The sequence below is a fragment of the Epinephelus lanceolatus genome, chromosome 22, assembly GCF_041903045.1.
Source record: "Epinephelus lanceolatus isolate andai-2023 chromosome 22, ASM4190304v1, whole genome shotgun sequence".
NCBI lineage: Eukaryota > Metazoa > Chordata > Actinopteri > Perciformes > Serranidae > Epinephelus > Epinephelus lanceolatus.
The window spans coordinates 29,874,876-30,019,054 of NC_135755.1; the positions used below are offsets into that span (position 1 = coordinate 29,874,876).

At 41.4% G+C, this 144,179-nt stretch overlaps 6 protein-coding genes and 3 long non-coding RNA genes across 15 annotated transcripts; all 9 read right to left on the reverse strand.

Annotated features, from left to right (window-relative positions):
* Positions 1-6,119: 6,119 nt before the first annotated feature.
* On the reverse strand, positions 6,120-9,906 carry LOC144459784 (uncharacterized). 2 transcript variants are annotated; one of them, XR_013488579.1, is made up of 4 exons: positions 9,779-9,906; positions 9,085-9,188; positions 8,693-8,732; positions 6,120-8,356 (listed from the first exon to the last, which is right to left on the reverse strand). It is a non-coding gene; the product is annotated as an uncharacterized LOC144459784 (long non-coding RNA). The 2 variants fall into 2 exon arrangements; XR_013488578.1 differs by lacking the exon at positions 6,120-8,356 and having other exon boundaries at positions 8,491-8,732.
* Positions 9,907-20,554: 10,648 nt separating this feature from the next.
* On the reverse strand, positions 20,555-22,303 carry LOC144459612 (uncharacterized). 2 transcript variants are annotated; one of them, XR_013488457.1, is made up of 4 exons: positions 22,176-22,303; positions 21,482-21,585; positions 21,090-21,129; positions 20,555-20,668 (listed from the first exon to the last, which is right to left on the reverse strand). It is a non-coding gene; the product is annotated as an uncharacterized LOC144459612 (long non-coding RNA). The 2 variants fall into 2 exon arrangements; XR_013488456.1 differs by lacking the exon at positions 20,555-20,668 and having other exon boundaries at positions 20,888-21,129.
* Positions 22,304-26,308: 4,005 nt separating this feature from the next.
* On the reverse strand, positions 26,309-27,867 carry LOC144459687 (C-C motif chemokine 3-like). The gene is made up of 2 exons (XM_078164130.1): positions 27,662-27,867; positions 26,309-26,933 (listed from the first exon to the last, which is right to left on the reverse strand). Exons 1-2 carry the CDS (start codon positions 27,865-27,867, stop codon positions 26,840-26,842), a joined length of 300 nt encoding a protein of 99 aa, XP_078020256.1. The 3' UTR covers positions 26,309-26,839.
* An 8,344-nt stretch (positions 27,868-36,211) lies between these two features.
* LOC144459836 (uncharacterized) lies at positions 36,212-37,607 on the reverse strand. The gene is made up of 3 exons (XR_013488625.1): positions 37,500-37,607; positions 36,806-36,909; positions 36,212-36,453 (listed from the first exon to the last, which is right to left on the reverse strand). It is a non-coding gene; the product is annotated as an uncharacterized LOC144459836 (long non-coding RNA).
* A 7,369-nt stretch (positions 37,608-44,976) lies between these two features.
* On the reverse strand, positions 44,977-46,367 carry LOC144459790 (C-C motif chemokine 3-like). Its single transcript, XM_078164436.1, has 2 exons — positions 46,159-46,367; positions 44,977-45,437 (listed from the first exon to the last, which is right to left on the reverse strand). The coding sequence occupies exons 1-2, from the start codon at positions 46,269-46,271 to the stop codon at positions 45,344-45,346; spliced, it is 207 nt and encodes a 68-aa protein (XP_078020562.1). The 5' UTR covers positions 46,272-46,367; the 3' UTR covers positions 44,977-45,343.
* A 5,055-nt stretch (positions 46,368-51,422) lies between these two features.
* ccl36.1 (chemokine (C-C motif) ligand 36, duplicate 1) lies at positions 51,423-52,525 on the reverse strand. The gene is made up of 3 exons (XM_033610202.2): positions 52,366-52,525; positions 52,161-52,272; positions 51,423-51,832 (listed from the first exon to the last, which is right to left on the reverse strand). Exons 1-3 carry the CDS (start codon positions 52,433-52,435, stop codon positions 51,739-51,741), a joined length of 276 nt encoding a protein of 91 aa, XP_033466093.1. The 5' UTR covers positions 52,436-52,525; the 3' UTR covers positions 51,423-51,738.
* Positions 52,526-58,437: 5,912 nt separating this feature from the next.
* tbc1d14 (TBC1 domain family, member 14) lies at positions 58,438-103,324 on the reverse strand. Of its 4 annotated transcripts, XM_033610110.2 has the most exons (15): positions 103,236-103,324; positions 102,758-102,917; positions 97,846-98,629; positions 87,161-87,284; positions 73,093-73,217; positions 71,928-72,010; positions 70,834-70,951; positions 68,086-68,192; positions 64,921-65,001; positions 64,629-64,717; positions 64,209-64,280; positions 60,963-61,091; positions 60,247-60,356; positions 59,735-59,993; positions 58,438-59,650 (listed from the first exon to the last, which is right to left on the reverse strand). In XM_033610110.2, exons 2-15 carry the CDS (start codon positions 102,804-102,806, stop codon positions 59,594-59,596), a joined length of 2,187 nt encoding a protein of 728 aa, XP_033466001.1. In that variant the 5' UTR covers positions 102,807-102,917; positions 103,236-103,324; the 3' UTR covers positions 58,438-59,593. The 4 variants fall into 4 exon arrangements, with proteins under 4 accessions (XP_033466001.1, XP_033466000.1, XP_033466002.1 ...); XM_033610109.2 differs by lacking the exon at positions 103,236-103,324 and having other exon boundaries at positions 102,758-102,954; XM_033610111.2 differs by lacking the exons at positions 97,846-98,629; positions 102,758-102,917; positions 103,236-103,324 and adding an exon at positions 93,270-93,446.
* Positions 103,325-107,654: 4,330 nt separating this feature from the next.
* On the reverse strand, positions 107,655-119,785 carry kiaa0232 (KIAA0232 ortholog). 2 transcript variants are annotated; one of them, XM_033610107.2, is made up of 8 exons: positions 119,647-119,785; positions 116,892-117,461; positions 116,285-116,425; positions 114,343-114,412; positions 114,153-114,237; positions 110,610-114,003; positions 110,316-110,424; positions 107,655-108,802 (listed from the first exon to the last, which is right to left on the reverse strand). In XM_033610107.2, exons 2-8 carry the CDS (start codon positions 117,126-117,128, stop codon positions 108,786-108,788), a joined length of 4,053 nt encoding a protein of 1,350 aa, XP_033465998.1. In that variant the 5' UTR covers positions 117,129-117,461; positions 119,647-119,785; the 3' UTR covers positions 107,655-108,785. The 2 variants fall into 2 exon arrangements, with proteins under 2 accessions (XP_033465998.1, XP_033465999.1); XM_033610108.2 differs by lacking the exons at positions 116,285-116,425; positions 116,892-117,461; positions 119,647-119,785 and adding an exon at positions 115,370-115,497.
* Positions 119,786-141,296: 21,511 nt separating this feature from the next.
* LOC117246347 (protein S100-P-like) lies at positions 141,297-142,309 on the reverse strand. The gene is made up of 2 exons (XM_033610201.2): positions 142,059-142,309; positions 141,297-141,546 (listed from the first exon to the last, which is right to left on the reverse strand). The coding sequence occupies exons 1-2, from the start codon at positions 142,194-142,196 to the stop codon at positions 141,406-141,408; spliced, it is 279 nt and encodes a 92-aa protein (XP_033466092.1). The 5' UTR covers positions 142,197-142,309; the 3' UTR covers positions 141,297-141,405.
* Positions 142,310-144,179: the final 1,870 nt, after the last annotated feature.

The following is a 144,179-nucleotide window of genomic DNA, read 5'->3' on the forward strand; positions in this document are numbered from 1 at the left end:
ACTACCTCGAGTTGTCGGCTCCACCTCAGGATAACTACCTTGAGTTGTTGGCTCCACCTCAGGATAACTACCTCGAGTCGTCTGCTCCACCTCAGGATAACTACCTTGAGTTGTCTGCTCCACCTCAGGATAACTACCTCGAGTCGTCGGCTCCACCTCAGGATAACTACCTCGAGTCGTCTGCTCCACCTCAGGATAACTACCTCGAGTCGTCGGCTCCACCTCAGGATAACTACCTCGAGTCGTCGGCTCCACCTCAGGATAACTACCTCGAGTTGTTGGCTCCACCTCAGGATAAATACCTCGAGTTGTCGGCTCCACCTCAGGATAACTACCTCGAGTCGTCGGCTCCACCTCAGGATAACTACCTTGAGTTGTTGGCTCCCCCTCAGGATAAATACCTCGAGTTGTCGGCTCCAGCTCAGGATAACTTCCTGTCAGTCCCAGGTTATCTGAGTCCCTAATGTGGAAATACAGAAATAAATTGTACAAATCATTTTGAAATATCAAGCACTGATGCACACAAACAGCCGTATCATCAAGAATGCTTTCACTATGTTTCAGTATGCATACTGTACATTTTGCAAACTTAACTTTGCTTTTCTTATTCCTGCCGGTGACCTTTGTTGCATGTCATACCAGAAACAATGTAGGAACAAAAAAAAAACCTCATTTCCTCTTCTTCCTTGCACCACTTTTCATTTTTCATAGTCCATGGGAGAGCAAGAAACATTTCATTATTGTAAGCATTACAGTATAATGTAGAATATAAGTCACTTACATTATGGTAGGTTCACTTCCTGGTGCAGTAGCAGGGTGAGCTGTGTGTGGAAAATACTATGATATGACAAGACGCATTAAAAAAAATGTGCGCACAGGTCATCTAAAGAGAAAGTTAACAACTTCTGGCACTAAGTTGGCTCCGTAGAGAAAAGGCCCAAAGTGCACATAAGAATAATAAAATGCTAACCGGAAGGTTTTTCAAGAACTTGTTTTACATCATAAACAGCTATTACTTTGAAGGAGCTCTATCTCTGACAGCTGTGATTGTGTAGGTCTTTTAGTTGTGTATCTGCCTTGTTGCGTAACAGTCCTACTTCCCTGTATATTCAGTGTAGATTAGATGATTAGATATGAGGTTCGACGAAGACGACAAACTGATGAATCTGCAGCACATTTGCAAGAAAGAGAAAGAAAGACTTACCTTGGGATGTTGGGTTGATGTTGCTGGTTTTAAAAGAGGTGATGTTGACAGGATGAGAGGTGATTTGTTTCAGGTGGAGGCTGAATACAAACTCGTCAAACGTTTCCTTATCAGAGCTTCCTCTGAACCAACACTGGAAATGAAAACCTTGATACCTCAGCATGACAAACACACTGTAAAACACCAGGTCTCAAAGAGCACGCTGCATTGTAGGCCACTTTTAGTAGCCTTTTACATGTTAAGGCCACACTTTGACAAATAAAATGAACAAACATAGCTGATTATAGCCATTTTGAGATGACCAACACATGAAGTTACAAATATTTAAATACTATTACTGAACTACATCAAAAGTTCTGATCGACTAATATGGTATTTGTAACACACTTTACATATAAATGGCCATGGCCACCCTGATACAGCTACACATACACCCTATGGCACACTTTATTTTGATTTAATTTAATTTAATTTAATTTAATTTTATTTTATTTTTTGGTGCAAAATTAACATAGTGGTGACTTCACAGGTACAAAACAAACAAATATGTTTATAATAATACTGCATTTATATTATTGTCTGGCTCAGGTATTTCTTCATAGGTTGAGGGTTAGGGTTATGGAATTAGGTCCATATTATACGAAAACCAGAGTGCCCAATTCCAACAATTAATTAATTCTACATAGTTCTCAGCAGTCTGCTGAACATGTAAAAATGTAAAAGTTGTCTATTGACAAGCATACAAATAAACAAATATGGTAAATAATGTGTTCAGTAGTTTACATTTATTCATTTGATTCATATTGTCCAGCTTAGAAAAAATGAGAAGAGACAAGTCAAAGCTTCACACTATGTATGAGGTTTATAATGTATGATATTATGGGTACTGAAAAGTATCCAAAAGAAGTAACAAAAAATACAGGATAGCTTGGTCTGTGCCCCACTGCAGACTCAAACTGACCCCATTTGAAGGTCTTGAATTGTACACAGCAGATTTTCACATTAAAACCAAAATCATGACCACATTGTAACATACATTTTTATAGTATGTGGTCTGATAAAGCAACAAAAGCTGCAGTGTCTTTAAAGAAGGATGGGCAGGCAGCTGGTTCAAGTGGTGCAATCATCCACACTTTTCATGATGCTCTTAACCCAGGAGACATTTGGATCCACACATATGCGACGACCCTTTTTTGAAATCAGACTGAAAGAGAGAAATGTCTGTGTCATTGTAATGTCCAACACCTGAGACAAAAAAAACAAAACAAAAAAAAAACATGACACAACTAGAAGTAAACCAAATTGGAGGTAGGAAATTTATGAATTATTATCAGAAATAGATTATTTTAAAATTCAAGATTTCTGCAATATTTTTTTTATTTAATTTTTAATTTTTATATACTTTATTAATGACTCAGATGAGGATCTCAGACTGACACAATTTCTGACAATTCATCTCCTGGCATAGTATTCTACTCACAAATGCACATATGTTTATTACTCTTCCTGTCATTCCCAGACTTTTTTCATGCACTCAGTAGATATATTTCTCTCAAATTTTGGTTGCACACTTGATAAAATCAATGTTAGTGAGCGCTTCTCCTTTGCAATCACAATCCATCCACCGGCAGGTGTGGCATATTAAGATGCTGATTAAACAGCATCATTACTACACTGCTGTGCCTTGTGGGATTTTCACAATACAATGATGAGATGAAACGCAAGAAAGGGGACGCCAGTAAAACCATTGTTTTCCTATGATACGGCGTGTCTGACCGGCGTTCAAGCGTCTTTTTAAACGGGCGTTTTTCCAGCATCTTTTTAGACACGTTTTTGTAGACACTTCTTTTAGACGCGCGTTTCTAGACGCTGAAAAGTTAAAATATTTTCAACTTTTTTGAGCGTCAGACGCCAGTAGCTAGCACGCATCGAATAAGTGCTTCCAGCGTTTCAAGCGTCTTTGAAGCGTCCGCGTCTCTAGTGTCTCACTTCTGTGTGATCACCCCCTTAAGCTGGGAACTGCCCATTGGTCCGACAGCCCATTGGTCCAACATCCCATTGGTCCGACTATATTAAACCCATTGTTCCGAAGTCCGTTCCAAAATCATCATGATGCCCTGTGGTTAAGGTCTGGTTAGGTTTAGGCACAAAAACCACTTGGTTAGGGTTAGGAAAAGATCATGGTGTGGGTTAAAATGAAAAAGAAAGTGACAAACACATAAGCCGTGAGCCTGCTTCGCCTCAAGCCTTTCCCAGCTGACCCAGAGCCGGTCGCGGCGCACCATCAAGGTAGAAATACGCCCGCCGGGAGCCGTTCAGCACCGCGGACCATGGGACTAATGGGCTGTCGGACCAATGGGCTGTCGGACCAATGACATGGACCCCTTAAACTCAACAACTCAGCTAGACATCAGTTCAGCTAAACAGTAACATTAGCTTACATACATATTAATGTAAACAGACATTAAACCTTTACACATTTCCCCACAATCATAGCTGCTAGCAACTTAATATTAATAGGCCACGGGCCTGCAACAACCGAACTACTATTAGCAGTTATTAATAGAGAAACCCTATTTTATCATAGCTAACGCGATGCTAACGGTTGCTAGCGCAGTTAGCGCGCCTAGCGCGACTAATGCTAACGGTTGCTAACGCTAGCGCAGCTAACGTTTCTGCGACTAACGTCGGCCACCGCCAGTTTTTTATAACTCTTTCACATTATTTCATCATGTTTAACAGTTTATAAACTCCATATTTCTATCACAGCAAGCTGCTAATTGACACATTAGCATCTCAGTCAACTCACCGAGACTTTTCCTTCGGCAAATAGCAGCAGGATTGTTACTACCACAGGTCTTTTAGGGGTCGGTGAATCTGGTTGGGGAGAATATTTTTCTTTACACAGACTTTAGAAAGCTACAGTAATTCACCAGTAGTAAGCACACATATTTTACTTCCAAGTGTCTACTGTTCTCTCTGCTTCAACATACATCTGCCTCGGTCACCTTTCAGTAGGAAAAGGGGACGTGCTGCGTCTCCCCATGAGCTTCTCAACAACGTAAGGGGCGGGTTTAACCTTTTTGATAGATGTGGGTAACGCCAATAAAGTTAACCATGAAATATTTACAAAATCCGCTCTTCCAACCACAGGTTCACCTTCCCACAGTTTTTTAAAATATGTTTTCTCCTACTAATCACCTATTTTACAGGTTTCTGGTAACCGGGGGTTACATAAACATCAAAGCAGAATAGAATGACATCATCAGCACACTGACACAGAATGTGATATCTTTGTGACATATTTAAATAAAGTAAAAAAAAAAAAAAAAAGAAAAAAAAAGAAAAAGAAAAGAATGCCTTTGTGACATCACGATGCAAGGGCCTGAAAGTCTCTAAGTAGGACCTGTTAACATAAGTATTTAGCTCGTGACTACAGTGGGTTAAATCACTTCAGACCTTTCAACGAGTGACAACTGCAAGAGAAATCTTTGCAAGATGCAGTGCAACGGAGTCTTCAGAAGAAACAGGAGGGCCGTCAGGCAGCAGAAGAAGAACCAACTTAGCCAGGAGACAAAACAACGGCTGGCTAAGCGAAAATCCTTCTGGACAGATGAGATGGAGGAGCTGATCACACAGCTAAAAGGTCTCTCTCTCAACCAGGAGCTCAAGGCTGAGAGAGAAGACAATGGTCAGCTACCGACAAAAAGGGCCCGACGAGAGGAGGAACCACGCCATGGCCAAGGCCAACAGGAGCCTACGACACCCATGGAGACGGATGAAGTCTGTGTGATGGATGTCCCTATGATAGATGTCTCTCTGATGGATGTCACTATGGTGGATGTCTCCATGATGGATGTCACTATGATGGATGTCTCCATGATGGATGTCTCTGAGATGGATGTCACTATGATGGATGTCTCCATGACGGATGTTTCTGAGATGGATGTCTCTGAGATGGATATCTCTTAGATAGCAAGGGGGCAGCCTTCACTGTGGAACAAGAACCTCCACCATCACCATTAACACCCCCCCCCCCCCCCCCCCCCCCCCCCCCACCTCCATAAGTAGACCCTTTCCTCCAAGACATTTTCACTTGTGAGAAGTCAAAATGTCTGCTGGAATAATGTCTATTTATGGGGGGAGGGGCATGGTGGTGCAGTGGATAAGAGAAAAGTGGAAGAAAAACAAAAGTCCCCAGCACTAAACCTCCATCACCACCATTAACACCCCCACCCCTCCATAAGTAGACCCTTTTGTACAAGACATTTTCACTTGTGAGAAGTCAGAATGTCTGCTGGAATAATGTCTATTTATGGGGGGAGGGGCATACTTTTTTTCTTTTTCTGTGTGTGTGTGTGTGTGTGTGTGTGTATGTGTATGTGTGTGTGTGTGTGTGTGTGTGTGTGTTTGCAAAGCAAAAAGACACTGGTAGTGGTACTTTCACATTAGTGAAATGGGGTTCAACTCCCTACAGTGTCATTGCTAAAAGCCAAACACAAGACTTTACAACAACTTCATAAACAACAATTCAATTCAATTCAATTCAATTTTATTTTATTTATAAAGCCCAATATCACAAATCACAATTTGCCTCACAGGGCTTTACAGCATACGACATCCCTCTGTCCTTTGGACCCTCACAGCGGATAAGGAAAAACTCCCCAAAAAAACCCTTTAACGGGGAAAAAAAACGGTAGAAACCTCAGGAAGAGCAACTGAGGAGGGATCCCTCTTCCAGGACGGACAGACGTGCAAAGGATGTCATACAGAACAGATCAGCATAATAAATTAACAGTAATCGGCATGACACAATGAGACAGAGAGAGAGAGAAAGAGAGAGAGAGAGAGAGAGATGCAGGTAATGACAGCAGCTTACAACAACATTATTGAAAGTAATAATATTATAGTTACAGTTCTGGCTACTGTGGTACAATATGTTGAAAGTATGTATTAATATCTGGCAGTATACATGTGTGACAATAGTCATATGTGTATAATAACAGTAGAAGTATGACTAATGACTAATGATGGCAGCAGCAGGAGGCATCTGGCAGGACCACGGCAGCAGCACAACCACACATGTCACGCTGTCCAGGCACCGCTGCGATATGAGTTAATCTGAGAGACAGTGGAGCACAAAGGCTCCGGAGAAGAAGCCAAGTTAGTGACATCCAGAATGGCCGAGTTAGCAAGATGCAGTAATAGGATACGAGAGAGAGAGAGAGAGAGAGAGAGAGAGAGAGAGAGAGAAGGAGAGAAGGTGCCCGGTGTATTATAGGGGGGTCCTCCGGCAGACTAGGCCTAAGTCAGCCTAACTAGGGGCTGGTACAGGGCAAGCCTGAGCCAGCCCTAACTATAAGCTTTATCAAAGAGGAAAGTCTTAAGTCTAGTCTTAAATGTGGAGACGGTGTCTGCCTCCCGGACCGTAACAGGAAGATGATTCCACAGGAGAGGAGCCTGATAGCTAGAAGGCTCTAGCTCCTGATCTACTTTTGGAGACTTTAGGGACCACGAGTAACCCTGCGTTCTCAGAGCGCAGTGTTCTGGTGGGATAACAAGGCACTATGAGCTCTCTAAGATATGACAGAGCTTGACCATTTAGAGCTTTATAAGTTAACAGTAGGATTTTAAATTCAATTCTGGATTTTACAGGGAGCCAGTGCAGAGAAGCTAAAACAGGAGAAATATGATCTCGTTTCTTAGTTCCTGTTAGTACACGTGCTGCTGCATTCTGAATTAGCTGGAGAGTTTTTAAGGACTTACTAGAGCTACCCGATAATAGAGAGTTACAGTAATCCAGCCTTGAGGTAACAAAAGCGTGGACCAATTTTTCTGCATCTTTTCGGACAACTGATTAAATATATACACCTCAATCTGTATCCATATCAATCACAGACACATGTAACCTTTCATCTTTCAACTGACGCCTCCTTACCAAAATATACGCTTACTACAGCCACTGAACTAGTACTATACTATGAAGTTTTTCAATTACATTTTGATGACATACTATACTATGATGTTTTTAATGATATTTTGATGACATAATATACTGTTAGAGCCATTTGTAAAATATTCATAAACATATTTTCATGTATTTAATTTGCTGAGGATAAGCATAGTCTCAGTGTAGCATGCTTAATAAGGACCAATAAGCTGTGTAATCGTGTAGTCAACTCTAGCTTCTGAGTGATTAAAAGGCATGACGTATTTTGCCTGTGTTTGGTTATTATGTTTTTGTAAGATGTTTAGGTACTGTTTTCATTTTGTATATGAAGAACAAAGTTTTCAGTAAACATTTTAAAAGGAAGAACACGGACTACGGAGTTTTACTGAAGCATGCGTCAGCTATATGCTTGGTGTCTATAGCTCAGCGAGTCACTCTGGCAATCAGTAATGATGCTCATTACCCATGCCGTTGGAGCCGAGCTGCACCAATCACATCGGTGTATCTGATACAGGCGGGCCAGAGGCGAGCTAAACAGATGGCGACAGCGCTGCAACGACAAAGTCCAGAATCAGTCAGTAAACATTGCACGATGACTATGGATGAACACCAGTTGTTTGAAATGGCTTTGGCCGCTACAATGAATGAGTTAGACTTGGCTTTTTCTTGAAAAGAGGAACAGAAGACAGCGCTCGAATCTTTCCTTTGCAAGAAGGATGTTTTTGCTGTTTTGCCGACCGGATATGGCAAGAGTCTAATCTACCAGTTAGCTCAGCTGATAGCGCTCTGGATACGTCACCCCGTGTATTGTTCTGATTGGTCGTAGTGTTATCAAATTGCGTGCAGTGATATTTTCAAATGCATGCTTGGTGCCGCCCCTTGAGTTGGGCCATTTGCATTACTCATAGCCAGACCCTAAATCTTTCTAGATTTGGGTCTGGATTTCCAGGCTATATTTATTAACATGTGCGCGCAAGAATGAAAACTGTGGAAAATCTTTGGCGATTAGACCCCATTGAGATGGTATGATTTAGGGAGCATGATGAATCCATCGTCCAATAGGGAACCCCCAAGAGGTCCACACAGTGGTGATGGTAGAGGTGGTGAAGATGAGATGTGAGGAAGATGGAGAAGTGCTGATGATCTGGATGAGTAGAGGAATGAGCCTTTGTTGAGCTTGTCCTGGACTCTGGATACACTGGCTGCAGGTGAACAGGGTGGAAGAGGGCACTACAGTTCGAAATCAATTGACGGATGACAGCAGCAGGAGATATATATATATATATATATATATATATATATATATATATATATATATATATCTCCTGCTGCTGTCAGCAGATAAAACTGCACAATTTAGAGTGACCCAAAGCACACCTGTGTAGTAATGCAACCAAAATTTAAGAGAAATATAGATCCATTGAGAGCATTAAAAAGTATTTCATGGTAAACTCAACCTTTGAGAAATGGGAGCAACCACAAAAACAAAAGTTTGCATTTCAATTATTGTTCAGTATATATAGTACAAAGTCACTTACATTGTTGCAGATTCACTTCCTGGTGCAGGAGTAGAATGAGCTGTTATATAATGTCATGTACAGGGGAAAAAGAAATTATACACCAATCCAAAATAATGCTAATAATAATAATATTAATTAATAATAAGTAGATGCAGTAGCAGCCTTCTTTATTTATTCATGTTTTTCCCACCTTCCACACTAATTGTTACTGACTTTGAAGCTATTTTTGACTCGCAAAACACTCACCAAACCTAGAATCCACAACAGAACAATATTTTCAATAATCTCAAACCATACAAAGTCAAAACCTGCTTCCATTCAGCAGTATTCAACTTTTGAAACAGTTTGATGTGGTTTTTTGGAGCAGTTTCCTTTGAAAATCTATTACAGGGAAACAAATAATAACTTACAATCATCAGGATTCACTCCTTTTCCATTTTCATCGAGGGTTATCAAAAGTCTCTTAACCCATGCAGCATCTGGATCAACACAGAGGGTGGTAGTTGTGAATATTCTGTTGAGAGAAGGAATCACAAAGGTGTTTGTTAACAATGAGTGTTAGACTTAACCATAAGTCAGTGGTGTGCTTTATGACTTGTATTTATTTATTTATTTATTTATTTATTAATAAGACAGATAGACAGACAGATCTCTGAGTGAAATTACAGCCGGGCAGACACTGTATGATTTGAGCCCATTCTGTGACGATTCTGGAGTCTGACGACTCATCTCCACTTACAAACAAACTTCTACCTTGCTGCAGCCCCAGAGCTTTCGAATGAATCTTTAATGACAATGTCAATAGCCAGAATGGTCGGCAGGGGAAGACAGGCCGTTTTATTGTATTGTATTACACGTACAGTTCGAGCGCTCAGGTCATGGCTTGAAGCTCGGACTGCACAGTGTGAGCACATAAGTTGTGAGCTTTAGCTTTACACCAATTTACTCAGACAGTGGGAGCTGGAATCAAATAACAACATTTCTCAAAATGGATGCAAATCGTGCAGAGTATAACCAGCTTTAGGCATTATGAGAATAAACAGAAATATACAGAATGTATCATTCCATTTATGCTGATAAACTAAATTCTAAACTTTTACTTACACAATGGCTTCAACAGGACACGTGGGGGGTGATTTTCTGTATCCCTTAATGTCTTTTAGAGGTACTCGTCCGCTGAAGAATTCAAAGCAGCAGCTAACTGGAGTTGGCTCCAGCTCAAGATAACTACCTTGAGTTGGCTCCACCTCAGGATAACTACCTTGAGTTGTCGGCTCCACCTCAGGATAACTACCTAGAGTCGTCGGTTCCACCTCAGGATAACTACCTTGAGTTGTCGGCTCCACCTCAGGATAACTACCTCGAGTCGTCTGCTCCACCTCAGGATAACTACCTTGAGTTGTCGGCTCCACCTCAGGATAACTACCTCGAGTCGTCTGCTCCACCTCAGGATAACTACCTCGAGTTGTCTGCTCCACCTCAGGATAACTACCTCGAGTCGTCTGCTCCACCTCAGGATAACTACCTCGAGTCGTCTGCTCCACCTCAGGATAACTACCTTGAGTTGTTGGCTCCACCTCAGGATAACTACCTCGAGTCGTCGGCTCCACCTCAGGATAACTACCTCGAGTTGTTGGCTCCACCTCAGGATAACTACCTCGAGTCGTCGGCTCCACCTCAGGATAACTACCTCGAGTCGTCTGCTCCACCTCAGGATAACTACCTCGAGTTGTCTGCTCCACCTCAGGATAACTACCTTGAGTTGGCTCCACCTCAGGATAACTACCTTGAGTTGTCGGCTCCACCTCAGGATAACTACCTTGAATTGTCTGCTCCACCTCAGGATAACTACCTCGAGTCGTCTGCTCCACCTCAGGATAACTACCTCGAGTTGTCTGCTCCACCTCAGGATAACTACCTTGAGTTGGCTCCACCTCAGGATAACTACCTCGAGTTGTCTGCTCCACCTCAGGATAACTACCTTGAGTTGGCTCCAACTCAGGATAACTACCTTGAGTTGTCGGCTCCACCTCAGGATAACTACCTCGAGTTGTCTGCTCCACCTCAGGATAACTACCTTGACTTGGCTCCACCTCAGGATAACTACCTCGAGTTGTCGGCTCCACCTCAGGATAACTACCTTGACTTAGCTCCACCTCAGGATAACTACCTCGAGTTGTCTGCTCCACCTCAGGATAACTACCTTGAGTTGGCTCCACCTCAGGATAACTACCTTGAGTTGTTAGCTCCACCTCAGGATAACTACCTTGAGTTGGCTCCACCTCAGGATAACTACCTTGAGTTGTTGGCTCCACCTCAGGATAACTACCTTGAGTTGTTGGCTCCACCTCAGGATAACTACCTCGAGTTGTCGGCTCCACCTCAGGATAACTACCTTGAGTTGTTGGCTCCACCTCAGGATAAATACCTCGAGTTGTCGGCTCCAGCTCAGGATAACTTCCTGTCAGTCCCAGGTTATCTGAGTCCCTAATGTGGAAATACAGAAAGAAATTGTACAAATCATTTTGAAATATCAAGCACTGATGCACACAAACAGCCGTATCATCAAGAATGCTTTCACTATGTTTCAGTATGCATACTGTACATTTTGCAAACTTAACTTTGCTTTTCTTATTCCTGCCGGTGACCTCTGTTGCATGTCATACCAGAAACAATGTAGGAACAAAAAAAAAACCTCATTTCCTCTTCTTCCTTGCACCACTTTTCATTTTTCATAGTCCATGGGAGAGCAAGAAACATTTCATTATTGTGAGCATTACAGTGTAATGTAGAATATAAGTCACTTACAGTACAGGCCAAAAGTTTGGACACACCTTCTCATTCAATGCGTTTTCTTTATTTTCATGACTATTTACATTGTAGATTCTCACTGAAGGCATCAAAACTATGAATGAACACGTGGAGTTATGTACTTAACAAAAAAAGGTGAAATAACTGAAAACATGTTTTATATTCTAGTTTCTTCAAAATAGCCACCCTTTGCTCTGATTACTGCTTTGCACACTCTTGGCATTCTCTCCATGAGCTTCAAGAGGTAGTCACCTGAAATGGTTTCCACTTCACAGGTGTGCCTTATCAGGGTTAATTAGTGGAATTTCTTGCTTTATCAATGGGGTTGGGACCATCAGTTGTGTTGTGCAGAAGTCAGGTTAATACACAGCCGACAGCCCTGTTGGACAACTGTTAAAATTCATATTATGGCAAGAACCAATCAGCTAACTAAAGAAAAACGAGTGGCCATCATTACTTTAAGAAATGAAGGTCAGTCAGTCCGGAAAATTGCAAAAACTTTAAATGTGTCCCCAAGTGGAGTCGCAAAAACCATCAAGCGCTACAACCAAACTGGCACACATGAGGACCGACCCAGGAAAGGAAGACCAAGAGTCACCTCTGCTTCTGAGGATAAGTTCATCCGAGTCACCAGCCTCAGAAATCGCAAGTTAACAGCAGCTCAGATCAGAGACCAGATGAATGCCACACAGAGTTCTAGCAGCAGACCCATCTCTAGAACAACTGTTAAGAGGAGACTGCGCCAATCAGGCCTTCATGGTCAAATAGCTGCTAGGAAACCACTGATAAGGAGAGGCAACAAGCAGAAGAGATTTGTTTGGGCCAAGAAACACAAGGAATGGACATTAGACCAGTGGAAATCTGTGCTTTGGTCTGATGAGTCCAAATTTGAGATCTTTGGTTCCAACCGCCGTGTCTTTGTGAGACGCAGAAAAGGTGAACGGATGGATTCCACATGCCTGGTTCCCACTGTGAAGCATGGAGGAGGAGGTGTGATGGTGTGGGGGTGTTTTGCTGGTGACACTGTTGGGGATTTATTCAAAATTGAAGGCACACTGAACCAGCATGGCTACCACAGCATCCTGCAGCGACATGCCATCCTATCCGGTTTGCGTTTAGTTGGACGATCATTTATTTTTCAACAGGACAATGACCCCAAACACACCTCCAGGCTGTGTAAGGGCTATTTGACCAAGAAGGAGAGTGATGGAGTGCTGCGGCAGATGACCTGGCCTCCACAGTCACCGGACCTGAACCCAATCAAGATGGTTTGGGGTGAGCTGGACCGCAGAGTGAAGGCAAAGGGGCCAACAAGTGCTTAACACCTTTGGGAACTCCTTCAAGACTGTTGGAAAACCATTTCAGGTGACTACCTCTTGAAGCTCATGGAGAGAATGCCAAGAGTGTGCAAAGCAGTAATCAGAGCAAAGGGTGGCTATTTTGAAGAAACTAGAATATAAAACATGTTTTCAGTTATTTCACCTTTTTTTGTTAAGTACATAACTCCACGTGTTCATTCATAGTTTTGATGCCTTCAGTGAGAATCTACAATGTAAATAGTCATGAAAATAAAGAAAACGCATTGAATGAGAAGGTGTGTCCAAACTTTTGGCCTGTACTGTACATTATGGTAGGTTCACTTCCTGGTGCAGTAGCAGGGTGAGCTGTGTGTGGAAAATACTATGATATGACAAGACGCATTAAAAAAAATGTGCGCACAGGTCATCTAAAGAGAAAGTTAACAACTTCTGGCACTAAGTTGGCTCCGTAGAGAAAAGGCCCAAAGTGCACATAAGAATAATAAAATGCTAACCGGAAGGTTTTTCAAGAACTTGTTTTACATCATAAACAGCTATTACTTTGAAGGAGCTCTATCTCTGACAGCTGTGATTGTGTAGGTCTTTTAGTTGTGTATCTGCCTTGTTGCGTAACAGTCCTACTTCCCTGTATATTCAGTGTAGATTAGATGATTAGATATGAGGTTCGACGAAGACGACAAACTGATGAATCTGCAGCACATTTGCAAGAAAGAGAAAGAAAGACTTACCTTGGGATGTTGGGTTGATGTTGCTGGTTTTAAAAGAGGTGATGTTGACAGGATGAGAGGTGATTTGTTTCAGGTGGAGGCTGAATACAAACTCGTCAAACGTTTCCTTATCAGAGCTTCCTCTGAACCAACACTGGAAATGAAAACCTTGATACCTCAGCATGACAAACACACTGTAAAACACCAGGTCTCAAAGAGCACGCTGCATTGTAGGCCACTTTTAGTAGCCTTTTACATGTTAAGGCCACACTTTGACAAATAAAATGAACAAACATAGCTGATTATAGCCATTTTGAGATGACCAACACATGAAGTTACAAATATTTAAATACTATTACTGAACTACATCAAAAGTTCTGATCGACTAATATGGTATTTGTAACACACTTTACATATAAATGGCCATGGCCACCCTGATACAGCTACACATACACCCTATGGCACACTTTATTTTGATTTAATTTAATTTAATTTAATTTAATTTTATTTTATTTTTTGGTGCAAAATTAACATAGTGGTGACTTCACAGGTACAAAACAAACAAATATGTTTATAAATAATACTGCATTTATATTATTGTCTGGCTCAGGTATTTCTTCATAGGTTGAGGGTTAGGGTTATGGAATTAGGTCCATATTATACGAAAACCAGAGAGTGCCCAATTCCAACAATTAATTAATTCTACATAGTTCTCAGCAGTCTGCTGAACATGTAAAAATGTAAAAGTTGTCTATTGACAAGCATACAAATAAACAAATATGGTAAATAATGTGTTCAGTAGTTTACATTTATTCATTTGATTCATATTGTCCAGCTTAGAAAAAATGAGAAGAGACAAGTCAAAGCTTCACACTATGTATGAGGTTTATAATGTATGATATTATGGGTACTGAAAAGTATCCAAAAGAAGTAACAAAAAATACAGGATAGCTTGGTCTGTGTCCCACTGCAGACTCAAACTGACCCCATTTGAAGGTCTTGAATTGTACACAGCAGATTTTCACATTAAAACCAAAATCATGACCACATTGTAACATACATTTTTATAGTATGTGGTCTGATAAAGCAACAAAAGCTGCAGTGTCTTTAAAGAAGGATGGGCAGGCAGCTGGTTCAAGTGGTGCAATCATCCACACTTTTCATGATGCTCTTAACCCAGGAGACATTCGGATCCACACATATGCGACGACCCTTTTTTGAAATCAGACTCAAAGAGAGAAATGTCCGTGTCATTGTAATGTCCAACACCTGAGACAAAAAAAACAAAACAAAAAAAAAACATAACACAACTAGAAGTAAACCAAATTGGAGGTAGGAAATTTATGAATTATTATCAGAAATAGATTATTTTAAAATTCAAGATTTCTGCAATATTTTTTTTATTTAATTTTTAATTTTTATATACTTTATTAATGACTCAGATGAGGATCTCAGACTGACACAATTTCTGACAATTCATCTCCTGGCATAGTATTCTACTCACAAATGCACATATGTTTATTACTCTTCCTGTCATTCCCAGACTTTTTTCATGCACTCAGTAGATATATTTCTCTCAAATTTTGGTTGCACACTTGATAAAATCAATGTTAGTGAGCGCTTCTCCTTTGCAATCACAATCCATCCACCGGCAGGTGTGGCATATTAAGATGCTGATTAAACAGCATCATTACTACACTGCTGTGCCTTGGGATTTTCACAATAAAATGATGAGATGAAACGCAAGAAAGGGGACGCCAGTAAAACCATTGTTTTCCTATGATACGGCGTGTCTGACCGGCGTTCAAGCGTCTTTTTAAACGGGCGTTTTTCCAGCATCTTTTTAGACACACGTTTTTGTAGACGCTTCTTTTAGACGCGTGTTTCTAGACGCTGCAAAGTTAAAATATTTTCAACTTTTTTGAGCGTCAGACGCCAGTAGCTAGCACGCATCGAATAAGTGCTTCCAGCGTTTCAAGCGTCTTTGAAGCGTCCGCGTCTCTAGTGTCTCACTTCTGTGTGATCACCCCCTTAAGCTGGGAACTGCCCATTGGTCCGACAGCCCATTGGTCCGACATCCCATTGGTCCGACCATATTAAACCCATTGTTCCGAAGTCCATTCCAAAATCATCATGATGCCCTGTGGTTAAGGTCTGGTTAGGTTTAGGCACAAAAACCACTTGGTTAGGGTTAGGAAAAGATCATGGTGTGGGTTAAAATGAAAAAGAAAGTGACAAACACATAAGCCGTGAGCCTGCTTCGCCTCAAGCCTTTCCCAGCTGACCCAGAGCCGGTCGCGGCGCACCATCAAGGTAGAAATACGCCCGCCGGGAGCCGTTCAGCACCGCGGACCATGGGACTAATGGGCTGTCGGACCAATGGGCTGTCGGACCAATGACATGGACCCCTTAAACTCAACAACTCAGCTAGACATCAGTTCAGCTAAACAGTAACATTAGCTTACATACATATTAATGTAAACAGACATTAAACCTTTACACATTTCCCCACAATCATAGCTGCTAGCAACTTAATATTAATAGGCCACGGGCCTGCAACAACCGAACTACTATTAGCAGTTATTAATAGAGAAACCCTATTTTATCATAGCTAACGCGATGCTAACGGTTGCTAGCGCTAGCGCAGTTAGCGCGCCTAGCGCGACTAATGCTAACGGTTGCTAACGCTAGCGCAGCTAACGTTTCTGCGACTAACGTCGGCCACCGCCAGTTTTTTATAACTCTTTCACATTATTTCATCATGTTTAACAGTTTATAAACTCCATATTTCTATCACAGCAAGCTGCTAATTGACACATTAGCATCTCAGTCAACTCACCGAGACTTTTCCTTCGGCAAATAGCAGCAGGATTGTTACTACCACAGGTCTTTTAGGGGTCGGTGAATCTGGTTAGGGAGAATATTTTTCTTTACACAGACTTTAGAAAGCTACAGTAATTCACCAGTAGTAAGCACACATATTTTACTTCCAAGTGTCTACTGTTCTCTCTGCTTCAACATACATCTGCCTCGGTCACCTTTCAGTAGGAAAAGGGGACGTGCTGCGTCTCCCCATGAGCTTCTCAACAACGTAAGGGGTAAGATGTGGGTAACGCCAATAAAGTTAACCATGAAATATTTACAAAATCCGCTCTTCCAACCACAGGTTCACCTTCCCACAGTTTTTTAAAATATGTTTTCTCCTACTAATCACCTATTTTACAGGTTTCTGGTAACCGGGGGTTACATAAACATCAAAGCGGAATAGAATGACATCATCAGCACACTGACACGGAATGTGATATTTTTGTGACATATTTAAATAAAGTAAAAAAAAAAAGAAAAAGAAAAAAAAAAAAAGAAAAGAATGCCTTTGTGACATCACGATGCAAGGGCCTGAAAGTCTCTAAGTAGGACCTGTTAACATAAGTATTTAGCTCGTGACTACAGTGGGTTAAATCACTTCAGACCTTTCAACGAGTGACAACTGCAAGAGAAATCTTTGCAAGATGCAGCGCAACGGAGTCTTCAGAAGAAACAGGAGGGCCGTCAGGCAGCAGAAGAAGAACCAACTTAGCCAGGAGACAAAACAACGGCTGGCTAAGCGAAAATCCTTCTGGACAGATGAGATGGAGGAGCTGATCACGCAGCTAAAAGGTCTCTCTCTCAACCAGGAGCTCAAGGCTGAGAGAGAAGACAATGGTCAGCTACCGACAAAAAGGGCCCGACGAGAGGAGGAACCACGCCATGGCCAAGGCCAACAGGAGCCTACGACACCCATGGAGACGGATGAAGTCTGTGTGATGGATGTCCCTATGATAGATGTCTCTCTGATGGATGTCATTATGGTGGATGTCTCCATCACGGATGTCACTATGATGGATGTCTCCATGATGGATGTCACTATGATGGATGTCTCCATGATGGATGTCTCTGAGATGGATGTCACTATGATGGATGTCTCCATGATGGATGTTTCTGAGATGGATGTCTCTGAGATGGATATCTCTTAGATAGCAAGGGGCAGCCTTCACTGTGGAACAAGAACCTCCACCATCACCATTAACAACCCCCCCACCCACCTCCATAAGTAGACCCTTTCCTCCAAGACATTTTCACTTGTGAGAAGTCAAAATGTCTGTTGGAATAATGTCTATATATGGGGGGAGGGGCATGGTGGTGCAGTGGATAAGAGAAAAGTGGAAGAAAAACGAAAGGCCCCAGCACTAAACCTCCATCACCACCATTAACACCCCCCCCCCTCCATAAGTAGACCCTTTTGTACAAGACATTTTCACTTGTGAGAAGTCAGAATGTCTGCTGGAATAATGTCTATTTATGGGGGGAGGGGCATACTTTTTTTCTTTTTCTGTGTGTGTGTGTGTGTATGTGTGTGTGTGTGTGTGTGTGTGTGTGTTTGCAAAGCAAAAAGACACTGGTAGTGGTACTTTCACATTAGTGAAATGGGGTTCAACTCCCTACAGTGTCATTGCTAAAAGCCAAACACAAGACTTTACAACAACTTCATAAACAACAATTCAATTCAATTCAATTCAATTTTATTTATAAAGCCCAATATCACAAATCACAATTTGCCTCACAGGGCTTTACAGCATACGACATCCCTCTGTCCTTTGGACCCTCACAGTGGATAAGGAAAAACTCCCCCAAAAAAAACCTTTAACGGGGAAAAAAAAACGGTAGAAACCTCAGGAAGAGCAACTGAGGAGGGATCCCTCTTCCAGGACGGACAGACGTGCAATAGATGTCGTACAGAACAGATCAGCATAATAAATTAACAGTAATCCGCATGACACAAGGAGACAGAGAGAGAGAGAGAGAGAGATGCAGGTAATGACAGCAGCTTACAACAACATTATTGAAAGTAATAATATTATAGTTATAGTTCTGGCTACTGTGGTACAATATGTTGAAAGTATGTATTAATATCTGGCAGTATACATGTGTGACAATAGTCATATGTGTATAATAACAGTAGAAGTATGACTAATGACTAATGATGGCGGCAGCAGCAGCAGCAGGAGGCATCTGGCAGGACCACGGCAGCAGCACAACCACACACGTCACGCTGTCCAGGCACCGCTGCAGTATGAGTTAATCTGAGAGACAGTGGAGCACAAAGGCTCCGGAGAAGAAGCCGAGTTAGTGACATCCAGAATGGCCGAGATAGCAAGATGCAGTAATAGGATACGAGAGAGAGAGAGAGAGAGAGAGAGAGAGAGAGAGAGAGAGAGAGAAGGAGAGAAGGTGCCCGGTGTATTATAGGGGGGTCCTCCGGCAGACTAGGCCTAAGTCAGCCTAACTAGGGGCTGGTACAGGGCAAGCCTGAGCCAGCCCTAACTATAAGCTTTATCAAAGAGGAAAGTCTTAAGTCTAGTCTTAAATGTGGAGACGGTGTCTGCCTCCCGGACCGTAACAGGAAGATGATTCCACAGGAGAGGAGCCTGATAGCTAGAAGGCTCTAGCTCCTGATCTACTTTTGGAGACTTTAGGGACCACGAGTAACCCTGCGTTCTCAGAGCGCAGTGTTCTGGTGGGATAACAAGGCACTATGAGCTCTCTAAGATATGACAGAGCTTGACCATTTAGAGCTTTATAAGTTAACAGTAGGATTTTAAATTCAATTCTGGATTTTACAGGGAGCCAGTGCAGAGAAGCTAAAACAGGAGAAATATGATCTCGTTTCTTAGTTCCTGTTAGTACACGTGCTGCTGCATTCTGAATTAGCTGGAGAGTTTTTAAGGACTTACTAGAGCTACCTGATAATAGAGAGTTACAGTAATCCAGCCTTGAGGTAACAAAAGCGTGGACCAATTTTTCTGCATCTTTTCGGACAACTGATTAAATATATACACCTCAATCTGTATCCATATCAATCACAGACACATGTAACCTTTCATCTTTCAACTGACGCCTCCTTACCAAAATATACGCTTACTACAGCCACTGAACTAGTACTATACTATGAAGTTTTTCAATTACATTTTGATGACATACTATACTATGATGTTTTTAATGATATTTTGATGACATAATATACTGTTAGAGCCATTTGTAAAATATTCATAAACATATTTTCATGTATTTAATTTGCTGAGGATAAGCATAGTCTCAGTGTAGCATGCTTAATAAGGACCAATAAGCTGTGTAATCGTGTAGTCAACTCTAGCTTCTGAGTGATTAAAAGGCATGACGTATTTTGCCTGTGTTTGGTTATTATGTTTTTGTAAGATGTTTAGGTACTGTTTTCATTTTGTATATGAAGAACAAAGTTTTCAGTAAACATTTTAAAAGGAAGAACACGGACTACGGAGTTTTACTGAAGCATGCGTCAGCTATATGCTTGGTGTCTATAGCTCAGCGAGTCACTCTGGCAATCAGTAATGATGCTCATTACCCATGCCGTTGGAGCCGAGCTGCACCAATCACATCGGTGTATCTGATACAGGCGGGCCAGAGGCGAGCTAAACAGATGGCGACAGCGCTGCAACGACAAAGTCCAGAATCAGTCAGTAAACATTGCACGATGACTATGGATGAACACCAGTTGTTTGAAATGGCTTTGGCCGCTACAATGAATGAGTTAGACTTGGCTTTTTCTTGAAAAGAGGAACAGAAGACAGCGCTCGAATCTTTCCTTTGCAAGAAGGATGTTTTTGCTGTTTTGCCGACCGGATACGGCAAGAGTCTAATCTGCCAGTTAGCTCAGCTGATAGCGCTCTGGATACGTCACCCCGTGTATTGTTCTGATTGGTCGTAGTGTTATCAAATTGCGTGCAGTGATATTTTCAAATGCATGCTTGGTGCCGCCCCTTGAGTTGGGCCATTTGCATTACTCATAGCCAGACCCTAAATCTTTCTAGATTTGGGTCTGGATTTCCAGGCTATATTTATTAACATGTGCGCGCAAGAATGAAAACTGTGGAAAATCTTTGGCGATTAGACCCCATTGAGATGGTATGATTTAGGGAGCAGGATGAATCCATCGTCCAATAGGGAACCCCCAAGAGGTCCACACAGTGGTGATGGTAGAGGTGGTGAAGATGAGATGTGAGGAAGATGGAGAAGTGCTGATGATCTGGATGAGTAGAGGAATGAGCCTTTGTTGAGCTTGTCCTGGACTCTGGATACACTGGCTGCAGGTGAACAGGGTGGAAGAGGGCACTACAGTTCGAAATCAATTGACGGCTGACAGCAGCAGGAGATATATATATATATATATATATATATATATATGTATATATATATATATATATATATCTCCAGCCGCTGACAGCAGCAGGAGATATATATACATATATATATATATATATATATATATATATATATATATATATATATCTCCTGCTGCTGTCAGCAGATAAAACTGCACATTTTAGAGTGACCCAAAGCACACCTATGTAGTAATGCAACCAAAATTTAAGAGAAATATAGATCCATTGAGAGCATTAAAAAGTATTTCATGGTAAACTCAACCTTTGAGAAATGGGAGCAACCACAAAAACAAAAGTTTGCATTTCAATTATTGTTCAGTATATATAGTACAAAGTCACTTACATTGTTGCAGATTCACTTCCTGGTGCAGGAGTAGAATGAGCTGTTATATAATGTCATGTACAGGGGAAAAAGAAAATATACATCAATCCAAAATAATGCTAATAATAATAATATTAATTAATAATAAGTAGATGCAGTAGCAGCCTTCTTTATTTATTCATGTTTTTCCCACCTTCCACACTAATTGTTACTGACTTTGAAGCTATTTTTGACTCGCAAAACACTCACCAAACCTAGAATCCACAACAGAACAATATTTTCAATAATCTCAAACCATACAAAGTCAAAACCTGCTTCCATTCAGCAGTATTCAACTTTTGAAACAGTTTGATGTGGTTTTTTGGAGCAGTTTCCTTTGAAAATCTATTACAGGGAAACAAATAATAACTTACAATCATCAGGATTCACTCCTTTTCCATTTTCATCGAGGGTTATCAAAAGTCTCTTAACCCATGCAGCATCTGGATCAACACAGAGGGTGGTAGTTGTGAATATTCTGTTGAGAGAAGGAATCACAAAGGTGTTTGTTAACAATGAGTGTTAGACTTAACCATAAGTCAGTGGTGTGCTTTATGACTTGTATTTATTTATTTATTTATTTATTTATTAATAAGACAGATAGACAGACAGATCTCTGAGTGAAATTACAGCCGGGCAGACACTGTATGATTTGAGCCCATTCTGTGACGATTCTGGAGTCTGACGACTCATCTCCACTTACAAACAAACTTCTACCTTGCTGCAGCCCCAGAGCTTTCGAATGAATCTTTAATGACAATGTCAATAGCCAGAATGGTCGGCAGGGGAAGACAGGCCGTTTTATTGTATTGTATTACACGTACAGTTCGAGCGCTCAGGTCATGGCTTGAAGCTCGGACTGCACAGTGTGAGCACATAAGTTGTGAGCTTTAGCTTTACACCAATTTACTCAGACAGTGGGAGCTGGAATCAAATAACGACATTTCGCAAAATGGATGCAAATCGTGCAGAGTATAACCAGCTTTAGGCATTATGAGAATAAACAGAAATATACAGAATGTATCATTCCATTTATGCTGATAAGCTAAATTCTAAACTTTTACTTACACAATGGCTTCAACAGGACACGTGGGGGGTGATTTTCTGGATCCCTTAATGTCTTTTAGAGGTACTCGTCCGCTGAAGAATTCAAAGCAGCAGCTAACTGGAGTTGGCTCCAGCTCAGGATAACTACCTTGAGTTGGCTCCACCTCAGGATAACTACCTTGAGTTGTCGGCTCCACCTCAGGATAACTACCTCGAGTCGTCGGTTCCACCTCAGGATAACTACCTCGAGTCGTCTGCTCCACCTCAGGATAACTACCTTGAGTTGGCTCCAGCTCAGAATAACTACCTTGAATTGTCGGCTCCACCTCAGGATAACTACATTGAGTTGTTGGCTCCACCTCAGGATAACTACCTCGAGTCGTCGGCTCCACCTCAGGATAACTACCTCGAGTCGTCTGCTCCACCTCAGGATAACTACCTCAAGTCGTCTACTCCACCTCAGAATAACTACCTTGAGTTGTCGGCTCCACCTCAGGATAACTACCTTGAGTTGTTGGCTCCACCTCAGGATAACTACCTCGAATCGTCTGCTCCACCTCAGGATAACTACCTTGAGTTGGCTCCACCTCAGGATAACTACCTTGAGTTGTCGGCTCCACCTCAGGATAACTACCTTGAGTTGACTCCACCTCAGGATAACTACCTTGAGTTGTCTACTCCACCTCAGGATAACTACCTCGAGTTGTAGGCTCCACCTCAGGATAACTACCTTGAGTTGTCGGCTCCACCTCAGAATAACTACCTTGAGTTGTCGGCTCCACCTCAGGATAACTACCTCGAATCGTCTGCTCCACCTCAGGTAAACTACCTCGAGTCGTCTGCTCCACCTAAGGATAACTACCTTGAGTCGTCTGCTCCACCTCAGGATAACTACCTCGAGTTGTCTGCTCCATCTCAGGATAACTACCTTGAGTTGGCTCCACCTCAGGATAACTACCTTGAGTTGTCTGCTCCACCTCAGGATAACTACCTTGAGTTGGCTCCACCTCAGGATAACTACCTTGAGTTGTCGGCTCCACCTCAGGATAACTACCTTGAGTTGTCGGCTCCACCTCAGGATAACTACCTTGAGTTGTCGGCTCCACCTCAGGATAACTACCTTGAGTTGGCTCCACCTCAGGATAACTATCTTGAGTTGTCTGCTCCACCTCAGGATAACTACCTCGAGTTGTCGGCTCCACCTCAGGATAACTACCTTGACTTGGCTCCACCTCAGGATAACTACCTTGAGTTGTCGGCTCCACCTCAGGATAACTACCTCGAGTTGTCTGCTCCACCTCAGGATAACTACCTTAAGTTGTCGGCTCCACCTCAGGATAACTACCTCGAGTCGTCTGCTCCACCTCAGGATAACTACCTTGAGTTGGCTCCAGCTCAGAATAACTACCTTGAGTTGTCGGCTCCACCTCAGGATAACAACCTTGAGTTGTTGGCTCCACCTCAGGATAACTACATCGAGTCGTCTGCTCCACCTCAGGTAAACTACCTCGAGTCGTCTGCTCCACCTCAGAATAACTACCTTAAGTTGTCGGCTCCACCTCAGGATAACTACCTCGAGTCGTCTGCTCCACCTCAGGATAACTACCTTGAGTTGTCGGCTCCACCTCAGGATAACTACCTCGAGTCGTCTGCTCCACCTCAGGATAACTACCTTGAGTTGTCGGCTCCACCTCAGGATAACTACCTTGAGTTGTCGGCTCCACCTCAGGATAACTACCTCGAGTTGTCTGCTCCACCTCAGGATAACTACCTTGATTTGGCTCCACCTCAGGATAACTACCTCGAGTTGTTGGCTCCACCTCAGGATAACTACCTTGACTTGGCTCCACCTCAGGATAACTACCTTGAGTTGTCAGCTCCACCTCAGGATAACTACCTTGACTTGGCTCCACCTCAGGATAACTACCTCGAGTTGTCTGCTCCACCTCAGGATAACTACCTTGAGTTGGCTCCACCTCAGGATAACTACCTTGAGTTGGCTCCAGCTCAGAATAACTACCTTGAGTTGTCGGCTCCACCTCAGGTTAACAACCTTGAGTTGTTGGCTCCACCTCAGGATAACTACCTCGAGTCGTCTGCTCCACCTCAGGTAAACTACCTCGAGTCGTCTGCTCCACCTCAGAATAACTACCTTAAGTTGTCGGCTCCACCTCAGGATAACTACCTCGAGTCGTCTGCTCCACCTCAGGATAACTACCTTGAGTTGTCGGCTCCACCTCAGGATAACTACCTCGAGTCGTCTGCTCCACCTCAAGATAACTACCTTGAGTTGTCGGCTCCACCTCAGGATAACTACCTCGAGTTGTCGGCTCCACCTCAGGATAACTACCTCGAGTTGTCTGCTCCACCTCAGGATAACTACCTTGATTTGGCTCCACCTCAGGATAACTACCTTGAGTTGTTGGCTCCACCTCAGGATAACTACCTTGACTTGGCTCCACCTCAGGATAACTACCTTGAGTTGTCAGCTCCACCTCAGGATAACTACCTTGAGTTGGCTCCACCTCAGGATAACTACCTCGAGTCGTCTGCTCCACCTCAGGATAACTACTTCGAGTTGTCGGCTCCACCTCAGGATAACTACCTTGAGTTGTTGGCTCCACCTCAGGATAACTACCTCGAGTCGTCTGCTCCACCTGAGGATAACTACCTTGAGTTGTCGGCTCCACCTCAGGATAACTACCTTGAGTTGTTGGCTCCCCCTCAGGATAACTACCTTGAGTTGTTGGCTCCACCTCAGGATAAATACCTCGAGTTGTCGGCTCCAGCTCAGGATAACTTCCTGTCAGTCCCAGGTTATCTGAGTCCCTAATGTGGAAATACAGAAATAAATTGTACAAATCATTTTGAAATATCAAGCACTGATGCACACAAACAGCCGTATCATCAAGAATGCTTTCACTATGTTTCAGTATGCATACTGTACATTTTGCAAACTTAACTTTGCTTTTCTTATTCCTGCCGGTGACCTTTGTTGCATGTCATACCAGAAACAATGTAGGAACAAAAAAAAACCTCATTTCCTCTTCTTCCTTGCACCACTTTTCATTTTTCATAGTCCATGGGAGAGCAAGAAACATTTCATTATTGTGAGCATTACAGTGTAATGTAGAATATAAGTCACTTACATTATGGTAGGTTCACTTCCTGGTGCAGTAGCAGGGTGAGCTGTGTGTGGAAAATACTATGATATGACAAGACGCATTAAAAAAAATGTGCGCACAGGTCATCTAAAGAGAAAGTTAACAACTTCTGGCACTAAGTTGGCTCCGTAGAGAAAAGGCCCAAAGTGCACATAAGAATAATAAAATGCTAACCGGAAGGTTTTTCAAGAACTTGTTTTACATCATAAACAGCTATTACTTTGAAGGAGCTCTATCTCTGACAGCTGTGATTGTGTAGGTCTTTTAGTTGTGTATCTGCCTTGTTGCGTAACAGTCCTACTTCCCTGTATATTCAGTGTAGATTAGATGATTAGATATGAGGTTCGACGAAGACGACAAACTGATGAATCTGCAGCACATTTGCAAGAAAGAGAAAGAAAGACTTACCTTGGGATGTTGGGTTGATGTTGCTGGTTTTAAAAGAGGTGATGTTGACAGGATGAGAGGTGATTTGTTTCAGGTGGAGGCTGAATACAAACTCGTCAAACGTTTCCTTATCAGAGCTTCCTCTGAACCAACACTGGAAATGAAAACCCTGATACCTCAGCATGACAAACACACTGTAAAACACCAGGTCTCAAAGAGCACGCTGCATTGTAGGCCACTTTTAGTAGCCTTTTACATGTTAAGGCCACACTTTGACAAATAAAATGAACAAACATAGCTGATTATAGCCATTTTGAGATGACCAACACATGAAGTTACAAATATTTAAATACTATTACTGAACTACATCAAAAGTTCTGATCGACTAATATGGTATTTGTAACACACTTTACATATAAATGGCCATGGCCACCCTGATACAGCTACACATACACCCTATGGCACACTTTATTTTGATTTAATTTAATTTAATTTAATTTAATTTTATTTTATTTTTTGGTGCAAAATTAACATAGTGGTGACTTCACAGGTACAAAACAAACAAATATGTTTATAAATAATACTGCATTTATATTATTGTCTGGCTCAGGTATTTCTTCATAGGTTGAGGGTTAGGGTTATGGAATTAGGTCCATATTATACGAAAACCAGAGAGTGCCCAATTCCAACAATTAATTAATTCTACATAGTTCTCAGCAGTCTGCTGAACATGTAAAAATGTAAAAGTTGTCTATTGACAAGCATACAAATAAACAAATATGGTAAATAATGTGTTCAGTAGTTTACATTTATTCATTTGATTCATATTGTCCAGCTTAGAAAAAATGAGAAGAGACAAGTCAAAGCTTCACACTATGTATGAGGTTTATAATGTATGATATTATGGGTACTGAAAAGTATCCAAAAGAAGTAACAAAAAATACAGGATAGCTTGGTCTGTGTCCCACTGCAGACTCAAACTGACCCCATTTGAAGGTCTTGAATTGTACACAGCAGATTTTCACATTAAAACCAAAATCATGACCACATTGTAACATACATTTTTATAGTATGTGGTCTGATAAAGCAACAAAAGCTGCAGTGTCTTTAAAGAAGGATGGGCAGGCAGCTGGTTCAAGTGGTGCAATCATCCACACTTTTCATGATGCTCTTAACCCAGGAGACATTCGGATCCACACATATGCGACGACCCTTTTTTGAAATCAGACTCAAAGAGAGAAATGTCTGTGTCATTGTAATGTCCAACACCTGAGACAAAAAAAACAAAACAAAAAAAAACATAACACAACTAGAAGTAAACCAAATTGGAGGTAGGAAATTTATGAATTATTATCAGAAATAGATTATTGCAAAATTCAAGATTTCTGCAATATTTTTTTTATTTAATTTTTAATTTTTATATACTTTATCAATCCCCCTGAGGGGAAATTCAATTTTCAATTTTTTCACTCTGTTGTCATTAACACACACGTCCGAAATACACACACATGCACAAACAGGACCTTTACATGGACAAAGTGGAGAGATGTCAGAGTGGGGTGGCTGCCATGGACAGATGCCCCGAGCGGTTGGGGGGGGGGGGGTTCGGTGCCTTGCTCAAGGGCACCTCAGCGGTGCCCAGGAGGTGAACTGGCACCTCTCCAGCCACCAGTCCACGCTCCATTTTGGTCCGGATGGGGACTTGAACAGGCAACTCTCCGGTTCCCAACCCAAGTCCCCATGGACTGAGCTACTGCCACCCCAGATATACTCTACATCTAATGAGAAAATGAAAATTTAGAGTATGTAGTGTGCAGGATGTGTGAAATGTGCACTTTATCTATTTAAATGTCCATGATTTATGATTAATTCACAAAGTAATAGTCACACTGAGTAATACTCATTGTGCTGACTTAGGTCACTGTATTAAACATATTGTGGGTGAAGTTAACTTACATGACTGCAGCCTTTGAGCATCGGAAATCAGTCATGACATATGAGCTGATGTGATTTTTGTTCAGGCTTCTCGGGTGGAATGAGAAGCAGTAGTCGTCAGCAGACACAGACATTAGTTTCTGAGGGCAACGTGGAGCGGTCAGTACCAGTTTAGGGGGACTTCTTGGAGTCATTGGCTCCAGTTCAGGAGGATTACCTTGGGTCATCAATCCCAGTTCAACCCAGTCCCTAACAGTGAAAATACATGAATTGGTTGTAAAAATAATTTTGAAATTTCAAGTACTGATATACATAAAAAAAAATCCCCAAAAAGGAATAAAAACTGTGTAAAAAATTTTTTGACTTGACTCAGATGAGGATCTCAGACTGACACAATTTCTGACAATTCATCTCCTGGCATAGTATTCTACTCACAAATGCACATATGTTTATTACTCTTCCTGTCATTCCCAGACTTTTTTCATGCACTCAGTAGATATATTTCTCTCAAATTTTGGTTGCACACTTGATAAAATCAATGTTAGTGAGCGCTTCTCCTTTGCAAACACAATCCATCCACCGGCAGGTGTGGCATATTAAGATGCTGATTAAACAGCATCATTACTACACAGCTGTGCCTTGGGATTTTCACAATAAAATGTCACTCTAACATGTGCAGTGTGATCACACGTCCCCAGTTTTAAGGTAATGTGCCATTGGCATGCTGACGCATGGGTATGTATGCTGTATCTATTATAGCCAACTTTCTGGCTTGTGCATCAGTGCATTTGACCGTACATAATGACTGTTGTGTTTTGTCTATTTTTACATTCCATTGCCACTCTGCATGTCTGAGTGTAATGCCAATCTGTGTGTTGGTGCTTGGTGTTTCTTGCATGTCTTGTGCCATCATACAGTTTGTTGTTGTTGTGTCATTGTATTGTACTGGTGCTCTGCTGTTGCTTGCTGCTTTGCATAGCCTCTGTTCTATATTGACAATATCTAATTGCTATAATTAATTCTATCTTTATGTCTCTATGCTGTCGTTGTCCTGTGGATCGTCCTGTGATTTTTTTTTTATCCTGTTATTGGTTTCAAAACATCTTGCCAAAGGACTGCAGTTGAAAATTAGCCAGCTGGCTGACACTGGAACATTTACAGAAATGTTGATTAATGTGTGTTGTCCTTAGAAATAAAATAAATCTAAAAACATCTGAAATCAAATCTAGCAGAGAGGTGGAAAACTGTGGCCAGTGAAGAAATTGTTTCTTCAACATGGTGCATCCCCTGGATGGCAAACCATCTTCAGGTCATCACCTCCATGAGTCAATACAGTTTGAGTCAGTAGCACAATCACATCATCACAGTGTAGCAGGGAAAAAAAACAGTGCATGCCCTGAATGGTAAAGCATCATATATTTAATTATTTATGTGTTCATTTATAATGAATAATGAATTTATTTATTTGTTTATCATGTCAACAGTGAATCGTAATGTTCATGTCAATAAAGAAAACTGGAATTTTAAAAAAAAATATGAATGGAATCGTGGAATTCTAAATGTAACAACCAGAACAGAATTCATTTCCATATAATCTCACTATACTGCAATTAAGAGTATAATAAACACTCAATGTGGACCAGGATCTCAGAAGGTTAGGTCGCTCTGGAGAAATGGGTTCTGGGCAGCAAAGGTGACACAAGACACAGACTCTTCAGTTGCGTTTGAAAGGTAAAAAACAAAATATTTAATTCTCTTTCAATTAATTTTTCTCTTTCCAAGTGTGTATTCTTTTGTCTTGGAACAATATTCACAGTAACACTGATGTACTCAGCTCAATAGCATGTATCATAAACCAACAAGAAAACAGAACAAAAAGAAAACAACTCTCCCCTTTAGCACTTGTTTTTTCCCTCTTTCAGGTTAAACCAGGAATGCACCTGTCAGGTAAGTATAACTATTTTATTTGCATTTTATCTTTTTATAATCCTATTTATAGTGCCTCTATGTACACAGGTGATTCCTTTAACTTTTTGTTATTACTCTCAACTCAAAGTACCAACCTGTTCCTTTAATGGAACCCGATAACTCAAAAGCAGATAAATACCAAAGAAAAACAAATCAAAAGCAATAACACATTTCAATTTAAACAATGCAATACAATTCGACCGAATGCTGTTGTGTCAATGAGGCAGTGAATCAGTTCAGTTCAATGAGTTACTGTGTGAGTCCTATCAGTTCAACTCAGACTGTGTTGTGTCCTTTGACTCTTTGAGTGCAGTGTATTAGTGTCTTCTCACTCCGGAAATTCCTTGTATTTTGCTGCGTGGGGCAATTGAATGCGATTGTCCTACCACTCTTTATTCTGGATTACTGAGCTTCAGTTATCAAAGCATCTCTCTCTCTCTTTGGATTCATCTCACGGGTTGGCTCGCCACTCCAGGACCAACTGCACCTCTCTCCCTCAGAAGCAAGCTGGCTGAAGAATTGGGTTCTTGTGGGATCTCACACTTTACAGGATGAAGAAGACGACGAAGAAGAGCAGAAGACCCCGCCTTGTACCCACAAAACCAGGAAACTATTACTGCACAGTTCAAATGTATTTTTCCACTTATCACTACAGCATTGTTATTTTTTCTATATTTAACAAATGGTATAATGACTTGTAACATTCAACTGTAACCTGTTAACAAAGTATCATTGTTTAACAGCTTGTAATGTCATGTTTCATTCAGGATCCAAAAATTCAATCTCTGTGATGATTACACACACATATTTCAAAGGCTCAGCTTCAGCTCATTCAGCTTGAACTACTAACAGGTCATTTTAATCATTGTATGGCTAATAAAGCATCGATCACACCGAGATGAAACGCAAGAAAGGGGACGCCAGTAAAACCATTGTTTTCCTATGATACGGCGTGTCTGACCGGCGTTCAAGCGTCTTTTTAAACGGGCGTTTTTCCAGCATCTTTTTAGACATGCGTTTTTGTAGACGCTTCTTTTAGATGTGCGTTTCTAGACGCTGAAAAGTTAAAATATTTTCAACTTTTTTGAGCGTCAGACGCCAGTAGCTAGCACGCATCGAATAAGTGCTTCCAGCGTTTCAAGCGTCTTTGAAGCGTCCGCGTCTCTAGTGTCTCACTTCTGTGTGATCACCCCCTTAAGCTGGGAACTGCCCATTGGTCCGACATCCCATTGTTCCGACCATATTAAACCCATTGTTCCGAAGTCCGTTCCAAAATCATCATGATGCCCTGTGGTTAAGGTCTGGTTAGGTTTAGGCACAAAAACCACTTGGTTAGGGTTAGGAAAAGATCATGGTGTGGGTTAAAATGAAAAAGAAAGTGACAAACACATGAGCCGTGAACCTGCTTCACCTCAAGCCTTTCCCAGCTGACCCAGAGCCGGTCGCGGCGCACCATCAAGGTAGAAATACGCCCGCCGGGAGCCGTTCAGCACCGCGGACCATGGAACTAATGGGCTGTCGGACCAATGGGCTGTCGGACCAATGACATGGACCCCTTAAACTCAACAACTCAGCTAGACATCAGTTCAGCTAAACAGTAACATTAGCTTACATACATATTAATGTAAACAGACATTAAACCTTTACACATTTCCCCACAATCATAGCTGCTAGCAACTTAATATTAATAGGCCACGGGCCTGCAACAACCGAACTACTATTAGCAGTTATTAATAGAGAAACCCTATTTTATCATAGCTAACGCGATGCTAACGGTTGCTAGCGCTAGCGCAGTTAGCGCGCCTAGCGCGACTAATGCTAACGGTTGCTAACGCTAGCGCAGCTAACGTTTCTGCGACTAACGTCGGCCACCGCCAGTTTTTTATAACTCTTTCACATTATTTCATCATGTTTAACAGTTTATAAACTCCATATTTCTATCACAGCAAGCTGCTAATTGACACATTAGCATCTCAGTCAACTCACCGAGACTTTTCCTTCGGCAAATAGCAGCAGGATTGTTACTACCACAGGTCTTTTAGGGGTCGGTGAATCTGGTTGGGGAGAATATTTTTCTTTACACAGACTTTAGAAAGCTACAGTAATTCACCAGTAGTAAGCACACATATTTTACTTCCAAGTGTCTACTGTTCTCTCTGCTTCAACATACATCTGCCTCGGTCACCTTTCAGTAGGAAAAGGGGACGTGCTGCGTCTCCCCATGAGCTTCTCAACAACGTAAGGGGCGGGTTTAACCTTTTTGATAGATGTGGGTAACGCCAATAAAGTTAACCATGAAATATTTACAAAATCCGCTCTTCCAACCACAGGTTCACCTTCCCACAGTTTTTTAAAATATGTTTTCTCCTACTAATCACCTATTTTACAGGTTTCTGGTAACCGGGGGTTACATAAACATCAAAGCGGAATAGAATGACATCATCAGCACACTGACACGGAATGTGATATCTTTGTGACATATTTAAATAAAGTAAAAAAAAAAAAAAAAAAAGAAAAAGAAAAGAATGCCTTTGTGACATCACGATGCAAGGGCCTGAAAGTCTCTAAGTAGGACCCGTTAACATAAGTATTTAGCTCGTGACTACAGTGGGTTAAATCACTTCAGACCTTTCAACGAGTGACAACTGCAAGAGAAATCTTTGCAAGATGCAGCGCAACGGAGTCTTCAGAAGAAACAGGAGGGCCGTCAGGCAGCAGAAGAAGAACCAACTTAGCCAGGAGACAAAACAACGGCTGGCTAAGCGAAAATCCTTCTGGACAGATGAGATGGAGGAGCTGATCACACAGCTAAAAGGTCTCTCTCTCAACCAGGAGCTCAAGGCTGAGAGAGAAGACAATGGTCAGCTACTGACAAAAAGGGCCCGACGAGAGGAGGAACCACGCCATGGCCAAGGCCAACAGGAGCCTACGACACCCATGGAGACGGATGAAGTCTGTCTGATGGATGTCCCTATGATAGATGTCTCTCTGATGGATGTCACTATGGTGGATGTCTCCATGATGGATGTCACTATGATGGATGTCTCCATGATGGATGTCTCTGAGATGGATGTCACTATGATGGATGTCTCCATGACGGATGTTTCTGAGATGGATGTCTCTGAGATGGATATCTCTTAGATAGCAAGGGGCAGCCTTCACTGTGGAACAAGAACCTCCACCATCACCATTAACAACCCCCCCCCCCCATCTCCATAAGTAGACCCTTTCCTCCAAGACATTTTCACTTGTGAGAAGTCAAAATGTCTGCTGGAATAATGTCTATTTATGGGGGGAGGGGCATGGTGGTGCAGTGGATAAGAGAAAAGTGGAAGAAAAACAAAAGGCCCCAGCACTAAACCTCCATCACCACCATTAACACCCCCGCCCCTCCATAAGTAGACCCTTTTGTACAAGACATTTTCACTTGTGAGAAGTCAGAATGTCTGCTGGAATAATGTCTATTTATGGGGGGAGGGGCATACTTTTTTTCTTTTTCTGTGTGTGTGTGTATGTGTGTGTGTGTGTGTGTGTGCGTGTGTGTGTGTGTGTGTGTTTGCAAAGCAAAAAGACACTGGTAGTGGTACTTTCACATTAGTGAAATGGGGTTCAACTCCCTACAGTGTCATTGCTAAAAGCTAAACACAAGACTTTACAACAACTTCATAAACAACAATTCAATTCAATTCAATTCAATTTTATTTTATTTATAAAGCCCAATATCACAAATCACAATTTGCCTCACAGGGCTTTACAGCATACGACATCCCTCTGTCCTTTGGACCCTCACAGTGGATAAGGAAAAACTCCCCAAAAAAACCCTTTAACGGGGGAAAAAAATGGTAGAAACCTCAGGAAGAGCAACTGAGGAGGGATCCCTCTTCCAGGACGGACAGACGTGCAAAGGATGTCATACAGAACAGATCAGCATAATAAATTAACAGGAATCGGCATGACACAATGAGACAGAGAGAGAGAGAGAGAGAGAGAGAGAGAGAGAGAGAGATGCAGGTAATGACAGCAGCTTACAACAACATTATTGAAAGTAATAATATTATAGTTACAGTTCTGGCTACTGTGGTACAATATGTTGAAAGTATGTATTAATATCTGGCAGTATACATGTGTGACAATAGTCATATGTGTATAATAACAGTAGAAGTATGACTAATGACTAATGATGGCGGCAGCAGCAGCAGCAGGAGGCATCTGGCAGGACCACGGCAGCAGCACAACCACACATGTCACGCTGTCCAGGCACCGCTGCGATATGAGTTAATCTGAGAGACAGTGGAGCACAAAGGCTCCGGAGAAGAAGCCGAGTTAGTGACATCCAGAATGGCCGAGTTAGCAAGATGCAGTAATAGGATACGAGAGAGAGAGAGAGAGAGAGAGAGAGAGTGAGAGAGAGAGAGAGAGAGAAGGAGAGAAGGTGCCCAGTGTATTATAGGGGGGTCCTCCGGCAGACTAGGCCTAAGTCAGCCTAACTAGGGGCTGGTACAGGGCAAGCCTGAGCCAGCCCTAACTATAAGCTTTATCAAAGAGGAAAGTCTTAAGTCTAGTCTTAAATGTGGAGACGGTGTCTGCCTCCCGGACCGTAACAGGAAGATGATTCCACAGGAGAGGAGCCTGATAGCTAGAAGGCTCTAGCTCCTGATCTACTTTTGGAGACTTTAGGGACCACGAGTAACCCTGCGTTCTCAGAGCGCAGTGTTCTGGTGGGATAACAAGGCACTATGAGCTCTCTAAGATATGACAGAGCTTGACCATTTAGAGCTTTATAAGTTAACAGTAGGATTTTAAATTCAATTCTGGATTTTACAGGGAGCCAGTGCAGAGAAGCTAAAACAGGAGAAATATGATCTCGTTTCTTAGTTCCTGTTAGTACACGTGCTGCTGCATTCTGAATTAGCTGGAGAGTTTTTAAGGACTTACTAGAGCTACCCGATAATAGAGAGTTACAGTAATCCAGCCTTGAGGTAACAAAAGCGTGGACCAATTTTTCTGCATCTTTTCGGACAACTGATTAAATATATACACCTCAATCTGTATCCATATCAATCACAGACACATGTAACCTTTCATCTTTCAACTGACGCCTCCTTACCAAAATATACGCTTACTACAGCCACTGAACTAGTACTATACTATGAAGTTTTTCAATTACATTTTGATGACATACTATACTATGATGTTTTTAATGATATTTTGATGACATAATATACTGTTAGAGCCATTTGTAAAATATTCATAAACATATTTTCATGTATTTAATTTGCTGAGGATAAGCATAGTCTCAGTGTAGCATGCTTAATAAGAACCAATAAGCTGTGTAATCGTGTAGTCAACTCTAGCTTCTGAGTGATTAAAAGGCATGACGTATTTTGCCTGTGTTTGGTTATTATGTTTTTGTAAGATGTTTAGGTACTGTTTTCATTTTGTATATGAAGAACAAAGTTTTCAGTAAACATTTTAAAAGGAAGAACACGGACTACGGAGTTTTACTGAAGCATGCGTCAGCTATATGCTTGGTGTCTATAGCTCAGCGAGTCACTCTGGCAATCAGTAATGATGCTCATTACCCATGCCGTTGGAGCCGAGCTGCACCAATCACATCGGTGTATCTGATACAGGCGGGCCAGAGGCGAGCTAAACAGATGGCGACAGCGCTGCAACGACAAAGTCCAGAATCAGTCAGTAAACATTGCACGATGACTATGGATGAACACCAGTTGTTTGAAATGGCTTTGGCCGCTACAATGAATGAGTTAGACTTGGCTTTTTCTTGAAAAGAGGAACAGAAGACAGCGCTCGAGTCTTTCCTTTGCAAGAAGGATGTTTTTGCTGTTTTGCCGACCGGATACGGCAAGAGTCTAATCTACCAGTTAGCTCAGCTGATAGCGCTCTGGATACGTCACCCCGTGTATTGTTCTGATTGGTCGTAGTGTTATCAAATTGCGTGCAGTGATATTTTCAAATGCATGCTTGGTGCCGCCCCTTGAGTTGGGCCATTTGCATTACTCATAGCCAGACCCTAAATCTTTCTAGATTTGGGTCTGGATTTCCAGGCTATATTTATTAACATGTGCGCGCAAGAATGAAAACTGTGGAAAATCTTTGGCGATTAGACCCCATTGAGATGGTATGATTTAGGGAGCATGATGAATCCATCGTCCAATAGGGAACCCCCAAGAGGTCCACACAGTGGTGATGGTAGAGGTGGTGAAGATGAGATGTGAGGAAGATGGAGAAGTGCTGATGATCTGGATGAGTAGAGGAATGAGCCTTTGTTGAGCTTGTCCTGGACTCTGCATACACTGGCTGCAGGTGAACAGGGTGGAAGAGGGCACTACAGTTCGAAATCAATTGACGGCTGACAGCAGCAGGAGATATGTATATATATATATATATATATATATATATATATATATATACATATATATCTCCTGCCGCTGACAGCAGCAGGAGATATATATATATATATATATATATATATATATATATATCTCCTGCTGCTGTCAGCAGGCTTTGGCCGCTGACAGCATATATATATATATATATATATATATATATATATATATATATATATCTCCTGCTGCTGTCAGCAGATAAAACTGCACATTTTAGAGTGACCCAAAGCACACCTATGTAGTAATGCAACCAAAATTTAAGAGAAATATAGATCCATTGAGAGCATTAAAAAGTATTTCATGGTAAACTCAACCTTTGAGAAATGGGAGCAACCACAAAAACAAAAGTTTGCATTTCAATTATTGTTCAGTATATATAGTACAAAGTCACTTACATTGTTGCAGATTCACTTCCTGGTGCAGGAGTAGAATGAGCTGTTATATAATGTCATGTACAGGGGAAAAAGAAAATATACATCAATCCAAAATAATGCTAATAATAATAATATTAATTAATAATAAGTAGATGCAGTAGCAGTCTTCTTTATTTATTCATGTTTTTCCCACCTTCCACACTAATTGTTACTGACTTTGAAGCTATTTTTGACTCGCAAAACACTCACCAAACCTAGAATCCACAACAGAACAATATTTTCAATAATCTCAAACCATACAAAGTCAAAACCTGCTTCCATTCAGCAGTATTCAACATTTGAAACAGTTTGATGTGGTTTTTTGGAGCAGTTTCCTTTGAAAATCTATTACAGGGAAACAAATAATAACTTACAATCATCAGGATTCACTCCTTTTCCATTTTCATCGAGGGTTATCAAAAGTCTCTTAACCCATGCAGCATCTGGATCAACACAGAGGGTGGTAGTTGTGAATATTCTGTTGAGAGAAGGAATCACAAAGGTGTTTGTTAACAATGAGTGTTAGACTTAACCATAAGTCAGTGGTGTGCTTTATGACTTGTATTTATTTATTTATTTATTTATTTATTAATAAGACAGATAGACAGACAGATCTCTGAGTGAAATTACAGCCGGGCAGACACTGTATGATTTGAGCCCATTCTGTGACGATTCTGGAGTCTGACGACTCATCTCCACTTACAAACAAACTTCTACCTTGCTGCAGCCCCAGAGCTTTCGAATGAATCTTTAATGACAATGTCAATAGCCAGAATGGTCGGCAGGGGAAGACAGGCCGTTTTATTGTATTGTATTACACGTACAGTTCGAGCGCTCAGGTCATGGCTTGAAGCTCGGACTGCACAGTGTGAGCACATAAGTTGTGAGCTTTAGCTTTACACCAATTTACTCAGACAGTGGGAGCTGGAATCAAATAACGACATTTCTCAAAATGGATGCAAATTGTGCAGAGTATAACCATCTTTAGGCATTATGAGAATAAACAGAAATATACAGAATGTATCATTCCATTTATGCTGATTAGCTAAATTCTAAACTTTTACTTACACAATGGCTTCAACAGGACACGTGGGGGGTGATTTTCTGGATCCCTTAATGTCTTTTAGAGGTACTCGTCCGCTGAAGAATTCAAAGCAGCAGCTAACTGGAGTTGGCTCCAGCTCAAGATAACTACCTTGAGTTGGCTCCACCTCAGGATAACTACCTCGAGTTGTCGGCTCCACCTCAGGATAACTACCTCGAGTCGTCGGTTCCACCTCAGGATAACTACCTTGAGTTGTCGGCTCCACCTCAGGATAACTACCTCGAGTTGTCTGCTCCACCTCAGGATAACTACCTTAAGTTGTCGGCTCCACCTCAGGATTACTACCTCGAGTCGTCTGCTCCACCTCAGGATAACTACCTTGAGTTGTCTGCTCCACCTCAGGATAACTACCTCGAGTTGTCTGCTCCACCTCAGGATAACTACCTCGAGTTGTCTGCTCCACCTCAGGATAACTACCTTGAATTGTCTGCTCCACCTCAGGATAACTACCTTGAGTTGGCTCCACCTCAGGATAACTACCTTGAGTTGGCTCCACCTCAGGATAACTACCTCGAGTCGTCTGCTCCACTTCAGGATAACTACCTCGAGTCGTCTGCTCCACCTCAGGATAACTACCTCAAGTCGTCTGCTTCACCTCAGGATAACTACCTTGAGTTGTCTACTCCACCTCAGGATAACTACCTTGAGTTGTCAGCTCCACCTCAGGATAACTACCTCGAGTCGTCTGCTCCACCTCAGGATAACTACCTCGAGTTGTCTGCTCCACCTCAGGATAACTACCTTGAGTTGTCTGCTCCACCTCAGGATAACTACCTCAAGTTGTCTGCTCCACCTCAGGATAACTACCTTGAGTTGTCGGCTCCACCTCAGGATAACTACCTCGAGTCATCTGCTCCACCTCAGGATAACTACCTTGAGTTGTTGGCTCCACCTCAGGATAACTACTTCAAGTCGTCTGCTCCACCTCAGGATAACTACCTCGAGTTGTCGGCTCCACCTCAGGATAACTACCTCGAGTTGTTGGCTCCACCTCAGGATAACTACCTCGAGTCGTCTGCTCCACCTCAGGTAAACTACCTCGAGTCGTCTGCTCCACCTCAGAATAACTACCTTAAGTTGTCGGCTCCACCTCAGGATAACTACCTTGACTTGGCTCCACCTCAGGATAACTACCTTGAGTTGTCGGCTCCACCTCAGGATAACAACCTTGAGTTGTTGGCTCCACCTCAGGATAACTACCTCGAGTCGTCTGCTCCACCTCAGGTAAACTACCTCGAGTCGTCTGCTCCACCTCAGAATAACTACCTTAAGTTGTCGGCTCCACCTCAGGATAACTACCTCGAGTCGTCGGTTCCACCTCAGGATAACTACCTTGAGTTGTCGGCTCCACCTCAGGATAACTACCTCGAGTTGTCGGCTCCACCTCAGGATAACTACCTTGAGTTGTCGGCTCCACCTCAGGATTACTACCTCGAGTCGTCTGCTCCACCTCAGGATAACTACCTTGAGTTGTCTGCTCCACCTCAGGATAACTACCTTGAGTTGTCTGCTCCACCTCAGGATAACTACCTCGAGTTGTCTGCTCCACCTCAGGATAACTACCTTGAATTGTCTGCTCCACCTCAGGATAACTACCTTGAGTTGGCTCCACCTCAGGATAACTACCTTGAGTTGGCTCCACCTCAGGATAACTACCTCGAGTCGTCTGCTCCACTTCAGGATAACTACCTCGAGTCGTCTGCTCCACCTCAGGATAACTACCTCAAGTCGTCTGCTTCACCTCAGGATAACTACCTTGAGTTGTTGGCTCCACCTCAGGATAACTACTTCAAGTCGTCTGCTCCACCTCAGGATAACTACCTCGAGTTGTCGGCTCCACCTCAGGATAACTACCTCGAGTTGTTGGCTCCACCTCAGGATAACTACCTCGAGTCGTCTGCTCCACCTCAGGTAAACTACCTCGAGTCGTCTGCTCCACCTCAGAATAACTACCTTAAGTTGTCGGCTCCACCTCAGGATAACTACCTTGACTTGGCTCCACCTCAGGATAACTACCTTGAGTTGTCGGCTCCACCTCAGGATAACAACCTTGAGTTGTTGGCTCCACCTCAGGATAACTACCTCGAGTCGTCTGCTCCACCTCAGGTAAACTACCTCGAGTCGTCTGCTCCACCTCAGAATAACTACCTTAAGTTGTCGGCTCCACCTCAGGATAACTACCTCGAGTCGTCTGCTCCACCTCAGGATAACTACCTTGAGTTGGCTCCAGCTCAGAATAACTACCTTGAGTTGTTGGCTCCACCTCAGGATAACTACCTTGAGTTGTCGGCACCACCTCAGGATAACTACCTCGAGTTGTTGGCTCCACCTCAGGATAACTATCTCGAGTCATCTGCTCCACCTCAGGTAAACTACCTCAAGTTGTCTGCTCCACCTCAGGATAACTACCTCAAGTCGTCTGCTCCACCTCAGGATAACTACCTTGAGTCGTCTGCTCCACCTCAGGATAACTACCTCTAGTCATCTGCTCCACCTCAGGATAACTACCCTGAGTTGTCTGCTCCACCTCAGGTAAACTACCTCGAGTCATCTGCTCCACCTCAGGTAAACTACCTCGAGTCGTCTGCTCCACCTCAGAATAACTACCTTAAGTTGTCGGCTCCACCTCAGGATAACTACCTCGAGTCGTCTGCTCCACCTCAGGATAACTACCTTGAGTTGGCTCCAGCTCAGAATAACTACCTTGAATTGTCGGCTCCACCTCAGGATAACTACCTTGAGTTGTTGGCTCCACCTCAGTATAACTACCTCGAGTCGTCGGCTCCACCTCAGGTAAACTACCTCGAGTCATCTGCTCCACCTCAGGATAACTACCTTGAGTTGTCTGCTCCACCTCAGAATAACTACCTTGAGTTGTCGGCTCCACCTCAGGATAACTACCTTGAGTTGTTGGCTCCACCTCAGGATAACTACCTCGAGTCGTCTGCTCCACCTCAGGATAACTACCTCGAGTTTACGGCTCCACCTCAGGATAACTACCTCAAGTCGTCTGCTCCACCTCAGGATAACTACCTCGAGTTGTCGGCTCCACCTCAGGATAACTACCTTGAGTTATTGGCTCCACCTCAGGATAACTACCTCGAGTCATCTGCTCCACCTCAGGTAAACTACCTCGAGTCGTCTGCTCCACCTCAGAATAACTACCTTAAGTTGTCGACTCCACTTCAGGATAACTACCTCGAGTCGTCTGCTCCACCTCAGGATAACTACCTCAAGTCGTCTGCTCTACCTCAGGATAACTACCTCGAGTTGTCGGCTCCACCTCAGGATAACTACCTTGAGTTGTTGGCTCCACCTCAGGATAACTACCTCGAGTCATCTGCTCCACCTCAGGTAAACTACCTCGAGTCGTCTGCTCCACCTCAGAATAACTACCTTAAGTTGTCGGCTCCACCTCAGGATAACTACCTCGAGTCGTCTGCTCCACCTCAGGATAACTACCTTGAGTTGGCTCCACCTCAGAATAACTACCTTGAATTGTCGGCTCCACCTCAGGATAACTACCTTGAGTTGTTGGCTCCACCTCAGGATAACTACCTTGAGTCGTCGGCTCCACCTCAGGATAACTACCTCGAGTCGTCTGCTCCACCTCAGGATAACTACCTTGAGTTGTCGGCTCCACCTCAGGATAACTACCTCGAGTCGTCTGCTCCACCTCAGGATAACTACCTTGAGTTGTCGGCTCCACCTCAGGATAACTACCTCGAGTCGTCTGCTCCACCTCAGGATAACTACCTTGAGTTGTCGGCTCCACCTCAGGATAACTACCTTGAGTTGTCGGCTCCACCTCAGGATAACTACCTCGAGTTGTCTGCTCCACCTCAGGATAACTACCTTGATTTGGCTCCACCTCAGGATAACTACCTTGAGTTGTTGGCTCCACCTCAGGATAACTACCTTGACTTGGCTCCACCTCAGGATAACTACCTTGAGTTGTCAGCTCCACCTCAGGATAACTACCTTGACTTGGCTCCACCTCAGGATAACTACCTTGAGTTGTCTGCTCCACCTCAGGATAACTACCTTGAGTTGGCTCCACCTCAGGATAACTACCTTGAGTTGTTGGCTCCACCTCAGGATAACTACCTCGAGTCGTCTGCTCCACCTCAGGATAACTACCTCGAGTTGTCGGCTCCACCTCAGGATAACTACCTTGAGTTGTTGGCTCCACCTCAGGATAACTACCTCGAGTCGTCTGCTCCACCTGAGGATAACTACCTCGAGTTGTCGGCTCCACCTCAGGAGAACTACCTTGAATTGTCAGCTCCACCTCAGGATAACTACCTTGACTTGGCTCCACCTCAGGATAACTACCTTGAGTTGTCGGCTCCACCTCAGGATAACTACCTTGAGTTGGCTCCACCTCAGGATAACTACCTTGAGTTGTTGGCTCCACCTCAGGATAACTACCTTGAGTTGGCTCCACCTCAGGATAACTACCTTGAGTTGTTGGCTCCACCTCAGGATAACTACCTCGAGTCGTCTGCTCCACCTCAGGATAACTACCTCGAGTTGTCGGCTCCACCTCAGGATAACTACCTTGAGTTGTTGGTTCCACCTCAGGATAACTACCTCGAGTCGTCTGCTCCACCTGAGGATAACTACCTCGAGTTGTCGGCTCCACCTCAGGATAACTACCTTGAATTGTCAGCTCCACCTCAGGATAACTACCTTGACTTGGCTCCACCTCAGGATAACTACCTTGAGTTGTCGGCTCCACCTCAGGATAACTACCTTGAGTTGGCTCCACCTCAGGATAACTACCTTGAGTTGTTGGCTCCACCTCAGGATAACTACCTCGAGTCGTCTGCTCCACCTCAGGATAACTACCTCGAGTTGTCGGCTCCACCTCAGGATAACTACCTTGAGTTGTTGGCTCCACCTCAGGATAACTACCTCGAGTCGTCTGCTCCACCTCAGGATAACTACCTCGAGTTGTCCGCTCCACCTCAGGATAACTACCTTGAGTTGTTGGCTCCACCTCAGGATAACTACCTTGAGTTGTCTGCTCCACCTCAGGATAACTACCTCGAGTCGTCTGCTCCACCTCAGGATAACTACCTCGAGTTGTCGGCTCCACCTCAGGATAACTATCTTGAGTTGTTGGCTCCACCTCAGGATAACTACCTTGAGTTGTTGGCTCCACCTCAGGATAACTACCTTGAGTTATTGGCTCCACCTCAGGATAACTACCTCGAGTCATCTGCTCCACCTCAGGTAAACTACCTCGAGTCGTCTGCTCCACCTCAGAATAACTACCTTAAGTTGTCGGCTCCACCTCAGGATAACTACCTTGACTTGGCTCCACCTCAGGATAACTACCTCGAGTTGTCGGCTCCACCTCAGGATAACTACCTTGAATTGTCGGCTCCACCTCAGGATAACTACCTTGAGTTGTTGGCTCCACCTCAGGATAACTACCTCGAGTCGTCTGCTCCACCTCAGGATAACTACCTTGAGTTGGCTCCAGCTCAGAATAACTACCTTGAATTGTCGGCTCCACCTCTGGATAACTACCTTGAGTTGTCGGCTCCACCTCAGGATAACTACCTTGAGTTGTCGGCTCCACCTCAGGATAACTACCTCGAGTCGTCTGCTCCACCTCAGGTAAACTACCTCGAGTCGTCTGCTCCACCTCAGAATAACTACCTTAAGTTGTCGGCTCCACCTCAGGATAACTACCTCGAGTCGTCTGCTCCACCTCAGGATAACTACCTTGAGTTGGCTCCAGCTCAGAATAACTACCTTGAATCGTCGGCTCCACCTCAGGATAACTACCTTGAGTTGTTGGCTCCACCTCAGGTAAACTACCTCGAGTCATCTGCTCCACCTCAGGATAACTACCTCAAGTCGTCTGCTCCACCTCAGAATAACTACCTTGAGTTGTCGGCTCCACCTCAGGATAACTACCTTGAGTTGTTGGCTCCACCTCAGGATAACTACCTCGAGTCGTCTGCTGCACCTCAGGATAACTACCTCGAGTTTACGGCTCCACCTCAGGATAACTACCTCAAGTCGTCTGCTCCACCTCAGGATAACTACCTCGAGTTGTCGGCTCCACCTCAGGATAACTACCTTGAGTTGTTGGCTCCACCTCAGGATAACTACCTCGAGTCATCTGCTCCACCTCAGGTAAACTACCTTGAGTCGTCTGCTCCACCTCAGAATAACTACCTTAAGTTGTCGACTCCACTTCAGGATAACTACCTCGAGTCGTCTGCTCCACCTCAGGATAACTACCTCAAGTCGTCTGCTCCACCTCAGGATAACTACCTCGAGTTGTCGGCTCCACCTCAGGATAACTACCTTGAGTTGTTGGCTCCACCTCAGGATAACTACCTCAAGTCATCTGCTCCACCTCAGGTAAACTACCTCGAGTCGTCTGCTCCACCTCAGAATAACTACCTTAAGTTGTCGGCTCCACCTCAGGATAACTACCTCGAGTCGTCTGCTCCACCTCAGGATAACTACCTTGAGTTGGCTCCACCTCAGAATAACTACCTTGAATTGTCGGCTCCACCTCAGGATAACTACCTTGAGTTGTCTGCTCCACCTCAGGATAACTACCTCGAGTCGTCTGCTCCACCTCAGGATAACTACCTCGAGTCGTTTGCTCCACCTCAGAATAACTACCTCGAGTTGTCGGCTCCACCTCAGGATAACTACCTCGAGTTGTTGGCTCCACCTCAGGATAACTACCTTGAGTTGTCGGCTCCACCTCAGGATCACTACCTTGAGTTGTTGGCTCCCCCTCAGGATAAATACCTCGAGTTGTCGGCTCCAGCTCAGGATAACTTCCTGTCAGTCCCAGGTTATCTGAGTCCCTAATGTGGAAATACAGAAATAAATTGTACAAATCATTTTGAAATATCAAGCACTGATGCACACAAACAGCCGTATCATCAAGAATGCTTTCACTATGTTTCAGTATGCATACTGTACATTTTGCAAACTTAACTTTGCTTTTCTTATTCCTGCCGGTGACCTCTGTTGCATGTCATACCAGAAACAATGTAGGAACAAAAAAAAAACCTCATTTCCTCTTCTTCCTTGCACCACTTTTCATTTTTCATAGTCCATGGGAGAGCAAGAAACATTTCATTATTGTGAGCATTACAGTGTAATGTAGAATATAAGTCACTTACATTATGGTAGGTTCACTTCCTGGTGCAGTAGCAAGGTGAGCTGTGTGTGGAAAATACTATGATATGACAAGACGCATTAAAAAAAATGTGCGCACAGGTCATCTAAAGAGAAAGTTAACAACTTCTGGCACTAAGTTGGCTCTGGTTATGGAATTAGGTCCATATTATACGAAAACCAGAGAGTGCCCAATTCCAACAATTAATTAATTCTACATAGTTCTCAGCAGTCTGCTGAACATGTAAAAATGTAAAAGTTGTCTATTGACAAGCATACAAATAAACAAATATGGTAAATAATGTGTTCAGTAGTTTACATTTATTCATTTGATTCATATTGTCCAGCTTAGAAAAAATGAGAAGAGACAAGTCAAAGCTTCACACTATGTATGAGGTTTATAATGTATGATATTATGGGTACTGAAAAGTATCCAAAAGAAGTAACAAAAAATACAGGATAGCTTGGTCTGTGTCCCACTGCAGACTCAAACTGACCCCATTTGAAGGTCTTGAATTGTACACAGCAGATTTTCACATTAAAACCAAAATCATGACCACATTGTAACATACATTTTTATAGTATGTGGTCTGATAAAGCAACAAAAGCTGCAGTGTCTTTAAAGAAGGATGGGCAGGCAGCTGGTTCAAGTGGTGCAATCATCCACACTTTTCATGATGCTCTTAACCCAGGAGACATTCGGATCCACACATATGCGACGACCCTTTTTTGAAATCAGACTGAAAGAGAGAAATGTCTGTGTTATTATAATGTCCAACACCTGAGACAAAAAAAACAAAACAAAAAAAAACATAACACAACTAGAAGTAAACCAAATTGGAGGTAGGAAATTTATGAATTATTATCAGAAATAGATTATTTTAAAATTCAAGATTTCTGCAATATTTTTTTTATTTAATTTTTATTTTTTATATACTTTATTAATCCCCCTGAGGGGAAATTCAATTTTCAATTTTTTCACTCTGTTGTCATTAACACACAGGTCCGAAATACACACACATGCACAAACAGCATCTTTATATGCACAAACTGCAGAGATGTCAGAGTGGGGTGGCTGCCATGGACAGGCGCCCCGAGCGGTTGAAGGGTTCACTGCCTTGCTCAAGGGCACCTCAGCGGTGCCCAGGAGGTGAACTGGCACCTCTCCAGCCACCAGTCCACGCTCCATTTTGGTCCGGATGGGGACTTGAACAGGCAACTCTCCGGTTCCCAACCCAAGTCCCCATGGACTGAGCTACTGCCACCCCAGATATACTCTACATCTAATGAGAAAATGAAAATTTAGAGTGTGTGGTGTGCAGAATGTGTGAAATGTGCACTTTATCTATTTAAATGTCCATGATTTATGACCAGTTTACAAAGTAACAGTCACACTGAGTGATACTCATTGTGCTGACTTAGGTCACTGTATTAAACATATTGTGGGTGAAGTTAACTTACATGACTGCAGCCTTTGAGCATCGGAAATCAGTCAAGATATATGAGCTGATGTGATTTTTGTTCAGTCTTCTCGGGTAGAATGAGAGGCAGCAATGGCCAGCAGACACAGACATTAGTTTTTGAGGGCAACGTGGAGCGGTCAGTACCAGTTTAGGGGGACTTCTTGGAGTAATCGGCTCCAGTTCAGGAGGATTACCTTGGGTCGTCAATCCCAGTTCAACCCAGTCCCTAACAGTGAAAATACATGAATTGGTTGTAAAAATAATTTTGAAATTTCAAGTACTGATATACATAAAAAAAATACCCAAAAAAGGAATAAAAATTGTGTAAAAATGTTTTGACTTGACTCAGATGAGGATCTCAGACTGACACGAATTCTGACAATTCATCTCCTGGCATAGTATTCTACTCACAAATGCACATATGTTTATTACTCTTCCTGTCATTCCCAGACTTTTTTCATGCACTCAGTAGATATATTTCTCTCGAATTTTGGTTGCACACTTGATAAAATCAATGTTAGTGAGCGCTTCTCCTTTGCAAACACAATCCATCCACCAGCAGGTGTGGCATATTAAGATGCTGATTAAACAGCATCATTACTACACAGCTGTGCCTTGGGCTTTTCACAATAAAATGTCACTCTAACATGTGCAGTGTGATCACACAAGATGATCCTATAGATGTCCCCAGTTTTAAGGTAGTGTGCCATTGGCATGCTGACTGCAGGAATGTTCACCAGAACTGTTGCCCGTGAATTTAATGTTTATTTCACTACTAAAAGCTGTCTCCATGTTGTTTCTGCAAATTTGGCAGTACATCCAACTGACCACACAACTGCAGACCACATGTAACCACATCAGCTCAGGATTCAATGACATTTTGACGACATACTATACTATGACGTTTTCAATGATATTTTGATGACATACTATACTATGACGTTTTCAATGATATTTTGATGACATAATATACTGTTAGAGCCATTTGTAAAATATTCATAAACATATTTTCATGTATTTAATTTGCTGAGGATAAGCATAGTCTCAGTGTAGCATGCTTAATAAGGACCAATAAGCTGTGTAATCGTGTAGTCAACTCTAGCTTCTGAGTGGTTAAAAGGCATGACGTATTTTGCCTGTGTTTGGTTATTATGTTTTTGTCAGATGTTTAGGAACTGTTTTCATTTTGTATATGAAGAACAAAGTTTTCAGTAAACATTTTAAAAGGAAGAACACGGACTACGGAGTTTTACTGAAGCACGCATCAGCTATATGCTTGGTGTCTATAGCTCAGCGAGTCACTCTGGCAATCAGTAATGATGCTCATTACCCATGCCGTTGGAGCCGAGCTGCACCAATCACATCGGTGTATCTGATATAGGTGGGCCAGAGGCGAGCTAAACAGATGGCGACAGCGCTGCGACGACAAAGTCCAGAATCAGTCAGTAAACATTGCACGATGACTATGGATGAACACCAGTTGTTTGAAATGGCTTTGGCCGCTACAATGAATGAGTTAGACTTGGCTTTTTCTTGAAAAGAGGAACAGAAGACAGCGCTCGAATCTTTCCTTTGCAAGAAGGATGTTTTTGCTGTTTTGCTGACCAGATACAGCAAGAGTCTAATCTACTCTAATCTAGCTCTGGATACGTCACCCCGTGTATTGTTCTGATTGGTCGTAGTGTTATCAAATTGCGTGCAGTGATATTTTCAAATGCATGCTTGGTGCCGCCCCTTGAGTTGGGCCATTTGCATTACTCATAGCCAGACCCTAAATCTTTCTAGATTTGGGTCTGGATTTCCAGGCTATATTTATTAACATGTGCGCGCAAGAATGAAAACTGTGGAAAATCTTTGGCGATTAGACCCCATTGAGATGGTATGATTTAGGGAGCATGATGAATCCATCGTCCAATAGGGAACCCCCAAGAGGTCCACACAGTGGTGATGGTAGAGGTGGTGAAGATGAGATGTGAGGAAGATGGAGAAGTGCTGATGATCTGGATGAGTAGAGGAATGAGCCTTTGTTGAGCTTGTCCTGGACTCTGCATACACTGGCTGCAGGTGAACAGGGTGGAAGAGGGCACTACAGTTCGAAATCAATTGACGGCTGACAGCAGCAGGAGATATATATATACAGTACAGGCCAAAAGTTTGGACACACCTTCTCATTCAATGCGTTTTCTTTATTTTCATGACTATTTACATTGTAGATTCTCACTGAAGGCATCAAAACTATGAATGAACACATGTGGAGTTATGTACTTAACAAAAAAAGGTGAAATAACTGAAAACATGTTTTATATTCTAGTTTCTTCAAAATAGCCACCCTTTGCTCTGATTACTGCTTTGCACACTCTTGGCATTCTCTCCATGAGCTTCAAGAGGTAGTCACCTGAAATGGTTTCCACTTCACAGGTGTGCCTTATCAGGGTTAATTAGTGGAATTTCTTGCTTTATCAATGGGGTTGGGACCATCAGTTGTGTTGTGCAGAAGTCAGGTTAATACACAGCCGACAGCCCTATTGGACAACTGTTAAAATTCATATTATGGCAAGAACCAATCAGCTAACTAAAGAAAAACGAGTGGCCATCATTACTTTAAGAAATGAAGGTCAGTCAGTCCGGAAAATTGCAAAAACTTTAAATGTGTCCCCAAGTGGAGTCGCAAAAACCATCAAGCGCTACAACCAAACTGGCACACATGAGGACCGACCCAGGAAAGGAAGACCAAGAGTCACCTCTGCTTCTGAGGATAAGTTCATCCGAGTCACCAGCCTCAGAAATCGCAAGTTAACAGCAGCTCAGATCAGAGACCAGATGAATGCCACACAGAGTTCTAGCAGCAGACCCATCTCTAGAACAACTGTTAAGAGGAGACTGCGCGAATCAGGCCTTCATGGTCAAATAGCTGCTAGGAAACCACTGCTAAGGAGAGGCAACAAGCAGAAGAGATTTGTTTGGGCCAAGAAACACAAGGAATGGACATTAGACCAGTGGAAATCTGTGCTTTGGTCTGATGAGTCCAAATTTGAGATCTTTGGTTCCAAGCGCCGTGTCTTTGTGAGACACAGAAAAGGTGAACGGATGGATTCCACATGCCTGGTTCCCACTGTGAAGCATGGAGGAGGAGGTGTGATGGTGTGGGGGTGTTTTGCTGGTGACACTGTTGGGGATTTATTCAAAATTGAAGGCACACTGAACCAGCATGGCTACCACAGCATCCTGCAGCGACATGCCATCCCATCCGGTTTGCGTTTAGTTGGACGATCATTTATTTTTCAACAGGACAATGACCCCAAACACACCTCCAGGCTGTGTAAGGGCTATTTGACCAAGAAGGAGAGTGATGGAGTGCTGCGGCAGATGACCTGGCCTCCACAGTCACCGGACCTGAACCCAATCGAGATGGTTTGGGGTGAGCTGGACCGCAGAGTGAAGGCAAAGGGGCCAACAAGTGCTAAACACCTCTGGGAACTCCTTCAAGACTGTTGGAAAACCATTTCAGGTGACTACCTCTTGAAGCTCATGGAGAGAATGCCAAGAGTGTGCAAAGCAGTAATCAGAGCAAAGGGTGGCTATTTTGAGGAAACTAGAATATAAAACATGTTTTCAGTTATTTCACCTTTTTTTGTTAAGTACATAACTCCACATGTGTTCATTCATAGTTTTGATGCCTTCAGTGAGAATCTACAATGTAAATAGTCATGAAAATAAAGAAAACGCATTGAATGAGAAGGTGTGTCCAAACTTTTGGCCTGTACTGTACATTATGGTAGGTTCACTTCCTGGTGCAGTAGCAGGGTGAGCTGTGTGTGGAAAATACTATGATATGACAAGACGCATTAAAAAAAATGTGCGCACAGGTCATCTAAAGAGAAAGTTAACAACTTCTGGCACTAAGTTGGCTCCGTAGAGAAAAGGCCCAAAGTGCACATAAGAATAATAAAATGCTAACCGGAAGGTTTTTCAAGAACTTGTTTTACATCATAAACAGCTATTACTTTGAAGGAGCTCTATCTCTGACAGCTGTGATTGTGTAGGTCTTTTAGTTGTGTATCTGCCTTGTTGCGTAACAGTCCTACTTCCCTGTATATTCAGTGTAGATTAGATGATTAGATATGAGGTTCGACGAAGACGACAAACTGATGAATCTGCAGCACATTTGCAAGAAAGAGAAAGAAAGACTTACCTTGGGATGTTGGGTTGATGTTGCTGGTTTTAAAAGAGGTGATGTTGACAGGATGAGAGGTGATTTGTTTCAGGTGGAGGCTGAATACAAACTCGTCAAACGTTTCCTTATCAGAGCTTCCTCTGAACCAACACTGGAAATGAAAACCTTGATACCTCAGCATGACAAACACACTGTAAAACACCAGGTCTCAAAGAGCACGCTGCATTGTAGGCCACTTTTAGTAGCCTTTTACATGTTAAGGCCACACTTTGACAAATAAAATGAACAAACATAGCTGATTATAGCCATTTTGAGATGACCAACACATGAAGTTACAAATATTTAAATACTATTACTGAACTACATCAAAAGTTCTGATCGACTAATATGGTATTTGTAACACACTTTACATATAAATGGCCATGGCCACCCTGATACAGCTACACATACACCCTATGGCACACTTTATTTTGATTTAATTCAATTTAATTTAATTTTATTTAATTTTATTTTATTTATTTTTGGTGCAAAATTAACATAGTGGTGATTTTACAGGTACAAAACAAACAAATATGTTTATAATTAATACTGTACTGTATTAGTTTATGCACACCAGATAATTAGTTATATCAACTGTAAAATAAGAAACCAAAGTATATCAATAACCTATCTGATTCCTTAACTGGCTCTAAAGTGAGCCTTTTGCATTTTTACATTACCTGAAGCCCACTGTAGTTTCTCTTACATGCTTTAAAAGGGAGATGTGAAAGAAGGGGTATTCAGTTGGTCGCAATCTGCAACCTCGCCACTAGATGCTGCTAAATCCTACACACTGAACCGTTGAATGTCATATAACTGTCTTCTCTGGCCACGGGATATGTATGAGGATATATTGTAACATGTTAGCATCTTATTGTTTCATTTATGTGACTGATTTGCCATCTGACTGTTTTCAATTTATTTTTGGAGATCCCAGTTAGTACAGTTTTAATTAATTTATTCCAAGTAGTACTCAGGAGGTCAAGATACAATCGGAAAAATGTAAAATGTGTGTGTGGACAAGTGTATAATTAAACAAACACGAAGAGTAAATTGTTCAGTACTTTTACATTTATTCAGTTAGCAGATGGTTTTTCCAGCTTAGAAGGAATTAAGAAGAGACAAGTGTGTATGATATTGTGGGGATTACAAAGCATCAAAAAAGAAAAACAGGATAAGCTGGTCAATGTGCCAATACGGGCTCAAAATGACTCCATTTGCAGGCAAAATCTTGATTCACTCTCAACAGATTTCTCATTATAACCAAAATCATGACCACAATGTAACATGCATGTTGATAGTATGTGATCTGATAAAGCAACAGAAGCTGCAGTAAGTTTAAAGAAGGACGAGCGGGCAGCTGATTCAAAGGGTCCTTTCATCCACCGATCTCATGATGCCCTGAACCCAGGAGACATTCGGATCCACACAGATGCGACGACCCTTTTTTGAAATCAGACTGAAAGAGAGAAAGCTCAGTGTCATTATGAGACAAGGAATAACAAAACAAGACGGAAACCAAATATAAAGTAGGAAATAGTTCCAAAATTATGATTTATTATCAGACATTTTTTATTAATTAAAATAAATTTTAGGCAATATACTGTTTCTCTAAAGATTAAATGAAAATGTAGAGTATGCAGTGTGTAGGATGTGTAATGTGCACTTTATTTATTTAAATGTCCAAGAATTGTAATTCATTTATAAGGTAGTAGTCACACTGAGTAATACTCATTATGCATATTGAGGTCACTGTATTAAACATATTGTGGGTGAAGTTAACTTACATGATTCCACTCTTTGTGCATCGGAAATCAGTCATGTCATATGAGCTGATGAGATTTTTGTTCAGTCTTCTCGGGTAGAATGAGAAGCAGCAGTCATCAGGACCAGTTCCATCTTAAGAAAAACAAAAAGAAAACACTGTATTGTAAGGTTGTTCATAAGTGCAACTCAAAATATGTTGGAATTATAAAAAAGAGATTATCTTACTCTGGCAGATCACTGAGGAAAGCATTGCGTATCCCAGGATGCAGAGCAGGAGGATGTGACTGGCCCTCATGATGACTTGATATTCCTCTGGATGTGACGATGGAGATCAGTATCTCAACTGCACTTCAACTGCAGTAAGAGGCTTCTAAGCAAAAGGTGGAGCGATGTTATGTTTATCAAGAACAAAAATGTACTTAAAAAAAAGAAAGGTGTCACTGGTGTGGAGGAGGGAGGGCAGTTGTGGTTTTACAGCGACTAGAAAATGCCTGTCACAGAAACTTTCCACTCGGTTTTTAAAAAGGTTGAGGTAGATCGCAGGAAATGCAGTTGTGGTTAGCCCAGAGATGTAGCTCAAAGTTAAGACGGTGACATACGGCAAAACCAATTGCTTTAATATTTCTACAGCCCCAAACAACTCTTAAGTCATTATGAAAATGATAAAAGGAAACACTAACTGAATCAATAAGTGTACACATGCCAAGATTAATATGTTTTTGTATAATGAAAATACAAATAAAAAGAGATTTAAAGGGACAGTGCAATCAATCATTTATTTGTCACATGGAATTATAAAAGGTAGCAAAATGTGATCCCTTCTGCTTGTTAAACTTGTGCACTGTAATTTAGTCTGTCTTTGCGTCTGCTTATATTGTTGGCTTGTGCTTTATAATTGTCCATGTTTCTGGATGGTTCTGGTAATCCACGGTTTCTGGCTGTGGAAAGATTTAACTGTCCACACATCCTGACCTCAAAAGGATGGCCACATGGTCCCTCCTCCTGAACACATGCTGCCACACTGCACCCGCCTTAGAACGGCGTATAATAGTGATCCACAGCAGGAACAGGACAGCATCTCACATTCCCACTGACACACCAGTCCTTATTCACCATGAAGCACATGCCTCCTCTACTTTCGGCAGAGTCCTAAACTAGTCCCTGACAAGTGATGCGGCACAGAGATCATCCAATTTATTTTCCAACACCTGTACAGTGATGAGAGGATGCTAGTTCAGCTGGTGCCCAACTTCCCCATCTTTTCTCGATGTTTACTGATTTGAAAACCTCTTCCTGGCTAGCTAGCAGCTAGCTGGCTAGAAGTCCGCAGAAGGAGAGTTCACAGACTAATGAGTTGATTTCTTCATCTGGATGAGTGACTCACAGCCACATGCTATCACCACCCAAAGCCAACCACAAAACGTACCACCAACACTTGCAAAATTGACATAAGAGCATAAATTTAGTACAAATTTAGCGCAAAGGCGACAAGAATCGTCCGTGCCTCACCCTAAAATCACAAACACATATTTTTCCTCTTTCCAGTATAGTTTAGGTGTGAGCTGCTGAGTGTTGGCGCTATCGGCTGTAGAGATGTCTGCCCTCTCTCAAATAAAATAGAACTAGATGACACTCAGCTTGTGGTGCTAAAAGCGCCAAAAGCTGCATTTGAAAAACTCAACAGCAATGTCTCTTTCCAGAAATCATGACCCGGTTACTCAAGATAATCTAAAGACCTTGTAATGAGCAATTTCATGTAGGAACTCTTTCGTTTCTACCAAACTACACCCGCCAACGGTATCACTGCGCAGAAGGAAGTGTGCATCTACTGCTAGCTCACCTAGCACCACTGAGCTAGCTTACGTTACAGCTCAGCCGAGGAGGACGCCATTAATGTTTACATCTCACACTGTCACAGCATGAGCCTCTCATACATGAGTAGATGCACTCTTCCTTTTGCGCTGTGATAGCTAGCTGTAAGGTTAGCTAGCTCAGTGGTGTTTGGTGAGCTAGATAGATATGCTTTGTTCAGCACAGTGATACTGTTGGTGGGTGTAGTTTGGTAGACAGAAAATAGTTCCTACATGAAACTGCTCACAACAAGGTCTATGGATTATCTTGAGTTATTGGGTCATGATTTCTGGAGGGAGACAATGCTGTTGAGTTTTTCAAATGTATTTTTTTTTTTTGGGCACTTCACGGCCGATATCTCCAACACTCAGCAGCCTCACACCAAAACAATCTAGACTGATAATTAGCTCAACAAGTAAGAGGAAGAACACATGTTTTTGACTTTGCGGTAAACTGCCGCTTCAAATTTCTTTTCAGTAGTGTTTTTATGATATAAAAATGTATTCATCCCATTAGTGTTTCATCTTTTCATAATGACTTAAGTGTTGTTTGGGGCTGTAGTAATATTGGTTTTGCTGTGTGTCACCTTCTTTACTTTAAGCTACATCTCTGGGCTAACCACAGCTGCATTTCCTGTAATCTACCTCAACCTTTTTAAAAACTACACCACACACAGACCATTATCATGGACTCCATGTTTTCACTTTAATATGTCCCCCTGCTACCTGAAGTTGACAAAAAGAAATGTCAGCATGTGCTCAAAATCAGTTACATGTCCTTTACCATTAAATGTGAACAAAGACACACTGAGGCGCTCCTGACTGAATATGTACAGCTCTTTATTTTAATAAAACCATTGTTTATATACAGTTCAAGTGAGATAAAGTTGTATGGTAACCCTCTGCTGTCTCCATGTACGTCCTCTACAGTACAACAGGTCTCTTGAGGGGACAAAAATATCAGACAATGCAAAACAAACAAAACCCAAGAAATGACAGCATATTACATTTTTATTCAAATAAAGTTTGAATTTTGTTTCTGGCCATTGTGGATCATACAGTGTTGCCAGTGTGTGTTTTAGAGGGGCAGGCGGCAGGTAGTGTCGATAGAGCTGGAAGGGTCATTTCATACACAGGCCAGCCTTTAATGTAACAACTAATTAGTAACTGACATTTTACAAATGCCACTTAACAACAAGTACACATGAAACAAACACACACACACACACACACACTTCAACTTGCATCATCACTACTTGAGCACAAAAAAAAGTCAATGATGGAAAACCCGTTTAAACCTGCGAGCGATCACATGAAGTGATGATGCGAGGCACAACTCAAAGGCGTACATATATGTGCAAAAAGCTTTATTGCAGTCCTGCGGTGTGTCACCACACTGGGGGAATTGGGGGTGGGGGGGAGTGCATCGAGATGAGTGATCAGAAAGCGTGCTGCATGGTGCTGAGCTGTTGCACACACTGAAACACAAATAGTGTACCAGTTAGCGGGCATGAGCCAACCTTAGAAGATAATTTATAAATGAAAGGCGCTTCCTGTTTTTAAAGTGTGTCATACCTCAGCTGTGGTCCGGGCATTTAAAGGGAAACTTCAGTATTTTTTAACCTGGAACCTATTTTCCCACATTTTTGCATCTAAGTGACTGCTAGAGGCAACTATTTTTGAAATCTGACTAGTATTAAAAGAGACGCAAAACAGGCTGCATTGTAATCCCTATGGTCAGTTTACATCCATTAAAAGTGCTTGTTTTTGCCACTGACAGGCTCAGATTGTTATTATGAGTGTCTGACAACATTACAGAAAGGATCCCGACAGAGAAATCAAAAAAAAGATTTTTGAAAGAGACTTGTCCTTGAGCGAGACTTGGTAACAATAACAAACAGACAAGAGGAAGGTAAGGAAAGACGTCTCATGTCCCTGTATGGATCCTTTCTGTAATGTGTCAGACGTTCATAATAACAATCGGAGCCTGTCAGTAGCAAAAACAAGCAAGGATGCGAACTGACAGTACGCAATTGCCCATAGGGATTACAATGCAGCCTGTTTTGCTGTTGTGGCTGCAGCGGACTTGCTTTATACTGGACTAATTAAAAAAATTGTTGTCTCCATTTGTTACTTAGACATAAAAACACGGGAAAATAGGGTCTAATTTGAAAAACACAGACGTTTAACTTTAAGAAAAAAATTGGTATCACCAATAGTACAGTGTACAAAAGTAGCTAAACTCTATCGTACATTAAATCAGATGCACAACACATCAGATGAAACAGCTTCCCAACCAATAACACCGTTACTGTGTTAGAAATGCCACCAGCAGCTTCTTCAGATTCAAGGTTGTTGGCTGAAAACATCTAATAATTCTTTACTAACAGCCCATGAGATATGTGCACTTCTCAACTTTTGTTTCATTTGATTAACAGGTCTATGCAAAATGGGCAATTCACAAAAAAAAAGATATCTAACATTCCAGTATGGGATCATTAGTAAGATGGTACTTCGCTTTCTTATCTGATTATCCAAGAAAATAAATGCAGGTCTATAAACCACTAGCCTTAACTGTTAACTCAAAACAACGCTGGTAATAAAACCTCAACCAACAATGATGCAAATATTGTCCCCACCCACTGCTGGTCAGGATGAAGTGACACATCAACCACAGTGTGAACAGCAGCGTCAGGGCCTTTACACAACGCTGGCGGCCACAAAGCTTAACTGATGACATAGTTTCACGTGCGGGGCCAGGTGACCACTGATGAACACATGTTCTATGTGACAGGAAATAAGAATGTGCAGTGCCAAACAAACTGGCCCCTTATGCAAATGCCTTTGTGAACCTGTGAAACAGTCTCTTTAGCTTGTGTTAAAAGCAGACGAACATGATGACAAACTGCACTGATGGGTGAAATCAGTGATCTGCAAAGCTGAACAACCAGACGCACAGATTCTGTTAAAGGACAGATATGTCACACAAGCTACAGGTCACAATCGGCCACAGATACTCAACAAAAGCTGCACAGTTACCGACAGCTGGTGGTTAAGATGCTGTGTCAAGGCCCTTAGATTACAGTGCCTACAGTACCGTATACACTTGCTTTTAACCACACACACTTGTGTGCATATGTTGACTACTCTGTGTAGGGCTGCCTTTCATTAGCATACAGTGCACTCAGTGTGGTTAAATTAAGTATGTGCATGGGTGGTGAGAGGCTCAGCAGCAACCCTTCATTTGACCGGAACAAGTCCTGTTTATGTCCTTTTGATAAATATTAAATAAATACACAATTTAAAGACATTACACTCACACCAAGACGTCGGGAATCCAAACACTAACAAGCTCAAATGTACCTCAAACAGTAAAGGGACAGTCCACCCCAAAATCAAAAATACACATTTTTCCTTTTACCTGTAGCACTATTTATCAATCTAGATTGTTTTGGTGTGAGTTGCTGAGTGTCAGAGATGTCGGCCGTAGAGATGTCTGCCTTCTTTCCAACACAATGGAACTAGATGACACCTGGTTTGTGGTGCTCAAAGTGCCAAAAAAACATTTGAAAAACTCAACAGCAATGTCTCTTTACAGAAATCATGACCCAGTCAATTAAGATAATCCACAGATCTAGTTGTGAGCAGTTGCATGTCGGAACGCTTTTCTTTTTACCAAACTACACCCACCAATAGTATTGCTGCGCAGAAGGAAGTGTGCATCTACTCATAGACAATAGGCTCATGCTTGTGACAGTGCAACATAATGTTAGTATGTATACAGACATGGATTGCGCGTTCTCTCCGTACTCTGCGTTCAATTCGTCGGTATCTGTGCATGTTTCTTGAAAGTGTACAATACAAACAAGACGAAGCAGTACCACTGGAAACTGTGGGGGTGGTATCACATAGTTCAAGCGAGGTATGACCATGGGGCAAGACGGAGACATTTTAAAAATGGCAGAATGGAACAAAAGAGTAATATAGTAAAACCTTTTTCACTTTCCATTACAAGGTACATCATTACGACCTCCTCCACCATCACCCTCTTTGTTGTTGTCTGAAACTTTGGACTCCGCCCTTTAGTGCCATCTAGTGAAAGTATCTAAGCCAACATAAAGAATGCATGGAAGTATGTGGGCAGTGACGTTTATGACATGTGAAATGAATGGATCTATTTTCGTACACAAAGGGAGTATTAATAGGCCTTAAACATTATTGCCATTCTCCTTGGCTGAGCTGTGACGTTAGCTAGCTCAGTTGTGCTAGGTGAGCTAGCAGTAGATGCACGTTTCCTTCTGCACGGTGATACGGTTGACAGGTGTAGTTTGGTAGAAAGAAAATAGTTCCTACATGAAACTGCTCACAACAAGGTCTGTGGATTATCTTGAGTAAACAGGTCATGATTTCTGGAAAGAGACATTGATGTTGAGTTTTTAAATTTATATTTTTTTGCATTTTGAGCACCCGTGTTATCTAGTTACATCATATTTCGGAGAAGGCAAACATCTCTACAGCCCATATCTGCAACACTCGGCAACTCACCCCAAAACAATCTAGACTGACAAACAGCACTACAAGAAAGAGGGAAAATGTGTGCTTTTGATTTGGGGGTGAACCGTTCCTTTAAGGGTAGGGGACATCCATATGTGACACTGCATGTTGTGTGTGTCTAACAGCAACATGCTTCGATATCAACTCCAGTTTCACTGACATAAATACACTGTAAAACGTGTTTTACAGGCAGCTTATGACCTGTTTTTAGAGGGTTAAAACGAATGTAACAACGTGGTGCTCTCAGAGACACCTAATATGTCTTCAGCATGAAGGTTACGTGCATATCAATGATTTTAACTCAAAATTGAGAGTTGACTTCATGGAATGGTTCAGTGACTACCTGGAAAATACACAAATGTAAAGCACACAGGACAAAATCAAACTGAAGGAATGACTGAAGTTTTGAGGGAAAAAAAGGTGCAGAGACAAAGAGATGGAAAGACGCAAGCTGAGGCTCCACTTAACATATTTCACACCCACAGATCTGACTCTGGTGATGCCACTTCAGGGACTACAGTATTTCTTTCCATGACCAAATCTTTTAGAGATTAGGGAGTCACACTTTGACTTTTGTTTTTGTCATAAAAAGCCACATTTAAAGAAAAGATACAAATAAGTGTTGCTGGAAAGAGCAGCAGAGAATTCAAATCTAAGTGGGCGTAGTAGTAAGTAGTATCTCTGTGACGCCCTCTGCTCTGTGGAGACCTGAATCAGCCTGGTGTACGTGGGAGTGTGTGCGTGATACATTCTTCAGCCTCTGCCAGCTACACTTTGCAGTCCACTGCTGGGCCTCTGAGCACAGGTGAGAGATAAATAAGGCCTCGTATTCCTTTTCACACCCTACCCTCGTTGCTGACAGTCCCCCCTCCCCTCCAGGGTCCTGGTTCCAGTTAGAGCAGTGAGACGGCTCTGGGGATGAGGTTTATCACAGCAGCTACAACCAGATAAGTCCCATTGAAGTTTTCTCAGGTCCATCCGGGCCGGCTGAGAGTCCAGTTTCCCGAGGGCTGGAGGGGAACTGGTTGAGTCTGGTGATGGTTTTTCCTCTAGCGCTTCAGCACCGGGCTGCCTCGCTCCTGATCTTTCTGTAACGCCTGCAAGACCTGAGGAGATGAAGGAAGGTAAAATTTAATTAACAGCACCATCCGAGAACCCTAAAATGCAAAAGCTGTAGCAGCCTACTGTACCTGCGCCCACTTCCTGTTGCGGCTGGTCATGTGGACAGCAGCGATGTGCTGGAAGAGCTGCTCGGCGGGGATGAGGTCAGGCAGGCGGGTGAGGAATTGAGCCATGTGGATGAAGTCCATGCTGGTCAGGACGTCCTGGTAGAGACGCAGCAGGCCCAGCGCCGTGCGGAACAGGAACTCCTCGTTGTCTCTGCAGAACACATCCCACACCCGACATGCCAGGTCCAACGGCAGAGACTTGCTGTACAGAGTGAAGATCCTGGAGGGACGGAGAGGCAAAGTGCATAACACAGTCAGTCACTTAAAACAGATGAAAACAAAAGCAAGCACATGAATATCTGAACATTTGAGATACATTTGCAACTGTATATTATCAATGCAACATTATCAGGCATTTCAAAGTTAGTTGCTTTTATAGTTCCACCTCAAAAACCTCAAGCATTACATTAGTCTGTAGGTTTATTAGCAGAAGGATGAGGCAGAGATGTAAGAAAGAAATGTAAGAAACTCACCAGTCGATTAAATAAATATCTGGGGTCAAGTTATTTTTCTGGAAATGTGCAAAGAGCTTTGGTAGATTTTCTTCAAAGAACACTTCAAATGCCGCAAAGTAAGTCAACATCTGTGAAGAGAGCAGAAGGTGGTCTTATAAAGGAACACACTCACACAGAAGCAACCTGACTGAGTTCAATGAGCAGCGTGCTGAGTCATCTGTGAAAGTGGACAAGTGGTTTCTTTGTCTGAGAGCTGAGTATGGAGGTTTCAATTAAAACCTGCTGCACAAAGCTACACCTCCACATCACTTGCACTGCAGTACTTTCAGTAGAAGTGGCGGTTGTTCAACATTTACTGGCTCCAACTCCAACACAATCTGCTCAGTCTAAGTTGCCATGTTTGTTGTATTTGAAGAAGGATATGGAAATGACCTGTTTTGGTCATGGGGCATATAAACCCCACTGCCAACTAGCGGTCTAGTGGTGTGATCCCACAGTGAAGAAGACACACTACCTTACTTCCTTACTACGTCCTTACTTAAATATGAATACTTGAATGAATACTTGAATATGAATGCTTGTTTTATTAGTCTTCCACACTCAGATCAAATCGAATCGAATTGATCAATAAAATAATCAACAGATTAATCAATAATGAGGAATGACAGTCTCATTTATGTTGTAGTTTTGATGTTGAAAATCTTAAGTGTGTGTGTGTGTGTGTGTGTACTGACAAGGCTGTGGTCAACTCTGAAGAAGGCCATCTGACAGGGCTTGTTGAGCAGGTTGGCAAAAGCTATAAAGGCGTCAGCTGTGTCAAGGTTCAGGATCAGCACTGCTGCGATGAACGACATTCCCTGCACCTAAACACACACACACATACATACACACAGTTTAGAAAAACAAACACAAGACAGAAAAAAAACTGTGGTCTTACTGGGGGCTTGTTGTACAAAAAAAAAGTGTTAAAATGAAGCGTGGACTTTGACTTCCGTTTCTAAAATCGAGGGCAGAAGAAAAAACCCTAATGGCAAGTTCACACCTGCTGAAGGTTAATTTTGCACCATGACTTCATTTACGCTTTCGCTAATTGAAAGCACTCTTATTTAAGCTAATTCAAAACTGTAATTTACAAATCACAAAAAGTTGAGCTGCAATCTGGATATTTCAGATGGAAAGAGAAATGAAATGCTGATGCAGACTAATGCAAAGAGCAAAACCCAAAAACCTGCAGAGAGGTGAATGCATAGATTGTGTGTGTATTTGTGTGTAGCAGCTTATGGGTTGGGGTCAGTACAGGAAGTCACAGTCATTTCTACCAAAGTATAGACAGCGTGGGACTGCAGTGAGGAGCAGTAAGGCAAACCACGGCATCTACCAGAATAATGTGGCTTTGAAAAATTACAGAGGTGCAAACATGAGTTCAATGTAGGAGTACAGCATCAAAGAACATTCATCACATGTTTAAAGCCACCGGCTCATTACAAGGTTTCACACTGGACACAGTGATCATGTGTTGAGTTTCATGTGTGCTGCAGCAGTGATGTGGACATTACGAGAATTAACCACAACCACCATTATATATCTGTCACTGACCTAATTTTACACATTTCTCTGGTTCAGTCAGGGACATATGATTTGTTACTGTAAATACCAAATAAAAATGAATACCAGACTACTGTATTTTGTATGTTATTTTTTGGTGCTTTGAGCACCACAAGCTGAGTGCCATCTAGTTCCATTATATTGGAGAGAAGGCAGACATCTCTACAACCTCTATCTCCAACACTCTGCAACTCACACTAAAACAAGCTAGACTGATAAATAGCACTACAGGTAAGAGGAAAAATATGTGTTTTTGATTTTAGGGTGAACTGTCCCTTTAAGACAGTTGACTGGAAATGACTCTGAATGCAGCATAGTAACTGTGATGTTACTATCAGAAGGTTTCACAAATGTTAACAGTAAAACTGGTATACCTAGGAGCACGTTAACAAAACACAACTTTATTATTATTATTATTTATGAAATAATACCAATAAATAACAATGATTTTTTTTAACTCTAAATACATGACAAACCAGGCCTTATTCAGAGCCCTAATCCATTCCAATTTCATGGAATGCAAATTTTGCTAATCGGATCCAAACCACACTTGAAAAGCCGCGTCACTAGCATAACTACGTAGTTACCGAGGCCTACAAAGTCACCACAGCAGCATCACTTGCAAGACCTAACATTTGATCAGTAGTGGTAATAGTAATTGTACATATCAGCAATTGCATTTGACTAGTTAGAATTCCAATCCAACGTATCCATAATTTAATTCTGACTAGTATCATGTCTAATTAAAGATACCTACAATTCATTTCTCACTATTCAAAAATATTAATTCTGTATTATCAACAATTGAATTCTTACTGGTGGAAATGTCAAATGATCACTGTAGATATCTATGACTTAATCACTACTTGTCAACTTTTGCCATTGACTTCTTATTAGACTCAATTACAGATATCTATAATTCAATTTTGACATGTTATAATGCCAAGTCAACATATCCATAATGTTATTTTGACTAGTTGCAATTCTATTAATGATACCGACAACTCCAGTCTCAATAGTCAAAATGACCATTTTTAATATTCACAATTCAGCTCTTACTAGTGGCAATGTTCACTGTAGAAATCTACTATTGTACTTACATCACAGATATCATAAATGAAATTCTGCATTTCTAAAATTAAATTCTGACTAGTCAACATTAATGTGTTGATTTGTCAGCTTGAAAATGTAACTAGTAAGAATTTATTTTCAGATATCCAGAATTACATTTCAGATCTGAATTACAATTGTAACTTGTGGGAATTTTATTTGTACTATTTATTTGTTTTTATTTATTTATTTGTACTACTGTAACAATTATATTTGAGATATCTACAATTCCTTCTATAACTACAAATTTTAGATTTAAAAATGGGAATTTCCACTAGTCAAAGTGACATTGTAGATCTCTTCAATGATGTACGTACATATGTATCCAAAATTATTATGTTAATTCATAGTCAACCAATAGCTTTGTGGCACTTTGATGATATCAAACTCATATCCAAAATGGTTTGATGATATGTCAGACATATCCGACATGCAACAGTTGATATCTGAAATGGGCAGTTAAATTTCCACTCGTCACAACCCTTTTTCCACATGTGGAAATTCAATTGTTTCATATGTGAGTATGTGTTATTGTTATTCTAACCAATGGAAAATGAATTACTGTTATCTATAAACATCTATTAAATCAAATATATCTGTTAATCAGTTTTGACTCAAAATATAATTTCTGCATGTGAAAATACATTTGTACCACGTCAAATTTGTTTGACAAATATCTTAAATGAGCCTTTTAACAAGTCAAAATGACGTTTTGACATATCTGAAATTTGAAATATAATATATTGCTATAAGTCAGTCCTACTGATTAAATGTTAAAGGCGCTTGCCACAGTGCGGACAGTCTGTCTGAAAGATCTGATCTGAGAAAAAAATTTGATTTGCCAGCAGTCTAAACGTAACCTCTGTGCCCTCAGTGAGAGGAGGAAAAATAATGATGAAATGGAAATCAAATACCAGAAGCTGCCAGTCACACAGACCGCAGTCCAACTTTAGTTATTTCAGATAATAATAGACTCTGAAGGTGTTACGTGGGATCCAGGTCTGTGCTGTGTCATGACTCATTTTTAACCTTTGTAATATACGAGTAGCTACTACTGTACAATACCTTAAGAATTTACCACATATAAAAGAAATTCAGGTATCACACATGTATGGAGAGCCATAACACAATATTCAATGTTTATCCACTTTCCAGGCCACTAGTGAGGCCTGTTTTCTTAAAGGGGCAGTACACAGACTTGTTTGTGTGTGTGTGTGTGTGTGTGTGTGTGTGTGTGTGTGTGTGTGTGTGTGTGTGTGACTTACGTAGCCAACGTCTGGCCGGTAACAAGTGTATGCTCCCAGAATGCTGTGCAGCACATCATGATATGGCCCGCCCTGATGATTAACAAAGAAATAATGAAGACAATGGATCAAACAGGCCAAAAACACACACACACACACACGCACACACACACACACACACACACACACACACACACACACACACACACACACACACACCCTTTCCTATAAAGTTCAGTGCGATTTATGTTACAATAATGATACACTATGAAAAATGATACAATAATATCAGAGCAATGTGCTGTATCTTGCAGAGGTTACCAGGGTTTATGTTGGTCTGAGTAAAAAGGCAAAATGAGACATCTTCTCAATAATGACAAACAACAGTGTTTTGTACAAATTAAGCTGAGTATTGTTGAGGATGGCTGAGTTCTCACTGACCTGCTGGAAGATACATAGTTGGGGGAAGGTTCTTGAGATGTCCAGCTTGATCAGCTCCAGGCTCGACTCCCGATCTGATGAACCAGCATCTGGGGACATCGCAAAGCATTAGGAATCAAGGGGAAAAACAAAAAAAGATCATAAAACACATTAAGTATAACCTCTAATCTGACATGCAAAGCTACTTTACTTTTTTGTTAAGTTAAGTTAAGATGAGTTTAGTTGCACTGATCTTTGAATTAATATGACCAAAATGATGGAAACAAGCAGAAGATTTTTATTCTGTCTCTACCTTCAGTTTCGGTTTCTATGGAAGGTGCTGCCGTGTTCCTCCACTTTTCTTTTGCCCGGGCCAAACAAATGTTATACAGCTCTGCAGGGACACATAACAACACCACAGTACAATCAATATGAGAGAGAGAGAGGCAGACAAGAGGCTACAGACACTGAGTGTAGAACACGATGACTGGACAGAAACCGCTTCAGGTGATAAAAGCATTCAGCTCTTGACATTACTCTGCAGCAGTTACACTAAGGGTGATTACAGGATCTTGGTGCAGTACATTGAATCTCCGAGCCTGTGCTTTGATCTGTGGCTGCCCTCTAGTGATGAGACACTGGATGGATATAATGAGATTTCTGAGACATGACGTGGAGCACTGCACTGGTGGCCCTGACCTGAAAGAAGATTCATATTAACTGCAGAAAATGGCAACTACAGGCCATGCTGAGCAGGCGTGCAAGAAGCTGAGATAAGAACAGCAGTCTAATGTGAAAATATACTTTAGGGATATAAGAGCAATTGTATTAACATATATATGCACTGTATATATTAACAACAACATTTTTTGTAATGAGTCTACAATGTAATGCAGTGGGACTTTAAAATGGTTTCTCACAAGAAACACAACTCTAAGCTACTATAATTCTGAATGGATTAACAGATTCCTTTTTTTTTTTTTAAATGTTGAAAATAATGTGTTACTGACTAGATGAAAACAAACAAACTAACTAAATAACAATATATTTTTTTTCACACTTATAATTACCTCCACCAAGGAGATTGTGTTTTTGGTTTGGAAAAACTACTGGCTCGATATTCATGAAATTTGGTGGAAGGGTGTAGGATGAGCCAAGGGAGACGCCATTAAATATCGGAGCGGATCCAAATAATGGGGCAGACACAAAAATTATTTTTCTCTCTCAGTAATGTTGCGAGATAGGGCATTTGGCCTCGAGGGAGATCGGTGCTCTCTGAGTGAGTATGAGCGTCTGTATCTGTCTCTTCGCAGCTAAACTCACACACTACTGGACCAATCAGACTAATACCTAATATCAGCCTAATTTGTGTGCACATTTATGACTATATGCTCAAGGACCTCTCATGGTTGCTGTGATTTACAATTGTTGAAAAACCTGTTTTGTTGATTGATACAGTCTCTGACTGCAGACTGCTTACTGTTGCAGGACATGTCTAAGCCTTCATCATGGCTCAAAAACTGATGCCCATAGAAAAGTTTGGTCTCATTTGGGACTGGAGCATCTGCAGATTAAATCCATACCCAATTTGTTATGATCCATTGCAGTTAGGCACAATACAAAATGAATAAGTCATCTGTTTTTGTTATCTTTGCCGCCATCTTGACTGTAAAGGAGCCGGAAAGGACAATTCCACCGGGCTAAGCTGTGCCACATTCCGTTTGCCACGGCTGCAACCTGGTTTTGTTAGATCTCCCGCAGGGTCATGCCACTCCAAGAGCATTTCAGGAGTGTAGTGTTTTGCCAGCCTGATTTGATAGACTTGCAGATTTTGTTGATTTGGTCATTTTTTCTTGATATTTGTACTTCTACCATAGGTAAGTAAGCAGGCTCCGAAGTTAAATGGTTTCTTTTTGGGTCTGTTTTAATTGAGTTTATTGATGCTATTTCCTTCGTTGTTGTGCTGTAGCCTACAAAGTTAATATTGTTAAAGTCTAAGTGAATACATAGATTATTTCTGAATGCTTTATTTAAAATACATTCATCCTCATCACTACATTTTATCTATATGACACATACAGTGCCTGTTGGCAGGAAAACGTAAGCTGTCCTGTGCAACATGCTGCAACTCTGTCAAAAATAGACATGGTCGGCATGTGTTTTAGCTTCTGGGACACTTCTGAAAAGCGGTGCGCTGCTTCTGCTGCAGTTGCAGCCAGCCCAGGCAGCCACTTGGTGGAGATCTGCGCTCTACTGAACTCACTTTCCTAGTTATTCATTGTTGTACTTCTACCTGGGGGATAATCACACTCTAAGTTTTGGAACTTCAGTTCCCATTGTTGAACAGCCAACATTTATTTATCATTTTGGCATTAATAGTATGCTGAATTAGTTATTAGCAGTTCCTGTCTACGATATATCCATAAGTGTACACAACTTTCAGTGGATTAGTTTGACATCAAAGATAGAGGTAACATCATAAGGAAGCACAGGTCACACTGAACCCAAAAATATGTGTAAAATGTCTGTGTTCAGATTTCACCTTTAAATTTTATTGCACTTCTGTCCCAAATAGCAGCATTAATAACAGTCACCACTTAGCAGTAGAATACATTAGAAGCAAGAGCAGAGCTTTCCATTTACATTAGACGTACTAGCAGCTGTAGGCTTGCAGTGCTGTGGCAAGAATACAAGTACTAACAGCGGTAACCTCAGAACCAGTAGAAGTAGCAAATTTAGCAACAGTAGAAATGTTAGCAGTAGCAATAACAGCAGTAATAAAACTACTTCACTTAAAATGGGGGAATACTGTCACTGAGCTGCTACTAGAACAAGACAGACAACATTAAAGAGGACTGAGCTCTGTGTGTGTGTGTGTGTGTGTGTGTGTGTAGAGTGCTAATGCATAGGACTGTGCTCCATTTAAAAGGCTGAGTAGTACAAAGCAGAGTGGGCCAGCTCAGCAGTCACTGAGTGCTTATCTGCAAGCAGCCCTGAGGGTGCTGAGGAGCTTTCACCGAGCAATACGAAGTTGGTGCTCTTTCTCGATGTGGATGAATCTGCAGTGTGTGTTTTCGTGTGTGTATAATCTCCATCCAGACTTGACAACTCATTGAAATGCTGCTTGCTCCCTCTTGCACTGGGGATTAATTGGCCTATGCTCACTCTTAATGGATACACTCTTCCTTCCTCTTCTATCCATCTCACAGCCACGTATTCAATTACAAACACTGAGACAAGCTGCTACACCCATCTGTGTGTATGTGTGTGTGTGTGGGTGTGTGTGTGTGTGTGTGTGTGTGTGTGTATATATGTGTGTATGTGTGTGTGTGTGTGTGTGTATATATACAATATATATGTACAAAGAGCAGTCAGGTAACCGTGCAGACCACGACATGACTAATGTTAAGTACAGTTATGGCAATTATAAGCCATAAATAACACACTCTCAGATGCACACTCTCTCACTGCCACGTACCATGTGTGATGTTGAGATCGTTGCCCACAGCCAGGCTCCACACTTTGCCTCTTACACTGGGGGGGATGCCCTGCCACCAGAGGTCTCTCACTCGTCGAGACGTACACCTGAAGGAAGGTTAAGTGTTGAAAGTTTAGCACATCAGATGTTGCTTAATATCATTTATTGATCAGAGCCACAAGGTGGCAGTCACTGATTCTACTTTAAGTCCCTTTGGAGTGACAGTAATCCTTCACTCATACATTATCAACTCATATTTTACACCTTGTTATTGCCATATTTCCCAACCCAATTCATGGTCCTCCAGTTGTATTGTTGAGTTAATATAAATGGTATTACAGTTGCTTTAACAGGAAGAAAAAAAGTCTCCTTATGGTTAAGGAGACTTTTTGGAGATTTTGAAAGATTTTGTCACACACTGAAGATACTTACTTATTAAGGAAAGATCACATGGACAGAAACTCTAACAAACACCTCCCAAATTTTCACATTAGGTATATGAATAGGAACCTTCACCGAAGTACTACACCTGTAGATATGGGAATATCTCGGAATACTTAAAAAAATGAGATTTATTGATTGAAAAATGATGCTTCTATGATCAGAACTGTGTCCATAGCAACGGACTGTAATGCTGTGTTCACTGAAATCAGGCAGACAGTGGACGGCATGTTGGATATCATTTTAGTGCCTGAGAGCAGGACGGTAGAATCAGGTGAGACCAGCAGAGACTACCAGACACGGTGATGGTAGACAGCACTGCCGTCCAAAGTTAAAATATTTTAACTTTATGCCATCCTCCGCAACAGAATTTACAACTGGATGTTGTGTAGCTACACAACACAAAGCAAAAACACGGGCGATCTGGAAAATGACTGGACATTACAAGAATAACTAGAGCACTCGGAGAGCGCAGACCTCCGCCAAGCAGCTCAGATTTCCCGCCATTTTATTATTTTATCCACTTCACTTCAACCGTTCACCACCAAAATTTTATCATCTGTTCCTTGTCCCATTATCAACCTTTCCTGAAAATTTCATCAAAATCCGTTCAGAACTTTGAGTTATTTTGCAGACAAACAGACAAACGCCGGCAAAAACATAACTTCTTTGGCAGAGGTAATAACACTAGAAGATCTATCTATAACAGAAGATCTATACAATCAGCACAGTTTCCTTTGACCTTCGACCACCAAATTCTCATCAATTCATTCTTGGGTCCAAGTGGATGTTTGTGCCAAATTTGAACAAATTCCCTCAAGGTCTTCTGAGATATCGCGTTCCCAAGAATGAGACAGAGGCGGTCAGAGTGATCTTGACCTTTGGCCACCAAAATCTAATCCTATCGTTGAGCCCACGTGGACATTTGTGCCAAATTTAAAGAAATTCCCTTCAGGCCTTCTTCGTCACAAGTTTGGGACCGATGGGCAGACAGACAATCCGAAAACATAATGCCTCTTGCCATGGCTACTGCCAGCGTGGGGGCATAATAAACACAAAATAATCTATTCACTATATTTTACTTCATTCTTTGTAAACAATTGGACATCACCATCGCAATATTTCATCATGCATGTTTCATTTTACCGTCCTGCCATTCCGTTCAACTGTTTGTTTTTCACGTGCTGTCCAGGAGGTGTTGCCCATGTGCCAATCGCCTGATTCCATATGAACGCAGCATTATTCAGAAATAACTGAGTGTAGAATGGCGTAATCGACCAATCAGAATCAAGTATTTAAAAAAAGCCATTCAATAAGACTGTATGAAAAAGGCACTGACGTTGACATCAGTTCAAAACAACATGCTAGAATGAATATGTGGCGGCTTTGTCTGTCAAACAGGTTGTGTTTTGTTAATTTCATAATGGATCATGATGTCAGCATATGATGTGTTTGGATTTTCTCCCCACAGTGCTCGTCTGCAACAGCTGTTCAGTGTAATGATCGGTAATGATAATTTGATGCATAGTAGAGAACACCGACAATCAGTATTCCCCATGTAGGCCTTAAGGTTATAATATCTTGATGATCATTTCATAGATGACTTAATTAATGACTGAGATATACACTATATTGACGGTGTAATACATTTGATGCTCAGGGCAACACACTTGTACTTGGATTTCATGTATAAAACTGAGGGCCTGGTCATTCAGATTCCTACATTTACTTCTATACTGTGGTGCTTAAAAAAACAGTATGCTGAAATATACAGTCACTTACAATGATGCCATCAAGACAGTAACATCCTCACGTTTGCCAAGATTTTTAAGTGCTAGCCATAAGTTACTGAGTACAAATGTGGGCACAGAACACGATATTGTTTCTCTTTTTCTTCTGTGGACTATGAAATTAAGAGAAGTGACTAAACTGTATGGTCAGGTGTATGGTCATTACTTGTGTTGGTGTGGAAACTGATCCTCTTATACACCCACACAAACAAAAGTGGAACTTAGAAAACCCAACTATTTATGAAAAAGAACAACTGACATGCTCACAGTGCTTCCCAAATAAACCTGGATGCTTTTCAACTTTTATTTTCCACGACAGGTCAAGTTACCAGTACCAATAGGAAACAAACAAAAAAACAAAAGAGTTCAGAATTCTTTTCTGAAGTTACAATTCTTTGTTTAAAGTACTAAATTTTTTTGTCCATCAGTGTTTGTACTGGTAAATCCCTTCTCTGTACAAACAAGTGCCTACTTCAGTATTTTTATCATTCCAAACTCAGTCGTTGTTCGTACTCACATTGTGCTCCAGTTAGGTAAGATCTCCTGGTTCCAGATCTGGGCGGCTGTGCCAATGCTCTCCTCGAGCTTACACCGATCCTCCAGCTGCTTCTTTCTCTTCTGAGCCTCCTTCAACTCTACAGACAGCAAAGTGGAGAAAACATCAGTTGTTGATGTTTGGCAAGACAGGAGGGACACAACTACATAGTGATGGTTGGTTCGTAGCTGTGGTGGATTTCAGAGCTCCAGAGATGACCTGACCTCGGGCACTCACAGGAGAATGGCATCAATCCTTTGGATGATACGATATTTGCCAATATCACAAACTCCGCCACAATATGATTTCAATTTGATGCGATTCAGGGGCCTGTGATCGATATGAGATGATATCATATGCAAATTTATCACTCACAATTAAAGTGGAAGCTGTCATCCCTGTTTTTGTGCATTTGGCCATGAGAGATAAAAACACCACATAAATCATCTGAAGTCACTGTAACTGACTCCGCTAATACACATAAAACCGCATATGGGATGAGTTAACCATCGGGCTTTCTGCAAGAAATCTTTTCATATCAACCCAAACCATGATCTTTTTCCTAAAACGTCAGGCTATCTGGCTTACACCTCTGAAGGCAAACCTCTCTCAACAGCCATGGACTAACAAAAAAACTAATTTAACAAAAGTATAAAATTCAGCTCAATAATAACTGTCAAGTTTAATAAATAAACGAGTGTTTTTTGCAAGTCACCCATTATTAGCTTAAGCACTTCTGCATTGCATAAATTAGCCAAAGTGAAGAGTTAGTGGAGTGAGGAGTTTAATTAGGTGGCGTTAGAGGAAGTGGACAAAACTTCAACAATGCATTGCGCAGTTTGCTCCAAGTTTGAGAGCAAGGTGGATAAGCAGGGGTTGTTTGTTTGTTTGTTTCATAGCAATTACCTTTAATATTTGTTTTCTTTGATAACCACTAATACATACAACAGTTTGCACAGGGACAAGTAAATACTGACTTACTGACAGTAACGTTAAACCTGCCTCACTTCTGCCCCTGAACGCTCTGGAAGAATACAGTAAAGGAAAACATTGATTACTCTGTCAAATGAGCTCACCTCTCTTCTTGGCCTGGGCCACCATCTCTTCATATTGCTGTCTGTGTTTCTGGGCCTCCTCGGCTGGCTTGGCAGGCAGGTTACTGTAACACACAAACATGAGCACAGAGAAATGGATGAGGAACTACATGTCCTCTGAGCTTAACATGCATTATTCATGTTGGGCAACTTGTGTGCTATAAAGAGAAAACATACACAGACAGAATAACAGAGCAGGAGATGTTGCCTGACTTCAGCCTTGTATCTTGCCTGTGCTTATGAAGTAAACTTTGATCCAATTGACATTTGCATATCACATGATGTCATTTCTTCTTCTATTAATCAAACTAACCAGCATGCATTTTCCAGCTTTTTCCGAACCCTGGGATATGGTTGAAAGCCCCAGAAAAAAAGCTAATAAGTGGTCATTTTGCAAATTTCAGTGATGGAAATGTATTTTAGAATTTATTTTTACTAGAAATATGATCTACTTTTTCACTTTTTGAAAATAAATGCACTTTTGAACTACTATTCTATGTCTAACTTCTATTCTACAAATACAGATAAATTGTGCACTCTAATTTTACTGGCCAATAGCACTGAAACTTTAATGTACTATGTGCATTTTTCTGCACTATTTTTACCAGTAGGGGGTGACAGTAAAGAGGGAAAATAGGTGTGAGGTTGCACACAGCTGCTGAACTTTGCCAGTCAAGGTGTTAGAATAAACTTCCTCATGTTCACACAGGAAATCAGGCTAAGTTATACTATTGTTTTTTTTCACCATGTTCCCCTAGCAGAAGTGCTAATGCTGCAGCTGAGTTAGCACCACTCATTGAAACATGAGGGCAACTTTATGTCTGTTATTTGTTCTCAAAATGTAAAATGGTCTAAAAAGAAAGGTAATGGAGCCAGGCTGAGGGAGGGCCATTAAACTTTCAGCAGCACCTCTCTTTTACCCTCTGTGATACAAACAGGGACACAGCGAGAGCTGGAACAATGCTGAATGGAGTCTAATGACACAGGAAGGAGGACTGATAAAGAAGGAATGAAGGGAAGATAAAGACTGGACAGACAACAGACATGGCTTTGTTGTCTGATGAGCAAACTACACTGGCAGCAAGGAAAATGTGGGATAGTCTAATAACCTAAGGATCTAAGACAGCGTGTCTGTGTGTTTACATACGCAGGTCTGTCCTCCAGTATAAGTGCAGTGGTGGAGAGGGGCTCAAAGTCCAGGTTTTTCCTCACACCCTGCCTGGGAGATGTCGGGTTGCCAGGTCCAGCTCTGCCACTCTTTGTTTCATATTCCTGAAAAAAAAACAAAAACACAGGATTTAGACGCAAGTTGAGTTTTAATTATAACAAAATGGTTTAGTCTGCAACATTTACACACACACACACACACACACACACACACACACACACAGGAAAAAACTGATGGATAAGTTACTTTATATTCCATTTTAAAATCTGAACAGGTCATGCTTTGCAGCTCCATAGCCAGAGAAAGTAGGCACAAGGGCCACCAGCCGGTTAAGAGGAGTGCAGAGTCAGCAGCCAACAACAGTAAAAAATAGTAAAAAAAAATAAAAAAATAAAAAATGTTTTTCAACGATTGAGAATCACAGCAACAATGACAGGTCCTTGAGCATACAGTAACAAATGTGCACACAAAATCTGAGAGCAGCTGCAGACAGATTGATTCGAACTGGTGGATAAGTTACTTTATATTCTATGTACAACAGTAATAGGACATGCTATGCAGCTCCAAAGCCAGAGAAAATAACCATAGGGGTCACAGCTGACCTCAGAACTACTGGTCAGATACAGACTACTAGCATTTAATGGGCAAGGAGAGGAGAGGGAAGGAAATGAAAAAATGAAGAGCAATAATAAGAGAGAGAACTATGTGTGCATTAAGTCGCACATAAACACTGAGAAATGTCTTGACAACCTTGTGACACTGCTCTTTTGGCCTCTGAGCATTTGTCAGCTGGTGTCTAATGACTGTAGGGTTTCTGCCCCACCACTGGGAGTATGATGCAGGCCTATAGAAAGAGGAGGCCATGTGACATGCAGTCTGTTACAGCTGAGCCCGCAGAGGAGTTTAACACAAGGCCAACTATCAGCTGACTTACAGGTTCTGTGTGTATGTGTGTGGTAGCGGCTCTAAATTTAAAGGGACAGTTCACCCCAAAATCAAAAACACTTGGCTTGTGGTGCTCAAAGTGCCAAAAAATTATATTTGAAAAACACAACAGCAATGTCTCTTTCAAGAAATCATGACCTGGTTACTCAAGATAATTCACAGACCTTGTTGTGAGCAGTTTCATGTAGGAACTATTTTCTTACCTGCCAACTGCATCACCACGCAAAAGGATGCATGCTTTTAGCCAACGTTACAGCTCAGCCAAGAGCAGGCTATTAATGTTTACATCTCACGCTGCTGCAAACACAACCCTCTCATCCATGAGTAGATGCATGCTCCCTTCTGCTCGTTGAAACGGTTGGCAGAAACTTTAACTAAAACAAGGGGAAATATGTATTCTTGATTTTGGGGTGAACTGTCCCTTTAAGTACAGCATTAGGCAGCTGAAAGGTGGTGCAAATAGTTCAGGGAACTGTTGGAATACACTACATTGTAAGTAGGAAGCTACTGTAAATAGGAAAAGTGCAATATGAGCACACACCCCAATGGGTGTCCAAAATGGCCTCCAGTGTGCATTGAGCTGGTTAATAATGCAGGCTGAGGACTGCAAGCAATCAGCTTAACACAGTGCTGCCACAGGGACGTTCACATTGATCAGTGCAGGCCACAATACAGACAGGAAAATCTATTCCTTCAATACGAGCGTGTGAGTGTGCATGCGCGAGTGTCAGTGATGCAGCCCTTGTTATTAATCTGTCTTTGTGTTGCTGTCTGTTGTACCAGATCCTGTGGGATGAATAAAGGTAATTGAATCAGATTCAAAAGGGCAGGGCATAACATAACAAAAGTAAAAGGAGAGAGATAAAAAGACATAAAGACATCACAAACTATTGAAATACCCATAATAACCTTAACTGAGTGCTCGTGCACACCACTGAGTTCAAACACAGGTGCACGAGTTGTGTGAGAGGTTGTAAACTGATTTTTTTCCATATAGTTTTGCCGCTGTTTAACAGGGACCCCATTTACCCAAATCCATCAAAAACTTTCGCCTTTTTTGGATTCTTCATTTATCATGGAGGCATGTGGAAAAAACAGTTTTCTTCACAAATTCAATGTAACCTGGGTAATTGAAACACAAATAATAATTCTGTGGGTAAGTTTGTCTTTAAGGAGTAAACTGACATGTGGAACACACACACACACACTTCTTTCTTGGTGAGACTGATGAAATTGAAACTGTCACATCTCTTAAATATAAAGCTAGGAGACGATTAGTTTAGCTAAGCTTAGTATAAAAAGTGAAGGCTAAGGGAAAAGAGCCAGTTGTGGTTTTAAAGGGAGGTTTATGCAGGACTTTCTTTATATCTAGTGGGCAGATAGGAAAGTTGAATTGAACTTCTCATCCAAACTCCTATCAACAAAGCAAAAAAGAGTGAATGAAATAGCTGAAAACTCAAAGAAAGCAGAAAATTTAGCTTTAAAGGGGAGTAAACACAAAGTGGCAGTCATCAGTATACACTTTCCTTATCTTGCAAAGACACAAGAAAGACCTTCCCAGAAAAACAGTGGCCACATTTCAAAGTGACAGCAGGGTATCATCTTATTCGCACACAGCAGGGAAGCTGCTTATGTGAAAATAAATGGACCAGAGTGATAGAACGGAGTTTGGAGATGATGGGAAAGCCTGAGAGTAAATGCCAAAACATCTCTTGAGGATTGGGTGTGAAGGGAGAGCAGTTGACACAGAAGACAGACGCAAATGAGGGCAATGATGGGGAAAGAGTGAGGCAGGAAGTTAAGAGTGCTAATTGAAAACCATTCCTCCGCCGCTGGAGAACGGAGGTGATTCATGGGTAAGACTGCACTCAGCACTGGGATGAGAGTAGTCCTATACACAGAGGGTGAGTCACCATTCTCATGTGTGTACTTTCCCCTACTTTTCTTCTTCTTTGCTATCTATATCCTCACTTTCATCTGCTCTGCATCTGTCTATCATCCCTAAATCCCCTAGAAGCTTTGTGACTTGGTGACTATTTGTAGTGCCAGTTGATTACCTACTGTAGCTTGCAAGTTAACCTATAACAAGCTGAGAACATGCTAGCACTAGACACTAAAATAGCCCTCTAACTAAATTGTTAATAGTCAGTTAGCAACAGAGCTAGCTTGGTCGCTAATGGGCCAGCAAGCCTCCAGTTTATTCAGGAAAGAGAATTAAAAAAATGGATGGTGTAACACAACTGACAAGATAGCTTTCTCACAAAACAATATTTTTCCTTGTGTTAATGACTGACAGAGTTTGCCTTTGTTATTATTTAGCCTCATGTAGTGGTGGACTTCAGTTCGCTGCGGGGCAGGGCCAAAAAAATAACAAGGTCACCAGCACACATTAAGCTGTCTAGCATGTAGGCCTGTTTTTCTCAGTTTTAAAGCCACCTAGTAGCGCACTACATCTCAATTTCTCCCCTGGAAGGACACTTGATCATGTTTTTCCTACTTGAAGGGCACCCTAGAGGGCCCTACATCATTTTTTAATTACTATAGGGGCATCCAGGGTACGGAATTAATCTGCAGATGCTCTTTTTTAAAATGAGACCGAACTTTGTTTTTATGGATGTCGGATTTTGAGCCACAGCGAAGGCCAAAATGTGGCCTGCAACACACTAGGTATGGCTTGTTGAGACAATTTCTTAAAAACTTAGGGCCCCTACAAGCTTGTTAGAGAAGTGAGGAGACAGCAGCTGACGACAGTTAAAAACAGTCACTAAAAAAAGTTTTTTAACAACTGTGAATCAACCCAACCACATGGGTCCTTGAGTGTACAGTCATTAATGTACACACAAAGTATAAGGCTGATTGGTCCAGTAGTTTAGCTGTAAACAGACAGATTCAAACACTCACAGACGCACATGCACAACCAACCACATGATCCCTCCGAGCTTACGCCTGGCAGAGATAATGAATAGGTTAACGTGCCTGTATTGTTGCTTGGTTTATTAAAGACTGTGCGTACCCAAGGGAACGCCTGCAGGTCGATAAAAAAGGTTAACTGGAGCTTTGCACCCTGAGAATAAATGGAGACTGCAGAGAGAGGAAAATGAGTGTGAGGTACAGTGGGGGAGGAGGAGGGAAGGAGCAATTTGGCATCTGTCCAGCAGCAATGCAGGTGCTACCAACAAGGTGAAACAAAAGACAGGATGTGCGTGAAGCTGCACAGAGGTGTGTGTGGAAGGGAAGATTTGTGTGAATGTGATGTGAGAACAAGTACGGTACAAACAGTGAAGTAAGCGGTATCGAAGTATTTCAAGTATGTGAGGAGGAGAAACTACGAAAAATGACAAGCTACAACAGTAACAAACAAACTGATGGTGACAAATTAAGTTATATTCCTATTAATGGCTATCGGGCAGCACAAATGAAATAATAAAAACTCCAACAACAATGATAAGAAACTCCTCCTTATCCCCTCACTTTTACGCTGGAACTTTACTCTCTGTGTGGTGTGGTAGCTTTCAGCTGCTGGAATAGCAACTGTATCCCATGATAATCTGCCACCAGGGCAACCAGCTTTGTCACGCTGCTTTTCAGTTGTTCTCCAATTTCCTGGTAGTGGTGTGAGAGCTCTCCGGCTGCACTGACTGGCTAGCTGGCTGCTAATGGCCTTTATGCTCTAAGAAGCAGCTCTCTGAAGATGACATCAAGTTGTTTTCGTATTCAGAACTTGTCTGTACATAGCATCACACTATGTGGCCTTACAACGTTATACACAATTATACTGAAGTTCTGCTTGGGTAAGAGCATGTTGGTATGTTACGCAAAAAGACACAAAGTGGGCTTGAAAAGACAGTTCCCATAGAGATGTTGGTCAAACTCTCCTACTGTGTCACCTTGGATTAGAACTTATGCATCCTATCCTCATGAAAACACCACTGGCTTTCTCAATAATGAAATCTACGAGATGAAAAGCCACAACAGGGTGCTTAGCCTGGTTTTCCTGCATGCCAAACACAGCTTTTCACTGGAAACTGCTTGAGGCAGTCCAAAAGTAATTTCCAAAGCAAATCAAGCACAGAACAATGAATGAATGAGTAAGACGGCTTCTGTGGTTGGCTGTATTTAGGGGTGTGTGTGTGTGTGTGTTTGGCAGCTATTGCAGGACAGGTAACATATACACTAATCAGAGCTGTTATTTAATTTCAACAAGTCCATTCCACTGATTTCTTTTACAGACAATGACATTAAAACTTAATGTATATACCAGCATTTGAGAATCCTTTAAACAGGTACACTGTTAAAACCCTTTTTCCACCAAAATTAGTCAGGGTTCAACGCTAAGGTTTTTTTTCACTTGCCAGGTCGGGCAAGTTGGTCAGAGATCTACTTGCCCGAAGTCAGTTTTTACTTGCCCTATAAAAATGGTTTAATTTAAGCGGCTATCAAATAACAAAGACTTGTTATTTACGTGACAATGCCTGAACGCAACACAAGCTCAGCATGAGTGCCGTGCTGCGCTGCTGTGTGAGCAGCGTGTTTGTCTGTGCGCAACAGCAGTCTGTTGGTTATTTACACACTGTCCATTTCAATAACTTTGTCAGCTGACAAACTGCACCGGGCTCGGGGTCAGGTTTGGTCAGGAAAATGCGGCCCGAGCCGCTCTAGCATGCTCACCTGTGTGTGTGGCGGAACTCCGCCGTGCGCGATACAGAGAGCAGAGGAGAATTGTTAATGCGTGACCATGTAGAGACAGAAATGACACGATGGCATAACACCATAAATAGTATATTGTTATGTTATTATATGAAGCGTCCGTCGCGCAAAATAATATCAATGGGCGATGTGGGCAGGACATTGTTACACAGCTGTGCCTGTGACTTCAGGCAGAGAGACCGCTGCATCAGAGCAGAAGGAGCATGTTTTAAAATACATTTATTTTATCAATTAGTTATTAACTTTTACTATTTTTAGCAACTTGCCCGATCGGGCAAGTGAGTTGTTAGTTTACATGCCTGACCGTGAGTTTTACTTGCCCCGGGTAATCGGGCAATCCTTATTGTTGAGCCCTGTTAGTGCACATATGCAGGTTTTTTTAAACACGGGAAAACTTGCTGAAAATAGCCAAAAGACTCCTTTCATTTTGGCAGAAGACAAGTATGCTTTTCTGTGTTAGTTTTTCTGGTGTTTCACATTCAATGTCACGAAATGTGCCGGGAAACAGGTTGGTAAACAAATTGGTGCAGACAAATTTGGATCGATGTTTGAGTGCTGCTTGGAGGGAGATGGGCGGAATTTGTGGCTGACAATACAAGAGTTGCAAAGTCATTGGGCCATGCTATTGGGCGTCATGTTTCCGTCACTGCTGATTGGAGCTGGAGCCAGAGTTCTCACAGGTTTTTACCAATGAATTTTCAAAACTTTTCCTTAACACTTTACCCCATTTCCGTGACTTTATTTAAGTAGTTTAAAACACATGAGCAGATTGGACGTGGCAATGAATTGGTCGAGTGTCAGTTGAGGTTTTCACGCAGTTATACCAATGCCGTAGCATTATCTCACCTGGCCAGAGCAGGCGTGAAAAACGCACAGACGCTGGCAGTCTTTTGAGCGGCCTTTTGGTAGTCTTGATGCTACTTTCCTTTAGCATGGCTGACATGACTTCCACTTGGCCCATGTTGCCCACATCATTTGATGCAGGGCCTACATCCAGTGCGGCTAGAGTCTGCCTTTCTCCTGAGCCATGTATTATATTTGTCATTTTAAATACATACATACATTACTAAACACACACACTTCCCAGGCATTTACAGATAAACAAACTGCTTGCACTCGCTCATAAGACATTCCCACCACCAACTAGCTTCATACGTCAATATGTATCACGTGATACTAGTGACATTTCAAGACACAGCACTAGATTTTAAAAAAGTAATACATTGAATGCATTTCACGTAACGTTAGACATGTTTGGGGATTTTCATGAACATTATTTAAAGAATAGCCAAAACACTGTATATTCAAAACTTTCCCAAAATAATCTGTTAATTCAAAACCATTTTATGGCCTGAAAACCCCTTTATCTAATTTCAAAACCTTAGCAGGAATGTCATGACTGTGGAAACCCTATGGAGCTGATAACTATCTGTAATTACTGCAGAGTCTTTTGTCCAGGGAATGAATGACTGCAACGTTTCCCACTACAGACATAAGCCAGATGTTAGCAGGTGTTAGTGGGGGTTCTGCCCAGTGGGAAAAGGGTTTTATTTTATACATGTCCCTTTGAAACCTGAATTGGAAAAAGCACTTTTCTACTTGTGAGGCAAACTTACTCCTAAATCTGCGACAGTCAATACATTTACTTATTTTGCTTCACAGGTATCATTTGAGAAACTGACCTCATTTTCAACCAAATCTATCTCTTGTATAGACTTAGCTACACATTGCAATCATATCTGGTTATTCATAGTAACAAAAAAATTGCAAATGAAACCAGTTTTTGAATGAATGATTTCATTTGTATGTAGTATTTTTTGGCAGACTGCATCTGACACACGGGCAGCTGAATTACAGTTACCACAGGGGAGCTGAGGAGGAGCACAAGCCTGTTAGTGAGACTCCAATGATCTGGCAGCTTTGTTGAGACAAACTTTATAAATTGTCCAACATCCAGACAAACAGATGGAAACATGAGCACGGGCATCGAACACTCAGATACAATCCAGTGCTTTTTATATCCAAGCACGTTTTGCTGGAAAGTGGAAGTCCCACTGATTCAGATGACTCTTTAACTGCATCAGTAATACAGCAGGATTAAATCCCTCGACAGGATTCAGAAAGCCAAAACAAAAAAGACAGCACTGTCACACTGCCGCACGTGCTTTCGTTGAACGAAGTTGAAGGCTTTACGTCAAGTTACATGCAATAAAGATGGGTCATCTCCTTGGTGGACATTAGTCCAACAACAGGAAACCAAATGTTTCCATCTTTCCACAGACATCCTGACCATCATCAGCCCGTTCCCCCATCACAACCACCATGAAGCACAGAGCTAAGACAAGCTCAAAGAGGCTATTATGTGAAACCTGAGCCATCCTCCTCCTCTGCTGCGTGTCTTTCACGCTCTGACTACCAATGCCCTCTGATTCTGCCAGACAAGGAGAGAGACAGTGGGTCATCGAGCTCACCCACTTGTCCTCACAGTGTGAATGCTCACTCACCATGAACGCTGCAGTTCCTTACAGGCGGCCAGTCCTCCGGTGGGGGTTCGTTTCCAAAACCTTAGCCTAGCGTCATTGCTGCTCCTGGGGGCTCACTCCTGGCAACAAGACACCCAGGAGCAAGAAGACGAGGAGGAGGAGGAGATCAAAAAGGAGGTCAGAGGGACAGTCAAGCTGCCAACGGTGGGACACACCCCGCATTGGAAATGATGCAGCAGCAGCATGATACCCCTCTATTTTCCTCCCCCCCTCTCTCTCTCTCTCTCTCTCTCTCTCTCTCTATCTCTCTGAGCAGTGACGCTACACCGTGCGGCTCCGCATCAGGTCTATTGCTGCTGCTGTGCGTGTGTGTCAGCAAATCAGCACCGCCGTGTGTTATTAGTCACCATTGCTGCACTGAATGGAGCTCCGTGCTCTGCTTTGCCCTGGCAGCCGTTCTAATCAATCCCAGAGTAATGGATCGGGTTTCAGCCTCTCAGCCTTCTGCTCTTTTAATCCAGTCAGGACTGAACAAGAGGCTGAAGCTAAAGTGCTGGTACAAGTTACACATATTGTGCCCTTGGAGAATTTCTTCTCTTTCCCTGTCTATTAGATGATTCACTATACACAGGTGAAATTGCTGCCTACCAACACAGCAATCAGACCTGTAGGAGATGTGCCTCTTACACAACATGCAAAGTTTTTAATTATTCCATTTATGACTATTTAGTGTTTTTGTGTCAGTATTCTTCGATTGTCTAGAAAGGGTTGAGCAATACAACGATACAGTGACATTAAATTTACAGGGTTCCCACACATTTTCATAACCAAATTTCAAAACTTTCCCATGACTATTCCAGGTCCCACAGGATCAACAAAGGAAGGCAGTGGAACACGAGAAGCTCGAAAAATACCAAGGGCTGTAAGAGGAGCTAGAAAAGATGTTGGGAGTTAAGTGGTGCCAGTGGTAATCAGAGCATTGTGGGCTGTGACCCCCAAACTGGGAGAGTGGCTCCAGCAGATTCCAGGTACAACATCTGAGGTCCCTGTCCAGAAGAGCACTGCCCTACTATAGTCCTATATAATTTTCAGTTAGCTGGCATTCATGAAGGAAGAGATGAAACAAGGGGAGAAAATGAAGAATCGTGTGTGATGGCAAACAAAACTCTGTCAAACAATTAGAGCTACATTACGTCAACAGCTACAGAAAATAAATCTGCTGTTATGTTACATTACATGGAAAGTTATCTACGGGAAATTACTGTAATAATTCCCGTACACACAAGCTTTTAATCATTTTTACTAATGCAATGACTTTTCCAGGCCTGGAAAATGTGACTGTGAAATTCCCTGACTTTTGCAGGTTTTCCATGACCGTGGGGACCCTGACTTTAATTGATAATGCTGCCAACCAGAGAGAAGTAAAGCTAAAGTAGCAGTGGCAAAAGTAAAAGTTTTCTATAGTTCTGGAAATTAAACCGAAACTGAAGAAGGGTTACAGGATTTTAGTATGATGATGTCGTGCAGCGGATGCTTTAGCAGGTGTGCTGCTGATTTAGCACTGAAAGCCCAGCTTTATGAGGGTGCGGGTTTGTGTGCTTGTTTGTCAGGTGACTCGTTAGCGCATCATTATACTAATTGGTAGTTGTGATGTATTGTGTGACGATGAGATGGTGCCTGGATGCAGGTATTATAAAAATGAAGCGCAGTGAGTATACAGTCATTTAATACACCAGGAGCATTTAACGCAGACCTACTGATGGGCATTAAAGTGATGAGCATTCAACCCATTAATATGAGTAAGCTGTCACACTGTTGGTGGAGACTTCAGTACTATTTTAGTTCATACTTTTAACTGATGAACCAGAGAATTGTTGAGTAACACAGGGCTTCATGATCAAATGATCAAAAATTAAATTAAGAGGCGCAAAATGCATGTTCTGAATAGTGAGGGGGTTGAGTCCGATGCGTCCCCTCTTAAATCTGTATCTATGGAGTTAATAAAATAGTTGCATTGACGCTGAATACCTGTGCAGGCCTGGTTTTATTCCACACAGAAAATTTAGCAAGAATCAATAAGGGAATTGATAAAGAATTGGACAGATAATTAGGGGTGGTATCAATAAAGTGTTATTAATTCCCATCCTTAATTGCAATCTATGCACAGGAGCACTGAAGCTGTTCTGGGGGCTTATGGTGAACCAACACCTTACTGAGATACTTTGCTGGTGTAACCTATGTGTAAATGCAACCTCTAAGATAATGATCATTATGATGACATCCACTTGATTTAATGTCCATAGTGCCTGGTTAACTATGGAACACTCTAATATAAACATGTTGATCAGACACCACTGCTCCTTTATTGTCATCATCATCTTTCTATGGTATTAAAATAGTTTGAATATACTGAATATCAGCAGAAAATGTCAATTTTAGCTGAGCTTTAGCCAATTTACGCATAACTTTCAGTAGTGGCTATCATAATCCCTCATTAATCTATGTCTAGAAGGTGTTAAAATGACTTCAAATTAAAATTCTAACACCTGCTGGGAATATTGTCCAATTTTAATCCAGCCCCACACCCAGATCTCAGCAATTCAGACATGCCAGGGCTGCCACACAATGTGATTTAGAGACTCAGCAGGTAACAGAACAATAACTTTCTTCAGCAGGCAGCAATTCACTGTGAGCAGACATTGTACTGTGGCCTCCAGATACACTGAAGTCCCCAGACTGAAGTGGTGTAAATTAGAATGTAAAACTTGGTTCACAGTTTTGTTCTCAAAGGAGAAACATCCCCGGTGGAAAAAGCACACTATGTGTCTCGTAGCAGCTGAACAATAACCTTGGCAAATAAAGCATTACACACACACACACACACACACACACGCAAACACTGAGAATTCAGTGACCCCGCCTTTGAGCAGCAGCGTCAGCGGCAAGACAAAAGCTTGAAAGCCTAGCCTTGTTATCTGATTCCCAAGGTTCAATATAAGGTTACAACCACAGATGAGATGGACTTCAGATATGAAGCACATGTGGATGTGTGAATGAGTGTTTGTGTGCACACCAGCACTTGTGGAGGAGCCAGCATGTCAATCCTGGAGGTCTAATTTCTAACCAACACAGCCAGATAGCCAACATGGCAAGCTATTATAAAATAATGTGTGACAAGTTAAAGGGCTGATACGTAAACTGTGGAAACTACAGATTAAAATGCCTTTCAACCAGGTTTCAACAGCACAAAGAGCACAGAGAAGAGTGTTACTTCCCCGGTGTCAGACTCAGGGTAAATGGAAGCAAAATAACAGGCTCCTACAGGCTCTAATTACAAGCTGCCATCTTGTTCTTTGGTTTATTTTACCAGTGGGGAGATGTCGTGCTCTTTAATTGGCCCTGAGACACTTCCCTGTCTGCCTTTTGAATGGCAGTGGGAAATTATAAGAGCGTTCAGTCACCAGCTTGTTATCTAACAAAGCGCTCTCAAAGACCTTGACATTTTGAATTTCAGCTTGCTGAGCAACACAAACACAGCATTACATGCACGTGGCATGCAAATGCCACACAAGGATTAGAGTCTGATGCAGGAAAATAGTTCAATTCTTGTCACCTGCATGTTTAAAAAGAAAGTCATCAATGGCTAGTAATTAATTTTAGCATAAATAATGTATATACATGGACTTTTTCCATTGTATTTTGTCTTTATTTGTTATTGTTGGTGTATGTCAAATAATTATTTACTCTTCCATCCAAGGATACAGAATCAGCTTGTCCTTTTCATACTTTTCTATTTTAAGTGCTACTTTACAATAGCTACTATAGCTACAAGCTATTTCTCATTGGAAATTACACTCAAGCTACAGCAACATTACATTTTGTTTCAAAGTAGGAAGCTAACCAGCAGGTCCTACTCAGAAAAAGTAGCTAACTACAATGAAGCTATTTAAGTAATCTAATAGCAAATGGTAGAGAAACAGCTTGCTCTGGAAATGTAGTTTGTTAGCTACAAGATCTTGAAATGGCTACATGAAAATAGCAACATGATTTTGAATATGCCTCCGAATACTACTGGGAAATGTAGTTAAACTAGTGGCACCACTACGTAGCATGACTAACTCTACGTGCAGCTTTGCTACTCGCTGTAAATTGCATCATTATCCTAGTGTGACAGACCTAATCACGTGTAAGGTAGTTCAAGTATGCTTCTTCTAAAAATACATTGTGTTTTGATAATTATTCGTCCCAGCCCTTTCCATTATGTTTCTAATAGCTGTTGGAAAAAGCACTATGTGGCTGTTGGCTTTGCATGTGGCATTCTAAAAATAGCTTAAGAACCTAAATGTCACGGATGGGGAGTGCTGTTGCTGAGGGCATTGTGCTCTTTGTATTCAAGAACGCCACTGAGAATGTACTCAGTTACAGTATGTTCCTGATATTTTAAAAGTCCTCGTCCACAGAGTCATTACATAACAGAGTCTTAGACTTCAGTCGGTATTGTTATCATGAGTCATAATGTTGGTATACAGGACTTGCTGGTCTTTATTGTCCCACGGTAGATGATAAGCTCCCCTAAAAGGCATTATTGCACCAAAAGCTGGTTGCTCATCCATATGACCTTTGAACAACAGCTGTTCTGCAAAACAAGCTGCTGCAGCACAGTTTCATGGCGTTTTTAAACAAATGTTAAAGCCAACTACACTTAAAATTAATGCAATTAAAATAATATCCATCTAATATATTCAATATCTGGGGTTTAAGACTTAAGTCATATTCAGTGTGATACTATCTAGCACTGAAATGATTGCCAAACAAGCCTAAAACTTCTGTTTAAAGATGGCTAACAAACATGGTAATATCATAGCCTGCATTACAGGGCGAATGCTGCTGTCAATGATGCTGTCCATTAGGTTCAACATAGTGCAGGGGATTTAAATGTGTGTCAGGCAGCTGACCCTAATGGCTCATGACCAACTGCAAGAGCCGAAACCACAACTGACAAGGCCAGATAAACCAAATCCATATGATAGCATCATTTTGATGCAATTCCCCAGGAAATGTGCAATACTGTGTAACACTGTGACATTGCGACTGCTGACCTTCCTTTTTTGTTTGTCTGACATTTTTGGGAGTCTGTTTAATTGTTACGTTGTTTGCAGCTTATGTAGCACGATTGTCTACAACAAATTTCCCGCAAGGGACAAAGTTTATCTTGATCCTGATAAACGACAAGGGGCTACGGTGTGGGAATGGTACACAATGAAAAAATGTGGTGTAAAAATGGAAGTAAGTAGAATTTTAAAATCAAGTAAAAAATATATACATATTGTTTGATTTTCTTCCAGTAACTTTGTATAGCTGAGAGTTTTCTTTTGTATCATAGTCAGAGGGGATTGGTTGCTTAAAAGCCATGTTGTCTGTGATAGGCTCAAACTGTATACACTGAAAACTAAGCAAATGGTCTGTGAAACAAACAAGCCTATTGTTAGCTCATGTGACTAATATCTAATCTAGGATAGCACACAACACGCCGCTGAGCGGAGCTTCACGTGTTGCTATGAAAACAATAAGACAGTATGCATAAGGGAGCTTATTTTAAGATCAGTGAATAGATTAATGCTTTTATGAGAAACTCTACACACTGGAGTCAAACCACATTTAAGCTCCATCAAACAACAGACAAGCCTCAATCTGAGAAAATGCTCGGAAATCTCTTAAGGCATCTGATTACTCCCAGCTTTTAGATGGATTTCTGAAAAGTCATCTTTCTGTGACAAAAGGCAAAAAAATACTTTAAAGTGTGGAAAAGATCACTGCAGCTTTACTGTGTGAGAGGTGGAGCGATTGTCTGGTGTCTCCTGGTACGCACTGATAATGTGACAATGCCGTGATCCCAAAAATGAAGATTCTACCTTTTGTATTCTCTTTGGGTCCTTAATTGGGGCTTCCCGGGGTGGGACTTTCCCAAACAGCTTCCACCCTGGATCCCTCTGCTCCACTGGCCGACTGTCCTTCACTCTCCGGGCAAACAGGCTCCTGAGAGACAAATGGAGAGGGGGAGTTAGACTGGAGGACAAAGATATTAGGTAGGGCTGGACGATTATGGCAAAAATAATAATCACGATTATTTTGATTGATATTGAAATCACAATTAATAAACACGATTATTCATTGATTTCAAAACTCCACCAAAACTCAACTTCAAATATAACTCAAAAGAACAGCCAGAAATAAATTAGTAACAAGTAAACAAGTAAAAAAAATAAAAATAATAATAGTAAATTAAAATAATAATAGCCATAAAAACAATAAATAGAAATAAATACTAGGGCTGACCCAAAAAATTCAAAGCTTTGAAGCTTCGTTTGATGGCACGGGATTCGATTGTGAAAAAAAAAAAAAAAAAAATCGAATATTCGGCCTTTTTTTTCTCCCATTTTTTTGGGGGGGGGACCTTGAACGCAACACCATCTCCAACAAGGAAACAGAAAGCCCGACGTGCAATGAATGGAGACCTATTATCCTGCTTGAACACATACAGCTAAATTCTTTCAACAATGTGACTCAAAATAATGATAAAATGGATTTTATTTATGTAAAATAATATGCTGATGGTGACATTTTCCACTGGTCCGCTGTGCACTGAGATGGTGTCAGTGACACATGCTGCTCTGAGTCGTGCATCCGTCTGCTTGCGCTGCAAGCAGACGGATGCATTTTTATCTTAATTCTAGGATGCATTTTTATCTTAAGTCTAGGGTTGCAAGAAACTACCTTTTCGCCATAATTTGTATGTTATTAACTTTTTTGGACTTTTTTTTCCGCTCGTGTTGCCTTGGGGGGCAGACATGACAGCGTAACAAACTTTGCAAACAATTTCCTTAGCTCAACGTCCGTCAACTTGAAGCCAAAATGCTTCCAGAGGACTGAAGTTGTCCTACAGTGTACCTTTCTTCTCAACCAAAGGCTGTCTTTCTGCCATGTTCTCAATCGCTTGCTCCACATATTGATCCACACACGTCACACGCTTGCTGCTGCTGCACATAACACTGGTGCATTCACGGTGCTTACATACACGCCGCGCCGTGCAGCGCATTAATCGTTTTTCTTCAATTATAATGTTTTTATGATCGTGAGAAGCCAAAATCGAAATCATGATTAAAATTCGATTAATCGTCCAGCACTAATATTAGGTCATTATGATGAAAGAGCAAAACACAGAACACAAGCTATGATTGTAGTGTTCACTGGAGTAAATGTTTGGGCATTAAATGTGCCTGTGTCCTCGCTACTACACAAGCTCCCTACAGAGATAAGCTCACAAAAGGAACCTGTGGATTTAAGAACAAAAGTATACAAGCACCCAGAGAGCACTTTAACAACCAGTGTGACATCATGTGAGCTGGCAGGCTAGTCAAGGTCACAGGACTAATAAAACGAGATGTAGAACCCATTACACAGCAGCATTTGGAGACACCAACATGCTGTATGCTGCAGTAATCAGCAATTATACCTGTAGCTGCTGAAAACATGATAATCTTTGCTTCTTTCATTGAAGAATATGATCTTTCCACTTCAAATAACCACTTGTCTGTCTGCTCTGCCCTGCACTCCAATCTAAAAATCACCTGAATGCTCAGATGGACGAGAGAGCGATCTGCACACCGTGTTTAGCTTCCATCCACCTGGTGTTTAAATACCACATGCGACGCTGCTGAAAAGCCGCTCTCTTTTCAGCAGCATTCACTGTACCATTAAGCCAGCTATTCCTTTCATTGATCCATCAGCGTGGTGTCGTCACAGAGCTGTTAGTGGGGGCTTTAATTAAAAGCCTGAATAGAGCCTGGCTGTGAAAAGACATGAAGAAAGGGGTCAAATAAAAAGGCCCTTCTGGCCAGGCCACGTGACATAACAGGCAGAGTAAAGGGCTGTAACATCAAAGAATCCATATCCTGCTGTTTGTCTAAGCTGAAGAGGCAATCTAAAGATTATAATCTATTAATTAATAGAAAATATTTGATATATTCAACATTTCTGCTGTACAAGTCACGTTGACACCACTTAGCCCTAACCCACTGGAGCCAGGGTTAACTACTGATTGGTTTATAATTCCATACATTTTAGTTCCAACAGTTATGCTACAGATGCTGCACTAAATCACACATACAGCAGTTGTGCTTCCCTGCCAATCATTGCTGTTTTCCAGCCAGTGCTCAAACCACGCAGCCCCCAGTCAAACTATACCACACATTACACAACTATCACCATCATTCCCACAGCAACAGCACCAGGCTGGGGGACGATTTTGGCAACTAGGCCACTGTGAAATTGCAGGCTTCTGGATACCCTAGGGCCTAGACAGACTTTCAGTCATAGGCTGCATTTCCAGCCAAGCATTGTCAGTATAGTACCATTACAACCGTTCGTGACCCATACGGACATGAACCTAGACCCTAGATCTGCTTGGCAGTTTAACCTCAGACAGTACTCTCAAATGTAGGCTGAGTTGTTCCCAGATGGTAGTAGCCACATCACTGCTCCATCTAGCTCTCACTCAATTTCCTCTTCAGCAATGACGCAGAGAGACAGCATGGAGTCCTCCACGGTGCGGGTAAAAATGAAGCATGAGATGGACAGGTGGTTTGGCATGGTATCAGCAGTGATGCAGGCATTGTGCCAACGCAGTGAAAAGGGAGCTGAGTTGAAAGGCAAAGCTCTCATTTTTACCAGCCCATCTGAGTTCTGACCCTCACCTATGGTCATGAGCTTTGGGTAATGATCAAAAGATTGACATTATGAATACAAGCAACCATAAATGAGTTTCCTCTGTGGGGTGGCTGGGCTCAGCCTTAGAGATAGGGAGCTCAGAGTAGAGCCACTGCTCCTTTGCATCGAAAGTGGCCAGTTGATGTGGTTCAGGCATCTGATCAGGATCCTTCTGGGTGCCTCCCATTAAAGGTTTTCCAGGCATGCCCAACTGGTAGGAGGTCAGGGGTAGACCCAGAACACTCTGGGGGGGATTATCTATATCATCTGGTCTGGGAATGTCTTGGGATCCTCCTGGAGGAGCTGGACAGTGTTGCTGGGGACAGGGATGTCTGGAATACTTTGCTCAGCCTGCTGCTCCCACGACCCAGACCCTGATAAGCGATGAAAATTGATGAATGGAAGAAATGAAATGGAGCAACTTTCTTGGTACCCTCCACAACTTCGGACAATGGAAACATAAAAATGACCATCCTGAACTGGTTGGTGGAAAGACAGCTATACACAACCATGACACTCCAACCAATTACTCCAAACTTGTTGTTCGCATTTTGCCCGTTTTAGATTTTTTAGCCTCGAAGACCTCATTTATGCTCATTTTTAGACACATATACAGACATGGATGTAGCTTTCTGTCCATACTCTGCGTTCATTTCATCCGTATTTGTGCACGTATTCTGAAAGCTTACAGATATGGATGAAATGTAGCAGTACCACCAGAGACCGTGTGGGGAGTGTAGCGTAGTTTAAGACAGATACAACCAGAAGAGACAACAAAGGCATTCAAACATGTCATTAAACATGTTATAGTGTAGTTAACGGCCTCACAGACCCTCGCCACCTACAACGCATCTACTGAACGTATCTATGCCATCATAAAGGATGTTGGAAGTATGAGGGCAGTGATGTTTACAACAGAGCTATCTATTTTCATATGTAGTGGGAGTATAAATTAGCCCTACGATGCTTTGCCATGCCATATATGTTGCCCGTGTTGTAGAGTGTTCATTGATTAATACGGCAACTCAGCAGCAGTTACTGCTTTCATTATGCTTCAGGATTATTTATCAACTTTAGCACAACAATTCTGAAGTCAGATGCAGGGCATTATTATTGTTGAAAAGAGAAGGTGATTAACATATAATGAAAAGATGCCACTGGCTTAAAAATTCAAAAACTAATACCACTGTGTTGACTGTTGCAGCCCTTGTAAAAATCAGTTTCCAGCTAACTAGATAGCCTAAAAGAAATACCGCTAAAAACTGCAAAATCTTTTTAATACAAGTATCTATAACAGATGCATTTCATAGGTCAGCATTATCAAGAGTATAAAATCATCTAGCCCTATTTATGTGAGTTACTGACCAAGACAAGTTGATTAAGTAATGGAGCTGTTAAACATCCTGACCAGGTGTTCACAGCCAGCAATGATGACTTATGAAACCAACCACAAACACACATTAACCACATTTCACTTCAGTTTATCTGTGACATTTCTGTCTCAAATCTAGGTTTGAGTTTTAGGACAGCTCTGCATGCTCAGTGAATGAGCACGTGGCTGCGTGAGCCAGCACAGCACATTCAACATTATTTACCTTCCAGTGGTAACACCTCAATCTTGCTTTGGCACGTTTTACATCAGTCTCACATATTTTCCACTCTGCTAACTGATGCTGTAGTACACAAAGATAATGCAAGCATTGGAAGGCATTTCCTCATTGTATGAGTGACTCAAGGCTTTAATAAGGAAGCTGAACGGCAACACAGACATTAAAGGCCAGCACATGCAAGCTGTGTCACAGATAGCGAACACAGTGCAACATACAGTGACATTTAGGCTTATCTTATTCAGCTATTTTCACAACAGCACATTGGAAACGCAGAGCAAAAAAAAAAAAGCAACCTCCAGCTTGGAACAAATTTTCTTTTCTTGGAAAGATAATAGACAAATCCAGGAAAATGTGAGGCATTAGAAACTTGTAGAGCAACATTTTTCATGAATAGAGCTGTGAAGAGAAGTTGTCATCTGAATACGAGAATATCTACTGTAATCAATGCAACCCAACTCCACCCAGAAAAAATGAGAAGAAAGAAAATATCAGCTTTCAGTTCACAAGGAAGCAATGGGAAAGGATCTGAAAATGTGATCTAAAGAGAGGATGATAATAGAAATGCAATAACCAATGTCAACCCGAGAACTGAAAAAGAAATCTCAACTCACGGTCCAATGACCTGAGCTTGAACCTTGTGCAAAGACTTCTTTTCTTCTCAAACTGCTATTTCCAAAGTCAATAATGAACTTTCAAGCTCTACCAGTGAATCATTTGTGAATTGTGAATCACAGATCACATGAATCAGTTAGTTTTGGGCTTCATATTATGCAATACTATCAGTAAAGCCAGGCTTAGTTGAGATGGAAAAAACTATGTGTCAACAAGCTGTGAACTACGGGCAGTTATGAACTTGAGTAACCCCATGAACCACCATAAAACAATGCCAAATGGATCAAAGTGCAGAGGCCACCTTTACAAAGCAAAGCCTGACTTTAAGTCTCAACTCTCAACACTTGCATCAGTTTTCTGTACTGTTCATCAAAACATCACGTTCTCAGCTTTAGTGTACGCCACCAAACAAATGTTCACAAAGCAGGAACATGATTTGCATTCGGTCCAGGCCAAGTATGCCTCAACGTGACAGCTGAATGGCTGCGGCTATGGTCGAGTGCTCAAGTGGAACGGCTAGAAAATGGCAGAGGTGCTTGTTTCTGTGTTGAGTTGGAGCTGAGGCTCTGCACTGCACTGGTTTGTGGTCAAGTCTCCCAAGAATTTTAGGATTTCAAAACACTTGTGTTCAGTTATGCTGTTTGCAAATAAGGTGATAAGATGTCCCAGTGGTTCTTATGCTTCAACTAACATTGAGGACACCTGGCATGGAAATACCAAACAAGCTAGTACAAGAAGAGAGAAAGTACACTGAGTCTTTTCCTCATCGAAAAGACTATCAGTGAGCGGAACGTGGAGCTGCTCCAGGCGCATTTTTATAACAGTCAAACACAATTCAATAAATCCAGAGAATAGTGTGCATTTAGTCCAACAGAAAACAGTCAAACACAAATGCCATATTTTCAACTTCTAATCATAGCACTGTTACTGCTTGCATACAAAACACAGACAGAAATGGACAACAACAGGCCACAGTAGTTAAAAAATGTCAACCATGAAACTCCATTTTTTATGTCATCTGCCGGTATCCTACCTGTCAATGAAGAGAAGAAGTGATGGGGTTGCCATCCTGCACTCTCACCCAAAAAACACAGAGTCAAAATACTCCTCCCCAAAAAACACAGAGAAACAGGCACCTGGAAGCTGAGCGCTCACAGAGGTAAAGAGTAAACAAAGGAGAGCAAAAATTGAAGCTCTCCTTCAGTCAAGATTCAAACCTTCCATAGTTTGAGTACAAAAAGTCCCACACAGCCACTTTGTTGAGGCACAGTGAGATTGTGGAGGAACAGGCAATGAGAGGCCTGACTTAACAAATGGGAGGGGAGGAATGGGTGTGAAGAGAAGGAGTCTGAAGGGCACCGAGGGAATGAGTAACTACTCCATGTGAGGAAGGAGGGATAACAAAGATAACAGGGCAGAATGTTAAAGGGGGGTTCTGCCATTAGACACGTGCTGTATCACACTAAATCTAATTATTCTATTTCATCTAAAAGCATTTACAGTAAAAACTAGAAAAGTGCAGTCAAAGTGGAGATGTCGGCCAAGAGACCACGGCTCCTAGCTCCCTTACAGTGAAGATGGAGGTAGGATGAAAAAGATATTTTTTCATCTCGTATCTCGTCTAACTTATGTGGATCATGACATATCAGGTATGGAATTAATCTGTAGAGGCTGGGATTCAAAATGAAACCAAACATTTCTATGTATGTCAAGTCTTTGAGCCACAACAAAGGCCAAAATGTGGCCTGCAGACTGGGTAAGGCTTCTTGTTTTTAGCCAATCCAATTCCCGGGAATGCATTTTGCCATGTGATTTTGTTGATGATTTGTGGCCCCTACCAGCCGGTTGAGAGAAAGGAGGAGTCAGCAGTCAGTGACTGTATAAAGCAGCCAATAAAACAGCTTTTTTTTCAGCAACTGTGAATTTTGAGTCCTTGAGCATACAGTCATAAATGTGCACACAAATTATTAGGCTGACTGGTCCAGTAGTTTGCAAGATTAGCTGCTGACAGATAGATACACACACACACAACCCAATGCCTGACAAATATAAAAATCACATTAAGTGATGTGATACTGCCAAACATTAGTGTTAACACATGTACAATTTGTTTAAAAAAATATGATTGACAGCAGCGCATACTCTGAGGCTGTACTTAGGCACAGCAATTCTAAAGTCAGCATACGCACAATGACAAAACTCATTTATGTTTACTATGTTCATAATCTTCATTTAGTATTTTAGCATGCTAACATTTGCTAATCAGCGCTAAACACAGCTCAGATAAGGCTGGGATGTCATTAATCTTTGCAAGTATTTAGTCAGAAATCAAAATGCTGGTCAAACTTTGACCTGCTGGTGGAGCTAAAGGATATTCGGAGTATCACTACGGTTAAAAGTATTAATGCTCAGGGTACCATGAATATATCAAACTCAGAACCCATTGGCCATCAATTTTAAGGACGATTCAGCCTCTGGGACATCTATACAAGTTATCTGCATATGAATGCAAATACATTTTAAAAAGCCAACATAAAGCTAAATCTTTGTCAGACAATAGCTGTTGGGTTTCAAGACTACATTTCAGCCAACTGTTTTGCTCACCACACAGGTTGTTTAACTGCATGCAACCAAAGCCTGCTCAAACATGATTAGTCAATACTTCACAGACTACAAACTGGAACCTGAATGCTTCCTATACCAAAATCTGGTCCAGCTGCCTGCGGATTCTGCATTCATATGCAGTTATCTGTTTATAGAGATTATGGATATGTGCACCAAAATTTCATGGCAATCCAACCCATAGTTTTCAGGAGATTTCAGATTGGACCAAACTTTTGAAACAACCAACTGACATACTGGCACTACTGTCTATTCTGGCTACACTGGTTGTCATTATCAGCCCTGAAATTCTATACCACTGCCTCTCTTCAAGAAAATTTCATTTTACTGCATGCAAATAAGTATTAAATCAGTATTATATATGTTATGTAGAGTTATATAAGTTACAGTAATCATTGCGGGATTATTACTTTTTTTTTTTTTTTTTACAGTTCATTACCCAGCTCTGTAATGCTATAATTAAAGGCACTCTGAAAAAAAAAAACCCTTGAACCTCATCCAATCACAAACACATGTGGACACAGACACACGCACAAACCTACACACCTACACACAGCAGGTGTCAGGTTACAGCTGCGTTTACCAGAAGCCTGGTACAAAAGTGAAACAAAACTTAATAAATAAAAGTTTGACTAGGTGCTGTGAAATCCCCTTCCCTGTTCATTCAAGGAAATCTCTGGGCCTCAACAGAAAGTGGAATGTGGCAAAGCAGTGAGAGGAAATTAACGGCCTGTCTGATGATTTCTTTCATCAAGGCCAGTGAGTGTGAAGCCAACTTTAGAAATACTTCAAAGAACTACAAAATAACATCTCTAACTTTGTCATTCATCAGCACAGTCAGAACAAAGCACATTGCTGATTGCTTGCTCATTGTTTCTTTCAAATGTCTCTAAAGTGATTTAATTATGCATTTGACTTTGAAGGGATAGTGCACCCAAAAATGAAAATTCACCTATTATCTACACACCCATATGCCGATGGAGGCTCAGGTGAAGTTTTAGAGTCCTCACAACACTTGCAGAGAAAGTGTTGGAAAAAAGTCATTTGTTTTTAGCACAGTTCAGATGATGTTTTTCCAAACAACTTTTTATGTCGGGGCTTCAGGACACTTGGATCACTACGGAGGAGCAGTATGGAGATACTTTGTGGTTTCAATTATGTGTTTTTGGACGTCTGAATCTGCGGCACTGTCAGCCTCCATTAGGTGTAGTTGTGTTGCTACTACCCTCTCCTCTCAAGAGGAAGGAACACCACACTACCCATCATACCCATTCAGAACTGGGAAGTAACACTCTACATGCAACAGTATGACAGTATCCTCTTTACAAACAGAGCAGCAGTTCGGTCCCCCAGAGTGATGTAGCTTCTTTGTGGGCCAATCAGTAACTTTCAAGGAAATTCCTCAGCCAACGAAGGTAGGGTATGTGGCATTGGGACATGAAGGGTGACCCCTGATTTATAAAGGCCAAGATGCTTTTCTTTGAAAGAATAAATGACCTTGTTTTTGTCAGCCATGTTTTATTTCATGCATAGTCATGTGTTGGTCTGTAATTAATCTTCCTGTCCTTGCTTAACTTCTTAGGGAGGTTCGTTCACTAAACTGTAGCAGGAATATGCAGCTTTTTGTTCAAAAGACGGTCACTTGCTATGTGAGCTGTAACATGCAAGAGGGTGGGAGGGGTGAGGGATGTCTTGGCTAAGCAAGGTTTGTAAAGCAACTCTGAGCAATGCCTACCTCTGTGTAACTTCTATAAGGCTTTTAACAAAGAGTCTGTGATGAGAGGAAGTATAAAGAGGATAATCATCTCACTGAGGTGGCCTACAATGATTCTTTTTCTATTTTTGGCTGCTCATGGCCAAAGATTATCCATGTTTTTTTTCTTGTTATATCCAGATGATGTAATGTGCAGACAGACATAGAGACGTTTTGTTTTTTATGTTTTACAAATTAAGTGAGAGGTTTAGATGGTTAACCACACCTGCCATCATAGATCTTGTCAGCCTATTGTTGTGTATTATGTATAAATATAGGTGTGGTTTTCACTTCTCAAACATTTTGACTTGACGAAGATCCAAGCAGTATCCAAACGTCTTAATTAAATAGAGTAAGTGTGCAGTTGTCACATTTTATGCCTCTGTGCCAGCGATAGCCGTGGCTGCAGGCATTATGTTTTTGGGTTGTCTTTTTGTCTGTACATATCTCCATGCCATTCTTGTGTGAACCCTTTATCTGAGGGAATTTCTTTAAATTTGGCACAAACGTCCACTTGGACTCAACAATGAACTGAATGGATTTTGATGGTCAAAGGTCGCTGTGACCTCATCTGTCTCATTCTTGTGAATGAGCTATCTTGCTTTGAGGGAACTTTTTTCAAATTTGGCACAAATGTTCACCTGGATTCAAAGATAATTAATTAGAATTTGGTATTCGAAGGTCCAATGTCACCATGACCTTGCCTCCATCTCATTATTTTCAACGCAATATCTCTACAAGGCAAAAACTTTCACTTGGACTCAAGAATTACCAAATCAAGATTTGGTGGTTGAAGGTCAAAGGTCAAGGTCAGTGTGACCTTAAAAAACATGTTTTGGCCATAACTTAAAAGGGGAGACATTTGGTCAGAGTTGGAGTTAGAATTGTTGGCAAATATATTAATAAACTGCACACAACTACACTGTAGTGTGTCATAAACCATTTAATAAATGTTAATATACTGCTAATTAATGTCAAATAAGGAGGTTAATGTAACATGTTATTGCATCAGTGCTGGCTAAAATCTGTGGATAACTGCAGGTATGCCTGCAATCAAATTATATATGAAGAAATTTTTCACCTTCATCTTATGTAACTTAGTGCATATGTCTCAGTGGAGGTGACAAATCTAAAAGAATGAATGACGACATAATAAAGAATATGGAGCCATGCATTTCTAGTTTGACTCAAGCTCAACAACCATCTCAATTTCCCCGTGTAAATATGAACATACCTGTTGAATAAGCTTGCTAGAGGTCCCAGTTTCTTTTGCCTGCCATCCTCCTCCTGTTGCCTGACCCCAGACCCTGGATGAGGTCGTACAGGACTCCATAAGTCTCCGGGGTTTCCTGGTGATGATGACAGCGTCACATCTGAGAAATGACCTACACTGCTGTCATCTGTCTCTAAGGTAACAATGGCGCTGGAGTCAGAGGTGACGGTGAAATCCAAGATGTCTTCATTGGAAACCGACAGCTCGGTGCTCATGCTGGACACACTGCACACAGAGATATCATCGCTGCGGTTTAAAGCTCCACCCCCAAGACCCATCCCTGTGGTGGCGGATAATCTAAGGCCAGGGCTGAAGAGGCGGATGGAGTCGTACCCGCTGCGGGGGAAGGTGGAGGATTTACGGATGCTGCTACCATCAGAGGGATCATCGTCCAAAGTTAAAGTGGCGGGAGAGTGGTCACTGGAGTCCGGGATGAGGCCTCCCTCACCTGAGCGTTGGTGGCTGTGGAGGATGGGCTCTGGAGGGTTGATCTCCAGAGTCGGGATACCTGAGTCCTGGGAAGTCAAGCTGTGGCTGTCCTGGTTCAGGTCCGAGTAGCTTTTCTGGGGGCTGCAATAGTAGATAGGGGTAGAGGAGCAGGATGGATTGTAACTGGACAGGACGGGCTCGCTGTGCGGGGTTATGCTGGGTTCATGGCAGTGGTGGTTGGTATGATCGTGGAGGTCAGAAGCAGGCGGGTCCGTTATTACACAGCCATTCTCCACTATGGCTTCTCCAGACACACCTTTAAAAGAATATGAGATGAGTTAGCTTGTTTTTACACATATTTTCAACAGCTTTTAATGATTGGTATTCAATTATATTTAATAAGATAAGCTGTGATTGTGAAAGCTAAATAAATTAACACATTAATTTGTAGTGATGCGTTTATGTGACCTGAGCTCAAAAGGTGACCAGCCTTTCTATCATGCGGCTGCAGGGCCCTAAACTGTGGACTGACCTGCCACAGATCTACCTCCCTCTCTCTCTCTCTCGCTTTTCAAAAAAAAAAAAAAAGACTCGCGGGTCTTTTTTGGCCCACATTCTTTTAACTATTTACACTGCTTTTAATAAAAGGCACCATGTGGTGTTTTTAACAAATAGTGGTGCTATGAAGCAATGCTTTTTTATCAGTATCTTTATTTATGTAGCACCTTTCATACAGGTTAGAGAAATTCAAAGTGCTTTAGATGACTGGCAAGCTGATAATAAGACGGGACAAATGTTAACAGTGAAACAACTGAAGACTAATGCACAAGAGACATAAAAATAATGAAAATGTAAACATTTTAGCTTTGCTTTTGAGATGATAAAAGCAGATTTGGTGTAATACCCCACTAAGAGCTTCTTGCCTGCTGGCTGGGACTAAGTTCTGGAGAATGTCATTTTGTGGCCAGTTTAAATGTTTTATGACCGGATCCCTTATTTGTTAGTATCTCGGGAATAGTCACAAGGACAGGGGCAACGTGACAAACATTCTTGTCAACAGTTCCACTGGTGGTGATATAGAAATGAAGCAAGGAATTCAAGGAAGAAAAAACTGCTAGCTTGTAAGGATAGATGTAAACAATGAAGCTTTAAAACTATTTTTTAAACTGACTTTTCAAATGTTTTACAAAGAAGATGATGCATTTAGCACATTTGTTAGGCCTCAACTACTCATTCTGGTGAGAAATACTAAATTTAAAATAACTTTTCAAAGCTCCACAGGGTACCTTTAGTTCTTGATCTGTCTGTTGTATGTATTTTACAGTGTCCTATTGTGTTTTCATGCCATTTTATGTATTTGTTTTCATCTTCTAGTGCCATAGTTCTTTTATTTAGCTTCTCTCATATGTACTGTAATGTTCTATATACTGTTGCTACTACTATAGACTAAATCACAGTGTTTGTTTGCAATTACCTCCAGGTAGGAAATCCCTGTGTCAAATACATAAAATTAAAATTCGCTGAGCACACATTGCCTCTGTTGGTTAGTTTTTAGCCACCTGAAACAATCTATATCAATCTAAGAGTATGCTATATTCCAAATATATTCCCTGCTTTACCTTGCAGACAGCCCTCTCGACGGGAAGCTGAAGCCGTTATCTCAAAGCCACCACACTCCATTGGGGAAAAAAAGTGATTTTACTTTGCAGAACTCAAGACCTGTTGGTCTACCTCTGACTCAATGAAATAGTTTGTAAGGTAAAGCAGGGCAAGTATTCCGAATATAGCGTATACCTGAACTGATATTGAGGGTTTTTTTTTTACGTGGCTAAAAATACATTTTGCTACAGCCCCTACCACAGCAGTACACTGCTTAGCTTCCATACCAGTAGATTCGGTTTGTCTAAGACTCTAGTAAAGCACCACAGTACATACATAAAATGAGCACAGCAGAAACCTCAGATAGGTCAGACCACAGTGTTTAACTACATATCTTTAAAAACATTACAGTCATGGCTGAAAATGCCAACAGAAATAAACAAGTTTGCCGATTTCATATTTCAACGACTGAATTTAACTGCTAGTTATTTTTGTTGTTAGTGTGACGTCACAATTAATTGATTGAAAATTAATCTACAACAATTTAAATAACTGATTAATTGTCATCTATTCATTAAACTGTCAAACATTCACTGGTTCCATCTTTTCAAATGTGAAAATGCTTTCGCAATCTTTATATTATTGCAAACTGAACACTGTTAGGAGGTGGAGTGTTCATCAGAGATAACAAGTAATTTGAAGAAGTCACTTTGTGAACAAGGCTAATTAGCAACCAGGCAAAGTGGGAACTGGGGGTGTTGACCATCTGGCCATTAAGTTTGTGGCTGTTTAAGTAATTACTGGTTTGTTTGGTAATATTATATGCACCATGGAAGCACAAGGTGAGGTGACATCTGCATTAACATACTATTTATAACTACTTAGCAATACACACACAATGCAGGGAAAGTGGGCTAAAGTTTGGGGGTCATTGGGGCCCAGAGCTCATTTTGCCTGGGCCCCCTATGTAGTTAATCCGGCCCTGACTATGATAGCAATTATCAAACATTTTGTAGACTACATGATCAATTTATAAAAAGAAAATGGCATGACAAACTCTATGAAATACAATACTACCAAAGGTTTCTTCTGATCAAGCACGGCGTCTGAGATAATGGGCGTGGAAGCCTTGAGAGGTGAAAACTAATCCCAAGCAGGTTGTAACTGGAGTCTGTGCTGTAATGTGAACAGGTCCCCAGAGGGGATACATCTTACTTTAACACCAGCTGGGCAGCTAAGCTAAAGGCTGTGTGTCAAGCTCTCAGGCTGCACTCATTGAGCTTCTGACACCCATGGACAGAGACATTTGCACCCCTCCGATTTCAAACTCAACAATTTTCAAGAATCGTCATTGCTTCAGACACATTTGACAGAATCATAGTGTTGTAGCTGTACACGGAGGTGTTCTGTTTTTCAGCAAAAAATCCTGTCTGTGCTTGTCAACTGTAAGGGCTCTGAACACACACACACACACACACATTTCTATAAATAAATAAATAAGTAGGTAAAATAAATACACTTTTGAAGTGCCCTTTGTTCTCCTAATGGTTGACACACAAAGACAGATTTTTAGCCAAGCTCTAAACCCTGACCTGCAGGTTGTCATGTGAGCCTGGTAGACTTTGTCCCAAAACACAGCAACAGGTTGGTCCTGTGCAACTGTGGAAATGATCTACAGCCAGACATTACTAACAATGTCAGAATCTGTACACACGGACTCATCAGTTATTATCATACTGCTGAAAAACTATAACTATAATTGTTTGAAATGCATTATATTTAAGAACAAATGCAATGTCCCTCATTAGGTTTTAACCACAAAGCATTAGCAGTAAAGGCCACACCAACATGTACATGCATGCTCTTGTTTTTGTAAGTCATAATAAAAGGTTGCTGTTATTATCTATCAACTGAAACACCCATTTGAGTACACACACACAAATCTTGTTCTGTGAGTCATGATATTACTATCAATAGTATCGCTTTCAACTTAGGTTAACATTGCATCGAAAATGTGGAAATGTGGGCAAACGCATGAGTGACTTTTTTGAGAAAGTGGTTCTCTGTTTGGCTTAAGACATAATACACATTTTTGAGTGGCACTTCTTGAGCCACAGATTGGAATGCATGGTGCAATGCATATAAGACGGGGCACATGACATGGGAAATAGTCTCTGGTTTTCCTGCCTATATAGATATGAATTCAGAAGTTTTTTGCTTTTAACACAAACATTTCATTTCCTGGCATTTTTAATATTCAGAACTACTTCTCAAGTAGTTTTACAAATAAAACCTGCAGGACATTGGTGAGCAATGAACAAATCCAAGTAGAAAAAAGTTCAAATTTTATCTGAGCACGTGCAGCTTGGTATTAATATGCAGAACTGACCAAAACACTGGCTGCTAAGAGTCATGGTTTACTAACCAACTTAAATTCTATCTCAGCAAGTGCCATTTTAAATGTATGCCGAACTGACCACCGTTTTCTAGCCTCGTTAATGACTGGTTTCAACTCACATATTAAGAGTCATTACATTAAGTTTGTGGTTAAAAGTTGAGAAACTGTCTCAGAAAGTGGCCTTTGGTGTGTTAAATGTATGCCGAATTAAACACTGGGCTAAAATAATCACAAAATGCTATGTGCCATGGTTTATCAATTGTATACATGTACAATATTCGGGATCCTATTTAACTCACATAATTTTAAAATGCAGTTTAGCGTAACCTGTGATGTTACTATGGAGAGCAGCGCACACTGTATCAGGGCAGAGTTCATGTGGTATGAGTGTTAACAGTGGTAAATACACAGAGGGTCTGACAGCACATCATGGTAACGTTAACCTACCACAGCGGCTGTCTCTCCGGTCCTGGGTACCGTGTGCCGTGTTCGCCATGTTGCCGCTTGATGCTACAGGTGGGTGGCAGGTAGCCGCCGGCTGGAGCGGTCCATGGTGATGCTGTGACCAGTGCTGCACCGCCCTCACCTCCCTGCCTCCTCAGCGCAGCTTAGAGTACACAAACAGCAGCAGGGTGAGGACATTTGTCGGGACAAACACTTACATTCACCTCGGGGAGGCAAATAAAGGAGGCCGGTAAACATAAACTCTACGTCGGTCCAACCGGACTTGCTCGCCAAGTGCACTTGCTGTTGACGCCAACTCAATGATTTCACCAGCGCTTCCTCAAGTGCACTCAAAGCAAGTTAAAATGCGAAAGACATTATTTTGCTGTCACGGCGTTACTACGAGAGAGAAAACACTTCTCCGGTGTTATATGAGCGAGCACGTTTCACAAGTTTATCCGGTATCGTTAACAATTCATACCTGTTTTGACGCTTCCGCCGCCATTTTAAACCAAACTTGTACCGAGAGTGCGGTGTAATCGAGTCAAGAATGCTCACCGTCGATAGATTCACCTGTCTGCTACTGAAGGCATTAATAATCGACCGAGCGACCTGAGCACCTACAGGATTATATGAAGGCGTTTTTGTTTGTTTATTTAGACACGGTCTATAGTTTTGGAAATTGAAGTTCATTTCTTAGACCATTAATAGTTGTTACAAAGTGTTACAATTGTTTTTAAGGTAGTAAGTAAAATACTGTAATTTTATTTCCATTTTCAGGCGCCAAAATAGTGTTTTCTGCATTGATATTCGGAATAGTCTTCCTACAGGTATTTGACTGGGCAGTAAAATTGCCATGTTGACTGAAACCATGGGCGGATTATAAGACAGTGGGGGCCCCTGGGCACAGATATGCAACGGGCCCCACCAACTCTCCTACACAGAAGCAAGACACGCAGATTTAATGTGATTTGTGTGTCTCTTTGTAGTCATAATGCATCTTTTCATCATTTTGTGTCTCCTTGCAGTAGTTTTGAGTCTTTTTGTGGGCATTTGATTGTTTTTGAGGTCATTTGATGTCTAGTTAAGGTCATTTGTGCCTCTTTGGCGTTATTTTGTGGGGTTTACTGGTCATTTTTTGTCACTTTGTAGCCACCTTGTGCCTCTTTATTGCCATTTTGTGTCTTTTTGTAGTCGTCTAGGTGTCTGAGGTAATTTTGTGTCTAAATTAAGTAATTTGTGCCTCTTTGAGATAATTTTAGTCGGGTTTTCTGGTCATTTTTTTGTCACTTTATAGGCATTTGGTATCTGTGGTCATTTTGTGCCTCTTTGTAGCTGTTTTGTGTCTTTTATGTGGTCGTTTGGGTGTCTTTAGGTAATTTGTGCCTCTTTGAGATAGATTTGTGAGTTACTTGGTCATTTTGTGTCTTTGTGGTTGTTTTGCCCATTTTTTGTATTTATTCTCTTTGCAGCTCCTTTGCATCTCTTTTTTTCTTTGTCATTTTGAGTCTCTTTTTAGTTGGTCCATGTTTATTTGAGATAAATTTGGCAAGCGGTGCCAGGGGGCCCTCTGAAACTTTGGGCCCCTGAGCCTGTGACACATAGGCCCATTCAGCAATCCATTCATGACTGAAACTTAATCACATTCAATCAAACTTATCTTTGTGTAGTTACATGTGTTTAGATTATAATACAGTCAACTTTGGGACAGCACTTCTTCCCAAAAAATATACTAAAAGTGCAAAGGAAATTTAATTCAAGTCAATAAAGGTTTATTTTGTTACCACCACTAGTGCCACATTATACAAAATATTGAACTTAATTTCCAATGTGTAAGCACAACATATCAAATTATGTCAGACGTATACCTCTCTGTAACTTCTAGTAAGTTTGGCCAAAAAATAAATACATGTAGCCAAATGCACGCAATGGTAATATTATTTCATTGCAACCTATCGAATGGACACAATCATGTCCAAAAAGTGTATAGCTCGTTTTTTAAGTGGCCCCTCACAACGTAAATGTGAGATTTTTTTAATGGATGGTTCTGAAAATGTTTGAAGCTTTTACTGTGATATTAACAGAAAATGATAATGAAACTAAAGCCTGACATGTGATTTGGTTAATGAGCTGGCTGTTCCTCCTACAGCATTGTCACCCTGCCCTCTAGTGTCACCATGAGGTCGTGGACCTAAAATGTAAAGCTGCTTTTGTCTCCTGTGGAAGTCACCACTGGGGCAAATACCCTAAGTGAAAAGGTATGAAGCAAAATAAAACACAGGGAAAGTCATAGGCTGAGGTTTGGTTTATTCCTTTATTAGATGTTAAGAAAATCCACAATGAAACAAAATAATTTACTCAGGGAGTACATGAAATTAGAACAACACAGCTACTCGGGACAGATGGGATCGAGGAACATAGAGGAAGGGGGGAGGGTGAAGGAGCGTCTAGGTGGGAATGAAAAGACGAGGAAAACTCAAGTTTTCAGTGCTGGATATGTTCTTCAGACCACAGTGCAATCGAAACTCAGCGACCCCTGTCAGTGTCGTTCCAAATGCATATACCCTCACTGAATGCATTTTCTCATCATACGTTTGTTTTTTCTTTAACACGGCCTACCAAAATGGAAGAATTCAATGGAGAAAGGCGTGATGTATTCCTTTCAACTCCCATGTAAGTGCTTTTTTTTGACTTTGCTTCTTGCACTCATTCACTCACAGATTCACACAGTCATAACATTCTTTCAATCACTGATTTAACCTCACTTGTATTTTTTTTTTAACCAAAATATTTTGTTGAATCCAACATAAAACGAGTGATGTTTGCATGCTGCATTTTTAGAGAAACCCCATGGGTTTTTTCTCCCAGGCGTCCCTCACTCAAAAGTAATCAACATGCAAAATTAACTGAATGACTTTTCTCCATATATTCTTGAATGTTAACATGCGCCAAGGTATTGCATAGAGGACTCAGGGCTCTTGAATTCCCCTCCACATTGCTTATGCAATCTACAATGGCTTAGTTCTTTTTTTTTTCCCTCCTAAAACTATAGCTCTAAGTTAATGACAGTCACTTCTGTGGTTTGCTTGGAAAGAACTCCTGTCAATATTTTCTGCTCTACAATCAAAGAAAGGTTTTACATTAATGCATCAATGCACTGTCACAGGTCTGAGTGTAGATTATGCAGTATGCTTATATTAAAAAATTCCTGAGTGTCTGATGACTGTCAAAGAAAGGTGACAAGACCCTGAAGTTGGAGTACCTTTCATTCAGCTACTTAGGGGTCCTTTTTTTCTTTTCTTTTTTTTTTTTCCAATTGAAGTGGCATTGGATTGAACAAACCGTGGGCCTGTATGTACAATCTTTGCATTTTTAAAATGAGGAAGCCATTTCCGAAGCCATGCCTGTAACAGAGACACCTTCACCTGCGACAGTGCATTACAGAGTGTCTGCTCACACTGCTGACACATTTTAATTGCCCATTAATGGAGGGATGGTTTTTAGTTATCTGTGCTTCAGTTTTACGCTATGTGACAGATAAGTCACCCTGTTTCTGTCCTCGTAACCCTTTCGGAAAATTTTAAATTGAAGATCCAGTGTGTAGGATTTAGGGAGATATAGTGGCAGAAATGTAATTTAAGTATGTTTTTCTTTCGTGAATAATCATCTGAACGTAAGAACTGTGTTCACCATGTTGCACCGCCATGTTTCTAGAGTAGCCTGGAACTGACAAACCAAACACTGGCTGCATTTTTTTAACGTGGAGCTACTTCATGAATTGTTTTTACGGATTCAAATCACTGTGTCTGTGTGTTCTGGAGCGATGAGACCTCCTTGGATAATTCTGCCTCCGGTAAAAAACCTCCTGAATGTCTGGATCTTAAGTAATCAAAGAAGAACTTGAGCACAGATAAGCAGGTGCCTAGCTAGCAGCCCGTCTCTGACATGCCGAACAGTGTCTGAGAAACACTATTTGTGGTGTGAAACTCATTTATTCAGTGTTTTTACCAGTTTTAATCACCTGGTCTGTTTGTTTTGGAGAGGAAGAGATGTCTGCGGGTAATTCGGCTCCAAGTAGAAACCTGAACAAAGAACATTGAAGGAATCCTAACCAGGGGAAATTTTAATTGGTTGCAATCTGCACCGCTAGATTCCACTAAATCCCCCTAAATCTTACACACTGCTCCTTTAAAAACAAAATTAAAAACAGCAGATATTACGAAATGCAAAATGCATTTATCTGCATATGCTTTGACTTAATTTTCAAAGGACAGGCCGCAATACGGGCCGGTCCAACCACACCTCATGGACTTGATAGCTAATTTGTTTAGGGTGTGTTTCAAATTTAGGGCGCACAAATACATTTGCATTTTTTGGGAATGTATGTCTTAGCATACATTCACATTTCTCTGAGATAAAGTTCTAGTACACTCATTCTGAACCAGTGCCTTCACAAGTTCTGCTGCCAACACACACACGCACACACAGTGAGACATTACTCAATATTTCAATAAGATATATTGTAAACCAAAAAAAAAAATAAAAACACACCTCATATGGAAAAAAAAGCATTTGTACCTTAGTGTAATTATGTCATGTTTTTGGTTTGACCACCGCCCCCTGCCACTTATTTTGATATACGTTTGTTTAGTTGCAGCGTGGACAATGAACCATCAGTCAATGCTGATTTTGTCCGTTCTGCTTGGGGACAAGCAACTGAATAGATGTGTAGCAACATGAGATTTAATACCTGCAAGTATTTCTGCTTCAGCTGTTACAGGCCTGACAACTAAGAGGTTACCTTAAAATAAAAACCAAGCCACATTAAGCAAGAAACGCCATCAGGCTAAACTTTTTTTTTCTTTTCTTCTTTTCACAAATTTTCGCAAAAAGATATTCATGGAGTCTGACTGTCTGGACTACAAACAAAGCTAGGCTATGCTGTCTACTTATCACAGCCATATTATGGAACTGCAACTTCAAATTGAACATATTTATAGCACCAATAGTCTGTACCATAGAAATTACAAAAAATTAAAACAAAGTTTCATTCAGTTGAACACAGGTGTCTGCAGAAATGGCTGTAGTCATGTCTTTTCATGATGGGTCTTTACCCCAAAACACAAACTTTTTTTTCTTTTTTTTCTCCCCAATTCTTTTACAGCATTGCATTTCAAGTAGATTATTAGTATTTTTTCCAACAAAACTCCTTTTTGATTTCCTGTTTTTTTAATTTTTAAAGGTTTTTTATATTTTAGCCTCACAAACCATACTATGTCTACTACTAGCTTTTGTAAGACTATCACCATTCAAAAATCAGACTCATTTATAACTTTTCACACATGGGGAATTTAGGGAGATTTAGAAGAAAGCTGCACACATTCTCTACTTCACATTCAGAAAGTCGTTCAAACAAACTATTTAAATTAAACTCTCAAATTCTTACACAACTCAAAAATCTCAACATCCTTATATTGTCTTTCTGAACACAAGATGGAAAGTAGAGGATGCGATTGCAGTCATTTCACACAACATTATGTTCAACTAGAAAAAGAGGAGTGAGACTGGCTGGACGAACGTACATGCACAACCATTCAGATACCACCAACTACCAGTATCCTAGCTCAAAAGCAAAAATGGTGGGAACAAAACTGACGAGGATAGAACAAAAGATTGTCCCTACAACCTAACTGTGAGACTTGAATGAGGACCAGTGTACAGAAGAATCAAATGAAACAAATTCTAAAATGCCTAAAATGCATGTCTGCACATTGCATCACTCAAAGACAGAACATATTTTTTTCTCTCACTTTTTGTTGATCTGATTGTTGATTACACAAGGTTTTAAGTTAGTAAATGAAAACCAGCAGGGTTATGTGTGGGAGTTTTGGAGGGGTGTGTCAGAAAATTAGCCTACATTAGGTTTTCCAGCTCTGAGATGACCCTGAATCTTTGCTGGTAGAGGTCCAGTCACAAAAGGAGAGGAAGGTTTCCTCTCTATGGACAGGTGTCCTCTGCAAAACTGGAGTATTCAAATGTTGCTGCTCCCTGGAGAAAGAAGTCAGGCAAAATGGTTAGACTGTTGCACACGTTATATCCTGCTGACTGTTCACTGCACTGTACTTTACCTTCTGCTTCTGTTGCATTTTCTAACTGACCCCTCAGATTCTGCCGCCCAATTAGGAATTACAGCTTGACTGCCACTGTAAATGTTTTGCTCAATATCCCTCACTGGATTCAGATAGTCATTAACAGAAGCTGGTGGCCAGTCGTGTGTAGCACTGAGTTACATCTATAGAGAGTGGAGTGTGGATCTTGTGCCCAACCCTTCTTCCCACAAAAGATGGACTGCCCTGTATTACCCACTACAACCATCATACTTGATTTCAAATGTAGTTTTCATTTATAGTTAAATAAGTTTCAGAGACAGTGCTTACTTTCTCTGTGCTCTTGAATCCCTTTTAAAAGGATAGTTCAGATCTCTTGAAGTGGCGCAGTATAGTCAGCATATTACATACAGAAGATAACAGTCAACACACCCCTAGTTTTGAAAATCAGGCTGGAGTCTGACACAGATGCTAAGCAGTTTAAAGCTGAGGGGGGGCAGCAAACATTTTTTAGCAACCCAAAAAAGTCTCACCTCAAACAATCAATATCAGTTTACACTATATAATAAGAATATATGCTTTTATATATATATATATATATATATATATATATATATATATATATATATATAATATATGCTTTAATTTATTGTAAGACAACAATTTCCGACAGGGAAGTGAAGCAGGAATATCGCTCTCTTCAAAGCCAGACTCCACTGAGAAAAACTTTGGGCTAAAAGTAATTAGTATGGATTCACCAAAGTTACACAATAACACAAACTAACTTAATGATCGAGGCAGCAGAAGACCAACAGCTACGTGAAAACATACGTACAATTAAACTATTAGTTTTTTTTCAGGTGGCTAAAATGCTTTCCATTGTTATCCCCCATCCACAGCAGTACACTGCCTTGCTTCTGTGTCGGCGCTCCTGCCCATCTACTGCCAGTAATACACTAACTATGGATAAGTGCCCCATACAACCTGATTTCAAAAAATCCAAGCTATCCCTTTAAACAGTGTCTAGACTTGCTACCACAGAAATCGAAGTGATAGATTCTTTAAATAACTCTCAGCTGACAAGTTACAAGAAATTAAGACTTTTCTCACCCCGTACAAATTACAAAAATATTTCTGCAGAGGGTTAAATGAATTGATCAATGCATGGAGCAAGATTTGTCAATTTTAGGACCACTGTTCAGCCACTACTCTGTGTTGGCAAATATATGTACAATACATTTTGTTGCCATTCTGGACCAGTGGAAAGAGTTCAATAAGTTCTGTTACCTTATGACTTCAACCCATAAAACAAAAATTTGTAAATGTCTTTCATCTCTGTGATTTAAATCCAACAATGACAAAAAATCAGCAGTGTCACTGGTTTGATGTGTTGCCAGAAAGTATCGTGAACAAAGTGGTAAAAATTCAAAGTATGTTTTTGAAAACCAGTTTACCTGTACACTGAGATCCAGGGAAAAGGGGGGAACAGAGTGTGTTCTGCCACCAGCACTCATCTTGCTGGTTGCCAGTTCCTCCCTGTCCACTTATGTTCAACAGAGGGAACTACACAAGACAAATGAGAAGTGGTTAGTTTGTTTCAGCAAACCGCTGCCTGAGGTATTACAGGTGGAACCCATTTTTACAGCTGACGCCCAATTATGAAACACTATGTCTTTAGGCCAACACTTCTGTTCAAATTCTTTAGCACTACATATGCATATTAGGAGATAATTTTAAGAAACCCTCACCTCTGGCACATCTCCAACAAAGTCATAAGCAATCCCATACTTGGGGATCTGACCTGCTGGTGCAGATAAGCAGGACTGCTTTTCTCCTGAAGATTCCTCCTTTTGAATCTTGCCAACTGAGACGTCTGTCTGTCCACCTGCAGTTGATGCAGCTGCTGCCGTTTTGCAGTCTAAGCAAATCTCTTGCTCAGCAATTGGCAGGAGGGTACTGGAGCCCTCCTGTGAATCCAGAGAGGTCTGGGCACTCTTCTCCATGCCAGACTTCTTTAATCTGGGTAAGAATTTACCAGATTCCAGTTCTGACTTCCCGTAATAAGGGCCCTCACATTCTGCATCCTCCTCCAGAGGTTTGAGATCTGCCTGAGGATCATCAAAGACGTCCACCGGCGCCAGGACGGGAAAACTCATCTCCTCTTTGTCAGTCTCAGCCTCTGAATCACTCACTCCACCAGGAGATAACTCTGAGGCCGATATTGGTCGGAAATGAGTCCTGGGGGAAATACGAATGGCCCTGTACTGCGTCCGGTTGATGCCATATATTCGTGGGTGGAAGGCTTCATTCTCAGAGTCCGAGCAAAGAATAGATTTGGGCTTGAACCCTGGACTAAACGAAGCCATGTCCTCAGGCTCAAAAGAACACTCAACATGGAGGACTTGAGAGAAGGGATTGTTCAGGTTGAAGGATGCGAACGGGTATTCTAAACCTTGCTCCTCACTATGCAAGCCTCCGTAAGATCCGAGCAAATCTTCATGGAAGATGAAAGAAAATCCCTTATTCAATCCGTCTCCGCCTCCTCTAATGGCCTGGTCACTCTGCCCAAAGGACACAAGAGGCCTCCACAGGGGCCTGTGTCCAGGGGCAAAGCAGCTGCCAGTGTTCATGAACACATCTGTGCCAGTGATGGTAAGCATATCTGAGCTGGAAGCAGATGCAGATGCAGATGCAGCTGCAGCAGCGCACTGTAGCAGGCTATCTTGGGTGTCACTTGGCGGCACAACAGCCCAATTCTTATCACCACTTAGTGTCTTCAACTCTCCATACACCCCTCCTAAGATGAACGATGTACTCTCCTTGTCAGAGTTCAAGTCCCAGGGCTTGGACGGAGTCATGTAATCCCCTGCACCATCTACCTTGGAGAGTTTGTTTTTGGCTAAGTCCTGTTCTTCTTTCTTGCCTTCCCAAAGGTGATACTCTGACCGCTGCACTGCTTTTTTCTGGGGTCCCTGAATTGGAACTCCTTTTGCCTGTACTTCCAGACAGCTGCAGCAGTAACCGCCTGACTCATCAGAGAATAGCCCCTCGCTTGGTTTTTCTGCTCCTTGCTTTGACATTACAGATTTGTCATCTCCTATTGCAGTCCAAATGTCCTTTATTATCCCTGAGCTGTAATCATCACTGTGTTGGTTTGTGTTGTCCGAAAACATGCCAGTGCTGTACTGTTTACTCTCATCTTCTTCCAATGCAATACCACAAATGGACTCCAATTTAGATTTTTTGGTGAAGGTCTGGTTGGATGTTGTACTAACGCTGACCTCCTCACACTTACGGCCAGAGTCTTCTTGCAAAAAATCTAAGATTTCATCCTCCAGATATGTACCAGAGAGAGGAGGGATTATACAATCAATCTCTTCGTTGCCAATTTGAGCAGCATCCTCTGTCGGAACATTTCCTTGCTCGTTGTCTGAACGAGTCTCTTCTGAATGTGACCACGGACTGCAAGTTCGTGTTGAAAGGTTAGAACAGTGTTCAGTTTCGTCAAAGGCACTATTTTTGGTCCATATTAGCAAACGAGACTGTTTATTAGAATGTGGGTCGAGACAGCTACTAGAATCTGTGTTGTTTTCATGACCAACAGAGAGTGAGTCGCGAGGAAAAGGAAAAGTGGGGCTGTCATACTGCAGCTCAAAAAGAGAGAAGCAGGATGAGTTCAAACCAGATGGTTCACTGGTGGCTTCGGGGACAGGCGGCTCCTCCAGGTTTCCAGATAGTTTGCTCAGGGTGAACGAAACACTATCAAGAAGGGGGGAGAGCCGGATGGGAGAGTCTCCTACGAAGCTTTCTCCATCTATATCTTCTGAAGTAGATGGTGAATAACATCCCCACACTTGAGCCATGTTTTCAAGATCCTCCATTAAGAATCCAACAGATCCCGAAGCTTCCTGTGAGTCTGCCCGTATTGCACTTTTCCCTTGCTGCTCAAGGCCATCTAACACTAAACAACATTCTGCCTCAACGTCTCTTTGCTCTTTGCTTTTTTGTCGAATCATACTTAAGATCCGACTCTCTTGTATAGAGTCTGAGGCACTAGTATCCAATATGGATTGATAAATGTCAACTTCATAGAAGTGAGTGAATTCAGACAGATGCTTGTCATCTAAATCTCTACTATCCTCTGGCTGAGGGCAGCTTGAGGTCCCAGTGAGTTCAACAGTTTCATCTTCTGCTTCGCCAGGCCCTTCCACAAAGTGCCCATCCACAAACGAGCCTGCTGCTAGGTATGCTCTCTGGTAGCTCTCATTGGCAATGCAGATTCCCTGGATTCTCTCCGGCAGCCTCTCCATGTCGGTTGACAAAGCAAAGCCATCAGGAGAGTCTACCTTGTTTCGATATTTTGTTTCCAGCTTGCTTTGTCTGCTGCTGAATGGTACAAAATACTCTGTGATGGGCTCAGTGTACCAAAGTGGCTCCTCCATGTATTCCTTTTTGTTTCGGGCCTCAACTCCGGACTCTTTTGCCTCCTTCCAGCCTGGATCTTTACGAATCTCCTTCAGAGGTCTCTTCCCCTTTTTGTAAAGCTGTGGTTGTTTGGCAGCGCCTCCAGTGGTGCTGCTACTGCTCCCTCCTGTGTTTCTTCGCTCCTCTTTGTCGATTACCTTCACCTGCAGCTTCACCTGCCCGCTGTTGCGTGTTCTCTTATTCTTTGCAGCCTCCCTGGATTTGTGCCTTATTCTAACTGCCTTGCTTCTGGATGATTTCAAGTCACCCTGGTTCCCACTTGAGCTTGAGCCCGCCTCACTAGAGCCAGAAGACCAGGATCTGGGTCTGTATTTGCCCTCCGATCTGTGTCTAGTCTGTCTCTTTGAGTGGACGGTAGATTTCTCCTCTGCTGCTGCACCACCATGGTATCGATTTTCTTTCTCCTTCTTGCTCCGTCGTTGCTGGCTTCTCTCGTTGGTCACAGTAGTGATGGTACCACATGCTTCGAGGTTTCGCTCCTTTGCAGCCTCACCTTCACTGTTGCAATCTTTTGGGGAAGAGGTGTCGGTGCTGGTCTGTGGGGCTGCAGAGGATGATGAACTTGAGTATGCACAGGCCTTAGCCTTGTTCCACACCGTCATGATCTCTTGGAGACAAACAGGTTTCTCTGACAAAGGAGGAAAGGCTTCATAATACCTGCCATCACAACAGACACAGAGAGAACTTGATTTAAATGCATTCATAGCAGTCAAGTTCAAATTAACAAATGAATGTGGGTGTGTTCTGCATGCACTTTTGCTAACTACACACAGTCACAGATCCACAATATCCACGATGTAGCTTACATTTCCACCTGGTCCTTTGAAGAGGGGGACTCAGCTCGCTCTGGAGACTGAGAGCCATCAGATTTCTTTTGAATCTGTTTTTCCTCTATAAGAAAAAAAGAGAACATTTTAAAAGACCAGTTATAATTCAACTTTCTTTTTTGTTCAATCAGAAAGTTCTACATTTGAAAATAAAGGATATCAACCATACCTTTCTGTTTGTTTTGGATGTCCTTTAGTTTCGAGCAAAGCTCTTCAACCAGGCTCTCAATTCCAGAGTTCTGCACAAATTAGAAAGAAATATTATGAATGACCAATATCAGTTCCATTACACGATGCATTCATATACTTTAGAATGTGACAAATAAAAACTTCGAGCTTGAACAATAGGTGGCAGTGGTCTGAGCATATTCCAATTTACAAAACACATTTGGCAAAAGTTGGGTGCCCAGCAATGTGAGCGAAAAAAATGTTACATGTCTGAATACTTTGCTAAAAATCCAATCAAATGGCACATCTTAGTATATCACATGAATGACTGAGGAACATCAACACATCACTGTAGAATATTACTGATACTACATAGTAGTGATACACTGTATTGTACAGATCAGCTGACTTAACAAAAACATGCCCATATATTTCAAGTGAGCACCAACCCCAGAATGTGTCTTGTTATTTGTAATAAACAAAGAAAAGACACAAAAACAAGCCATGATATGAACACAAAAGAACCATAACTTTTTCAAATTCCAGAACAACATGACAGACCTTAGATAGGAATGCAAACGCTACACTGACCCTTAATGTGACCCAAAAGAAAAATGAAAGGCATGGGGTTGACACAAGTCAAGCCAGCTGACTTGTGAGGGCTTAGGCATGCTCGGCCATGACTGTGCTATATTTAGCTACGGTGCAGAAATGCTTTCAAAAAAATAAAACTAAGAGGGCTAAGCAACAGTCCAAGTGATTGCCTCACTATGTTCAGAGACACTGAACATTTACTACATATCCTGTTTAGCACACTGCTTCTCACATTGAGCAAAATGATGTATGAAAAAACAAACAGAGGTTTGAACTAAACGAGACAATGTTCAAACGCACGCTTAGACCAAGTAAGCACTGTCAAAGCAAATGGCCTCAAACAAAAACAACATTGCTGCTCCTCAGCACCAGTCCTGCCAGACACTTCAGCTCACTCATTTCCAGCTCACTCTTCCAAAAATAATATTCCTTACCATGCCACCTCATGAAAAGCAAAGCAAAGTTTTCTCCTGCCCTGTGTTTCCTCTTGCATCATTGTGCTAATGCCGGTCAGCTGACAGCCGACCGACTCCGCTGCTCACTGCTGCAATCCTGTGCAGCGTGTGCTGGTTAAAAAATAGACTGCAGAATCCAGTCCCCAGAGAAGAGCTCAACACTCCTCCTCTTGCCTTGCAGACCCTTCCCCCTACCCTCCCTCCAGCTTTATGTTGTGTCATTCTTCACTAAATCACACCTCCCTTACTACTGGCCACTGAAAAAAATGTCAGGAAATCTCTCTGCAGCTTTTTCAGTCACACAGATGTATGGAATAAAATGAATACACTTCTGAGATATATGCATACACGCAAAATAGAATCCTTTGAAGGTCATGCATTTAAAGTGAGGATAACATTATTTCAATGTCAAGTAACAACTTTAAACTACTGACCCTCACATAACCTTTCCAATGAACACTAAGTAAAGGTGGGGCCATCCAGGCAAATGAGGTGACGATGCATTTCCAGTGAAAATCTCCTTGTTTAATGCTTTAGCTTCCCACATTGACATGGCTTTATTCAGTGTCTATTCACCGTGATTTATGCAATTAATATCTGCATGACTGCACCTTAACAAACAACAAGGAATACTACTGTGACAAATTCCTGACATGCCTTCTGTATTAAGAATGCTTTTCATTCAAAAGTTTCATATAAGACGAGGCAGGTCAAACAGTTCCTGCTTTGATGCATGAGTTAAGACTTGCTTGCAATCATCTAAAGCTAAACTGATTCAAATGAATGATTATTTTACACTACAGAAAAATTAACTATACTTTGATGAACTCCACTCCTCGTGATCATGAGAATCACAGGATTTCAACAGTAAGGCTGAATGATGATGATGCTTACTTCATCAGATGCAGAGCGGAGGCATTGCACAGCAGCTTGCTTCTTCATTTCCTCAAGACTCAGGTCGGTCCCTCCTTTCTTCTTACCCTTGCCCCATTTCTTCCCAGTTCCCTTCTCCCAGCCCAAGAAGATGTCATTTTCCTGTCAGACACAAACCGAGAAATGTCAGTCACAAAGGACAAAATACAATTTAACACAGAAAAAGAAAGGATCCTTCTGTGCTTTTTTTAAACATTTGGTATACATCAATACTATAATAAATGTGTTTTAACATTTCTACGCAGGCTTATATACTATAACAATTTGTACAAAAACACATCAAAATTTATAGAAATAAATGTAATGCTAAATGACAGAAATCAAAGGAGGAATTAGTCAGTGGTACAAGCGCCCTGATGTGAAAGAAAAGCCCCATTGTTAACCTCTCCTGGCAAATTGATGTCTTCCTCTAACGAGGCCATTATAATCATTTCACACACTAACTTCCCTTTCTGAATAAAGCCCCCTGCCCACTCATGTGACAATTCAAAACACAAACAAAGAAAAACAATAATTTTCTAAGTTGTTTGACTTTATTAGAAATGTTTTTATGGTTGTGAAAGCCCACCTGATCCTGCAAGTCATAGTCGTAACTGTCATGCAGGAGAAGGCTGAGGACGTAGCGGGTGTATATCATGGCATCAATCCCGCACTTCTCAAGCTCCTGGCCAAGCCAGCTTTGTACTGGACCCAGCGACTGGAGCAGGGACATCTCTGAGGCAGGCAGGGGGCCCACGAGGGGGAAGGGGCAAGAGAGGTTTTCAGGAGGAGCAGGACCGTCTGAATCGGTGCTCACTGGACGCATGGGACCTCAGGTGTTGGCCATTCTCAGATGGAGCAGCATTGTGATGGGAAGTTACTGTAGGGTGGTCGGTGGAGAAGGGTACTGAGAGAGGACGAGGCAGAACCTTGGGAAGAGGGGACAGTCACTCCAGCAGGACGCACTGAAGGGTCTCTACATGGGGTGGCATGTAGGGTTTTTTTTTTTTTTTATTGCTTTGAGCAAAAAGGGAATTTTACTCGTCAGGCATGGCTTATGCTGCTGATAGATCTCAGCTGCTGAGCAAAACACAAGACGTGTTTGCGTCTCAGTAGGAGGGGGCCATTTTGGGGCTATGTCTTACTTCACCGGCACAACCTGAAAAAAAAGCAAACATGCATTTCACTGAAATATTTTCAATGTTCAATGTAAGCATTTGAAAAAACAAAGATATAGTCAACAGACTTATCCATAATCCCACCCACTGCCAAACAGCAAGAGTAAAGACCTATTTACATTTTTTAAAAATGAACGGAGGGATGAGGTCACTGTTTTCAGAATAAAAAGTGATATTCTTTAATAAGAGGGAAGGAACAGGAAGACAAATATTATGGCCTATTCTACCACAGCATATAAATTGTGTTCCTTCTCCCAAAGGGTGTAGCCTGACTGTTCATAGCCTTGATTACCAACAAGCTAATGGGCTCCTAAGAGAGCATGAGCTCCTTAAATAATGCAGACAGTCACAATCATGATACATTATGTTAGTAAGCCCTCTTTAAAGTGAAAGTTAACGATGTGATGTGCATTTTCCTCAAAATACAACACACTCACTACCTCTCACATTCATGTACATTGATCTCTAACATCAGATATTCAAGTGTAATGACCCTCCTGTTAAATAAATGCAATGTGAAACAAGAACTAAGTAACAGGAGAAGTGGTTATGACCACGTCATTTCAAAACACCTGGATGACAGCAAGGCTTTGAAATACTCCTAAAACAAGAAGCACTACTTTGCCAATCACTCCCTTCATTACAATCACAAAAAAAACAATAGCTACATATTTTCAATTGTGAGTAATACATCCAAATATGTCTGGGATTAGTGCCCATGACAGAACAACAACAACGCGCTAACTCCAGCAGTTGAGTAAAACTGTGTGGGCAACGGGCAGGACAACACTTGCTGTCAAGTGCATGTGTTTCATATGGCAGCAGCGGATTAGGGGACCGACGTGAAGAGCAAATGGAGGCTGCGCCGATTTGATTGGCTGGCCCGGTCGTCACTCAACAGTGGCATATTATATCTTAGTCATTAGAGGCAGGCGGCTAAAGGGCAATATAGGTTTTGCAGTAGCTTATGCAACCATACTACTTAAGTAGCCATCACTCTTTCGTAGAATAACGTTGTCAGTGAAACAATACAGATGGACAGCAGCTGAACGGTTAGCTAGCCACATCGATAAATGCTAAATATGGCTGACAAGTGTCGACAACCCAGCTGTTTCTTGTATGCACATTAGCCCCGGCAGCTAGCTCCTGACTGCACTGCCCACATACCAACTTTATCCTACAATCCATTACTTAGGGCAGCTTCTCTGACATGGGAAGGAACATACTAATACCACTTGAGCAGTATTAACTAGCGAACAACCTACTTTACTTAAGGTGTATTGTAAGGTTGAGCAAACATGTTTGGTTTAGTGACATTAACGTCAACTTACATTGCTGGGCTAACGAGTGCGGCAATGCAACTACATAACAGCCGGGAATGACAGACTACATAAGATCGAATAACGTTAACGTTACTAATGATGCTGGTATAAACATATGGCACAGAATCTGTGATTTTGTGACGGCTGAATGACCACTGTCGATGTGCTGGCTTGTGGCATTAACATCGGTTAGCTAGCGTCACTGTGCAAGTCAAATGGCAAGGTTAGCTGGACCACCGACCTTTAACGTTAGCTAATGAGCTAAGTTAGCCAAGTTAGCTGGCGAGAGCTGCTAGTCCTCTGTCACTAGGCAGGTTAATATTATTTGCGTAGACCCAACATGTATCCGGCTAAGTTACATTGCTGTCTAATTAATTTAACGGTAACTACAATGTTTGCCCGTCCCCGCGAGGACTAACGTTAGTTTGATAGCGTTATGTCGGGCAGGTGAACGGAGGCTGCCGCTTTACTGTGACATTAGAGCCCTGACGGTTCTCCATTTAATAGTTAGCTCTCGACACGCTAACGTTAGGCCAAGTCTAAACTCTCAGTCGGAAACGAAACACACAAAATGGCCAAAAGTCAATACAGTATTGCAGAAATGTCCGGTTCAAACTGAAACAAACGTTAGCTAGCGTTAGCTTTCACGTACGCTTGTTGTTGTGACCGAGGGGGAGGAGGAGCAGCTGCCCGGTAGGCTACCAGAGGACTGTCAGACGTTTTCCCTTCAAAATGTACGCCATATCGTCACACAGCCAAAGAGTAAACTGACTAAACACGAAATGGAGACAAAAACACCACAGTGAGACAAGAGGACCGTGAGCCGGTTCGTTGGTTTACCTACCTGCCGTGGGCTGAAGTAAAGAGGAGCAGCGAAAGGGGAGCGGCTATTTCTCTCCCGCTGCCGTTCCGAGCTCGAGCTCTGGAATCCGCTGCGGTAGCATCGCGTATCATGGACGCCGACAGAAATGGCGCTGTTTTCAGATCCAGTGCTTCTTCAACAGCGTCAAGGAAACCGGCGACATTACGGCTCAAGTAGGAGGAAGGTCATTCCTCGATGACACTTAATAAGTAGAACCACAATGTCCGCGATCAGAAAGCCAGTTTCATTCAAGAGAGGGACTCCTGAACGCGCCACCCTCCGCGTTCGTATCTAAGCAACAAGGCAAACCTCTGCTGTCCTATTCGTATAGATTTGATTCCTCCGCTAGGGTATTGCATCAGAAGCCCAACTAGTACTCTTATTATTTGTACTCGCAGTAAAGTCAAATGATGAATGACTCTGACCAGATTAAACTCGGCTTTGAAAATTAGATTAGCGATTAAATCCTCTCTCTTGGGTATATATTTGAGGAATCTGTGAAAAGTAAAAACATACAAACACAAATAACTACTTATGTCTATTGTCACAATATAGGCTACAATGCAACATGCTTAAAGTTAATCGGAATTGTTTATTTATTGTGCCATTATTATTTACTTTTAATGTACTTTTTCTATATAATGTTACTTATGAGTTATGTAAAAATAATAATATAATGATAATAACATATTCATGTATACAGCGTTTTTTTTAAAACAAGTTACAATTAAAAGACAAGAATATAACATTAAATAAAGAATAAAGAAAATAAAAAAAATCTTATGATCAATTCAACAAAAAAATAAAAATATGATTTATGTGAAAACTTACTTATTTAAAAAACAGTTTCTGATTCTAAACCTAAAACAGCAGTAAAATTGTTTTTTTAAAACACAAGTCTAAAATTGTGTGTTACAGAGTGTCATAGAATGTTAAAAATTAATATTAATTTTTGATGCTCATAGTTTTTTGGCGGAAGACCCCCTTAATCCCCGTTTCATATGTGTGGCCCCCAAAGTCGAAAAGAAACCTACATCATCAGGAGCCAATGAAGTGATTTTAAAACTGGTGTGATGGGTTCTCTCCTGTTGGACCTGTTATGGGTCCAGTTGCTTGTGTGAGGTATGACAAGTGTGCACTGCAGTTATCTAACCAGGATGACATAAATGCACGAATTACTGTTTCTAAACTCTTAGCAGATGAAAATGATCTAATTTTTGAACATTTCTTAATTGGAAAAGACAAAATTGGACCACAGAATTATTCTGGTTGAAGTTGAGGTGATAATTATTACACTGACTACACACCTCATCAACATAGCCAACAAATGTATAAATTAAACCAGAACAGAAGTTACATTTATTTGCAACATTGCCATTTGTTTGACTATAACTCTGAGTTCTGCACAAACGTAACCAGAAGTTGTACAGTGAGATCCTGCAGCCAGCAACAATTTTCTGCCCCTCAGAGCCTCTAGGTGACCATTAGTGTGTGTGTGTGTGTGTGTGTGTTTGGGGTGGTGCTTATTTGTTAGACTGACCACCTGCCCCCAATCAAGGGTCCATAGTGTGGCACACTTCATGTGCCCTCTGGCCCCTGGGGTTATGACCTCTGGGACGAGATGAATCCAGGCCTATTGACCATCTGCACTCTTGCCACTAGTACACTCACACAGACACACACACACACACCAACAGAAACGCACTCTCCTGTGCTTCATTGCGTCTTTAATTACCACGGTGTATGTGGTGTGAGAGTGTGTGGAGGGAGAGCAAAAGAGCTCAGGACATGAGTGTGTAGAGTTTGTGCATGTGCAAATGAGAGGAAAAACAAAAGCACGGATGTGTAGAAGTGTGTGTGAGGGGCGTGTACACAAGTGTGCGTGAGACAGATTATATCTCTACCAGCTGACATGGTATAGAGGCAATATGTGTGCATTTACTACAGTTCCCAGGGTCCCTCAGGGCAAGTTAGCAGACTAATATTGAACTGCTTTTGATCTGCATCTGAAGCCAGAGTGCTGCAACCAAAGGCCAAACACAAATTGACATCCTGCAACACTGAAACCTGATCAATGAGGAAGTTGTGTGGCTTTTCACCATCATCCTGCCACTGATAAAAATGCATCTGAACCTCAGCAACGAGCACAGTGACATGCAACAACTTAACATTTGCAGAGCAATGTATAAATCTGCCTATGCTCTTTGCACTGACAGCTTTCTCACTTGCCAGTGTTAACTGAAAGTCACTTTGGAGCAGATGGCACAGTTAAAAGATGCCCAATAATCCTCTCCCAGGAAGGGGGTTAGGGAGATTGGGGGAAGGGGTGGGGTAAGAGGCCTCTGGGTGATTTCACTGCGAGGTTGAGAAAGACAAACGAGTCCCACAAAGCTTTGGTTTTGCTTTCCACCTTAACAGGGAATTCACAGTGCTGTCTGAGGTGAAGCTGGTTATCATCTGCAGGGTGGGTCACTGAGGTAAATCCTTTGTTAGTCACAGCTCACGAGTTAGATAACCATAGACATGTGTTATACTGTACACACTGACTTGTTTACATTGTCTCTGTGTCCTTACACAACCTCATAAGTATTTTCATACAATCAAAGCTGACATTTGTTAATTTTCTGTTTGGGTTTTGTCCCTAAGGGCTAATTAACATCAGTCTGAATATGAGACAGTTCAAAAAGCAACTTGTACGGGCTTCACTTCAGGACATGTGTGGGCTTTTGAAGTAGATTAATCTGGGACACACCTGCAGTGACTAAGGATGATATTGAAAAAACATAACTGAATGATGTAATTTAATCACAGTGCCTCATCAGAATCAGTTTAAAGGTCCAATGTGTAGGATTTAGGGGGGTATATTGGCAGAAATTGAATATAATTAGTGTACAATCACCTGAAAACAGGAATTGTGTTTTCATTACCTTAGAATGAGCTGTAAATATCTACATAGGAAGCAGGTCTTCATCCAGAGAGATCGGCATGTTGCACCACCATGTCCCAGAATGGACAAACCAAACACTGGCTCTAGATAGGGACATTTGCATTTTCATGGCCACTATAGTTAGAAGCCCCCTCGTGACAAGCAGCATGGAAAACCCAATTATTTTGATGTGAAACTGCTTTATTCAGTGTTTTTATCGGTTTTAGACACCTGGTCTGTTTGTTGTTACAGATAATTTAGCTCTCGTTAAAAACCTCCTGAACATCTGGATCTTACTTTATCAGCGTAAATGTGAGCACATGTAAGTAGGTGGCTTGGCTAACAGCCCGGCTCTTACATGCCAAACAGCATCACACAAACACTTATGAGTTAAGGGAAACTGCTTCATTTGGTGTTTTTAGTGATTTAAATCACCTGGTCCATTTGTTTTAAAGAGGAAGATACCTCTGTGGATAATTCGGCTCACGGTCAAAACCTCCTAAACATTTGGATATGAAATCAAGCTCAGTTCAGTGTATCCTTATACAACGATACCATAAATGGCATCATTTCATTTGGTACTAAAGTGGAGTAAAGTTATGCACTTTAGAAAAAGAAACATAATGATGATTTGCCTTTAAATAACTTAAAGTTCACTTGGTTTCACATTGGACATGAACAGCGGTAACAGCTCCTGGGGAAAGTCCTGTGGTTGTTTGACCCATAGACCACCACTACTTTCCGACATACTCAGACTTTCAGTCTTTATACTACTTCCTTCTTTATTCCAATCAGTGCATTTGTCATGTGATTGCAGCCTTCCCAATTATGTGGGGTATATTCTAATTACTGGCTCATGATTACAATGGTTATGCACAAATTCTGATGTATTACGTTTCCTAAGTATACACATGAACAGTGCATGAAAATATCCTGCTCAGTTGGCTGCTTAACAGTTACATCTAGTCGTTTGTTGGTGTAAATATTTTGTAACTACTGTCCATTACAAAACCTTTGTAAAACATTGGAAAATTTGTCATACCAGGGAGGAGGCCTACAGAAGTGGGGACAGACTACTCTGAAAAACAGGTTTTCAGCAAATGACCTGACATCAGTGTGAAGAGGCCTGCAGGACATCACCAGTTACAGAAAACCATCCCCCCACACTTAGGAGACCCATTAACTGGCAACCTGAATGGGTTTTGTTGCAGGTTTGATTCACCCACTTTCACACCCCTCACCCACTCCTTCTCAGACAGCAGTCAACCATCTGCATCCTCTGCCACCCCCTCACCCCTCCCTACTGACCCCCCACCTGCACTCAGGATCTGTGAGGAGGACATGTGCCAGCTCTTTCAGAGACAGAAGATTAGGTAGGCCTCAGGCCCAAATGGCGTGTCACTCTCTTGTCTAAAAGTCTGTGCTGAGCAGGTGACCCTCATCCTCCCATAGATCTTCAACAGATCACTGGAGCTGTGTGAAGTCCCCTCCTGCCTCAGATGCTCCACTATCATCCCATTCCCCAAGAAAACCACCATCACAGGATTGATAAATACACGCCTATTACCCTGACATCTGTGGTCATGAAATTCTTTGAGAGGCTGGAGTTGACCAGAAGGACATCACAGGACCCCTGCTGGACCTGCTGTTGTTAACCTACCAGGCAAACAGGTCAGTGGATGACACAGTTACCATGGGACTACACTACATCCTGCAACACCTTGACTCCACATGGATATACACAAGGATCCTTTGTGGATTTCATGTTGGTGTTAAACCTCATCATTCCAGACATCCTTTACACCAAACTCACTCAGCTCACTATGCTAACCTCCACCTGTCAGTGGACCACTAGTCTGACTCACTGGATGTAGACTCTTGGTATAAGCCTGCCTTTTGCGGGCATTTTCCTCCCCTTCGTCTATCTACATGCTACCATTTTGAAATGGCATCATCCCTGCATGGGCTTAGCACCACCCAAGATGATTGTGATTGGTATAGAAAAATATAAACAACCCATAGTATTTTCCGTCCTATATTGGAATGATAATGGGTGCTTCTAGACCTTTGTTCAGCACTGATACAGTGCTATGGAGATGTGTCTGGCTACACTAGACTAGTGAATCACAAACTTCCTGACAGACCGGAGGCAGCAGGTGAGGCTGGGTAAATTCACATTCAACGGTTGAAGCTGGTGTTCCCTAGGAATGACTGTTCTCTACTGCTGTTCTCCCTGTACACCAACAAGTGCACCTCAGGAACGAGTCCGATAAACTCCTGAGACTTGCAGATGACAGACTGGTCGTCATCTGGGACGGTGATTAGTCTGCATACAGACAGGTAGTTGAACAGCTGGCCTTTTGGTGCAGTCAGAACAGCCTGGAGTTTAAAGGTCTAAAAACATTGGTGATGAAAGTGGACTTTGGGACTAAACAACACTGTATCTGATGTGGAAACCTTCAGATTTAGGGAGCCACCACCTCTCAGGACCTCAAGTGGACTTCCAACATCCACACCATCAGGAAAAATGTCCAGCAGAGGATGTACCTCCTGCAACAGCTCAGGAAGTACAATCTGCCCCAGGAGCTGCTGATCCAGTTCTACAGTGCAATAACCCAGTCTGTTCTCTGCACGTCAGTCACTGTGTGGTTTGGATCGGCCACCAAACAGGACAGGATCAAACTACAATGGACAGTCAAGACTGCAGAGAAAATCATTGGTGACAGCTTCCCCCACACATACCTCCGGAGTCAGGAAACGGGCAGGTAGCATCACTACAGATCATCACACCCTGCACCCAACCTGCTCCAACAACTGGTAGCCACTACAGAACGCTGTATGCAAAAACAAGGAAGAACAGCTTCCTCCAACAGGTTGTCATTCTGGTGAACAGTTTAATGGATACTTTTTGGATATTCAACCAGATTTTTTATCTAAACAATAGCTGGTTTCAATCAGCTATTGTTAAGATACAAAGCTGGTTTCAACCTGTAATGGCTACCATTACTCCTTACCCACTGCACAAAGATCCTCATAACACCCACCAACATTTGGCTTTTGTGTGAAATGGGAAAGGTTTTAATCAGCATTTATACCTGGGTCAAATGACTGTGCAGTATTTTATCAGCTCTGATTAGCAGTAATGGATACACAACACCTGGGTGAACACGCTAATTTTAGTTTCTTTAGTGGAACAAAATACCCTCCATCTTTGCAAAAGCAGAGCTCAAACATTGTTCCAAATTAGCAAGCAAATTAACAAGTTTGAAAGGGAGACTGACATAGTAAGTGATATATAAAAAGAAGTAACCATCACTACATTTTCACTGGCCTACATGCTGCTTTCTACTGTGTACTAACCAGTTTTACAGCTGTGACATCAAACGTGACTCACCAGTAAAAACAAACAGAGAGGCATGCTTGTCTGCAGCAAAGCCATGTGCACAGCTATAGTCTACTGACAATGGGACAGGAGCCTATTTTTAGCAGGTTTTCCTTTGTTTAAAAACCCACTCATGTGCTAATTTTGGTAGAGAAAGGGGGGAGGGGGGTTGCAGTGGCTCTATGGTAGTCTTTCTGAGATGTGTTAAATATAAGATAATTTTGTAACTAACAACTGGAAAATAACAGTTAATCATATGTTATCTAGATGATCTTTTGTAACTGTCAGTTTCATCATAGGGACTGGTCCTGCATGTGCGACAAAGGGCAAACAATTCTCGCCTCCCATTAAGTTGACACACTTCTCTGACACTAATCCTTTTACAGAATTTAAATATTTGCCTATGAGGAAACCAATTGCAGCTTGAAGCATTAATCAAAGTGACCAATCAGGATCTTTGGGAAGGAAACTAATCCCGCCCCAAACAAAGCCATATGACTGCTTCCTCTTTCTTGTCTCCAAAGCTGTTTACCATTGTCTGCGCTCTGTCTGGACGCTGTCTGTGTGCCTGATTGCATATATGCACTTGTATGCGCTCTCACACAGACTGATGTAACAGTGACTTGCCTGCCTGAGTGATGTTTTGTTTCCTGTGTTCACAGTTGCGCAATGCCTCCACTGGCACTTGGCCAGTATACCATACCTTACCTCAGGCCATTCAGAGAGATAAAAAAAAAACCCTGCAGATCGACTCTTCTGAACATAATAAATACTGAATGTGTATGTATTTACCTGTAGTCAATCTACTCCCCTCCTCTTTTTATTACTTGTTACTGTAGCCATGCGGTGTCTTGCAAAGTTAAACATGCAAACTTTTACCAAGAGCTGACACATTAAAACACTGAGAAGCAAAAGGGTGCAGTTATGTGATTGGAGATTAATTTTAATTTCTATAATGTTAAAGAGTTGATCCAGTTGTTGCTTTCAATGCATTCCTTTGCAGTTCTTCACTTATGTACTACCAGTGTCTGTGGTAGAGAGTACATAGTGTGTTTTCTGCCTCTGTTTCACATGAGTGTCACATAATTCTGAACAACATCTCTTTCACCCCTTTGTGGTCTTAATTCAGATGCTGCAATGCTAATTAGAAATCACTTAGTTTCTATCTTTCTGTGACATGTGTAATCAGCAGTACAGTTTGTTCCAGCATTGGCAGCAGCATTGGCAGCAGCAGCAGCAGCACATACCTCTACAGAAGGTCACTGAGTTCTTTCTGCAGTAGGTATGGTTTCCAGCCTGACAGATATTTTGTCTACACTCGTGTATAAGGTCAACAACAGTGGTAAACATATATGATCTTCTCTGTCTTTGTTCAGTAGAGTGATCTAAAAAGACTGATTTGCCCTGTGACTCAATCATTACTCCAGCAGAGAGATCAATCAGTGGGTCAGCTGATACAGATCAACCAGTCTGATGGTTGAGGGTTGTTGGTTTCTGCCTATAATTACACAACAAAACCTGATGCTCTTAAATCAGCATTTAAAAAGTTGAAACATTGTATTAGGATTAACAGCTAACATAGAGTGCTGCAGTGATGATGTTTTTTGCCCATTTCATTTAGCGTAAATGCAATTGTCAGAAGTAAAAAGCTAACATTGGGCTATGAATGAACTACACTATGGTCGTATGACTTAACATTGCCACCACAACAAGGCTATAAAGGCGTGTTCAGTGTGATGATGTTCTGTGGTGTAATTTAGCCATTTGTTAGCAACCATCTTTTTAAAGACTGGGATATTTTCTGATGTATTTTATGTCAAAGAACAAAAAATTAAAGTCTTAAGCTTGTGTTAACCACAGCCCTTTATCAGGTATCTAACCAAAAACCCACTGACGTCAAGATGAGGGAAGTGGGAGTGCAAAAATGCTAACTCATTGCTGGGTTTTATGTCTCATTTTTGTATCACTCCATTATCAATAGATGGATTAATGAATGGGCTACCAAGCACAGGCCCAGGGGTCCTCGTTCATCTGCAAAATCTCACTCAAATTAACACATACCGACCAGGAAGAGACTCAAAAAGATCACAAAGAGATCCAAAATAACTACAAAGAGACACAAAACAACCTAAAAAGACTCAAATGAATTTCAAAGAGACACAAAAGACTCAAAACACATTCAGAGACACAAAACAACCACACGACACACCAGTGGTGTAGTGGAGGTTATACTCAGGTATACATGGTATACCCACTTCTTTTTCTATCCAGTTACAGTATACCCACCAATCAGCTAAAAAGCTATTGTAATATATAGGAGAGTATGCCTACTTCCTTATCGGTAACCTACCTATGTACTTAGCAGTATACCCACCTCATCAACTACCACTACACCACTGCAACACACAAACCACAAAACAATGTATAACGACTACAAAACAACAACACCGAAAAAGAAACATGCAGCTTGAGAAAATCAAATTATTGGCTTAGTCCAACTGAAACCGGACTTTTAAATGCATGTAAACAGCCTAGTCCGACTGAAATTGGACTATCCGTAGCTCAACTAACAGACCTAGAAAATTCGATTGAAAATCGGACTATTGCTGCATGTATCCACTTAGTCCGACTGGAGTCGGACTCTGTGTTCTGCGCATGCACCATTTTTTCTTTCGCAGGCTTTCACCCGGAAAAAGGAGATGACTTAGCAGCAGTTCAGTATCAGTGCAGTAACTCCCAGAGAAACAGACACCATGGCGACTGAGAAAAAGAAGATGCACTTCTGGAGGAACGAGGAAACAGAGCCACAGCAACATCCATCTCCGCCATCTTCATTCATCGTTAGCTTCCTCTTCGGGTCAACCAGAACTAGTTCAATACGCACTATATTTAAAAAGGACACAGCGCCGCCTAACAAGGCGAAGTCTGACATACTTGATCAGAAATTCTATTTTCTGTTCTGCATGTATACTCAGACAACACGAGAAGTCTGACTTGACTGATTAGCCGAGCTATGAGCTTAGCTCGACTACTGTGTGCAAACGTACTATGCGTGTCTTGCCTACATGTAGGTCAGGTGGTGGGGTCTTATGCATAGCTGTGCCCAGGGCCCTCTTGTCTCATAATGCGCCCATGACATTGACCTATTTTGTATTGTAAAACAGTGCACTTTGGGGCGTTGGTAGCATAGTGGATAGTGCCGGCACCCCATATACAGAGGCATTGCCTCGCTGCAGCGGCTGCGGGTTCGAATCCGGCTCTCGGCCCTTTGCTACATGTCAGTCCCCACTCTCTCTCTGTCTCCCCATTTCACACTCTGTCGTGTCATTAAAGGCAAAAAGCCCACAAAAATAATCTTGCTCATGCTGTGAGAGAAAACCTGAGGGCACTGGGAGCATTGCAGGATTTCTGTGGGTGCTAATGGCTTTGGATGAGTTCAGATATGTGCTGGCTGACGGTGATATAAGGCCATGATAGCTCTGACAATGTGTAAATGTGTCCATGCTGAAGGATCTTTCTATAGGCTGCTGACGATAACAAAGGACAAAGTCTCTTTGTCATGTGTTTCACTGTGTGTCTGAATGACTGACTGACTGACTGAGTGAATAAGAGCACAAGACAGAGAGCAGGCCTGTTTGCATACAGGACAGTGCACAAACATTGTTTTGCTTTACGTCACAGGCAAGCGGCTGTAAAAGCAGGGAAATGTGGATTACATCATGCGACCACAGTCTATCCACAGTGAGCCTGTTATCAGCACAGTACAGGCATGAATGTGCTCTCAATGCAAATAGCATGGCCTCCCCGCCTTCTGTTAACCTGTCTGCTGTCTGCACTTCTGCACTAATGAATGATTACTGATAGCTGTTTCAATGGGTTTACAAAGTGCTTCCAATCAAACATAGCTCGGACAATTTTGTTACTTTTTCTTCTCTCTTAGAACAGAGCCTGCTTAACAGACAGGACACTTTCCAGGAGATTCAAAGGACCTGAAACCAGTATAAAGTAAATGTATCCATATTTTCATTTGCAGAAATGCAGAAATATGATTTAATTCATTTCTCTGTGCCATAGAATTAAAAAAAAATGTTAAAGGGGACCTATATTCTTTTTATCTATTTTTATGTCCTATGTTTCAATTTCGGATGTTCACATTAAACATTGCCAACACTTAAAATATGTAAAGGTAATTTCAGGCTTCAGACTGTTTTTATGGTCATTTAGTGTGTATAAACTGAAAGTGTTTACATAACATAGCCTACAGTGCTACATGATGCTACATTTTAACATCAGGGACGCATGAAATCGTGGTGCCTAATATTAATTTCTCTCCAATTTTGGATCATATTCCTACTGTGTCATGTATGTTTGTGTTTAGAGGCTTGGTTTTTAAAGGGAGGAAGTGCAGCTATACATAGTTATTGCAGGTTGCAAGTACACTGCTCTTGCTACATGCTAACGTTAGGAAGGGAACTGCCATTGGTTCGAAAGCCCATTGGTTCGACATCCCATTGTTCCGACCATATTAAACTCATTGTTCTGAAGTCCGTTCCGAAATCATCATGATGCCCTGTGGTTAAGGTCTGGTTAGGTTTAGGCACAAAAACCACTTGGTTAGGGTCAGGAAAAGATCACTGTGTGGGTTAAAATGAAAAAGAAAGTGACAAACACATAAGCCGTGAGCCTGCTCCGCCTCAAGCCGGTCACGGCTGCAAGCCATTCAGCACCGCGGACAGTCGGACTAATGGGATGTCGAACCAATGGGCTGTCGAACCAATGACGTGGACCCTGTTAGGAAACATGTAATCTTGGTTGAGATGTTAATGATTTGTCCAAGATTTCAGATCATTTTCCCGCTGGAACATTGTTTATAAGCCTTTATTGGTAATTTTTCACGGTTGAAAGTGCCACTATATTCAGTTACAGTCATTCTCAGGCCAAAATGAAGGGGCTGAGACGCTGATTTGGTAGCAAAGAGCATAGATACAGAAGACACGGAACGATGACCAACCAGAGCAGATTAGCTTTTTTGGGAGGCTTAAAGAGACAGGCGCTAAAATGGAGCATCTCAGGCAGAAGGTGAATATAGGTGTTCCAGCACAGTTTGAGGAAAATAGTGTTTTTTGATTATTAAGCCTGTAAACATGTTCTAGTAGAAACCCTAAATACAAGAATCGACCTGAAAATGAGCATAATAGGTTCCCTTAAAAAAAAGAGGGCTGCAAAGGTGAATTGATTCACAGCTGAGAAAAGTCTTTCCTCCTGTCTGAGTAACGTTTGTTGTAAGCTACAATGCCTAGCTGTTTTAGGACTCATTTTTAATGTAGTTTATTGTTGTTTACATTGCAGCTGTAAGTTGAACAAAACTAAACTTAATTATTAAACTCAATCATTTACCATTAGGGCCTGGCCCCTGACCCCACCAAGCCAAGAAACGGCCATTGGCCAATGCTGAGCCCTCTGTGAACTCCTCTCGTCCTAGTTTTTGTGTTGTATCCCGCACCTTTGCCACTAGTCGGTCCTTGTTGAGTCAGTGTAGGCAATCAGTGAGAAATATCACTGATTGAAGAATGGCTAATGGCTAAAGTCAAGAGGATGTGAGATCGAAACAAACTTGTTATATGAGGTAAGATTATTTTTTAGCCACTGAGCTCCTAAGCAGAAACAGTTCGTAATTGGTTGTGTTATTGTTCACAGCAAATATCTGTTCTTTCAACATCAGCTTGTGTTTTTAATGCGCTAACTGGCTAACCAGTGAACTAGCGTCATTCTTGAATGACGAATACCACTGACTGCTGTTATGGAGAGTTATGTCCTCTCACACAGGTGCAGTATTTACATGCTGTTAGGGCATTAGTTGTAGTCTTTACAGTTGGTTCAAGTGCAACATTTTGGCCAAGACACAGACGATGCGAGGTGATGCAACATTCGGCCTTCGTCGCCACTTGTTCTTGGATCTATTCTTGTTATTATGGCTTAGATTTAAAGGAGCTGTATATGAACAATGCAACATTCAGAGCATATCTATGATTTAGAGTTTGAGTGTGGATTGTCTTGCACACAGCTCTCAACATGGAGGTGGCTGAGACGGCAGCTAGCAGCTAACAGTGCTAACAGTGCTAACAACGGCAACAGTGCTGGCAGAGCTAACAGTGTCAACATGGGGGGGCTACAATAACCTGGGATGGAGTAAAGCGGGTATGCGCAGAGCGGCAGGGATTAGCTAGCAAGTGGGATACGCACATGCTCTACCATGCATGCGCTGCCAGACCATCTACCACAACAAAGGATGGAGAAGCTCAGATGACAACACACACTGCGTGAGAGTGACTTTATTTTCTTCTCAGGACGCCATTACTCCACTGTATCTTTACATAGCAAATAGTTGTTTCCTGCTATACTAATGCTCTGAATGAGGTATGCACGTTTAACACTCAGCTGTGAAAAATCAAATGACATTACTCAGATCAGCTCCAGTGTCACGTGTTCTTGTGTGACACTGCATCAACTTGGACTCAGCTCATTTCCTCATTCTTGCTTTTGATTGACCTTAAACGTCCTTCTCAACCTATGAAAGGAACAAATAAAGCAGTCACACCTTGGGCCAGAAAGTAAGAAGATGTGTTATTATTTCAGGTTTCAAACCATGTGAATGACGGAGCTAACAAGCTAAGCAAACAAAAGTTCCCTGCATAGTAAGCCTGCTTATCATGAGTGTAGGTCAAAGGTGACAGTGCTGACACTACTGTCTGGTATGAATGAGGGCTGTTTTGTGTTTCCTTCCTTTCACTATCAGACTTTAGAGCCTCTTAGAGCTTCTCGGTCATGTCGATAAAGAACGCAGTAAATCTTATCAGCAAGTCACACACATTGTTTAAAAAGTCATCTGATGATGGACATTCAGAAATCACAAGTCATCAGTGGAGACAAGACTCTTTAAAGCAGACAGATACCAGCATCCTGTTTGACAGAAATGGCCTCTGTGACACTAAGTTGAAAGGAATGCGGGGTATGGGACGCACTGTTGAATAAGCCCTGGCAATTGTTTATTAGATGATACACAAACCTCCACTTCAGTCACAACAGGCTGTTCCTGGAAGACAGGTTTTGAAGAAAAGGGTAATGACATGCCCATTAACACAGCCTTTGTTTGGCGAATGAATCTTGGGTGGCCTCCTGCTCTTTTGCATTGCAAAATGAACACATGAATAATTCCAGTGATGCATAATCATAAAGACTCACTCAGCAACTATTTCTGGTATAGAGAAACGCCTCACATGGTTTTGACTACTGCACTTTAAAGGGCCATTTCACAGATTTTTAAGCTTATCGACCACCTGAAGATGGGGGTTTCACTCTCACATTTTTTGAAAGTTTGCAAATGAATGATAGTCATGTAGTCATTTGATGACCAATTCATATTAATAACACTGCTAAATTTTTAATTAAAGTGAGTTTCAGCTTCAGAACGAATAGACCAACCAAGGGAATATTGATGAATTCTATGTGTTGTTGATGCTAAGTGTTCGCCCAATCCCAGCTGGCCACCCACACTGTTCAACGTTGATATTTTATTGAATTTAGGTTATGACACGAGGCAGGCAACATCTAATGCCAATGTCAATTTGATAACTAATACTGACAACAGATGATATTGATCTTTTGTTGGTTTTAAGGTGTGTTGTTAAGTGACCAAAATCCAGTGTCTTTCAAGCATCTCATGCCAATGTCATCTTGCCTAGCGAACACTTTTATCAGCTGAAAAGACATTTAGAAAATGTCTATGGTCACCAGTGAAAAGAAGTTCAGAAAAGGTTCAAAGTGAACGTTTTTTCACCACCTATTTGAAGACGTTAATTGAACGTTTACATTTAGACCATTTTTCACCAGGATTTGCAATAGTGAGATTTTCCATCCTCTACAGTGAGCAAATAATAGTTTGTCGTCATTTTGGAGCCTAACTAAGAAATCACCTCCAAATTTCTTAGTTTATAGTCAATATTGCAAATCCCAGTGAAATACGGTCTAAATGTAAATGTTCAATCAATGTCTTCAAACAGTCTGTGGAAAATACTTTCAATTTTGAACCTATTTTAAACCTAAAAATGCTCACTGTAATGTAAAACTGAAAGTGGTTCTGGCTGTAGGATGACAGTAATAGCATTCACAAGTTACAATATTAGTCATACAAACATATTTACAACTTCAACTTGAAAGATAAAGGAAACCATGTGTCTCCTGCTATGGTACATTTGTATTTATTAAGCAACAATTTAAATATAACATAAAAAAATGCTCTTTAAATACAATTACAATGAACTAGAGAAATACATAATTGATGCAAAGTCCCTCTGGTTTGTCCCTCTGGTTGGAAGAAGAAGTTTGATATGGTGGAGACCTGTAAATAAAACAAGGATTAAAATAGATATATTTTCACAGGGGGAAGTGTGGATGTCCATCAAGTGTTTGATATATATCTTTAAGCTTAACTGTAAGTATTTTGGAGGCGAAACGGCCTAAAACTTCAATTTTACAGGCTACAGTCCATAAAGCCAGTCACATGAGCAAGCCAATATTACACACATACATGCGGTGAAAATAGTTTGGCAGCATGTTTATGTTTACTGTTGTCCACACTGCAGCACACTACAAGCTAGCATGCTAACACCAAGCTAGCTTGGCACAACAGCAGCCTAGGCCGCATCATGAGTGGCATAAAATAAAACTAATAATGGTAATTTCTGGTTTACTTTACTGAAATACAGCAGCACAGGTACTTACAAAGTATGTAGGTAGTGTGAGTCACCTTTATTTCGTCAGTTCCTTCTCCTCAGTCCGAGAGTCCCGAGAGTTATTTTACATGAATGATGAAGAATGTACAGATCTGTCTCAAACTATATAGTTCCATATTTAGGACATTTTATAATAAAAATCAAATTAAATTGAAATAGGTTAAAATTATGTCTTTGAGTAGACCACATTTCACCCACCAGTGCAATATGACTTTGGAGAAATGCCTTCACACTCATCAGTATCGTCTCTCTTTTGATCTACAACTGAACAAATTATCAAAATGATTAAACAATTTTATAATTTTTGACACGTTGATGCTGTAATCACATTTTAGCTGGTTGAAAAGAGGCCTAAATATGAACCAGTTTTCAACTGGAATTCAACGTTGCAGTTGCTCACTGGGTTTAGTCATGAGGTATGGAGAACAACACCCATTGTCTGTAAAATGTCTTAATGTAATAACGAGAAATTCTAATGCTGTTAGAAATGTAAAGTATTGTCAACTTGATTTTCATTTCAACAAAATTGAAACCTCTGTCCAATTTAAGAATCCAGTATCTTTACTATGTCATATTGACGTTCGGTGCCAGTTGGGCTATCTTGTCCCTAAGTTTGTTTGTCTGCTATTTGGTGGTGGGAAGGTAGTGGACAGTGGGTTTATCACAGGTTTTAACCGGCAGACTAGGTTGATGACAGCAGTGGGAGTGAACCACCGATGATTGTAGCAGGCCAAAAAACAAACAATTAAAAACAAGCTGAGGGGCTACTAAAATGTTTGACAGAGCCATGGGGAACTGCTGAGATAATTCTCTCAAGGTTTTTCCCTACAAGTACTTCTCCATTGACGACACAACATCACAAGCTGAAAGTTGCTGTGATCAATATTCAAACAACCCATGAGTCCAACAGTCATGTGTCAAATAGCTTGTCGATAGTAGCAGATGTAGAGCAGACCCTAGGTTAAACCCAGTGACGCCCCATTATGCCTCCCGGAATAAGAAATCACACTAGGTTAAAGTTTAAAGACAAAGAGCAGCACTGTGTTTATGGTGTTTCTCCTGCTGAAAGTCAGGCCACGAGATGAGCTGGACACCCTGGCAGCTCATATGACCAGAGATGTGTGGCTTTAAAACAGAATGAGGTATTCATAACTGCTTCGTACCTCCTCACGTGGGCCGAGCTAAGCAGTGTGTGCATGTGTAAGTAATTGGTGTAAACCTCTAACCACAAATGTCTTACATCGGCACTCTGTTTGAGATTGGAGCCTTTGGGAGGACTTTTGTTCCAAGATGAGTCAGCAAAAGTAGAGATCCAAAAGAGTGCTTTTAAAAGAACGTTTAATTTATTAACTATTAATAAGGCCATTCATTATGACCAATAAAAGCAACATCTGTGTTAACTATTCTTAATGCAAAGTCCTTTTACTTAGCTATTCCAGAGGCTGATTTTCATATCCACCTTACTCCAAGCCCCCATAATACCCTGTGTGAATTATAGGTGTGTCTCCAGTGCTAACAGTATACCAATCTTCTTTCTTAGAGCAATTGGGTAATAAAACGTCAGACACACCTGTTACAGACGGGATAATGCGATCATCCCTCTGTCATATCCGACAGCCATCTCTAAGCATTGCTTTTTTTCCTTTACATCCAGGGATGTGAGCGATTAGCTTGCCTGTTGGCATGTTGTTAAATTTAACAAAGCCGGGGCTAGCTTATGGTAAACATCTAATCTTTTTAAAAGATGATTTATGATTTCTTATGACTCGTAAACAGACACTACAACAGTCCATAAACATGTTACAGTTAATTCTGTATTTATTCTTGCTTCATGTAAAGTGACGTGAAGTTTCCCAGATAATGCTCCACATGTCTACCTCAACGACGGGCAATTTATTAATGTAGGTCAAGATCGCAGTCAGACAGTAAAAGATATATCATGTATTGACGTTGAGCGACGCATCTGTCATTAGGTGTCATTCTCTTCTGCAAATTCTGATTTAATACTTCTCCGCTAGCCCTTGTGAAACACTGGGTTGGTTTCAATATAGCTCAGGTCAACTGTACTGTTGGTTACAGGAACAATCCCTTTGGTTTTGGCTTCATGTTCAACCCACTGTTGCTAAAGCCACAAATTGAGCTACAGCCGCAGCCAGCACAACAGGTACCAGAGCTCCACAAAGACATTTTAAAAAGTGCTAATTTAACGTTAGCTAAAAAGACCAAAGCCATTTTTGCTTACTTGAAGCCAAATTAATTAACAGCCACTGGCAGTGAGCCACAATGATTAGCCACTAAGATTAACCACAGACAGTCAGTAGAGTGCTCCAGAAATGAGTACCAAAACCTGGAAATAAGTTAGCATTTTAGCACTCTGGGTTCCCTGGTCCTGAAGTCATTGGGGTTTTTAATTGGTTTTTGGTTAGATGTCCGGATTAAGGTCTGTGGTTAACAGACATGGAATTTGAAGCTTTTATGTATCTTAAGAAAGGCAGTTGCTAACAAGTGGCTAAATGCGTTATCGTGCCTACAGCCTCGTTGTGGTGGTAACACTGAAGTCATACAGATCGTTTATAGATTATCTTGATGAACGATATGTGTATGTATCATAAACTTTTGTGTTGCCACAAAGCGTATTTTCTGCAATAATCCAAAATCTAATTGAAAAATCCTTTTGGGCTCTTTGTTGAGGGAACCGGGGCGACACAAATTTCTGCATCGGCCTACAAAAACACTTCATCCCTTCACTGTACGTGACTCAGGCCATGTTTACACGAAAACGATCCACTGAAAACATCGTTTCTCATTTTCGTTTTGAAAAAAGTTAAGAATAACAATCGCAGTGCACACGGATCCACAAAAATGACCAAAAACGCTGCAGTATACATGCCAGGCCAGTAGTTGACGGTGTGACGCTTATGCTTCCTTCTACAGAGCGGCGACAACAAACAAACAAACAAAATGGCAACCTCACGAACATTTGTCTGGACGGACGACGAGGTGGAGTTGCTACAGTAAATCTACACTATGATGGGGAGGCGTTGATAAATTCAATAGGGTGAGCAGCACAAGCAGAGCTCGGGAGTCTGCCATTGTTGTTGTGATGGTCGACTTTCTCGCGCATGCCTGGTGACTAGGAGCATAATGCGCATGTGTGAAAAGTCTCCGTTTTCTGAGGAGCTGCATATTGCAAGTTTACATGACAATGGAGACGGTGCAGTTTCCAAAAAAATGCACTCTGGAACCCTTTTTCAAAACGTTGTGTTTTCAGGCACCCAAAATACCACTGTCGTGTAAACAATTGGCCAAAACGCAACTAAAGTTTGCCGTTTTCTGTTGAAATCGTTAAACGGGACCTAACTAGATTACTGCTACTTCCCAGTCTCACCCGAAGTTGCATCCATTATCATTTCTACAGTAGCGCCCCCAGGAATAGGCAACATAGCCCTTCCACACCCAACAAAAAAAGATTAATTAAAATGGTTGGTCTCTCATAGGGGTACCACCTGTGGTCCTAGCAATGCAGCTGACCCAATGTGTTTATCAGTGAACATTCTCGGAACCCATCGGCTGTATTCAGCATCTGACTTCCGGCAGACATCACAGTAAGAACATGCTAGAGTGGAGTGTATGTGGAGAGCATTTGGGTAAGAGAAAATCAAACAGCGAAAGCCATCCAGAGCAATTTGCAAATTTATATTATTATATTCATATTATTGTAAGCTTGCCTACGAAGCTGAATGTGCTAGATCTGGCACTGAGCTATTTCCACAGCTTTCAACCATATCCCACATCCTACATCAGAGAATAGAACTTGCCAGTAGAAAGTTTTGGTAATTTATCATATATAGTAAAAATGTAATGTGTTTGTGCTTCTGTGTACATTATATATTGCTAATAATGCAGCAAGAACATACGTTAAAACTAACAAACATCAAATTATAAAATCACATGTCTTACAAAACACAAAGCACTCACCCACCTAGCACACTTTTATTCTTCCCACCTGAATCTCCTGACTCCAGAGCTACATCCTCCTCCACTCTGAATACCTAATCCCCATAAGCCTTTATAATGCCCCGGACAGAGCGAGAGAGAGAACCAGAGAGGAAGTAGAGAGAGGAGAGTCTGAGCTTAATGACCTTGCAAGCCGATTACAGGGCAGCCACGTTCCAGAAACAGCCCTGTGAGGCCTTGCGCTCAGCCTGCACACTCAACTACAGCCACACAGAAAAGGAAGTCCACAAATCCAGACAGAGTGACTCGTTCAGGGCAGCAGCAGTGATCGAAGATGGTACTGATGATAATGATGACCCTCTGCACTTCTTCCTCAAGTGTCCTGGTTTACTTAAGGGAGAATAAATCTGCCAGTAGAGGGCAGCAGAGGTGTTCTGTAATTACACAACTGTCCTGGCTGGAGAAAGTGTGTCACTTGGCCAGTGCTCCCTGGTGGGCTAATAGAGTGCTGACCTAACCTCAAGACAGAAAGGGGTGGATTAAGGGGCAGGCCTCACACCAGTGGTGGAAGAAGTATTCAGATCCTTTACTTATGTAAAAGTAATAAAATCACTGAAAAATACTCTATTACAAGTAAAAGTACTCAATGCAGAAAAATGTCTTCTGTGACTCTTATACTAATATAACTTATATCTCTGGATTATTATGACTCATACATTTATGTAACAGCAGGATTTTACTGTTGTTGGTTAAGGTGGAGCTGATTTTGAAATATTAACATTAATCTGCTGATTAGCACCCCCCACCCTCTAAAATAATCATTTACAAATGTAAGCATAACAACTTCTAAATAAAAAGCAGTAAAAAGAAATAATATAGTTTGTCATATAATATCATAAAGATGGTTGCATAAAAACATTATAATACAGTCATACTATAGCTAATAGTATAAAAAGTCAGTGTGGGCACCTTTCCCATGCGGCTCTCAATCATGTACTAAAAATAAACTCTGACAACCCTTGATCTAAGATTATTGTTTCAAAATGCTCTAATGCTGGTCAGTTAAGCCGTTGAATTTCCAAAAAATCCTCCCTTCTGGAGGAAGGAGGATTATTTAAGTGGTTAGGGTCTGCCCAGAGCCCAAAGTGACACCTTCTCTATGAAAACTAGATTAGAATTATTAAAATAATTAGAAGAAAACCATTTGTGAAGCTCGACCCATGAAATGTTTTACATTGAACATGATATTATAACCAAATAGCTGCCAATTAATTTCCTGTCAATCAATTCGTCCAATTGATTATCAGCTATTCAACTCATCATTTCATGTTTTGTACGCAAAAATCGGAATTATAAAGTTACTAGCTGTCAGATAACTGTAGTAGAGTAAAAAGGACTACATGTGGAGTAAAAGTGGCATGTGAAAAAAATACTCAAAAAATTACCTCAAAATTACACTTAAGTAAAGTATGTAATTATTTACATATCAACACTGTCTTAGATTAGTCAGGTGTTAACACCATACAGGAAAACAGCTATTGCATAATTCTTTCTTGAATTTGTTGTGGTCTTTGAAAAGATCCTGTTGTTGTTTCGCTGTTGGCTTTTAACACCTACTTGAGTTAGAAATAGATGTGCGTGTGACCGCTGAGATGTTTGCAAGATGCTGCTTGTAAAGTGTCGACATACTTTGCACGACACTGTGTTGCATCCTCTACAAAGCCACCGCTCTGACCACTCACTTCAGATTTTCTAATTGTCCTCTTACTGCGCTCTTCTCACAGGGCAAGATGATCTCCTCTGATAAAGCAACACAGCTATGTGCTCAGACCTTTGTATTTACACAGCTTCTTTTTGGTTTGAGCTTGAGATTGCGTCATCAGACCAAAGCTGGTGGTGTTGTATCAAACAATACGCAGATTCACCCTTTAGGTGAAGTGAGAATATGAAAATGTTGATTTTCACCTCGAAGAAGACAAAGTACACCGTGTACACTTGTGCATGGTCCCGTGTCCTAGTTAGACAGGAAGTCTGATGAGGTGATGAGGCTATTTGACCAGCTGCTACAGCGCTTTGAAACCATTTCCTATCATACACCATCTACCACATGAGATGTTAACATTCATTTTACTCTTCTTCTTTTTTTCAGTTATCTGTTGCACATGTACTTATATTTTTATTCTTCTGTATTACAAAGTTCTGTTACACTGTAAACTTTTTCTTTGTCTCAGTAGTGTTGTCCTGCCAATATAAATTTTGCTCTTGCTCAGACCAGACTTAATTTAAGACTGATTACGATAAATGATTGTGATCATACAATGGATTTTGATGGTGTATAAATTTGTCAGTATAAAGTAGAGCATGTAATATGGAACTCAATTCACAAATTATTCACTTCACAATTACCTCACAAAGCACAAGCAGCATTTTTGTTATTTCTGTATCATGTTTTCTTCCCTACTATTGTCATTTCTAATGGCAATACTGGTCTATGGTCAATTCTGTATGACCGAAAAGTATGTTCTTATTGCATGTGATTTCATGTCAGTCACACAATACATTAAAACAACCCATGCACAGGTAAATAAATCATTTTATTGAAATGTTTCAGGAAACAGTCACCACAGGGATTTTATGCCATCGTTGCTGCCATTTGGCCACACCCCAGGTGGCAGTGGCCCTGCTCACTTCTTACAAGAGCGGCCATGGCAGGCACAGGTGAGGGCAGCTACCATCACTATGAATTCGCTGAAGTCGACCTCTTGGTCTCCGCTAAAATCCATACTCTTCAGCAGCTTTTCCACCTGGCCTTTGTCCTTTGCAGCCTGCATAGACCAACAAAACAGCGTTAATATTGTTGGATACTGCTAAAATCTAAAGTCTTTTTTTCCAGTCATATTTAGTTACTTTAAAGAGTGCATTATTCAAGTTCAGGATAGGTCTGTGGGTGCAGAAATGGCAGTGAGTTAATGCTGAGGCATGACACTACGGCAGACGGGAATCTATCTATCTATCTATCTATCTATCTATCTATCTAAATAATTTATCATGGTTTTATTGTTTGAATTTTTACCAAGTAATCACCAAAACTGTTATTAACAAATATGCCTAGGCCAAGAACTTAATACAAATTTGACGTAAAAACCCAAGATTATAATGCCTGTTTTAGCATCAATTTAATGAGGCGCTTTACACCATAAGTCAATACATTTTCAGTATTGGTGGCCTCTTTTGTAACTTAGCACTGAGCTTGCACTATGAAGCATAAACTAAGTTTAGTGGTTAAATATTAAAAGTATGGTCAGCACAGTTACCCCTCCCTAATGCCATACGTTACCTTGATCAGGTCAGGCAGCTCCTTCTCCAACAAAGTCTTCACCTCATTTTTCGTTAAGGTGTTCTTATCGCCCTCAGCAGCAGCATATTTATCAAAGGTCTGCATCAGGAGGGCCATGGCTGTCTCTAGCTGGCTCATGGTTGCTGTTTGAGACGTGGTTGGTCGTGAGGAGGAAAATAAAAGATCAACGGTGATCAACAGAGCAGTAGATGTGTCGGGACTGGAAAGGGGGACTGCTGGCCTTTATACCTTTTGAATAATGGCTTCACTGGCCACATTTCATATAGGTGGTGGCTCCAACTGTGTCAACACAGCCTCAGTCCTACAACGCCCTGTGTACATATTACTTCATAAACTATATGAGGCTTTTGCCATTTACTTGTTGATTTAAGGTGAGGTCTTTTCATGAAGTAAGCCACTATAGATCTGGAGATTTCTTTGATTTTGAGACAATTATTCTACAGTGCAAGGTATGAGCCCTGTGCTGGCTGTCACTTGGGTTTCATTACAAGATGATACGGAAACACATAAACCAAGTGTCACTGCACCTGCTGTGGTTGGTGGTTATATAGCTGCTTCGTAAGGGTGGACATGAACCATGAATGGAAAGTTCAAACTGCAAAAAAGTACTCGAGTGAGTGTGTTTGCACGCACGCTTTTGTTTTCTGGCCTGGTTTCTTGGAAACAGTGCTCTGTTACAGTATAGGTAAGATATAATACACAGAAGCATCTCTCTGGTCATACAATCAATAACTCAGTTGCAGCACTGCTCTCTGTCACAATAAGACAGAAATATGTATGTACAAAAAGCCCCACATTTTGTATCTCCAATATATTACTGCAGGATGCATTTAACAAGTTGGACTCCATATGAATATGGAGTGACATATGAATTTTAATGGAATGTAACAGCAGTGGTACCCAAAACATTTTCCAAACATGGTTGAATAGTAGGCATATATGTAATGTGGAGTATCACTTAACAGGTGCCACCACTCAGCAGCTTAAAACAAAAACAAAATGACCATAAAAGACTTTAACAACTACAAAATGACACAAAATAACAGCAGGGAGACACAAAATGACTACAAGACACAAAATTGCCTTAAAAACATCTAAACAACTTCAAAAAGATACAACTCATCCTCAATGAGAGACAAAATGACTACAAAGCATCACAAAATGAACAAAAAAGATACAAAATTACTTCAAAGAGACCCACATGACTACAAAAAGACACGAAAATGACTACAAAGAGACACTAAGCAATGACAAGGACATACAAACCAACCACAAGGAATCCCAAAATGACTCCAAAAGACACAAAATGACCTCAAGGAGACACAAAATTACCGCAAAAGACCCGAACAACTACAAAAAGACACAAAATAACTACAGGGAGACACAAAATGACCACAAGGAATCCCAAAAGACAAAATTACCTTACAGAGACACAAAATTACCTCAACAAGACCCAGACAACGACAAAAAGACTCAAAACAACCACAAGGAGACACAAACTGACCACAAAGAGACACTATACTATGACAAGAACACATAAAACAACCACAAGGAATCACAAAATGACTGCAAAAACAAAATTACCTTAAAGAGACACAAAATTATCTCAACGAGACCCAGACAATGACAAAAAGACACAAAACAACCACAAGAGGCCCGTTTCCACTGAAGAAGTTCCTGGTACTATTTGGGGGGCAGGAACTACTACAGGAACGTCCTCTCTTTTTAAGTCATGTTTTTAGGATTCCAAAGATCAAATGTATGAGCTTGATAGCAAAAGCAATGTATCACTGTATTCCACTGGTTTTGTGAACATGTACGAACAGGGGTGAATGTCTGCAAGAGAAAGAAATAGCACGAAAGCATGAGAAGGCTACAGTCACATCGTGTGGTGGTTAACACCTTTTGTAGTCTATATCAGTAGGTATGGTTTACAGCTGGTATGCAGGTTAGAGGTTGTGCAAGTTTGTTTTGTTCCCATGAGTAAAGGAGTGTCTCTCTTTTGCCTTTAATATTTTTATCAGCCTGTGAGGGGCTGACTCATTAGGCCAACTGGCTCTGTATCACCAAACTTCTTGCCAATTAGTGGGCGCCAACCAG

Coding starts and splice junctions, on each gene's coding strand:
- kiaa0232 (XM_033610107.2), bottom strand. CDS start 117,128: ATGCGTCCAGTGAGCACCGATTCAGACGGTCCTGCTCCTCCTGAAAAC. Junction 116,426..116,891: donor ACTATGACTTGCAGGATCAG/GTGGGCTTTCAC, acceptor TGTGTCTGACAG/GAAAATGACATCTTCTTGGG. Junction 114,238..114,342: donor CATCCAAAACAAACAGAAAG/GTATGGTTGATA, acceptor TTTTTCTTATAG/AGGAAAAACAGATTCAAAAG.
- tbc1d14 (XM_033610110.2), bottom strand. CDS start 102,806: ATGGCGAACACGGCACACGGTACCCAGGACCGGAGAGACAGCCGCTGT. Junction 98,630..102,757: donor CCGGAGAGACAGCCGCTGTG/GTAGGTTAACGT, acceptor ATTCTTTTAAAG/GTGTGTCTGGAGAAGCCATA. Junction 65,002..68,085: donor CGATCTCAACATCACACATG/GTACGTGGCAGT, acceptor GTGTCCCTGCAG/AGCTGTATAACATTTGTTTG.
- LOC144459687 (XM_078164130.1), bottom strand. CDS start 27,867: ATGACCCAAGGTAATCCTCCTGAACTGGAGCCAATGACTCCAAGAAGT. Junction 26,934..27,661: donor TGCTCAAAGGCTGCAGTCAT/GTAAGTTAACTT, acceptor TCTCTCTTTGAG/TCTGATTTCAAAAAAGGGTC.
- ccl36.1 (XM_033610202.2), bottom strand. CDS start 52,435: ATGAGGGCCAGTCACATCCTCCTGCTCTGCATCCTGGGATACGCAATG. Junction 52,273..52,365: donor TTCCTCAGTGATCTGCCAGA/GTAAGATAATCT, acceptor GTTTTTCTTAAG/ATGGAACTGGTCCTGATGAC. Junction 51,833..52,160: donor TGCACAAAGAGTGGAATCAT/GTAAGTTAACTT, acceptor TCTCTCTTTCAG/TCTGATTTCAAAAAAGGGTC.
- LOC117246347 (XM_033610201.2), bottom strand. CDS start 142,196: ATGAGCCAGCTAGAGACAGCCATGGCCCTCCTGATGCAGACCTTTGAT. Junction 141,547..142,058: donor AGCTGCCTGACCTGATCAAG/GTAACGTATGGC, acceptor TGGTCTATGCAG/GCTGCAAAGGACAAAGGCCA.
- LOC144459790 (XM_078164436.1), bottom strand. CDS start 46,271: ATGTCTGTGTCTGCTGGCCATTGCTGCCTCTCATTCTACCCGAGAAGA. Junction 45,438..46,158: donor TGCTCAAAGGCTGCAGTCAT/GTAAGTTAACTT, acceptor TCTCTCTTTCAG/TCTGATTTCAAAAAAGGGTC.